At 38.5% G+C, this 142,143-nt stretch overlaps 3 protein-coding genes and 1 long non-coding RNA gene across 4 annotated transcripts in view; 3 read left to right on the top strand and 1 right to left on the bottom strand.

The window, feature by feature from the left end:
• The window catches only part of rab4b (RAB4B, member RAS oncogene family), a 17,170-nt gene extending 15,087 nt beyond the window's left edge, over positions 1–2,083 (top strand). Inside the window, exon 8 of the mRNA XM_059331650.1 lies at positions 1–2,083. This exon is cut by the window's left edge and continues 799 nt beyond it. The gene's annotated coding sequence lies outside the window, so the exon portion shown is untranslated.
• Positions 2,084–3,886: 1,803 nt separating this feature from the next.
• On the bottom strand, positions 3,887–13,489 carry ap2s1 (adaptor related protein complex 2 subunit sigma 1). Its single transcript, XM_059331859.1, has 5 exons — positions 13,329–13,489; positions 11,897–12,046; positions 10,554–10,667; positions 7,298–7,357; positions 3,887–5,466 (listed from the first exon to the last, which is right to left on the bottom strand). Exons 1-5 carry the CDS (start codon positions 13,329–13,331, stop codon positions 5,365–5,367), a joined length of 429 nt encoding a protein of 142 aa, XP_059187842.1. The 5' UTR covers positions 13,332–13,489; the 3' UTR covers positions 3,887–5,364.
• A 7,435-nt stretch (positions 13,490–20,924) lies between these two features.
• On the top strand, positions 20,925–125,172 carry arhgap35a (Rho GTPase activating protein 35a). Its single transcript, XM_059331704.1, has 7 exons — positions 20,925–21,559; positions 78,045–81,894; positions 91,330–91,471; positions 110,588–110,665; positions 114,291–114,422; positions 117,559–117,664; positions 121,007–125,172. The coding sequence occupies exons 2-7, from the start codon at positions 78,160–78,162 to the stop codon at positions 121,497–121,499; spliced, it is 4,686 nt and encodes a 1,561-aa protein (XP_059187687.1). The 5' UTR covers positions 20,925–21,559; positions 78,045–78,159; the 3' UTR covers positions 121,500–125,172.
• Positions 94,377–95,048, top strand: LOC131970333 (uncharacterized). Its single transcript, XR_009394176.1, has 3 exons — positions 94,377–94,431; positions 94,554–94,630; positions 94,840–95,048. It is a non-coding gene; the product is annotated as an uncharacterized LOC131970333 (long non-coding RNA).
• Positions 125,173–142,143: the final 16,971 nt, after the last annotated feature.

Genomic DNA, 142,143 nt, shown 5'->3' with positions numbered 1-142,143 from the left:
TTTGGTTTGCATTAAAATGCACTATTATGACATAGAGTATTGGCCTTAGTAATATACTTGATATTGTGGATCTACAGTATATTATTCCTCGTCACCGTACATGTAAACTGTCAAAGGCTATGGTCCAGTCAGGTATAAAGCACAAAAAAAAAGAGGTTTGATCTTTAATTTTACTCCAAAGTTCCCAAAGTGTATATTTTTGCAGCATTTAATTAAAGGGCCGTCCGCATCATGAATGATAACTATAGCTGTGTGAGCAGCCACACTGATGAATGTTGATTAAGCATTTATCTATAATTATTCTTAATGATAGAAATATGAATAACAGGAATAAGAAAACAGCTGTGGTGTCATGCATCTTTCAGAATAATGGATGTGAGAAGAGATAGATGCTCTTAATTTCAATATGTACACTTTATTACAGTTTGTTTTATATTATATAGAGTTTTGATTGGCTGTCAGTGTTTTTATTGTTCATTAAATTGCTCTGAAAGTGATTCCAATGATACCGTTCATCATGGACTTCGCCATCCACTTGAGTAAGAATCATTTTTAAATCAATATATTTATATTTCTTGTTATAGTTACCGTTTTTGGTGTGGACAGCCCTTTATCCCATGGTAAAGCCCCAGTGTCTCTGCTCCTATCCTATCCTAGTGTAAGGTTAAGAAAGGGTCAACATTTTTTTTTAAAACTAACAATGCCTTTGACTCCTCCTGCTTGGCTTTTTTTCTCCATTTTTTTTTTTTTTAAACCTCCCCTTTAATTCACGCTGCACATTCTGTGAAAGGGACGTCACAGGAAACCACAGTTGGTTTTGCTTCAGTGCCATGTTTGGGGAAACTTTCTTGCTGCCCACTCAGTTCCCTCATCGAGGTCTGACACTGATCCACTTGCAAGGTTGTAAGTGCGCCTTGATAAAAGTCAGAATGCTGTTTTTAACCTTCCAAGTCATTTTTTAAAATTCTCTTTGTCGAGCAAAGAAGCAAATCTTCTCCGCTACACAAAATGTCACCGAGTTTGCCAGATGTTTTTTCCTTAGGACAGACCCTGTGGTGCCCCAGAGACAAACAGGGAATTTCCACTCAAACATGGTTTCCTCTTTCCATGCAGCACTGACAACATGGTTTGTGGTGCTGCCCGAGGAGGACAAGGTTGAGAGTTAATACGTTAAAAACATCCCGCCCTGCTGTTGAGTCAAAGGCACTTCTTCTGTCTGAACCACTGAGAGCAGCTCACACTGACCCGAGCCAAGAGGAGATGAAAACAAACTGCCTGCAAAACTTATTTCTCATGTCTTCTCCTCAAGTGTTATATAAGCATATGTCCTCCCAGACAAACCATATGCGTTTAAACCTCAAGTGTGCCAGCACACTGAAGAGAAAAAGATGGCGAGCTGTGTAAACAGGAGAATGTATAGGATATCAAGAGACAGATGGTCAGAAAATATTTACTTTTTCCTGAAATATTGGCATTGTGTGATTTTGTCTCCTTCTGCAAGTGCACTTTTACTTTTGAATTTCCATGTTTTGTTCATATGCTGCAACTATAGAATTGTACATTTTATTTTACTTGAACCGTATACTGTAATAAAGATTTTAATTATAGATGTTATCATTTCTTACTACATAACAACTGAGGTTTTTAATTTGGCTTCCTTTGTTCTGTTCTCTGAGGTGTTAGTTAGTTTATTTCCAGCTGCTGACGTGAGAGGATGTTGACTTCCTGCAGCAACTCTAATCACGCTTCTTCACAAGTCGCCATTTAAAATCAGTTATCATTTAAGTGGTTGAATGCTGTTGAAGCATCAGTTGCAATCCTCTGCATTATTGTACAGTTGATTAATATAGCCATAGGATAAGCGTCAATTTCTCACTTCCTGGATTCTGGATTCAATCATGTGATGAAACGCAATCATACTCAGTTGTTGCTTAGTAATTAATGTTATATAATCATCCCAAAATACTACTGTACATCTCAAGTAACCTATGCTGTAAATAAGATTTGTCTATTGAGGGTGAGTGTTGCTCATTGATTGTAATGAATATGCAATTCCCAGTAAACTGCTTGTTTTTTCAGTTAATCTCTTTCACTTGTTTCCTGGATTTTAATGTTTGTGTCTCTTAGTGACTGTAGCTTCCTGTTAAAGTTTCAGTTTGCATCAGATCCTGAAAAATATGTACAGGTGCATCTAAAAAAATAAGAATATCATAGAAAAGTTTATTTATGTAAGTGATTCAATTCAAAAAGTGGAAATGACTCATTATATAGATCCATTACACACAGAAACATTTCATGTCTTATTTATTTAATTTCTTCTAATTATAATGATTATGGCTTTACATTTAATGAAGACCTAAAATTCAGTGTCTCAAAAAATGTTAATATTACAAATGACCAACTTTAAAAAGTATGTTTTTTTTTTAAATTGCTTTATTGCAGGTTATGAAATTACAAATATTAACAGCTTCATCACATATTCAATTCATCCTGCCACATTTATGCATTTTTTATAAGAGGCAATGCCAAAAGAATAAATAAATAAGATATTCATTTTTAATTGTTTGCTTATTCAATGAATTGTTTAATTGAGGAAAAGAAAGAGAAAGAAGAAAAAGTGTGTTTAATATGGAAATGTTGGCCTCTGAAAAAGATGTCTTCTATATCTATATGCACTCTATACTTGGTTGGGGCTATTTGACTTGAACTAGTGGAAATAGACTTTACCATCATATTCTAATTTACTGAGATGCTCCTGTAAATGATTTCTGAACTCTACTGTGAGCAATAACTTACTACACATCAGTTCTACATGCAGCTGACTTAACAGACCCTGAAATTTAACAATAGAGTCCATGTACGTGATTCATTTTCCTCATCTTTCATTCTTCACTCGACTCATTTCTTTGCGAGGCAGTCAGGATGAGGTTAGGATATCAAGAGGACTCATAAGATGAAGAGTAAATGCCCTCTCTGTCCAATCGTCTGGATTTATGTTGGCGGGTCGATGGAGTAACGGCTAGAGTGGTTTAATGTAGCTCAAGTGGATATATTGACTGATTTATTGATCCTAGATAGGCTGTCATGATGACCTCATAACCAAATTGCATCATTTACTGTGGAAGAGCAGATGTTTCACCACTAGATGGGGCTAAAATACTGGAAAGAAAGCTCTCCAGTTCCTGTATTTAAAGACTATTATTGCACATTCACAGGTCATCCATGAGCTTCAGTCAATACTTTTCTTTTAGTCTTGTTAGTAGTCTAGACAGAATTGTCCAAAAAGTGAAAGTGAGGAGCATTTATGGGTACAAGTCAAGAACCGGCCTACTTTACTTATTTCAAGAGTGCTGAATCCAAAAAAAATGGCTACCAAAAAACTCAAAATTTTGTTTGGGAACCATTATTTTTGGACTCAGCACCCTTGAAATATGTAAAGTAGGCCGGTTCCTGACTTGTACCCATAAATGCTCCTCACTTCTTATAGAAGGCCTTTTTAAAAAAAAATCCGTCTAGACTAAAGAGCTTAAACCAAGATGTTAAGTGAGGGTTTTTACCAGAATTTTTAGGATATTCACTACATATTATACAGGGTTAGTACAAAGTATTTAAGTTTTAAAAATAATTAGTTTTAACCAATGTTTTGAAGGTCAGGAATATGCTTGATTCTCAACTAAGTCTGGTGTTTTCAATTTCAAAATCCCTCAATAAACAATCAAAAAATGTTTTAATGTAGATATGATGATAAAGGCTGCGACAGACTGGAAATGTTTGGTTTAGCTACCTTGAAATTGCTTGAATTTTAGCCGTATGAATCCTGATCTAGTTCATAAATATCAAAATCCCCTTTTCATAGAAATGAATCATCAATTACAAGCAGAAACGGTTGATAATCATGAATCACTTCATCTGTTTATTTGTTTATTATTTACATATAATGGGACGTATTGATGTGGGTATTCAGAGACAGTAATACATACACACACACATCTTCCATCAACAAACTCACACAGGTGGACAAGAAGGGGAGCAGTACATATTTCACAATTGCCAATCATTTAAAAAAAAAAAAAAAAATACAAAAGTTCAACAACAGTAACATTTGAAACCACCTTTGTGACTGGATATGGACAGGTCATTTCCTAAACATTAAAGTCCAGCAATAGGGAAATTGTTAAAAGTGGATTTTTTTTGTTAAAGTTCATGAGGCTTGAAGGAGTAATTTAAAAGCCAATGTATTTATAATATGCCAGCCAAAGGAATTTATCGGTCTTACACAAGTAAATACTCCTCAGATCATATAGAGCAAGAAGCGCTCTTTCTGGAATGCATGTTCACAATATTCAACATACGCAAGATACACGGTATGTACACACCATACGAAGCAAACTTCACAGTACTGCTTTATGTAAAATATACTTTCTACGTCCAGGTCTTTATTCCGTCTGAGTGCGTTTGTGTTTAAGTGTTTTAAATGTGACCAACAAGCACCATTTAATGTAATGAGTTGCATCAGAACGTCTCGATGGTTTGAAATGAAAGCTATGCAGCCACCCGAGCTAACGCTACCTCCGCTGTTTATCTTCATCAGACATAAGGACGTCTGACACAGCGCAGGTCGCCATAACACGCCGTCGAAACGCCTCTCATACCAAGTACACTCCATTCAATTATCAACTTGCTGTGTTGGGTCAATTGCTCTAAAGGGCTTTCTAGTTGTGGTTAGCTTGTACTGTGATCCAGGTACAAAATGAGCAGATGGCGTAACAATGCCACATCACAGACAAGGTCTTCCTCTACATGGATTTATAGAAATGGCTGCAAGGCTCTTTATGCATGGTGCTTGTTAGTTACAGTAGTGCCATTAAATGAAAGTTGAGGTTAATAAAGGAGGAAGAGGAGGAGGAGGAGGAAGGGGGAAAAGAGCAGTGTCACTGGTGGATCCACTGCACAGACTAACTGGTTACTTCATGAAATAATTACTTTCTGCAGCCGCTCGCATTGAAAAAAAGTGGATAGAATATAAAGTTAGATTGTAACTTAGGTGCTATATGAAATGTTAACAAGATGAAATGTTAACATGTTGAAATGTATAGCCTTTTAATACTGGGAGACTTCATTGGGAGTACAACAAACACAGAATATTGTAACATATAGACTGCCGTGACAACACTTCCTTATTACACATCCATATGTAAACAATATTGCGTATTTCTATTTCTAAAAACAGCCCCCTCCTGAAGTTCTGTAAGGAGTGAAGTCTGCTCCGTAGAGGCAGGAAAATGTTTTCCAGAGTGACGGGGAACGGTACAGATACCAGGGCAGCAGATTAGTGGGCAGGTAGGAAGGATGGGGGTCGGGTTTCTACTCGAGCGACTGGAGCATGAGGAGCTGCTTGAGGACCTTCGTCTGACTGGTCTCCCTGATTTCTCCCGCCAGGAACATCTCGTCCACCACGGTGTACACCTTAAAGAGTGGAAGCAGGCAGAGCATTAGAGAGGGAACGTTTGTTGAGAGAAATCAGGTTAAAATGAAGCACAAACGTGACATTATCTTCTTCCCTACATCGGTTTTTGTTTCTTGGATAATTGTCCTTCTATAGGCTGACGAGTCATCATCTTAACATGAGGTCACCGTTACTCAGATCCACCTCCTGTCTCATCACAATGTAAAAATAACTGCTGGGTGACTCAATACAAAAGGTCAGTGTTTAGCCTGATTTACACCAGGCGTGCTGCGTAACGTCTCAGCAGCGTCCTAATTTATTATTATTACAATTATTATATATTTATATATTATATATCATATTATTTTATTTATTTTTATTTTATTTTATATTGTTACTATTTATTATTACATATTATATTATATATTATATACTGTACTATTATTACAATTATATACCGTCTAGTCACTATAGCATTGTTGCCATCATATCATCAGTATAATTATAAGTGTCCTTGTTCTATTTTAGTTTTTTTCTATTGTTGTTTTTATTTATGCTACCATAGTATTTTATTCTATTGTATTTTATTGTAATATATAATATAATCTGTCTGTCTGTCTGTCTGTCTAGCCGTGGATCAATCCCTAACACCAGACAGGAAATCCGACACAGAATCAATGTAATACACTTCCGCCCCCTTTCAAAATAAAACACAATACGCAGTTCATGCAGCCTAAAACTACTTCACATCAACATTATGTTATGACCGAGGGATCGATCAATCAATCAATCAATCAATCAAAGGGTCTCAGAGGATCGGCGACACAGACGACGAGAGACTGATTGTTGAAGTGGAACATCATACAATCATTTATGACATAACATATTGTTTTTATAAGGATAGATGGTCAGATCAACAGATTTTCCACGTCGGAGAAGCAAAGTAAGCTGTTTGTTGTTGTTGTTGTTTACTTTATATACGCAGTTTATCACGGGATCTTGCGGTTTCCTGTACGTTCAGGATTACATCGTGTTCTTGTTATCTCGCGTGTATACGGCTGGCTCGCTACGCTGCCATTATGCTCCCGTTACAGGCCTGGTGGGAATTGACGCCTGACGTCTTTATTTCCAGTATATGGATTATTTCATTCCTTTTCTGAATTAAATCAGATGTTATTGTGCCATAACCAACGACAGCATTCTTCAGAAAGGTAACAAATACAATGAAAACAAGGTATTATGTTTTAAAATGCGTCACTTGTTTGTAAGTAGACTTACTATACACTATATAACTGACTAAATTGAAAGCATTTCAATTACTTTAGTCAAAATCCAAGCACTTTTCAAACCCTGTACACATGAAAAGATTTGGGTTTCCTGGAAAACTGTCTTACACACCGTCAAGTCATCAGCCAACCATAATGTGGTCATCACTACTGAGCTGCAGCACTGTCATCAAAATGTAAATATAGCTGCTGGATGACTAAACACAAAGGTGAATTAACTTAAGATGTGATTGGATGAGTCAGTCTTTTCTCCGAATGGCTGAGTTTGTGGAATAGTTTTGACCTGTGAGCTGCAGCACATCAGTAGATAGAAGTCCCTAGAAGTCCAAGAAGTTCATTTCAGTGTAGCTGGTCCAACGTGGGAGGAGCTTGGTTAAAGTTAAGCTTGTAGGTGGATGTTGAAACACCTCAGGTAATTAGTAAGAACACACGCCGTGGTTGCGAGGGTGGTCAGAGGTGTTTGTTGCTTAGCAATTCCCTCGATTAAAAATAAACAGACTGACGCCAAAGAAATGGAATACCTGAGTAAATAAAGTGGAGAAACAGAACAAATACAGATCCTTACCTTGTAGAAATTGAACACAAGGTCCAATTCACACACGTTGTGGAAATACTCATTCAGCACCTAACAGGAAAAAGAGAGGAGAAAAAAATCAAACCTTTAATTTTATCGGTTTGCAGCAAGATGACCAAACAGTCTCCTGTGAGGAGAGGAAGATGTATGGTAATTCTGAGTCTTAATGTGATGCATTAGTGCAGAAATAAAGTGACGCTGGAGCAGCAGCAGAATCCACTTCACAGCCGATTTCCAATCCCACTATCTAACATATGCCAAATTAAAATTAATGTGCTCCTTGTCCCATCTTGTTTCCACAAGAGCTCATTTTTAAGCAGCGTTATCGTGTCGTTTGCACTGGCAGAACTACTGACCCCTTGTTAAAAATTTGCTAATGTAAATGTTGAAACGAGCACCGGAGCACCGTCCTGCTGTGACCTCCAGCTCAGGCCAGATTGGTTTATAATAACACTAACACGTTGATTAAAAAATACATTCTGCACTGTATTGATTTTAAATTGCTTATTTTTCCTTGAGCCATATAGATAGATAGATAGATATACTTTATTTATCCCAAGCTGGGAAATGACAGTGTAGCAGCAGCATTACACACATAGACAATGACAATGAAATAAAAAGAACAACCTAGGCATACTTCAAGCAATAAAATATAAAAATACAATGAAAATACAATAAAATATAAAGTGTCCAAAGAAGGAGTATGTATTAAGGAGTAGAATAGAATTCCAGTGCAGAATAAATATGAATATACAGTATAAAAATGTTGGTGCTATGAAACAAATAAGGTGCAATAAACAGTGTGCATATGCAACAATAGGCTTAGAAAGTGCAACTTAACACTGTGTTTTGCATTTCAGAATGCATTTGCATGATTCTATTAGAGTCAAACATTACATGAAATGACCTTCAGTCCCATTGGCTCTGGATACAATCTACTGTTTGTCTTAATCAAAAACAAACAGTAGATCTTACCACAAGTTAGCTATTTCAGTTGGTACTTATTTTATTTTATGAAACTGAATATTATTTAAAAAGTTAAAAGCTATTAAACAGCAATTAAGCACAAAAAAACACCAACACTGTTGGGCTCCCTAATGCCTTAACTTCATAACCAAGATTCATAATAAACATAGTTAGTTATGCTGATAAATTCACTGATTTAATACATAATAATCAACTGAGTAGGAGTTCAAATTATGCGTCAACCATATTTAAAAAAACAAAAAGCAACTGTCCCATATGGAGTGTTGGCATGAAGGTCTTTGACGGCAGCATAGTTTTGTCAAACTGTGCATTCAACTTCTGCTTAATAAAGAGGATTATTCAAAAATATATAGATTCTTAATTTCTGTAATTTTTCAGACATTTCTGTCTCTATGTAGCTTTCTGGGTGGTGTAAAAATGTTATGCAGCAAGAATAATAAAAATATTGCCAGACGTTCAGAGCGGTGGAGAAAACCTGTTGTGTTAGTAATGATTGTAAATATTGCTTTCTTTTATTGTTATTAGTTTTTCTTTTCTTTTAAAATGAATAATAGAATTATAATAATTTATTGTAAATATTGCTTTCCTTATCTTGTTATCTTTTTTTCTGATGCTTGCTTTGGCAATATATACATTGTTACGTCATGCCAATAAGGACAATTGAATTGAATTGAATTGAATAGTAAGTATGAACTTTCTATCTTGAATTTATGGTGCTTGAAAAACTCTGGGACAGACACAAATCCAGCATGATAATATCTCATCCTTCATTCTGAATACAGTGTACCAGGGTGGGAAGAAATGATATGCTGCAGTTACATGAAGGACAAATTATGACAGACGCAGTAATCGATACAGGGTGATGTTTCCGGCGTTTCAGGTCACGCTGCTATTGAAAGTAGCACTGCAAGTCTAATTTTTCATCAGAACCACTTTGTTGTAGCTCTTTTATTCGCTCCTAATAAAACTCTATTTAGAATCCTTTAATTAGGTTACTGCTTGAAGGAAACATTTAATCTATGAACTGAAGTAATTAGACAGTCAGACTTAAACATACTATGACTATTCTTTGTTTATTGCCAGATTATTTTACTATTTGTTTTACTATTTTTAAAATAGTAAAAACCAAAAACACCCAGATTTAATTATTGTTATATCTTCTGTCACGCAACACCTGAAACCGTTATTGCTCCATTAGCACATTATGGACCAATCTGAGCACTGACATGGTGCAACTGTGTATAGGAGTTTATACAGTTGCTGACATGAATATCATTAGGAGACTGCAAAGTTTTTTAACCCATTGAAGCTGGAAAGCGTTTACGTCGTTGTAGTATTTGTATAAGCTCTCAAATACTTTTTGAATTTCATTTCTATCTGCTACAGAGGCTGAAAAATCTATTATTTAGTAGAAGAGTTCACACTTTTTTTTCCAGAATTTTTCCAGAATTTCCAGAAAATTAGAGGCTTATTTTAAAATCACCCAGCGGTTTATCAGGCCTCAATGGGTTAACTGACCAAAATGCTTGAACATTGTAAAAATATTAACTCCCAAACCTGAAATGACTGCATCATCACCAAAGCTATTTCACTGTTTGTGTAATGACTGTGCAGTGACAGTTGCTATCAGACTCAGTTTGTAATTAGTGATCAATTTGTTATTTTATTGCTGAAGGCTTATTTCCAGCATCACGTGACCTAGCATTATCTAACGCTGGACAAAGTCAATAATGACACGCCCTGAACATTAAAATGTAGAAAGAATTTAATTCTGCGTTAACCCATTGAAGCCTGGAAAGCGGATACGTCGTTTTGTAGTATTTGTATAAGCTCTCAAATACCTTTTTGAATTTCATTTCTATCTGCTACAGAGGCTGAAAAATCTATTATTTAGTAGAAGAGTTGACACTTTTTTTCCCAGAATTTTTCCAGAATTTACAGAAAATTAGAGGCTTATTTTAAAATCGCCCGGCGATTTTTCAGGCCTCAATGGGTTAAACTGTGACTCATTTGTTGATAATCCATACTCTGTTGCAAAAAAACCTTTATGTGCTGCTTATCCCAGCGATTGTGATATTACATTGCACTAAATGTCTTCTGACTGCAGTCAGGTTTGATATTAAGGAGCTGCAAGAAAGCAGAGTGGAGGAATTTTGAAGGAAATCATTAACAGACATTCCTGAAAACAATCAGACCAGAGAAGTAAATCATCATAGTTCACTTACTGAGTCTATATATCATGTGTAGTGTGTGCCGTTACCTCTACAAAGTTATGGATTCCCTCGAGGTATGCCAAGTTGTTATCGGTCACGTCCACGCAAATACAGAAGTAGAGACCAGCATAACGCCTGTAAATGATCTTGAAGTTCCTGAACTGTGAGAAGAAGAAAGAAAAAGCCACTTAATAACTATGTTTCTCATGTTATGACAACAGCAGCTTTGCTTGCACTTAAGCTTACAAACTTTAAAAGGTAAAACACACAAGAGTACATTTCTAATAACTCTGGGACAAAATGCATGATAAAACAGATCAACAGATCAGGTTTCCACCAACTGGTTGTAAAGGTTCTTTTTTCTTTCTTAACCCATAAGAACCCAGACCCAGTTATCCTTAAAGGAAAATTATAGGGGATATACCACAGACCAAGTGGACCACATAGAACACATTTATGATGTTTAAAAAAAAAAATGCTACCCCTAAATGTCAAAGATGTGATGTGACATATAGCCTACGTTACATTGGGCGTTTATGGTATTTATGTTTCTGATATTTCTTATATTAAAATAAAAAACTAGACACATTTTCTGCTTACAGAAACACAAATTTGCCTTTTTTCTTTAGCATCTCCACAACCTATATCATAATTGTGACATTAATAGTGCTGTTTAACAACAAATTATTGTTCAGATTTGTTTTTAAGTAACAAAATAACATTTTTGTTTGCATCTCCATAACATATATCAAAATTGTGACTTTAATTTGTTCAGGAAATATGGTCAGAACAAGTTAAATGCAAAACAGGTCACCCTATTAATGGATTAGAATTGTTAAATGGTTTTTAACTTAGCCTTGTAACAAAAATAAGCTTTTTGAAATGAGCTACTTTTTCACTTTTCTGTTCCCAGTCACAGCCACATTTTGGAGAAGTCACTTCCTGTCACAGTCACATGACCACCTCACCAGGGTGTTGAGTATGTGTCTCTTAGGGATTTAATGAGTTAATGTGAAGCATAAAGCTGAATATGGGAGATTCTAGAAGATTTAACGTGTTTGTTACACCCGTGTCACCATAGGTTCTTATGGGTTAAATTGCTTAAGAAATTGTGAAACCTGACTTCTTCCTGATTTCTTGAAGTAGCTCGTGGAAAATGCTTATAACGTGGAACACACAAGACTCACCCAATTATTTTACTGTGAAGTAGCCACAACAGAGGTTTATAATGACAGCATGGTTTCAGTCATTACACTGTGGTTCTATATAGGACCACATAGGATTTAGTGGGAAAAAACGTTCTGGTTCACATGAACAAAATAACATGTTAGAGAACCACCCAGAAAAAAACTAAATACATGCATTTGTATGATGATGACTAATCCCATACCTCCACAAAGTTGGTGTGCTTGGCGTCCCTGACAGTGACCACAGCATGAACTTCCTCAATCAACTTCTGTTTCTCATCATCATCAAACTGCATGTACCATTTGGCCAGTCGTGTCTTTCCTGCTCGGTTCTGGATGAGTATGAAGCGGATCTATGTGACAAAATTTAAAAAAAAACAGATTACAACAGGAATAGTCTATAAAACACCTGGTATAGGTGTTTAAGAGATTTCAGACAGACAATGCACAGATCAGACACCACTACTTAATGCTGCTTTGTGGTTATTGGTGGTCAGTCTTTCACAAATTACCGTTAAAAGTTATACATATCGTGAACAGTTTTTGTTGACTCCTTCTTTCTATCTACTTAATCATGCTTCAGACAATTTCTCAGGCATGGACACCAAATCTCTGTTGATAAATCTTTTGGGTTTTTTTTATGTATGTGCTCTTCGTTTACCTGTCTCCTGTCGTCTTTTTATTTGCTAACTTATTTTATGTAAAAAATAGAAACATATAGCGCAACATTCTGTTAGTTTGGGGTGGGACTTATTTTGTTTTGTGCTTTGTTGTCTGAATTGTTTTTGTTTGTGCTTATAAAATTGAAAAAAAAAAAAAAATATATATATATGCATATACATATGCTATATAGATATATAGATAGATAGATTATTATTATTATTATTATTATTATTATTATTATTATAACAAATATCTTCCCATAATTTAGTTGAGAAAGGGCAAGACCAAAATAAATGAAAAACATCTTCAGGGTGTCTGGATATCTAGCAGTAAATTAAGTGTAACAGCTATATATATAGATGTATAGATCTAGATATATAGCTATATCTGAATATCTAGCAGCAAATTACTTGTAACAGGTATATATCTATATCTATATATTGATATAGATATATAGCTATATCTGGATATCTAGCAGTAAATGAACTGTAACAGCTATATATCTATATCTATATATATATTGATATAGATGTATAGCTATATCTGGATATCTAGCAGCAAATTACTTGTAACAGCTATATATCTATATATATATATATAGATATAGATGTATAGCTATGTCTGGATATCTAGCAGTAAATTAGCTGTAACAGCTTTAGATAATACTGGTAGCGTTAGCAGAAGCTAAACCACACCCATTTATTTTGACAAGATGATTGTGTAAGAGCTTAGATCCAGTCAAAATGATAATCAGGATATCTATGTGAGCTAATTACTGATCGATCGTTGTGATAAAACGTCGTGACTTCAGATTTGTAAGTTAGCTAGCTAACAAACTAGCTAGCTAGCTACCGTTTTCTACTGGCTGAATGAAGAGGTTATCCAGCTAACTCTCAAATGCTAACAAGCTAGCAGTAATGCGCTACTATAATGAGAAGAAAACACAATAATGTTCATCTGTGACATATTTACCATTTTCGTCTCCTAGATAAGGACCTAAAGCGGCTCCAGAGTAGCACGTTCCTGAATTATTATGCTGCGATTTTGCATAAATACATCAGTAATTTCTTCGACCGCTCGTCCGCTATCCTTCCCGGGCTAACAGGAAGTGCAAAACTACGCTAACTTGCGTTGCATTGTGGGGGATGTTGTTTTCATCGGCACATTGACAGGCAATGGAAGGTTATAAGGCACTACAAGAACCAGCGTCCCTCCATCTTTGGATCACATGAGAAGCTAAAGGGCCGTCGCTGATATTGTCTGGAGTAAAAAAAATATTAATATATATTATATATTATCATAAATAAATAAAATAAAATTAAATAAATAAATAAATAAATAAAAATAAAAATAAAAATAAAAATAAAAATATAAATAAATAAATAAATAAATAAATAAATAAATAAATAAATAAATAAATAAATAAAAATAAAAATAAAAATTGTCTGGAGTAAAATAAATGTTGAACACAGAATTTACCCATCTAAAGTTTTTTTTTTTTTTTTTTTTTTACAACGATTTAAGAAAGACAAGTAAGTAAGGACTTAAACTGCTCTTTCTGTGAAGGACACCCTGAAGATGTTTTTCATTTATTTTGGTCTTGCCCTTTCTCAACTAAATTATGGGAAGATATTTGTTATAATAATAATAATAATAATAATAATAATAATAATAATAATAATACATTTTATTTGTAAAGCACTTTTCATACAGAAATCTCAAAGCGCTACAGAAACGCTACAGCGCTACAGAAACCAGAAACAAACAAACAAAAAGACAAAGAGAAAACTCATTAAAATCAGCAGTAGATCAAAAATACTCAGGTAATAAAGTACATTATTAAGAGATTAAGGTGCAGAGACAATAATAAAAACATCTAGGGACAACCTTAAAAATGCCTCCCTGAACAAAAAAGTTTTAAGCCCTTTTTTAAAGGTGTCCACAGACTGTTACCTGATTTCTTTTTCGATTGAACCTCATTTGTCCCTGTGCTTTGAACATATACTGTTTGGTTTCACTGACTTAACTTTTGCAAAGAAAAACAATACTATATCATCAATCTCATGATACAGTTAGCCAAATGGCATATCCATAAATGTCGTTACGTTAATCAAAAACCTCTCTTTCTTGTCTTTGAAAATGAAACCAAACAATATATTCAGTCTGTTAAGAAATCTACCAACATGAAAGCTATAAAAACTTTGAATTTATGTACACTTTACAATGTTTTTGTATGAAAGCTTGCCTCTGTATTGTTGAAACCCCTGATGGTGTTTTGTTGGTGTATTGTCTTGTATTGCACCATGTTGTTTTAATAAAGTTTCAAAAATAAATGAATAAATGATTCTTGTTTCTAAATAATAACTTCAACAAACTATAATTATAAGTAAGGATGACAAGCATTAAAAACATTTGAATGCAACACTTATTATCAGTCAGTCAGACTTATCACACAAGTTTTAATAAAACTGAAGGTTTTATTTAAATTAGATATAATATACTACCAGATTGTTAAGCTTAAGTATCGATATTTTTTTGTATATGAAGGAAAAAAAGTATGTCATACCACAGTATTTGTATCATATCAAGTGTAAAATGTTTGCCATCTTTGTTTTTGAACTTTTGAAAAAAACACATTATTGTGTTTGAGTGGGTGGTGGATTAGTGTCTGTGGTCATCTGTGGTGACTCACCTTTCATCCACAATGCAGAATGAAACAGTTGCAATAGTGTTATATATATATACATACACTACTGGTCAAAAGTTTTAGAACACACCAACTTTTCCAGAATTTAATTGAAAATGATGCAGTTTATGTCTCAGTGTACTCTGAAATTAATGCACATTTGCAACATTTTAAATTCTCTATTGAGCATGATAGTGTTTTGAAATTTAAAAAAAAGATTCAAAATCACATTTTATGTTGGACTAAAGGACTAAAAACAGACACAAAATGACCAAAAAAAGACACAAAATGACAAAAAAAGACACCAAAAGACACAAAATGACTAAAAAAAGACACAAAATGACCAAAAAAAGACACAAAATGACTAAAAAAAGACACAAAATGACCAAAAAAAGACACAAAATGACTTTCCAAGACATGAAAAGAATTTAAAAAATGGACAAAATAGCCCAAGACTCCATAGAGTTAAGTTGTAAACCCACTTCTTGTTCCCTGAAAAAAGGCCTACTTGTATAATTCTGAAATGTACATTATATTTTACCTTTTTTTATTTACCTCTGGCAGTTCACCACTTACCTTTGTACCCTTTCAAGCTGTTCATTTGACTTGAACTGCTTGATTTTCAATAAAAAACTGGAAAAATTGGAGTGTTCTAAAACTTTTGACCGGTAGTGTATATATATATATATATATATATATATATATATATATATATATATATATATATATATATATTTCCACCCTCTTGAGGTTATATCATTTGTGGTTGTTTTCTGCAGAGTCAGGGCTCAAAGTTTGTTTACTGGCCTGGTTGGGCAGTCTTCCCCTGCACAACACGGCCCAGACAGCTTGGACAGGCCGCCTCGCTGCGTGTTCTGGGCGTTTAGGGAGTCAGAGGGGGGGATGGGGGGGGGGGGACTATGATTGTCAAGGATTGCACAACTGTGAGTGAAGGAATGTGCTTGCCCTTGGGACCCAGAAATATTTCAGCTGCAAATACAGAGAGAGGTTGATAGAGAAAACATCAAATTAAAGGGAAAACCAACCAGTGAGTAAATGATAAATGTGGAGTTTTTCCCTCTGTTTGCAGCTGTGTTTTGATTGTGGCGTGTGTGCAGAGTAATAAAAGCACAATAAATGTGGTGCTTTTTTATATGAGAATTAAAGAGCACAAATAGCATCACATGTCATAATTTTAATAGCTAAATGAGCAAAAGTTTTATGATAGGGTCCGACCCATGTGGAAAAAGCAGCGTTGGGAGAGAGGGATGTAAAACATAGGCAGATTAATCAACAGAAACTTTGACCCCTGCTAATCTTCCTCTGTGTGATTGGGGTCATGCAAATATTGCTGAGAACACAGTGACTAATATGATTGGAGAGAAGCTTGTGGACTTATTCAAACGGGGGGCAGTGCACCTTGAACCCTGCCTGACTGTGTATTTAATGGTGGGTCACATTTCAAGCTGTCAAAGCACACAGAGCACTTTATACATGATCATTTTACAACTCATGGAGGAATAATACAACTTCTAAGCTTACAAATGATTATTTCTTATGTTTTGGTTTTGCTATTTAACAGCCCAGGAGGCTGAATATTGTACCAGCTTTCACCTTGACATGATGTCTGTATTGTTTCCAGGGTGCAGTGTTTCAGTCTTAAATGTCATCTGAACTGTCCAATTCAATTTCAAGATCAATAAATTGAGTTTAACAGCCCTATGAAGCATTTGTTTTCATATCAGACTGAGTTCACATTGCATAGGAAGTTCAAGGAACAACTATAAGCAGTGGTGGGATGTAACTAAGTACATTTGCTCAAGTACTAATAATAATAATAATGCATTTTATTTATAGGCGCCTTTCAGGACTCTCAAGGTCACCTTACAATAAACAATTAAAAACAAAACAATAATAATAAAGACAACAATGACAGTAATAATAAACAATAAACAACACTGAAACAATACAGAGAAAAAGTACTGTACTTAAGTACAATTTTGAGGTACTTTTACTTTACTTGAGTATTTCCCTTCACATTTGTAACTTTATACTTCTACTTCACTACATTTTAAGGGCAAATATTGTACTTTTTACTCCACTACATTTAGCTGACAGCTTTAGTTACTTTTCAGGTTGAGATTTGACATAAAAAACATAATCAATGTAAAATGATTATGCATGTTCATAACTAAAACCACATAAAATTATATTAAATACATAAAATGAGTCCTACCTTGACAGCAGTAAAATGCTGCTTATTTAAATGCATTAATAATAATAATAATTTAATAATATATTTAGAATATATAAAACTATCTGAGTGGGTCCATTCTACATAACAACTACTTTTACTTTTGATACTTGAAGTACATTTTGATGCTGATACTTTTGTACTTTTACTTCAGTAAGTTTTGAATGAAGGACTTTTACTTGTAGTGGAGTCATTTCACAGTGTGGTATTAGTACTTTTACTTAAGTAAAGGATCTGAGTACTTCTTCCACCACTGACTATAAGGTAGAGAAGGATTCCCAAAAGGATGCAAAACACTGAACATCTGCTTGAGCTGTTGGTCCAGGCAGTATTTTACAACATTGCAGACATTTCTCCAATTATATGGAAGCAGTGGTGGTTCTACACAGGGGCCTCCAGGGGCCACTGCCCCTGTGAAGAAGCCCTTGGCCCCTGCTGTGGCCCCTGTGTCAAATTCATAATAAAATGATCAATTTATAATGATGAATGACAGAACAATTCTTACCTATTTTCTGTTCAAACAATATCTCATTGTACACAAAAGGAACCCAGAATGTGTACATTGTATAATAGTTTAATTGTGCAATAAAAGCTTGTTTATATATATATATATATATATATATATATATATATACTTTTTTTATTTTTTATTTTGAAAGTACAGTACAGTGAGAATGATCTATATATATATATATATATATATATATATATATATATATATATATATATATATATATATATATATATATATATATAGATCATTCTCACTGTACTGTACTTTCAAAATAAAAAAAGTAATGGCGCACAAAAATGAGAAATGTCATTGTTGCACAAAAATAGTTGTTATTGTTGGTAAGTCTCAATGTATTTGTATCTTCCAAATATACTTAAATTAGATTTTTAAATAAGCTAAAATAAAGGTTTTGAATGCTTAAATATCATCTTTGCCGTTTTTTAATGGGCCCCTCTGATTAAACACTGGCCCCCACAGTAGAACTGGTCTAGAACCGCCACTGTATGGAAGGAGTTGCTTTTTTTTCTGAGAAAAAACATCTTAAGACCTTCAATGTTTTTATTATGCCGTGGCTCAAGTCATCAAAGCACTGACAACTTCACTGCAAGTCTTTTACTGAGAGGACTCTGGCCCCAGCACTAGGACTAACCTAGGAGATGATGGATTTTCTCTGGAAAGGTATTAAATATTTTTCCTCTGTGCTGCTCCATACGGTATTAGGTAGGATTCCTCGGGTGAATGCTTTACAAATCTATTACTGGTTATGTAGCCACGGAACATTAAAATCTGTTAGAGGATGACAAATGTTTGAGTTTGTACAGGGAAACCGGGATCAGTTGTGAAAGGAAGTGATGTGTGAGACACAGGGCCAAGAGGGCAAATGGACCAAAATAAAGTCAATTAATTACAGTCATGATGACATGTTGTTTCTATGGCTCGGAAACTGTGTCGCAATAGAATGTACTAGAATGAAGAAAAATGCTTTGATCACATGAAATTTGAAACGGGGGGAACTATTCAGTTAATTTATTTGAAATGTGTATACCATGGGTCTCAAACTCGCGGCCCTCGTCGATATTTTGTGGCCCCCACCTTGATATGAAAGTTTAATGTGAGTTTTATATGAATGCCACTTTACTGTGTTGTGTGTGGAAGGTCCCTTTTATTACTTTTTTTTGGGTAATTTTGTCTTTTTTAATAATTGTGTTTCTTTTTTGGTAATTGTGTGTCTTTTTTAAATAATTTTGTGACTTTTTTTAGCAATTTTTTTTTTTTTGTCATTTTGTGTCTTTTTGGTCACTTTGTGTATTTTTTGGGTCATTTTGTGTATTTTTTTGGGTCATTTTGTGTATTTTTTTGGTCATTTTGTGTCTTTTTAACGTAATTTTTTAACGCAATGTAGTGTTTTTTCAGTCATTTTGTCTTTTTTTGTAATTTTGTGTCTTTTTTTGGTCATTTTGATACTGCCTCCAGCGGCCCCCAGGTAATTTGAGTTTGAGATCCCTGGTGTATACAATTGTTCATAGGCACAAAACAGAATCCTCAAACATTGTGTACTTATGTAATCATCAGTGGTGACAGAAGTTATACCTTTATTTAAAAATATAACAATACAAGTCAAAGATCATTAGCTCCATTTACTGAAGTAGAAATACATATGCATTTAGAGTAAATATCAAGAGTAAAAGTAACTAGTAACCTAAAGACTTAAAGACTGAGACGTGATCTATGCGAGATGGAAAATTTGTATTATATATGAATGGAAAATTAACCTAGCAGCTGGTTTCCCTCCCCTATCTTTACCTTTACCTCTTTTTGATGCTACAATAAGACAATTCATAAAGGAGAGTGAATGTGATGTAGATGTCAAAGCTGGCAACAATGCAATTTATGTAAAACATGACAAATTGATGTATGAAATGCGTTATATTGCATAAGTTTTCCATATGCGTTGAATGTATATGCTGATTAAAGTGACAAAAACAAAACAAAACAATGAACAAGAAGAAGACAATTTTTAAAAAAAAGTACATTTCCAATGAAGTCGAGTGAAAGCAGAAAGTAAAAGAAGAAGGAGAACCTTAAAAGGACAGTCCACCTCAAAATAAAAAATACATTTTTTTTATTTGACCTCTTTTGGTGTTGGACATATCTGAAGTAACCGGGTCATGGTTGTTGGAGAGAGACATTGGTGTTGGATTTTCCTTTTTCTGTTTTTGCTAAGTGGTATATATTTCCATTATATTCACTACAGCAGGTAAGAAGAAAAATATATAAGCCTATATTTTGGCTTTGGGGAAGAACTGTCCCTCTAAAATGTAGTTGTAGTGCAGTAGCCTGCTCACATTTGCGATCATTCTTAGAAAATGTTTTTTTGTCTATGAGTAGCCTATATTATGGTTTCCTCATTTATAGATAGATAGATAGATAGATAGATAGATAGATAGATAGATAGATAGATAGATAGATAGATAGATAGATATACTTTATTTATCCCAAGCTGGGAAATTACAGTGTAGCAGCAGCATTACACACAGAGACAATGACAACACAATTAAATAAAAAGAACAACCTAGGCATACTTCAAGCAATAAAATATAAAAATACAATAAAATACAATAAACTACAATAAAAATATGTAAAAATAAAGTGTCTAAAGAAGGAGTATGTATTAAGGAGTAGAATTCCAGTGCAGAATAAATATGAATATACAGTATAAAAATGTTGGTGCCTTCATTGCACAGTGTGCATTAAAAGAAAAAAAAAAAAAACCTACTCAATTAGTTTGTCCATTGATAATTATTTATTACATGTCTGTATGATTGAATCATAGTGTTGAATAAATGTTTACTTGAAACTACAAAAAAGTATCCAGACAGAAATGTTCTTTTGCATTTTCCGGCTTTTAGGATAATGTATAATGTATTTTTTTATTATGTTTATGACAGGTGATTTAAACATTAAAAAACATCTAATAGTCACGTTTAAATCTCTTCATAAACAGTGTGCGTGTGTGTTGTAATTGTGTCCATGAACCGCTGGGCGAGACTCTCTCTCTCTCTCTCTCTCTCTCTCTCTCTCTCTCTCTCTCTGTTCTGTGAATAGGAGGGGAGATGCTGGATTCGGGAGAAGGTCCGCCATTATTGGGAAGCTGAAAAAAAAATAGACTTATACACACCGTCACACATTTCGCCTGTAAGGGGCTTAACATTGGAAAGGAAAATACAAGAGGGTCGGACGAGCTGTTGTGCGCTAAAAAGCGACGCTTTGCTCAATGATGGCAGAGCTTGTGATCGCGTTTCATACGGACTCTTTATTTTTGACACAACAAAGGAAATAATAATTGGTCAAAACAACGTGGTGGTTGAACCAAGAAGGAAAAAACACACCGAAACAGCGCTTTTTACAACGCCTCCCCCTTTTCTCCTGGTTTCCAGCCTTGGAGAAAAGACTGGAGTTTGATTTTTTTTTCTTTTCCTGACGAGAATTTAGTTGTTTTTTTCCTCCTCTCCACAGACAGGGAGAGAGATATGCATCTCGTTTCTGAAAACTTCAGTCTGATGAAAACGAGCACTTAATGTGGGGAGCAATGGACAGATAGGGAGTTTATTGAAAAAAAAGCGGAAAATAATCGATGTGAGTGCTGGTAGGAAGTGTTTTTCTCTGTTTTTTAAAGTCTTTCACCGGCTGTGAGTCGCAGAGAGCGAAATAAAGGAGTGGACGAGAGCTGGAGAGGCAGGAATGCTATGGTATGTAGACTACACTCGATACTCTTCTTCTTTGCTTTAATATACATGTGAATGCACAATTTGAAACAGTGTTGAAAATATATTTTAAGGCGTTTTCCTCCCTACATTGCAGCTTGGGTTAATTTGAAGTGCTGCGAAAAACAAGAAACTGGGAGTCAACCCCAGTCCCCCTGAGGGCTGGTGTGATTTCAAGCCCTTAATAGTAATAATAATGATTATTCTAAAGACCATGCGTGGGTGTATAATACAAAAAAACCATGTTATATTAAATGTAGGTTACAGTTGCCCTGTGCATGTTTAAAAAGGAAGTTTACAAAGGAGAAAGGGGGTCATAAAAATGGTTCTTGTCCAAACATTAAAATGGTTTGGACAACAACACCTGGAATGCATTGGTCTTGTCAGGCCTGGAGAAACTCCCCTGTGTGTGTAGAATACAATGAGGAATAAGGACTTTCATTTGGAGAGGGGAAATAGGATGTTTGGGTTGGACTGTGCTGTCAAGCAACTGTTTGATGCTGCATGTTTTGTGTATTTATTAATGTTCTGATCATCCCCTGGGTTAAAAATGAACATTTCAGCTAATTTATAAATGTGCTTTTGTGAAGTTGTGAGGTAATGTAGCTGCCTGGGCTTTTATTTTGACATTTTATCAGCCACAAAGCATGGCCCTCAGCAGATTTAGGTCAGCTCTTAAATAGATATCAAATGTTTGTTATGAGGGATTATTTTTTCTCTTGTTAAATGTCCTACTAACTTTGCAAACATCAAAGCTGTATGTACAGGGCTTCCTGGTGACACAGTTAGATAATGTGTGTACGCCCTGCCGGGAGGTAACTCTGTTCACTTCCCTTTCACTGTACCTGTCACATAAATGACTCAAAGCCTCTCAGGCAACATATACAGTGTATGTGTCGCTTTTCTTCCACCAATTAAATATCTCAGATGTGGATATTTAACTTGACTGTCTGGATGCTGCATGTTCCAAGATAAGGTGCAGATAGGCAGATTAATGTGACCCTAATGATAACAATTAACACTACTATTAATCTGTTTTGTGCCACAGCTTTTTCACTGCCACTGCAAAGTGGTCATTGCAACACTAGCCACTCCCTTTTTGTCAGTCCTTCCACCGGACTTCAGTACTTTCATTTCAAAAGTGATCTTTCTACCTGCGTCTGGATTATTGATTTCAGCATCGACTGTGAAAGACTTCAGAGAGCCAGATAAGTGGGGGAATGTCCGTGTCGGTTTGTGATATGGCCTTAACGCAGAGAGGTGTGCACACAGCCAGCCAGGGCTGTGGCCTGTACTGCTGTGTCACTGCCAGATAGAGGGTTGTATTTTCAAAACAGGAACTTTGTCGTCTTAATAATGGATTTTTTGCATCCTTTCCAATTAAAATAAGTCTTCTCATAACCCAGCATTTGCTTTGACCGGCTGCTTTTTGATGAGTTTTTTCTCTCCCTTTGATCTTAATTAACCTTATTGGAGAGACCATGCTATGAAGGAAGTAAACACACACACTTTCCTTGGCAAGACAGTCTCTCTGCTCTCAGGTAAATGCATTAGCAGCTGTCAGCACTTCTGTTCTCTGCTTGATTGGGCCCTTTGCAGTGCAGTCACACCTCTCCAGGAAGCCTCTTCTTCCCCTAATAGCCGTGCCATTTGCCCAGGCAGCAGGGCCAGCTACCAGCATACCCGCTCACCCCTGCCTGCCTGCCTGCCTGCCTGCCTCCGGGCTGCAGATCGTGTCGTGAGTCCTTGGACTAGAACATGTTCCTGGGATTAGAGTAGAGCAGGCTTTGTTTGTCAGGATGTAGGCCAGAGATGCGGATACATCCTTTGATGAGCACACTGGTGGTGAGATTCTGTCCCATATTCCAGATAAACGCAGGGTTTGAAACAGCGGAGGGATATTTTCTCCTCATATCAAGTCTAATTTTGAACCTGGTCTCACAGAAATCCGTGGAATAGCCACAAAATCGCTCAAATTTCCGTGAAACTGACACGGATTTTGCTACAATGCAAGTTAAAGACATATATAGTGGCTATTCCATGGATATTTTTTCCTATTGGTTTGTTCCAAGTCACGTGACTTTCAAGGTTCCGGCGGTCAGAACAAAAAACATGGCGGACAGTTCTCTCATTTTTTGTGAAAAAATTAATATTTTGACTTTGTTTCTGCATAAAAATGGATTTTGATCACATTTCTAGCGAGAAATATGTTTTATTTTCTAAATATTCACTCAGTGAATGTACATAATCACTTTGTGGTGAAGATCTAACTTGCATTGTAGCGAAATCCGTGTCAGTTTCACGGAAATTTGAGCGATTCCGTGGCTATTCCACGGATTTCTGTGAGACCAGGTTGCTAATTTTGGCAGTCTTCACTCCACTTCTCAACACTGAACCAGCAATCAAACGAGAATCGGAAAGCACTTGAGCCCTTTTATAGTGTAAAACCCGTTCCAGATCAGTAAGCCCAGCTGTGAGTTATTTTGATAAGGAACAATGTGTTTCTGGTTTGTGATATCACTCGGTTTGTAAAACTTGACCCATACTCTATTAATTCCATGTCAAACCAGGCTTGTATTTCCACAAACCACCGTGCCTCTCAATGAAACGCCGGCCTCTCACTCGCTTGTTTGACGATTTCACAGCCAGCATACCTGTCAACGCAGGGCGACTCCATATGCCAAGGATGGGAAAATGTCCCTGCTCATCTGAAAATGTGCCACTCGCTAAATCTCTCCTCTCTTGTATTAAAAGGAGAGGTTTTTTTGCTTGTGAGTCAGTGTAAGCCTGTGTTTGATGGAGAAAGGAGCTAATTATAGCGGGCAGCTTTGGAGTTTGGTGGACCAGATTACAGTCACTCTCCTCTCAATGGCGGCCTTGTTCTAGTGGCCGATTATTAGGCAGAGAGAAGTGCATTCTGGGATGATTGTATCTGAATTTCCATTAGAAAGTGTGCCTGCCTCAGTTGAACTGAGGTTCCCTTCTCTCCCCACAGTTTCAGCTCCCATGCTCATTACAGATTTGCAGATGGGGACATTTTGATATAGAGGCCTCTGTAGTGTGCCCCTACTCTGTGTAAGAGCCACTCTAATGGCCGAATTATGTATGAGGGAGCTGACCCCAGATCAGCAATCGTGGTCCTGCCTAGTTTCTATTTGAGGGAACAAACTGATAAGGAAATATCACAAGTATTCTTATGCATAAGCTTTTTTATAACAAATGGTTCTCACAAGAAGTTTGAAAGTAATTTTTATTGAAATCAATCGGTAATAAAGATTGCATTTGCTCTCTATTCCAAGCCCACCTTATTATGGTATTGCTTTTCCAATACAAATGCATTATTAATGGATAATGCTAGTGGAAAGTAAGGGCTTTTGATATGATTAATGCTTCGAATGGAGGCTGTAGGGCTCTGTTGAGATAGTTTTAACTAGCCTAGCCATATTTCTTTCCAAAGGGTGGAAAAAAAAGACACAGTTTAGAAGCACGGTGACCATGGAGATGAAGGACCAGGATGTAAGCCACAGAGGAATGGTGACCTCTGGACGTGAGCAGCCCTGCTTTGCTATTCCAGATACAATTACACAACAGAGGGGCAAGGCTAATGGGCTATGGTAATTTGGAAGCAGTGTACAGAGGGAACATGAGGGGAGAAAGTAGGAACAGGGAGCGAGTGACACAACAAAGTAGGTAGTCAGTCGGTGGAGGAATAAAAACCAATGAGAGAGTAAAGTAAAAGGCGAGCTGCCAGTTTGTGCTTCAGGCTGTGTTCCTGGTATGTGCCCTTTCAGCTTTGTGCTCAGGGATCAACCAATCAATGACAGCCATAAGCAACCCTGCTGCTTGGCTATTGGCCACAGCTGAATTCCATGAGTCAGCGTGTCTGTAGATAAGATGTTATGATTGAGTCACTGCCAATGAAATGAGGCCACTGCCCAGGGTTCAATAGGTTGGACTTCTGCTGCTGTAATCACACACAAAAAGTTTGCACCACCGACAAAGAGTGCCAACACGGACTTCTCCAAGTTTTCTTTATTGTGCAGGGGACTAGGCTTGCCATGCATGAATACAATTCCATTTCATTATCATATTAAGGGCATAACAGCCTCTGATTGTTTTCAAGTGAGTCAGTGTTTACCCTGACTGTACTTTGGGTTTTTAAGGCTGTAGACACTGGGACCTGCGCGCCCTCAGGAACAAAGAGAGACGGCCCTGAAATCCACCTACACAAGTATTAAAGGATAACTATGAGCATGTTTGTAGTCTGTGGACACACACTCACACATTTCCCACACCAGCCCAACACTTAGTTTTCATTTTTGTCTTAACCTGTCGAGCTGACCTACCCTCATGTCACTCACAAGCCTCCAGGCTTCATTGCCTAAATTGGGCTGCAGTCAGGAGAAGTCCCTGTGTGTCATTGTTTGACTTTCTCCCTGGAGATTCTCCCTCGTGGCGCCCCTGGGTTTCCTGTAGGAAGTCCACCTACGAGGCCTGGTTGTGTGTTGTGTGGGGAGGATAGGATAGGAGGCGAGGAGGATAGGAGGCGAGGAGGGGTCAAAGGTGAGGGGAAGATTTAGGCTGCATCCACGCTAATACAGTTTCATTTTAAAACACACAAAACTATGTACATCCACATGAGCATTTTAGCACTGTATGAGTCATTTCTGAATCACATACACTGGGAGAAAATAGTAAATACTATGGAGGAAGAACAATGGTGAAAAAGAAGAAAATATATTTATTTGACATTATTACATAACATTATATTACATGTCATTTAGCTGACGATTTTGTCCTAAGCGACTTAATAAGACTATAAGTGCATTCAACCTGATGGTACCAGACTTAGACCACAGGAATCAAGTAAGTACATAACTTTTAAGAGCCAACTGTCATTGTTCAGGAGTGCTATATGTTAAAGAAGAGCATTTTTTATTTTATTTTATTTTTAATTTTTAAAATAAATTTATTAAATTAGGTGACCATGACTTAACCGAGGTATTATTGGAAGAGATAGATCTTCAGCCTGTGGCGGAAGATCTAAAATCTAAAAAAAGAGCTAAAATCTTGAAGCGTATCCGTGGTAACCATACAACCCTAATCCAAAAACTTGTTTGAACCCTGAATAAAACGGATCATTAGCTAATCCTTTTTGACATATATTCAATTGGGGACCATATAAAGACAATATATTTCATATTTTATATGTTCAGACTGATTTGTTTTCGTCAATATACACTGAAGTCTAAATTTGATGCTTTCTGCTTTTATTAACTTCTTTAGAATCAGGGTTGTGTAACGTGGCCAACCATCAGAAAACATTGACTGTGAGTCATTGCAAAGCCAATGCAGCCACATATTAGAACAACACCACAATCATTACCTGTTGATACAAGCAAGCCATGGCCATGGGAAATAGGTATCCACACAGGAAGAATGAAATGGTAGAAAGGTATATATATAGGCCTAGCTATAATTACTTGAGCTCTATAACTAATCAGATGCATTTCCGGGAATCGGAAACAAATCTGGAGTAGCAAAAGTTCTGCATGTTAAAACAAAAACACAGCTGTGTGGATGTAGCCTTGGAGAAGATAAATGAATGAATATAACGAGCTTGATGAGAATAAACCAGCCATTGCCTGTGATCACACTTACTGTTTGCACATGATAGTTTTCCATGTAAATACTCTCTTCAATTACTTTCTATTTTCAGAAAGTCAATATGTTGTGCCGTTCTGAATGATGGCAGGTGTTGCAGGTGGCACACCTTCTTCCGTTCGCTAGCTGCAGGAGTGCTAACGCTGTGTGTGTTCTCAAACAACTTGTTGGTTCAGTAGGAAGCTCTGCAGTGAAGCAATAATGTTGCTAAGCTCTCAATGCATGTCTGTCCTCTTCAGTGTGGAGAGAGGTGGAACATTTCTCTCTGATTGTGGAATATGTCAGTCAGACACCTTGTGCAGTAATTTTATTTACTGCTGGAGGTGGACATCTTTGGGTATCATCAGTCGGATTAATTTTATTCGGAAAAAAGGGATAAAAAGGCTTCTGTAACAGCAGCTTCAGTGAGTGCAGAGACTCTGAGGTTGGGCTGTTTATCTATAAGACTGGCTGCACATGTAAGCTGCTCCTGTCAGGTGTAATATTACAACTTGGGGAAGCAAAAGGTTTGTCTCTTCACCTCACCACAGCTCCTCTCCTCTAACTGGTGTGTAAACATTGTAATTGAAAGCAATAGGTTGTGTGACTTACTGCAGCAATTTGCTTTTTCCATTTCATTTTTACACATTAGCTATAATAAGATTAGTTGTCTTGTGAAAGATGGTGCAGGAATGTTTTCAGTGTTTGGCAGTTTACAAGCAGTTTGCAGAGGCAGGAAGTAAGTTATGGTGAATATAGTCCATGTACTGTAAGTCCTCACTGTCTCTTTGAGTTTGTTCCTTGTCAAAATATAACCACTTTAGATACGTGGATGTTAATGCTCATGGGTAATGCACAGTGACACTGCAGGGACATGATGTTTAGTCTGTGTGCCGTTCCACCATGTTGTCTGTTTATCCTGATGCCTCCTGCATGCTGCTTCTGCCCAAAGCGTCCTGACAACTTTATTGGAGGTGTGTTTGTACACCTGCAGCACACAGACGAGAAGAGAGGGGAGGAGATGGGAGGCGGAGAGGTGTTCTACTTCCAACGTATCCTAATTAAAGATGGCAGATTTAATCACAGACTGATAAGCATCAGAGGAGAAAAGAAAGGGACAGAAGTAGAGAGGAGAGGGAGGGGAAAAGGTGCGTTCAGAGGCCTTTGAAAGTCGACCCCAAAGTTTTTCTTACTTTGCTCAAACTTTGCCTAAAACCAACCTGGTCTCACAGAAATCCGTGAAATAGCCACGGATTTCGCTTAACTCAAAATCCGTGGAATAGCCACGGAATCGCTCAAATTTCCGTGAAACTGACACAGATTTCGCTACAATGCAAGTTAATGACAGTCATATCCCGTGGCTATTCCATTGATATTTTTTCCTATTGGTTTGTTCCAAGTCACGTGACTTTCAAGGTCCCGGCGGTCAGAACAAAAAACATGGCGGACAGTTCTCTCATTTTTTGTGAAAAATGTAATATTTTGACTTTGTTTCTGCATAAAAATGGATTTTGATCACATTTCTAGCGAGAAATATATGTTTTATTTTCTAAATATTCACTCAGTGAATGTACATAATCACTTTGTGGTGAAGATCTCGCCAGAAAAATATCATATATCAAACATATATCATATCCCGTGGCTATTCCAACATACAAAGTGATTATGTACATTCACTGAGTGAAGATTTAGAAAATAAAACATATATTTCTCGCTAGAAATGTGATCAAAATCCATTTTTATGCAGAAACTAAGTCAAAATATTGATTTTTCACTAAAAATGAGAGAACTGTCCGCCATGTTTTTTGTTCTGACCGCCGGGACCTTGAAAGTCACATGACTTGGAACAAACCAATAGCCACGGGATATGACTGTCATTAACTTGCATTGTAGCGAAATCCGTGTCAGTTTCACGGAAATTTGAGCGATTCCGTGGCTATTCCACGGATTTCTGTGAGACCATGTTGGTTCAGAGGCCTTTGAAAGTATCTCATTCGACCCCAAAGTTTTTCTTACTTTGCTCAAACTCCTCCTAAAGCTCTATCGATCGCTCTTGTTGCCCCTCTGCTGTTTTCTCTCTTTTCTGTTGTCTTTTTCATTTTCATTTCCTTTTCTGTTTAGCTCCGTTCCCATGGCTCCCTCAACTTTTTTTTTTTTTTGTCCTTGGAGCAAAGTGCAATGTTATTGTCAGCTGTGGTTAAGGACACAGGGAGGGCACCACCTTGTCACTAGATGTTTGTCTCAGATGCCACTTCAGGGTCTCTGGTCACACTGTGGAGGCCTCTGGCGTCTCCCCACTCAACATGTGCTGACACTGTCCCTCTCCTGCACATACAAGGACACACCAAACTCTTGTATTTTGACAAGGGACATTTTTTTAACAACGTTGTGATTAGGTATTCCTAACTTGGAGCTCGCCCCGGGCGATTTTAACATTTGCAATCATTACGCGGCTGTTATTGTTTAGTATTCATGGTTGATGCGAGCCAAATCTGAGAGTTTGAAAATTGGCATTACAAAGTGTTTTTCACTCACACAATATACACAGTGGTGGAAAGTAACTAAGTACATTTACTCAAGTACTGTACTTAAGTACAATTTTGAGGTACTTGTACTTTACTTGAGTGTTTCTATTTTCTGTAAATTTATACTTCTACTTCACTACATTTTGAGGCAAATATTGTACTTTTTACTCCACTACATTTAGCTGACAGCTTTAGTTACTTTTCAGGTCAAGATTCAACATAAAACATATGATCAATTTAAGGTGATTAGACTTTTTTTATTTTATCAAATCTTATAACAGTATATTAAGTACTTAAAAAGAGACAGAATTACCCAAAAAAGACACAGAATTACCAAAAAACATACAAAATTATTTAAAAAAGAGACAGAATTACCCAAAAAAGACACAAAATTATTTAAAAAAGACACAGAATTATTTAAAAAAAGACACAGAATTACCCAGAAAAGACACAGAATTACCAAAAAACATACAAAATTATTTTAAAAAAGAGACAGAATTACCCAAAAAAGACACAAAATTATTAAAAAAGACACAGAATTACCAAAAAAGACACAAAATTATAAAAAAAAGACACAAAATTACCAAAAAAGACAAATTATTATACTTCTACTTCACTACATTTTGAGGCAAATATTGTACTTTTTACTCCACTACATTTAGCTGACAGCTTTAGTTACTTTTCAGGTCGAGATTCAACATAAAACATATGATCAATTTAAGGTGATTAGACTTTTTTTATTTTATCAAATCTTATAACAGTATATTAAGTGCTTAAATGAGCCATATCTTTACAAAATTAAAACCCTGCTTACATAAAATCATCAATACAAATAATGTAATAAGATATTTAGAATATATAAAACAATCTGAGTGGGTCCATTCGGCATAACGAGTACTTTTACTTTTGATACTTTAAGTACATTTTGATGCTGATACTTGTACTTTTACTTCAGTAAGTTTTGAATGCAGGACATTTACTTGTAGTGGAGTAATTTCATAGTGTTGTATTAGTACTTTTACTTAAGTACGGGATCTGAATACTTCTTCCACCACTGGCTATAAGAGATTTCTAATAAGAACATTAATAAAAGCCTCATGAGTATCTTATAATTCTTCATAATAGCATAACAAACACCCATAACCCACCCATTATGTCTTTGCCATGCCTTTATTAATCTTTTGTTTGCTTATTGATATTAAAATATACTTTATTGCTCATCTATTATAAGTTAACTATGCACTTGTTAACAGTTAGCTATGCTTTTTGCAGCTAAAGGGATCTAAAGCGAGAACAATGCCTTATTACCGTATTTTCCGGACTATAAGTCGCAGTTTTTTTCATAGTTTGGCCGGGGGTGCGACTTATACTCTGGAGCGACTTATGTGTGAAATTATTAACACATTATTACCGGTATATCATTTCACATGTTATTTTCACACTAAACCGCAAGAGGGCGCTCTAGGCCGAGTATGAGGATGAGTCTGACGTAAGCGACGTAGAAGAAGAAGCGCCGCATCTTCTACCTCCGGAGTTAGCGGAGTTGTTTAAAAGTGACACCGAGGATGAAGATTTCATTAGATTTTAGTTATTTGGAGTGACACGGATGGTTTGGTAAACTTCTTAGCATGTTATTTACGCTATAGTTATCTGAATAACTCTTAATATGTTATGTTAACATACCAGGCACGTTCTCAGTTGTGTCATGTAACGTAAGCATACCGTACAATTATTCAGCCTGTTGTTGCCTCTATTCTATTTTTATTTTAAATTTCAAATAAATTTCCCCCAAAAATGCGACTTATACTCCAGTGCGACTTATATATGTTTTTTCCTTCTTTATTATGCATTTTATGGCTGGTGCGACTTATACTCCGGAGCGACTTATAGTCCGGAAAATACGGTACTTGTTAATTAATGGTTATTAGTGTTGTATTAGTACTTTTACTTAAGTACGGGATCTGAATACTTCCTCCACCACTGAATATACAATCCTCTACACACAAACAGGCACACACAATGTAACCGTAACAGTGTCTGACCCCAGCTCACCCTCATAACATACCTGTCAGAGCGGTTCTGGCCGTTAGGCAGCTGTGTGACAGTGGACATCATATCCTCTTTAAGGTGAGAAGATAAGGTGGCTGTTCACGGCCATTTGTTATCACAGGCAGCGAGCCCCCGACACCTCCACATCCCTTATCTGGCCCCGGCCCAGTTTCTGGCCCGAGCTGGAGCTGGTGCAGGCCCAAGGGCTGATGAGTAAGCACTGCTGGGCCCCGCGGAGGGCTCAGCCTGCCGCTATCGATCCCAGCGCCACCGCCTGTCATCCAGCCACCACTTAGCTAATGATGTCCATACTATTGTCTCACGGCTGGGAAAACGGCCATAAAACAGAAAAGATGGATTTAACCGATAGAGGAGGCACACCCAGAGCAGCCTGAGCCAAATGGTACGTCGTTTTGTAGTATTTGTATTTTTTTTCTACCTATTTTTGGTCTCTTGGCCAATGAAATGCATCAGAATACATGTGGGAGTTTGAAATCATCACCAAAAAAAGACAAAATGACCAAAAAGGACACAGCATTACCAAAAAACATACAAAATTATTTAAAAAAGAGACAGAATTACCCAAAAAGACACAAAATGATTAAAAAAGACACTGAATTATTTAAAAAAAGACACAGAATTACCAAAAAACATACAAAATTATTTAAAAAAGAGACAGAATTACCCCAAAAAGACACAAAATTATTAAAAAAGGCACCGAATTATTTAAAAAAAGACAGAATTACCAAAAACAGACACAGAATTACCAAAAAAAAGACACAAAATTATTAAAAAAGACACCGAATTATTTAAAAAAAGACAGAATTACCAAAAACAGACACAGAATTACCAAAAAAAGACACAAAATTATTAAAAAAGACACAAAATTATTTAAAAAAGACACAAAATTACCAAAAAAGAGACAGAATTACCCAAAAAAGACACAAAATTATTAAAAAAGACACAGAAAAGATGGATTTTACCAATAGAGACACACCCAGAGCAGCCTGAGCCACATGGTTCTGTGTTCTACTGTCTTAGGATGGAGGCTCTGTGGTTCTCCGTCTCTGCCCCCTCCTTCCTCTTTCTGTTGTTGGCTGTCTTCATTGTGGTGCCGCTTGGTCCATCTGCATGGAAGAATGACAGACCATGATTCCCGCCAGGCTGCCAGTCTCTGTGTTGGCCCGGTTTTGACCTTGTTACTCTGATTGTTGCTGTTGGGCAAACAGCACATTTGTCTATGTGCTAAATAAATAATCTTAGTGATGAATCACCTTGAATCTAGAGGCAATTAGAAAAAGCTGCTATGAATGCTATGAAGATATATATCCGGTGTGCCGTTTTAGAGCATTGTAAATAGATTTAGCTCTGAGCCGGGTTTTCATGGGGGTGACATGGGTCATTTCTCTTCTCAGTGCCATAATTTCCCAGGATGCAGTAGGGGCCCCAAGGTCCATAGCTCTTATGTCAGAGTTCATTTCCTGTTGCAGTGCTGCAGCAGCTCCTGAGGATCCACCATTTTGTAACATTCCCGATGAGGCCTGGAGAAATGTGTCTCATTTCATGACCCGTTACTCACAAGTGTGGCTTTTTATAACTTTAAAAACGGTATTTCATAGCTTCCAATTATTTTGTATCAGCTCAGCTTGGAAGAAAGATGCATGCAGATAATTTCTCAGTTAAAGGGTGGAAAGCTCATTATTTTGCAGTAACGTGACACTGAATAAACTGTCAGCCCAGCTGAGGTCACACTGTTCCTAATATAGTGGATTGTGTTGTATTGAAGCTACAAAACCAAGTCAGTTACATGTTTTAATATGAAGACAGTATGCTTATATGTCTCTTTCTAATGGTAAATGGATTGCACTTATATATTGATTTTTATCCAAAGCACTTTTACCCGTTCACACACACATTCATACTGGTGTTAGGGGCTACCAGGGGACACTGGTGCCACCTGCCACCATTGGGAATTCAGTATCTTGCCAAAGGATACTTTTTTTTTTTTAATACTTTATTGCAAGGCTTCTTACTTTCACAAACATAATCAGTCATTTCGTTTTCTTTACAATATTGTACCTTGCATTTTCCCCCCTTTTTTTTCAAGGTATATATTCACAAAGTAAATAACAAAACATAGGGTAAACAGACAAACATACACTACTGGTCAAAAGTTTTAGAACACACCAACTTTTCCAGAATTTAATTGAAAATTATGCAGTTTAATGTCTCAGTGTACTCTGAAATTAATGCACATTTGCAACATTTAAAATTCTTTATTGAGCATGATAGTGTTTTGAAAGTAAAAAAAAGATTCAAAATCACATTTTATGTTGGACTAAAGGACTAAAAAAAGACACTAAATGACCAAAGAAAGACACAAAATAACAAAAAAAGACACCAAAAGACACAAAATGACTTACAAAGACATGAAAAGAATTCAAAAATGGACAAAATAGCCCAAGACTCCATAGAGTTAAGTTGTTAACCCATTTCTTGTTCCCTGAAAAAGGCCTACTTGTATAATTCTGAAATGTACATTATTTTTCAGTTTTGGTTAAGCTTACCTTTTTTTATTTACCTCTGGCAGTTCACCACTTACCTTTGGACCCTTTCAAGCTGTTCATTTGACTTGAACTGCTTGAATTTCAATAAAAAAAATTGGGGTGTTCTAAAACTTTTGACCAGTAGTGTATATATTCACAAAGTAAATAACAAAACATAGGGTAAACAGACAAACATATATACAAGGCAAACTGGTATTCCCCAAATAAAATGAGGATCTCCAATGAATGAATCTGTGTGTGTGTGTGTGTATGTTAGTGTAAAAAAAAAAAAAAAATCTCATGCACACTTTCCATGAAAACTCCCTCCAATATTTTGATTGTGAGAGCCCAAGGTTACTTCAACATGTAGGCTGTCATGGTCAGGGATCGAACCACCAACCTTCCGATCAGCCAACTGAGCCACAGCCGGCCCTTTCTAACGTCTGATGTCCTAAGTTACAGAGATAAAAGTGAGGGAAACATGTGTGAAGAATGTAAACATTTCTAGGAGTTGTTTTTGGTTCTTGGGTTGTTGAGGGAGAGGACAGACTCAGCACACCACGGCTCGTATTAGTCACAGTCATCGGAGAGCAGAGAATGCAGACCTTTCTGCCCAATGAGGGAAAAGGTCGTTGGGAATGCAGTTTGTCAGGTCCGGACGAGCCGGGCCTGTTGGAGCTTAAATCCATGTGACTGCCAGAAAGAAAAGCACTTCACAGAGTTGAGCCTCAGCTGGACTAATATTTGGTGAAACATGAATATTGAATAATTGACAGAAATGTAAGCATTGTCATCTCTCTAGATCAGCGATTCTCAACCTTGGGGTCGGGACCCCAATTGGGGTCGCGAGATGATTTCTGGCGGTCGCCAAATCATTTTGGAAGTCAGCTCTGTCTCCACTGTGTTAAAGTGTTCATGTGTTTTAGTCTTTTTGGTCATTTAATGTCTTTTTTTGGTAATTTTGTGTCTTTTTGTGGTCATTTTGTGTCTTTTTTGGTAATTTTGTGTCTTTTTTTTGATAATTTTGTGGCTTTTTTTGGCCATTTTGTGTCTTTTTTGGTCATTTTGTGTCTTTTTTGATCATTTTGTGGTCAATTTGTGTCTTTTTTGGTGTTTTTGTTTCATTTTTGGTCAATTTGTGTCTTTTTTTGTCATTTTGTTTCCTTTTTGGTCAATTTGTGTCTTTTTGTGGTAATGCAATGCAACATGGGACTTTTCCAGAACTTTGAAATCATCACCAAAAAAAGACAAAATGACCAAAAAGGACACAGAATTACCAAAAAAAAAAGACAAAATGATTTAAAAAAAGAGACAGAATTACCCAAAAAAGACACAAAATTATTAAAAAGACACAAAATTATTTTAAAAAAGACACAGAATTACCAAAAAAAAGACACAGAATTATTTTAAAAAGACACAAAATTACCAAAAAAGACAAAATTACTAAAAGAAGCTTCAGGTTTTAAGGGGTTATTTTAAAATCACCCAGAGGTTTTACAAGCATTTTTTCCAGGCATTTTAGGCCTAAATGGGTTAAAAAGAAGAATCACAATAACACTTAATGGATTTATTGAAACAAAATTGGAACTTTAACAAAACTGTATGAATTTCCTTTTCAAACTTGAGTAAAAAAAACAAACATTAAAACATCCAGTACGCCATGTACTAGAGATTATTATTATTACCTCTCCTGAGGAGAGTATGTTTTTGGCTCAGTTTGTTTGTCAGCAGGACTTTGGAAAAACTACTGGCCTGATTTTCATTAAATTTGGCTGAAGGTTGTAGCATGGGCCAAGGAGGAACACATTACATTTTGGAGAGGATCCGAATCACGGAGCAGATAGAAAAATAATTTTTAACTTTTATTATATGTGACTTAAAGCCCTGAACAATAAAAAAACAACACATCTTCTTTGTAGCGTCCATGTTGCCTTGGTGGATGTCTGCACTCTCTGATTGACTTTCTCGTGATAATATTATAATATTAGTAAACTGGTATTGTATCAATCCCAACCAAGAGGGAAACAGTCCAAACAGTGTTTCCTCATGCTGTTTGCTGTGTTTTCAGTCATGCCGATCAAAGCACTTAATCACTAATGGCTCTCAATGACTTACGACATATTCCTTCTGCAGTGATTTTGGTAAAGGCAGAGTAAGCATTTCTTTTGTTCCCAGTTGTTGATCATATCTGGCCGACGAGAACAAATATCTTTGAACAATCAAGACAAACGTTAAACGAGCTCTGCAATCATGTTCCTGTGGTTGGAATTCTTCCTCGCCTTAGATCACGTGCGTCACAGATTATGCAATGTTGGGCTTCATTCCTGACATCAAATTGAAGATCCATTATGCAAAAGGGATTTATTAGAGAAAGGATGTGCTTTTATACCCGTAATGCTTGAATCCCCAGGCTGGATCGCTCCTCACTTACCATAGTGGAGGAGGATAAATTGAACAAAAAGAGTTTATCCAAAATGCCCATTTCGGAGTAGTGAACTCAAAGTAATGGCAATCCCCGCCTCCTCGCCTAGAGTCAAGCCGACAAATCTTAAGGCCAATCAGAGTTGTTATTATGTCTCAGCTCCCTCCTAGAGCACCAATATGAAGCTTTAAAACACAATCGAAATCTGTGATTAAAGTCGCTTGAGAAGAATGAGTTGTTTGAGTTGATAAGTGGAAATCCATTCGACTTCTCTAATGAAGTATTGTCTCACAGCTCTGAGGTAATGCTGCTCGGTCCTCCTCACCAGAAAGCGTGTGCAATGCAACAAATCATCTCCTTTACAGTCCTGATTTTAAACAAAGCGAGGCATGATTCTGGTCATGTCTGGAACATGTGAGTGGTGTTTTTCCGCTGTCGTCGTAAACTCGAAACATTCAGATTCACTGTGATAGCTGTAATTGGCAATTACCTCGCCTTTTATGAGTTTCCTGTCAAACTTGTGCCAGAAACGACACCAAAGCTATCATTATAGGGGATGTTTATGCTTCCATTATTTCTGCCACCTGCTGTGTATATTGTGCAACTATGTATGCGTGAGTCTGAGGGATGAAGAGTCAAGAAGAAGTGATTCACAATAGCAAGACTTCATTAAAGTGTGGTAGGAGGAGAGGAATTTAAAGTTTATCTGAGCCATCAGCTTAGGTGTTGTCATAAACATGTCAGATCATTTGACTCATGCTGGTTTGATTGCAGGGCGCTTCTTGTTTGTGTACTGGTTGTTAGAACAAGCCAAACAAGTGCCTGAGACTAGTTTAACCTGCCCTTGAACCACAACTCAAGGTATTACACACCAGCACGCTTACTGTCAGTCCTTAAGCCTTCTCTATTTCAACACTCTGATATGTTACAGAGACTCCCGCCCACAATATTTCAGTTTTTGCTTCACAACTATGTAAATATATCCTCTCCGTGTCCCTCGTCTCTCAGTGTTTGGCCATAGTGGATCAGATTCTAGGAAGTTGTGCAACTCTGAGGGTATTCACATGCGGCTTTCAGACCACAGAGCAAAGCTTACATCCTTGGCTTTTCCTCTCTTTCTCTCCCTCCTCCCTCCAGAGGTCATAGTTGACAGGAGACATGGGTGGGTTATGTCAGTCCTCTCCTTCGGGCCTCCGGGGATCCTCTGGGGATCCTCTGGGGCCTTGTGAGGTTGGGCAGCAGCTCCAAAGGGGGAAGAAGGGAAGCTGCAATGCCAGAGAGAGGGAAGGAACAGCTCGCTGTTGTTTGGCTTTGTTTGTTTTTTCACATGTTGGCGCTAAAAGAAGGAGACACAGGATGTGGATGGTTCTGGCTCTACCGCCAAGAGCTCAGTCATTTGTGCAGGAGTGTATCTGTACTGGAAACGTTGTGCTTTACATCAAGACCCATCAACATTAACCTTGAAGGTTTGGACAAATAAACTCAACTTCTCATGAAAGCCACGGGTATAAGCTCTCAAATACTTTTTGAATTTAATTTTTATCTGCCACAGAGGCTGAAAAATCTATTATTTAGTAGGTGTTGAATTTCCAGAAAAACTTCAGGTTTTAGGGGGTCATTTGAAAGTCGCCCATAGGTTTTCCAGGCATTTTTTTCCAGGCATTTTTTTCCAGGCACTTTTTTCCAGGCATTTTTTTCCAGGCGCTTTAGGCCTTAATGGGTTAACAGTATATTCCAAGTTTATTTATCAAGCCTATCATTAGAGCAGAAAGAAATTTGTACGATACTACTTTTGCCAACTTTGAACCATTCCAGAAACGAGTGCTCACCTGGGTTCGTCCAGTTTCTCATTATAACTTGTTTTTCCACCATTATACTGGATTGACTAAAGTCTGCGGGTCACTGAGAACATATAGCCTCAGGCAGAGCTCAAAAGCGGTCCGGGTAATGTTTTTTTATACGCTCATGAACCTTTAACCAGTAGTTCTGAATCATGGGACATTCCCAGCATCGACGGAGTTCAGAGCTACAAGCTACGCCACAATGTTGATGATCAGAATTTAAATTGTGATTCAGCTGTATTTTGTGTTTTTCTTCTGGAGAATTTCCTTGTTTTTGCTCCGGAGTTGTCAAGATAAGTTGAGATTTTTGCTTTCATGCTGTGGGAGTTTGCCAGGAAGGGGGTTGTTTTAGTGCACAGTGGGTCATTGACTTGTTCAGAGGGTCTATAATGTTCAACATCATGTGCGAAACGTGGTTGCGAGAGCTCTGTGAGCATGTTGGGCGGCGCTCCCGGGGCTCCCTGATGATGCACCATGGTAAACAGCTCCTACGGCGTGCACAGCTGGGGCAGACTTGACGGGCCTCTGCAGTGCATGTAGAGAGGGAGACGTAGTGAGGAGGCAGACTCAGAGACAAAGCAGGAGAGGAAGGGGAGAGGGACTGGACCGACACAACAGAGGAATGCTGCGAGGCCTTCAGGGCAGGATACAAACTGCAAAAAAGCACAAGCGAGTGCAGAGGAAACAAGAGCAGAAAACTGATTATAAATGACAAATCCCCAACCAAGCAGAGCTAGCTGCTGTATCCTGAGGGTGGGAAAATGCAACAGTAATAGCTCAGACTCCAATCTCCTGTATGTATTCTGTGCACGTGTGTGCGAGAACCTGGTCTCACAGGAATCCGTGAAATAGCCACGGATTTCGCTTACCTCAAAATCCGTGGAATAGCCACGGAATCGCTCAAATTTTCGTGAAACTGACACGGATTTCGCTACAATGCAAGTTAATGACAGTCATATCCCGTGGCTATTCCATGGATATTTGTTCCTATTGGTTTGTTCCAAGTCACGTGACTTTCAAGGTTCCCGGCGGTCAGAACAAAAAAACATGGCGGACAGTTCTCTCATTTTTTGTGAAAAAAACAATATTTTGACTTTGTTTCTGCATAAAAATGGATTTTGATCACATTTCTAGTGAGAAATGTATGTTTTATTTTCTAAATATTCACTCAGTGAATGTACATAATCACTTTGTGGTGAAGATCTCGCCAGAAAAATATGACTGTCATTAACTTGCATTGTAACGAAATCTGTGTCAGTTTCACGGAAATTTGAGCGATTCCGTGGCTATTCCACGGATTTTGAGTTAAGCGAAATCTGTGGCTATTTCACGGATTTCCAGAGAGCTTCAAGCCAGAGACTCCTTGTAAAGTAAGAACTTGCTACTTTGGGATTTGTCAGAAAAGACACAAAATTACCCAAAAAAAGAATCAAATTGACCACAAAATGTCACAAAATGACCAAAAAGAGACACAAAATGACCAAAAAATGCATTAAATTAAGCAAAAAAGGACTCAAATTGACCATGTTGGTGTGCGACTATGTTTGTGTATGTGGCCTCCCTAAATTCAACAGACAGACAGACAGACAGGGTATTTTCTCCCCTCCCCTCCCGTGTCCTCCCTTCATCCTCTGCCCTGTGCTCGCTGCCCGCTGCTGATTGGCTGGGGGGAAAGCGAGGGATGAGGTTTTGTCGTCTAATCTGCCAGCAGATCGCCACTGATGGGCCTCTGTAGAATGGCTTTAGTAAATTACTGTTCCAGGGAAGGGCAAATCCCTTCTATCAGATAGCAGCTCTCTCTTCATCTATCCCTCTTTTTTTCCAAGTCCCGCACTCTCTTTCTCTTCACTACATCAGTCAGGCTTTGACTTTATCTCTTCATCACTACCTTGCTCTCCTCTTCTCCTCTCTGTAGCTGGTGGCCTCCACTTCTCTATCTCTTTCTTTCCCTTTGTTCCCTCCATTCTCTCTTTTTTTTGTTATGTAAATACCTCATGTTGTGCCCCTATTTGTGCGTCTGCAGTAGACCTGATTTTCTCCACCCAGGGGCCCCGTCGCACCTGGAGTGAATGAGATGAGCTGGTGTCAGAAAGAGACGCTGTGTGGATTTCGCTCTAAGGCTACTCATACGACATCAGCACTTTGCAGGCTGTGTTTGTGTGTGTGTGAACAGTTTTAAACCCCTGGTGTGTTTGTGCATACTAACAAGATGGACCAGTTTTGAGGGCGGCCATCTTGCTTTTACCCAGTTTAAAAAAAACACACGAGAGATTAGGGGTGTGCCATATCGTATCGTTCACGATAATATCGGTATTTTTTTTTTATGGTTGATAAAATCATGATATTGGCAACATTCCTACTTCTTGATGTCGTGGCGTAAGGTTAATATAAGCTAACAATTAAAGTTGTTTTAATCACAAAAAGCTACTTACTCTCTGTCGCAAAACACATGCAGCTTTCAAAATAAGAGCACAGCGTGTTAACAGAATCCACCACAGAACTCACAAGAAGACTGTCAAAATAAGATGCCATAAATAAAACATGCAAGAACCTTTATTCTCCTTTACAAAATGTCATTAAAATATGCCCTTGAAACCCCTAAATAGTTCTTTTTATTATTTGCTCATACTCAAGAGTCAAGAGTAAATTTTTTTTTGTATTTGGCAGCTGTTGAGATTTGCACTTCACACTACATTTTAGATTTGTATTTATTTATACAGACTTAAAAAAAAATCATATTTTCTATATCTTTTTAAGTATTTCGTAATATCGTCAGGAATATCGTTATTGCAAAAATAGCCTGAAATATCGTGATATTCTTTTAGGGCCATATCGCCCACCCCTACGAGAGATAATACTGTACATCCTGCCTCGGTAGCTAGAAGATGGTGTTTGTGGATTAGAGGGTTGTTTGTATGTGGTTTTGTTTTTGCATACCTGTGTCACAAAAGGTTGAACTGAGGCAGGAACACAGCAGATTAGGGAGTGAGGAGGTGCCTGTAGATGCTGAAGAAAGGAGTAATGTGTTGACTGTAGCCAGTGACCTCCTGTGTTTTGCTCCAGCTCCTCCTCAGTCGCATAAAAACAAGTTTCACTGGGATGACATATGGCAGCCAGGCATGTCTGATGTCACACTATGCTGCTGCTGTCGCCGCGGCGATAATTAACAGGTGGTGTATAGGAAGAGGTGGAGAGGCCACACACACACTTTTCATCTAAAGTGTGTTTTATTCATAGACTGTATATAAATAATGGACGTAGTCACCGTGACGTCACCCGTTGGTTTGTGGCCCGTTGGAAGCCTCGAGTTCAGCGTTACACTTGTCGCCATCTTGCGTCGCCATCTTGTTTCCGATACGCGGAGCAGACTAATATCTGGACTGTGGAGGAGGAGAGGGATCTGATCACTGACTACAGCCTCTCTACACCTCAACCTGACTGAGAGAAGCTGCTGCTAATTCATGTTAGCATTAACTGGAGCATTAACTGGGATGTTAGTTTTGGCTAGCAAAAAAACAAAAACAAAATGTATCTTTCTGACCTCAGAAAACTGAGCAGCGACTCCTTGGAGTGTCTGTTAGTCCAACCAAACACTGAACAAGACATTTAATGAACAAAACGTTCAAATAAACTGTCATTAAGTGAAACTACAGTGAAAGGGTCAAAGTTATGAGACCAAATCGGTAAACGTCCTCTTTTCTGTCTATATAACGTTATATGTAACTTTATTGACACGTTGCCGTGGATACGCATTGCTCTGCTTCTCTTCTGGTGACGGCTCGCCTTGTCAGTGACCTGTCAATCAAAGGTAGCCCCGCCCCCAAATCATACGATTCTTTATCTTCTATTTTCTTCTAAATGGGGCCATTATTAGAACTATTGACATCAAATTGTCTTGAAGATGATTTTTTACTAGTGATTGAGACCATAGTGTTATTTTTGAGGTAATAAATCAAGTGAGAAGTTTTCAAATTTTGCACTGAAATGAATGGGCAGATTTGTTTTGCAGCCAAACTTAGCGCCCCCTGCTGGAATTTTCGGTAGATTGCAGGCTTAAGGCACTTCCTGGTTGGCCTCCATGCTCAGACACGGAGATTGCTGCCTGGTTTTGTTGCTGTGATGCTGTGATTAAGTGTCTCACCAAACAAGATCTGCAGTAACCAACCCAGCAGGAATAGCTGATTGGCAAAGGTTGTTGATGTGTTGTAACCGTCTTTATAATTAGCATGTTTACATGCACAGCAGCTCCTAGCTTTGACTCACACGCTGGTTTTGATCATGTTCTAGATAAGACAATGAGAACGAACATAAGAAGTCTTGTTTGGCATGTCCCTGTAGACGGATTATAACGCGATCCAGGTTTCTGATCTGTCTGACGTATGATTGATATTTCCAACATCCTTTTTTTTCCTTTATTGACTGAGCTACCTCAGAGTATTTTGGATGAACTCACTTTGATTTCTGGCTGTCTGGATACTGCTGGATACAATTTGCCTTTCATATATCAGATGTCTGGATTCATTTCAATGTGTAAATCATTATTATGCCTGCAGTTAACAACATTTTTCATCATCAGTTAATGTGCTGATTATTTTCTCAAGTAATCTGTTATAGTTTAGTCTAGAAAATGTCAATTTCAGATCACAATTTTCCAAAACCCAAGTTGACGCATATTTAAACTTGTTGTTTTATCCATCCAGTTGCACCAGAACCCAATGTATTCTTTTTATTATTATTAAAACAGAAATCACATTTGAGGAGCTGTAAATAGTGAACTTTTGGCATTGTTTCCTCCAAGTGTTATAGAACATTAGGGCTGAGCAATATGGCCAAAATGTGGATTTCTCTTAATTAAGATAATAGATTAATAAATCAATAGTCCATATGAAATAACAACATGGTAAAGTCTATTTTTCTATACTCGTTCATAGCAAAACAGCGCCTGTATGGTTAACCTTTTGTACAGAGATCCAAATTTAAAGTGTCATTCAGATGATACATTTTCAACATACAATATAGAAAACTATATATATGAAAACATTTATATCAACAATGTATTGTATATCATCAGCCCTAATTAATTGTTTGGTCTAGAAAATGACCAAAAATAGTTTAAAATTTTCTAAAATGCTAAGGATTCAAATTTGCATTTTCCAACCAACAGTCCAAAACCCAAATGTAATCATCTTATCCAAGCAAAAGCACACAGTTTGACCAATCAACTGTCTGAAGACTGAGATCAGTTGATTAACTGAGTCCAGTCTGGTGTGCTGCTGCTTGGTTGGAACGAAAACCTGCAGCCACACGGCCCTTTGTGGAATAGTTTGGACATGCCTGCTCTAAGACCTGATCATAACTGTAATGCTAGTGTGCATGTTAAGCCAGTCAGCATTGTGTGTGTAATATAGCTGCTCTTTGGCTAATTCAGCTGTTCAACTAATCACCTGTAGTTTTGAATTGTTTCCTGGACCACAGTGGAGCTGATGCTGCTGCTGCCTGCTTGGTTGGTGATGTATTGTTACTCTGTGTGATAATGAGCAGACCGAGGGGCCGAACTCTGGCTGGTTTACCAATACTGATTAGAATGACAGGAGCGCTGGTGTTTGGTGAGCCCCACCCTTCTTTATCGACTCTCTCCCCCTGCAGTCTGAGAGGAAGCATCTGCCTCCCCACTGCTCTCCACACATACTCTCCCTCTCTCTCTCTCTCTCTCTCCACAGCCCACACTGCTATCGCTGCGGCTGCTAGCTATCCAGCTCGCGCCGATGTCAGAGCCTCTAATCTCTCTAGCATAAAGGCCATGCAAAGGGAATTTATGTTAGCCTGCCACGGGAAGAAAAGGAGAAGCGGAGAATCGTTTGAGCAGGTTGACAGATAAGGCTCTTGTGCTTTCTGTGTGGTGCTTTTTAAGCCATGTTAAGCTGCTTAATTAGACATAATCTACAGACCCCAGACTGAGGCGGAACTAATGAAGTTAAAAGACTCAAATCCCATCCTACCATCACACTCTCCTCTACTCCACACCATCACTCGCGCCTCTCGGTCTCATCACTACGCTCTCCCCTCGGCTGCCGACTGTAGCATCACACGCTCTCTGCCTCCTTCCCATCCCACTCTTTCCTTTTAACACCGTTAATGTCTTGCATCACACCCAGACGCTCTGTCCTGCCTACGTTACAACCTTCAAACATGTAATGACAATTTTCTATATGATTGTTTCTGCAGAGCAGCGAAATGTTCCAGTACAATGAGGGAAAATGAAGCATGCTGAACCCTAGAAAATAGGCGTTATTATACATCAGACATCAGTATGAAGTGCATGAGTATAATTAACATTTGACAGAACACGTTGAACCCATAGTTTTCCTCTGACTGCCTGTAATCTTGATGGTAATGAGCATTTAGGGGCGTATTGTCTGAGCGGAGGAAAGCCTTCAGGAAATCATTAACTCAACTGAACTCATTGAGAAAGGTGAGATCTGTTTAAGGAATGAGTCAACATTTTTGGGAAAACTTGTTTGCTTGTATTCTTGCAAGAGTTAGAGGAGAAGATCAATACAGCTCTCTAGCCTGCCACTAGTTTACACATTATTAATATATCATTTGTTTCATCTATACAAAATTGTAAAAACAACTATTTGGGTTTTTACGGGGAGTTAAGACTCAGAACAACCCCCATAATGAGTATAGGAAGCCACTACTCTTGTCCAAAAAAAAAAAAATCCTGCACATAACCCACCATAAAACCACTACTTGCCACTTTCTGAATAGATATTGTTCTTCTTGTCTCAGGCTACATGCACACAAATATGTTTTTTGTTTAAAAATGGTGTTTTAAACCAAAAGTGATCTCCATCCTCCAAGCTTTTAACCACTGTTTCAGAAACAATCTTGACACTAACCTGATGCTCCAGATGGTTTGATACAAAGAACCATCTGAGAAGCAGTCATTGGAAACAGTTTGGAAAAGACCAGGCACTTTAAATAAAAAAAAAAAAAACTTGGCAGGTGATTGGATGAACCATCTGTCTGTCACTGTCACGCACGGCTTGTGATGAAGCCAGTCAGGAGGAGAGAAAAAGCCGTCAGTGTCGCTCTTTGCTCTTCTTTCAGTGAAGATAAAATGGGCATTTCAGATATAACTGATGCTATTGTAGCATCCACGCTAACCTCTTCTGGAGCAGCCATTGTTCAGCGGACTCTCTGTGTTGTGACACACAATTATTCCTGGCTACCTTAGGAGTCCGGGGACTTAAACTCTGATATTGTATCACAAAAAAAAAAAAAAATTCAGACAGCTTGCTTCATCCATGCTCATTGTTAGCTTGACAGAGAAGTAGAGATACAGTTCTGTGATAAAGTTCCACAAGGCACATAATACAAAAACAATATAATGAGGGCTCTCTGAGGTTAGGCACTAATGGCTGCTGTGATCAGAATTCAAAAGGTTGAAGCCAGACTGAGAACCTGGGGGAAGTGATGAGTGTTACAACCAGTAACTTGGCAGCGAGCTGTCTTTTTTGCACCATCTCTGCAGCAGTTCTGCTTCCACAGTCTTCCCTGCCCTTGTTCTTTAGCCTTCCCGCTTCCTCCTGCAGTAAAAAGAGGATATGTTTCTCATGTCAGTAACACACTCCTCTTCCCTATAATCTCACCATGGGGCAAATCTGTGCCCTGGCCATGCGTATGAATATTTTATTTTGTAGGTGGATGTGTGTTTCCAACTTTTTTGCCAGCTTACAATACACTTTGTTGGTACAGCAGAAGCTCTTGTTGCTGTGGCATGTTTACATATCTCCCCTATCTCTGCATCTTGCAGGACCGGCTTCTTTGTTGTTTTGTGAGTTTTCCCCGAAGCTGAACAGCCAGTTATTTTCTTCCGTGGAGGAGCAGGCTGGCACGCTAGCTTGTAAACGCTCAGCCCCCCTGTCCAGGAGGAGATTGCAGCTGACCATTGTTGGGTTTCATCATCGTCATGAATGCGCTGCCTCGCTGGGGATGGCCTGTCAGAGAATTTTCTTCACCCCATTATATTCCTGCCTCTCCCTCATGCTCTCCTTTAGCCCTCCTTCCCGCCTCATCTTTACCTGGAGTGGTTACGGCCCTTTGTACTGTCAAACTCATTCTCTTCAATGTGTCCACAAGGCGAAACGTAAACACAGACTGAACCTCTGGAGTCAGAATTACCTTAAGTGCTTATCAGCTGCAAACTAGGTAATATTTTCCTGTGCATATTTATTCTCCTCAGACTTCAAAAATGTCTACCTTTTCTGTCTCCCTGCAACATGGTCTCACAGAAATCCGTGAAATAGCCACGGATTTCGCTTAACTCAAAATCTGTGGAATAGCCACGGAATCGCTCAAATTTCCGGGAAACTGACACGGATTTCGCTACAATGCAAGTTAATGACAGTCATATCCCGTGGCTATTCCAACATACAAAGTGATTATGTACATTCACTGAGTGAATATTTAGAAAATAAAACATATATTTCTCGCTAGAAATGTGATCAAAATCCATTTTTATGCAGAAACTAAGTCAAAATATTGATTTTTTTCACTAAAAATGAGAGAACTGTCCGCCATGTTTTTTGTTCTGACCGCCGGGACCTTGAAAGTCACGTGACTTGGAACAAACCAATAGAAACAAATATCAATGGAATAGCCACGGGATATGACTGTCTTTAACTTGCATTGTAGCGAAATCCGTGTCAGTTTCACGGAAATTTGAGCGATTCCATTGCTATTCCACGGATTTTGAGTTAACCCATTGAGGCCTGAAAAACCGCTGGGCGATTTTAAAATAAGCCTCTAATTTTCTGGAAATTCTGGAAAAATTCTGGGAAAAAAAGTGTCAACTCTTCCTACTAAATAATAGATTTTTCAGCCTCTGTAGTAGATAGAAATGAAATTTAAAAAGCATTTGAGAGCTTATACAAATACTACAAAACGACGTATCCGCTTTCCAGGCTTCAATGGGTTAAGCCGAATCCGTGGCTATTTCACGGATTTCTATGAGACCAGGTTCCTCCCTGCTGCCTCTCCTCCTTAAGAACTTCTCCCCTCCAGTGTGGCCCGGTATCATGGTGGTGTTGAGTGGTTGTGAGGGCTGCTGCATTCTGGTCTTGCTTGATTAGCCAGTGTGTGATGCTGTGGGCAGCTTTGTTTTGTTGCTGAATGGGCTGTTCCACTGAGAGCTCAGGAGACGACGAGGAGCAGCGGAGGAAGGAGGAGGGGATGGAGAGAGGAGAAGGGTGGAGTGGAAAAAGGAAAAGCAAGGGAAAAAAGCTAAAAAGCTAAAGGGGAAGGATATAAAAGGAGAGGTGGGGAGTAGATAAATGAGACGGGAGAAAAGGCTGGAGCAGAGGGGGAAAGCAGAAATGAGGAGAGGCCGGTGGTGCAGAGGCAAAAAGAAATGACCTCTCCTCCTGTGGAGAGGGAAGATAACCGTGAGTGTTTAGAATTGCTGAGGTGGACAGAAGCCATATCTTCCACCAACACAGCACCTGCTAGTCCGCCTGCCCCCTCCCATTCATTGACCGACTTTCTATTGTGCCTATTTGTGTGCTTATGTGTGTCTTTCTGCCTGTGTGTGTGCATGCAAATTATTATGCATACAGTTAGTATACCATTTTTTGTTTCAGCCCACAAGATAGCAGCCTGAGATTTTGTGCTGGAAACATGTTAATACTCAGACACGACAAATCCCTGAATCCCTGCACTGCACCACCTTAATACATGCATGCATTAATAGCTTTTCTTGTAAAATATGGAAGGAGGTCTGTGCAGTACTTTCTCCCTGTCTGCACATGCATATCAGAATTGAAAACCAAATACAGCTTTTCTATGAACCTCAGGGAGCAGGAGAGCAGCTCTTCTAGAAGTCAGACTGTACTCTGGTACACTGCAGGTTCTGGTTGTGGGCGTGGTTGCTGAAGAAGCAGAAAAACAAACAATAGAGATTATGTAGGCTGAAAGGTTTGGGGAACTAGTAGTGATGTTTCTGACCTATATTGTGATTTAAAAAAAAAGTATTACTTCCTATAAATTGAATTTCTGGCCTGTATTTGTGTTCTACATAATGTTGGGCTGCACTGTAGCTGCTTTATCTGATGTTAGGTAATAGACAAGACAAGCTGCTCCACACCTTTGGATACTTTTTAAGGTGAATAGAAAAAAAAAGTTATTTTCCTAGAAAATGGCCAGATCCCGACAACTCCCCAGCTGTCCATTAATCAATTACACTCTGCAGCTAGCTAGCTACTTGCTCGCTACGAATCTAGCTTCTAAAAGACGTGCTACTCTGTTGTTGTTTTTTGTGAATGCCAAAAATTTCCTTAATTTTTTATGGTGTTCAACACAAAAATCTCTTGCCTCGCCAAAATTGTTCATTAAATATTGTTTTTTCGCCAACTTACACAATTAACAATATTTGGCTACGACTACAGCCGCTGACTGTTGTCTTTCAGTGTTTTACACCAGCAAAGTTTTTAGCCAAGCAGCCAAGTGTCTGAGCAAAACTTGGAGCAGTGGCTTGTCATTTCAATGAGAATAGCTGGTCCACCTTAAAGGTCAGTCCACCTTAAAGGTCAGTCCACTTTACGTGAGCCAGGCCGGTACTACTGTAAACAATTGTCTTGTAAATTAACAGTAAAATATTGGCAGCAGGGTTGCCAGTATTCTACTGTTAATTTTACAGTTCTTCTACTGTTATCTACTTTACAGTATGTTACTGTGATAAAACCACATACTGAATTACAGTAAAATCCTGCATTTCATTGATTTTTACAGTAGACTAAAACACAGTATAGTGCTGAAGCTAGTTGCAATAAAAATAATACATTTTTTGTAAATAGAGCATATTACTGTCTGAAAGCCAATTACTACCAATTAAGCGCTGTCTTCACAATAACCTCAGTAATTTTAATATACCATATACTGAATGAGTAAGTAAAATACAGCCATTACAAATGTGGACAAGAAGAGACTTAGAAAATACCATATGCCTGGTATATATATATATATATATATATATATATATATATATATAATGGGAAACGGCAAGCTACCTACAAATATTGCCCAGAATGCATTGTTTTCTACAGTATAATACCATTTTAATGGAAAACAGTATGTTACTGTCACAATTTGGCTGTTTTCTCACAGCAATCTGTTACAGTGTATTACTGGGTTAGCTGTGCTAAAATTGTCTCTATGTCTCTATCTTCATAGCTAATCTCCTTTTTCATTTAATCAGCGGGTGACAAGCCAGACACAGGAACTAAGCTTGGTCTTATAGGAGTTGTTGACAAATAGCATACACCTATTGCACTGCCATGTTCATATATGCAACAACGTTATCACACAGTCTCTCTCAACCGCTAACCTGCTAACGTAACTTGCACGTTTTCTTCTTATATAACACTTTTAAGTGCAAAAAACACATTTTAAAACAATTTAAAAATTTTAAAAATGCTACGCCCTGCAGTCATCTGAAGCCTGCAGACCTCCAGGCTTGTAATACTCTGGCAGAAAGCCTGTATGTGTCGTGATTGAATTAGCTGGGTTAAACTTTCACTTGCTTGTTAAGGCGCTGTTAATTATGTAAGATGTAATTAAAATTGCAGCTCTTGCTACATGAAACTTTTACTCCTAATTTGTGATTTCAATATAAAATCAATTAATCATTCACGCTGACTATATTGTCTCTATAGGCCCCCTGATGAAAGGTGACAGGGTTCAGGCCTTCTTCTCATATAGATTCTTATATCTACGAGCCCAGAATACTCTTCAGCAAAACACAAAACACAAAACCTCACCTGCTCTCCTCACCGAGCTCCTCCCATCCTCTGTCTGCTCCGTATTTACTCGGCTGTAGGCAGATGGAGGATGATGACAGAGAGAGAGCCCAGAAAATTTGGGTTATTTAGTTTTTTTTTTCATTTTAGTATGAAAAAGAATGATTTTTATGATGTCCAGGCTTTTCTTCCAGAGATGTTTTTGTATGAGAGAGAGTGTGTGTGTGTCATTCTGTATGCATGTGCCAGTGTGTGTGTTATGTTTTCTGGAAGCAGACTGTGTTGTAGATGGAATAAAGCCCACTGTGAGTGTTGACAGTATTGGCTTGTTAGCGCTGATGGGGTGGATGAATGCTGAGTACTGTGGGCTGGAATGGGAAGGCAGATCTGCTGTGTTTTCTTATACCGGATGTGCTCGAATTCTACAAATCTCTCTTGATAAATTCAAGGTTGTACACTAAAATGAAAATATGACAACAATAAGCCCTCTTGAGCTCCTTCTTTGCCATCTCGGAGCCTCACTTCCTCGTTCACTGCCATTCTCATTTCACTTTCTCCCGTTCCTTCTGTCCTATAGGTGATCCCTCTTTTCTGCCTCCTCTTATTTTTCCTCGTGTGCTTGCTTCCTTTATTGGTATCTCTATATGTTTCCACTCCTCCCTTTTAACAAATGGTCTGTTTAAAAGGCGATTGGAAGAACGCACACATGCACACATTCATTCACACACAAGCGAAGGGCTGAAATAAAGAAGCCCCTTATCTCTCCTACCAGAGACACTTCGTTCATGTGCTCGCATGCAGATGAATAATATATGTGGATACAAGCACGCACACACACACACACACACACACACACATTCTTGTACTTCTATCTTTGTGAGGACCCTCATTGGAACAGTGAATTCCCTAGCAAGGTTATAATAGTTTTGGATTTTTCATTAGTTTTAGTTTTAATTTTGTTGTGAATTTTTGTTTTCAAATTCAGTTAGTTTCAATGAGTTTTTAGAGTGAGTGTGCTGGTTTTAGTTTTTTTTTTTTTTTTTTTTTTGAAATGCTTTAGTTTAGTTTTTATTAGTTGTAGTTTTTTGTAATGGGGTATTTGTTGGGTGGGAGATTAAAAGAGCTCACAGTAAATTTTGTCTTTATTTCCTTTGTTGACAAAGAGGAAAACGAAGGACATTTTCACTATAATTTTAGTTAGTTTTGTAACCACACAATACAGTTTCAGTTAATTATCATTATCATGTAACCTTTAACCCTTAAAACAAAATCTGAAATCTCAAAAAAGCCTTTAAAGAAGTGAGGACCGGCCGAAATGTTCTCACTTTGCAAAAATGTCCTCACTCTGTTGGTTAAAAACATGTTCCGGTCCTCACTATGTAGGAAATATAAGAACACACACACACACACACACACACACACACACACACACACACACACACACACACACACAAACACAGTAAGCGATTGGTGGTGGTAGTGGCAGTGATGCTGACACGGGTTGTTGTATGCTGTGCTTTTTGCAACACAACTTGTGCACACTTGTGCGTGTGTGTGTGTGTGTGTGTGTGTGCTGACTGCTGTCACTGTGGAGGGATGTAGAGTCTCCAAGGGCATGCTGATGAATGGGAGTGTTGTCACCAGTCAGGTCCAGCTGCCTTTGTGCTGTCTTTATGCTGCATGTTCTCCTATTATACCACAAGAAGCGCTGCATGTGTGGTGTGTCTGAGCGTGGGCGGGTTTTCTGTTAATGTGGCTTGAATGAAACCATTTTTTTATGTTAGAGGGTGTGTGTGTGTGTATGTGTGTGTGTGAACAAGGTGTTAACACGGCGGAGTGATGTGCATAAAGTAATGTGTAGAGCTGCTCATCTTTGTCTGCAACATGCACCTGTGTGGACGTCACACCAGACACACTTCCCCTGCATCAGATTAAATTGCTTCATTTGCATGGATAATTATGTGAGTGTGTGTTTGTGTGTGTGTGTGTGTGTGTGTGTGTGTCTTTGGCTTGCAGCCGGTAAGAGAGAGAGTCTCCTGTGCCAGCATGTAGATATGTCAGCGTGTGAGCGGTGGGCTCGGAGAAAATGCTGTCAAAGCAGAAGCTGAATAATTTGCCTACAGACACATTCATGATACGGTGACGTGTGCGCATAAATTTGCCTTCCAGTAGACTTGGCTGTATGGTTTACAGATAGTGTGTAATATCAGAAAACCCATACTTGAGTGTGGAGGTCTTTTTTTTTCCTACTGCTCTGGATATTTGGTCCCACTGGGATTTCTCTTAGAAGACGAAGAGAGTATGCACACTTCACACAGCAGATTACACACTTTGTATGTGGAGAGTTGTAGAGACTTTATGCCTTCTTCCTCTGTGCTTTATGCAGGTGAATCCGGTTGTGATTTGTGTTCAGTAGGTGTGGAAGCAGGTAGTTCTTGGATGCATCAAATGAATGTGGAGCCCTGTGGAGGATTGTGGCTTTTTTTGACCAAACGGAGGTACTATTGATAACTCTTCAGTCCCAGCTAGGCAAGAATCCTTGGCTTTCTTTTTACTTTTTTACCCTTTTATTTGTCTTTTTTTTTTATCTCTAACTCTGTTTTGGATTGAGTTTTTTTTATTACTATTTTATTGTTTTACTGTTTTTATTTATACCTATTTGTGTATGATTTATTCTATTTTAATAACTGTACAGCACTTTGGTCAACTGAGCTTGTTTTTAAATGTGCTCTATAAATAAACTTTGACTTGACTTGACTCTAAGCATATACTGATGTGGATTTTACACATATTTACTCTAGCATTCTAGTCAGTATTATATATACTAATGGTGTTCCCTCAAAAAGAAGCTACAGGAATACTCTATAAAGGAAAGGCTATACAATACAAGTCCTTGATGCAATACAATGCAATACAATATTTAATTTGATACCTTTTTTTTTTCTACTACAACTGATATAATATATGAAAATGCCACCATTGCAGCATTTATTTTAACCAGATGCCACAGCTGTGTATAACCCTGATTCCAGAAAAGTTTGGACAATGTCTAAAACAGAAATATAGTTGATATTTGTTATTTCTTTGTGGAATGTAACTTTTGTTTTTGCGAATGTACTCTGAATTCTCAATCTGATGCGTTCCGGTTTAATTTACACTGTAAAAAAATACTATTTAATTTACGGAAAAATACCGGCAGCTCTGGTTGCCAGAACTTCACCGTAAAAATTGCAGTGAGTGGTTTTTCTATTCTAAATTTAAATGTAAATATCAGCAAAAACTGTAATTTAGACTGAATATTCCCGTTATTTTTAGGGTAATTGTGTCATTCATTCACACAGCATGGTATTTCTCCATACATTTTGCATGAAAATGTTATATTTTTACAGCAAAACTGCATGTTTCTTCCAGTTTATGACAGAAAAAAGTAAAAATTTTGTGCTAGTCTTTGATTTACGGTAATTAAAAGTGTCTAATTCGGTGATTTAGTTAATTTCCGCTCTATTTCTGATGTATTTGAGTTTTACTGTTATTTCTACAAACATTTTTTACAGTGTACCCAACTTTCTTTGGAATCAGGGTTGTAGTGTAATACACCATGCCACACAACAGACTTTATTTGAGCAAAAACAGTATAAAATAGTAATTTCTTCTCTCGATCTGAGTACAAAAAGGATAGACATCCTCCATGGCACCATCTTGGCTTATTATATGTTACCTCTGTCCCAGCGTTAAGGTCATGTGGTTGCATTTTGCATCAGAGGAAATAAACTGAGTTTATCTGTAACACCACAGACATCATTTTATATGGGAGCTTTCCCATATGTGGACAGCTTTAAAGGAAAGAGTGTCCTGGTAATGTGCTCTGGTTTCTGGGAGAGCCAATGAGAGTGTAGCATGACTGTGCATTAATGGTTGGGTTTATGGTCTGGGAGGCATCAGTCTGTCTGAGTGTCTACAGGCAATGCTGGGCATGTTTTCAATGATGCTGCGTCGAGTGATGGAGAGAGTTGTAGATTTATTCTCTTACAGAGTTTGCCAGCTGCAAAGCATGCACTTTGTGTCTTGCTGTGAATGAGATGTAAATGAGAACATTGGACCTTGGAAATGTTTGAGTTTTAGGAAACCAACAATGCAGAGAGAGCCTCCTAACTGTGGCTGTTAGGTACAAATCTTTCTGCTCTTTGGTCATATGGCACAATATAAATAAAAAGTCAGTGGTGCTGTAGCTTAGAGCAGTAGTTCTCAACCTTTTTGAGTCGCGACCCCTAATTTAACATGCATGTTGTCTGCGACCCACGCTCACTGAACAGAATCTCACACGCACAGTTCAGATCACCCAAAAAAAGAAACAAAATGACCAAAAAAGGAAACATAATGACGAAAAAGACACAAATTGACCACAAAATGGTCAAAAAAGCCACAAAATGACCAGAAAAGACACAAAATGACCAGAAAAGACACAAAATGACCAAAAAAGACACAAAATGACCCAAATAAGAAACAAAATGACCAAAAAGAAACAAAATGACTAAAAAAAAAGACACAAAATGACCAAAAAAAGGAAACAAAATGACCAAAAAAGACACAAATTGACCACAAAATTATCAAAAAAGACACAAAATGACCAAAAAAGACACAAATTGACCACACAATTATCAAAAAAGACACAAAATGACAAAAAAACAAACACAAAATGACAAAAAAAAAGACATTAAGTGACCAAAAAGACTAAAACACATTAACACATGAACACTTTAACACAGTGGAGACAGAGCTGACTTCCAAAATGATTTGGCGACCCCCAGAAATCATCTCGCGACCCCAATTGGGGTCTGGAACCCAAGGTTGAGAATAGCTGGCTTAGAGTGCAAAAAGTCTCTGGAATTAGGAAGTGTAATAATGTATTTTAAGGTACAGAATATCTTTTTTTACTACCTTTTTAACTTCGGTTGATGATATTCCAGCAAGAGAAAGAAGTCACACTAAACAAAGTAATTTAGCAACACAGGTGAGAATAATAAAAGGCTTTATGTTATTGTGGGACACACAGACAGACACTCTCACCTCCCGCTGCTTCTTCACTGATCTAAATGGGAATCTGACTGGAGGTAAACATGTCATTGTGTAAAGCAGTCCAGCAAACAGACAGGCTGACAGGCCAGTTAATGGGCAGATGAAGGGATAGAGTTTAATAGGCAGAGGAGAAGAATAGTAGATTTATTTAAACAGGGCAATATTTACCAGTCTGGACAATGTCAGATTATGTTTAAATTGGCCCCGCCGCTCCCCGCCATGTCATTTATCTTTAAATTCTTCTTATTTAATTCTGCTCATTCATTACCATATTCCCCTGATTGTGCCAAGAGTTTGATTTAGCTTCTATCATAGGTTGTTTCGACTGAGGCAAGAGCCTCACTTGAAAAAAACCTAAACATCAGAGTGGATTGTGGGCCGGCAGCCAGGAGCAGCCTGCTGCTGAAGGAATCTGAAGGTTATTGGATGCTAGCAGCTCACATGTACACTCAAAAAAAAAAAACTTGTTCCCAGAACGTTATAAAATTATGGAAATAATTTCCACCTAAATGCTTTAATTTCGCGAGAAACTATTTTGTTGAGTGAACAAAATGTAAATATGTTGGGTCAACATGATGCATTAATTACCAGCGGTCAGTCCAACTAGATAGGGTAATTGTATCATACTAACGTAATATTCTTGGGCCATTTAAACTTGTATGATATTATTAAGAGTTACTTAATTTAATGGGGTAGTTACAACTACTTTTTAGATTGGTCCAGTACATGAATTAATTGTGCTGAGCCAACAAAACAAAGTTAGGTTGAAGTGGTTTAAAGATTTTTATCATATGAAAATGAACATAATAGTAATTATTCAGAAAATAAGTCATTTTTAAACACAGAGTTTTATATTCAGCAATTTAAAGATAAATGTCAACCTGTATAACCCCAGCTGGTGTCAAGTTTAGAAAAGAAAAACACAAAGCAAATTGGGTTGTTTTAACATAAATTATTCTAATAAATTTAAAATTGTTGCATTTTATGCTTAAACTACATGTTTTAAGATTGTTCAACCACAAAACATAAATTTATATAGTAGAAGCTACATGTTAGACTAAGGATAAGATAACAGACACCCAGTTAGCTTTTTTTGAGTGTAGTTACATTGTTTTAAATCAATTTTATTTATACATTTAAAAGTTGGAGAAATGTTTGTTTGCCGAGCAGACTTCTCTAAATGAATCTTTTCTCTGTAATAAAGTTGTAAATCGCTGTAGTAGCAGCTTTCAGTGTGACTCAGCTTGCCACTTTCTCTTTCTTTCACTTCCAACGGCTTTCTAAAGCTTTCTCTTCCTCTCTCCCCTTTCTACTGCCATGGCAGCAAGTCTCCAGAGTGCAATAGGAACAAGGCTTTATCTGGCTTAATTCGTTTATTCCTTTCTTTCCGGCCTCCACCCCCCCTCCCAGTAGATTTTATCACGTTTGGTTGTTTGGTTGTGCCCCCCCTGCTATGTAGGTTGGCTTTATGAATGAGCCCACTCAAGGTCATTTGGTCACTGTGCCTGTCGAGGCTTTGCACACGCAGCTCACACATACTTCCTTTATCTCTTGATATTAAAAAAAAAAAAGAAACTTGTTGACTGGCTCACAACCCCCCACTCCTCTCTCTCTCTCTCTCTCTCTCTCTCTCTGCTCAAATCCCCATGGAGACAGGAAAGAAAGGAAAAGAAGCAAAGTGAGCTGGAGAGATTGTGAAAGAAAGAGGGAGATAAAGACAAAAGAGAGGGCCTTAGGTCCCCTGATGTGTGTTGAGTGGACGTGGGCTAAATAATCCCTCTTTACCTTCACACGACAATCACAGTAATGACCTTAGCCTCCTCATCAATAGACAGACTGGAGTCTTCAGGGGGACAGGTGAGACTGTGTGAGTGCCCCCCTCCTTTGTCTGAGATCAAGGATTAGAAAGGCTTAAAGATGGTACGCTGAGCTGGGTGTGTGTGCATTTGTGTCTGTGTGAGGTCGGCGTTATCAAAGATGACGTCAGCACTTCAAGAGGCTGGTGTTGCATTTAAAGACGCTCGGTTGCAGAGGCTGCTGTGCTGAGAACGAGAGGTTGCAGAGACAGAAAATGTCTTCTTTGGTTTAATTTCTGCAAGTCATGATGGTCTCATGAGGTCAACAAAGCTCTTAACCTACACTGCAAAAAAGGCAACTTGTATTTTTTGGTCTATAACAGTGATTTAAGTTGGTAAAACTTGGAAATATAAATTATTGACATTTAGGGCAATAATGTAAGTTAGCACAACAAAGGAAGCCAGTTGTCTGCTCAAAAACAAGTTTGTGAGTTGTTGTTACTTATATCTTTAAGTTGGGGTTCACAACAAGGGACAATAGTTCTGCTAACTCTTATTTCTTTGTTGTGAAATTCGGTCATTAGCGAAAGCTAGCGGCTAACTGATGCTAGCGGCTAACTGATGCTAGCGGCGCTGCTTGTTACAGCAACAAGAGTAGCCATTAGCGTATCAATGCTAACTCAAAATTGTGGCTACAACATTAGCTGACATTTCATAGCGGCGTTACAATCGTGCCAGAGAAATTCAGAGTTGAGCAAACTCAAAAACAAAACTTAAAATATTTAGTTTAATTGTCCAACTCAAAATTTTATCGAAGTTTGTTGCCTTGAAATTTTGAGTTCACCCAACTTTTCTTTTTTTGCAGTGTATAAGAACCCAGACCCAGTTGTACTTAAAGGAAATACTACCCTAAATGTCAAAGATCTGTCATGTGACATAAACATTACAATGGGTGTTTATGGTATTTATGTTTATAATATTTCTTATTTTAAAAAAACTAGACACATTTTCTGCTTACAGAGACACAAATTTGCCTTTTTCTTTTGCATCTCCACAACATTTATCAAAATTGTGACTTTAATTTGTTTAGGAAATATGGTCAGAACAAGTTAAATGTAATACAGGACACCCTATTAACAGAGTTGAATTGTTAAATGGGTTTAAACTTAGCCTAGTAACAAAAAGAAGTCACTTCTTGTCACAGTCACATGACCACCACACCAGGGTGTTGAGTATATATGTGTCTCTTAGGGATTTAATGAGTTAATGTGAAGCATAAAGCTGAATATGGGAGATTCTAGAAGATTTAACGTGTTTGTTACACAGGTGTCACCATAGGTTCTTATGGGTTAAACAGGGTTTTGTCCCTCTTTTTGTCAAACTGGCATCACTTTACTTTCAATTTACATTCTTACTACCTCTCTTGTCCTCTACTCTCTTCTGCATGTAAACAACCTGCAGTTCAGTCATGGGTTTTGCTAACTTTTGTCACGTGACTGCAGGCCTCAGCTGAGTCATTCATGGCTTCCCAGTTGCACTGAGGAGTGCAGAATTATTGTGCAAAAGTCTATTTTTGGGACCATTTTAAATGACGTGTTGAAAAAGAGTGTTTTTTATGAAATATCACCATTTTAGGTGTAGATTTGGCAAGGCAAGGTAAGTTTATTTGTAGATTTGTATTTGTGTATTTGCTTTACATACACATTAAAACAGCAAGACACAATTGAAAACAGTAAAAACAGTCAATTAAAACAGGGAAATAGAAATAAAAATACAAATAAGATAAAATAAGATACAGCAGGATAAGAAAAGAGATAAAATAATAAAAAGCACAAGTCAAACATTGTGTAGTTAAAAAGTAAGGGCAGTAGAGTAGAGCAGATAAGTGTTAAAGTTAAGATACGCTGCAGTAAACAATAGTGTTTTTAGTCCTGATTTGGCTATTTTTCCTGTTGCAAACATTCGTCCTACATGGTTCATTCAAGAACTGAAATGTGAAAATCCACCAATACTTTCAGTCCTTACAGTTTTTGGATATGATAAATGGTGTAATTTTGTCATTAAAAAAAAAGAGAAAGCATGCCTTTCAAATTGGGGTTCACTGTAAAAAATGTTTTGTTTAATTTATGGTAAAATACTGGCAGCTGTGGTTGCCAGAATTTCACCGTAAAAAAAAAAGTGAGTGGGTTTACTACTGTAAATTTAAATGTAAATACGATCAAAAACTTTAATTTAGACTGAATATTCCTGTCGTTTTTAGGGTAATTGTGTCCTTGTGACATCATGGTATGTCTCCAATAATTTTACATGAATTGTTTTATATTTTTACAGTAAAACTGTGTTTTCAAAAGTTTTGTACTATTCCTTGATTTACGGTAATTTAAATCGCTGTTACGGTGATATGCAATTTTTTATTTTACACCCTATTTCTCATGCAATTTGACAGTGTTTTACTGTAATTTCTACAAATATTTTTTACAGTGTTGTGTGAATCACAGGGTTATTTGTTTATATGCTGTCTAATGGTTCCAGAAAAAGTCATGTTAAGTTTGTTCCCTTTGATGTCATGCGATAACCCGAGGACATGAGGTAGTGAGGAGCAACAGAGCCAATAAGAGAAGAGAAGAGAAGAGATGGGCGGGGAGAAGAAGGGAATAGTGGAGAGGAGACTTGGCGTCATTGTTAAGTAGAGGAATTAATTTAATAGTGTGTTGGTGGGAGGGAGGGAGTGGGTTAACACTTGGATTCTGCCCAGAAGGGCTGCTTTAAAATCCAACCTGGTTCTTTTCCTGTTTCAGCAGAGAGAGTGGTCTAATTCTCACCCCTGCCTTTTCCTGAGACTTTTTTTTTCGTCCTCTGGGCCTGGAGAGAGAACAGAACAGAACAGGGCAGGCACGGCATAGAAACTAGTTCAAGAAGAAGAATAAATAATATAGTACATATGTAACTTTTAGAAACGAGGAGGAGGAGGAGGTCAACAGAGGTCAGGATCGATTATTTTTTCCCTATATGGCTGCGTCTGTGCTTGTGGTCTGCCATTATATTATCACATATTAACAATGGTACAGAACTGCAGAGTATAGCTCCAGACTTCTCTTCTTGTCTCGAACTTTTGTAGCTCCACAGCCTCTTAACACATTCAGACTTGTAGTCCAGAGAGGCTTCCAGCAGAAGGGACAGACTCGCTCTAACCCAAGAAATAACTTCCAACTTTAGGCTAAACATGAACGCATTACTGTTCATTTGTTTTTTTAGGCTTATGGGTGGTTGACGTGACGCTCAATTTTTGTGTTCCCAGTGACAAATATTACTAAAATTTGATAATATTTCATTAAAATTAATGTTTTAATATGCAGTTCATTCTTCTACATCTAATCCATCTGCAAACAATGAGTATCGTTCTTCAACTATGCAAATATTCTGTTTTGAACATGACATTTGTCCACCGGTGCAACTGTCCTAGGTAGCATTACTTATCTTAAAACAACTGTAATTTAATGAAAAATTAATCTAAATACATTAAAATACTTGAATGCATGTCATACGAGTGTTTACTTAATGAATCTAGAGGATATTTTTCTTTTTTTTATTGTATATTCATTTGTTTTTTTAGGCTTGTATAGAATTATAATGGCATGACTGTATTGCTCAGAACCATATATATATATATATATATATATATATATATATATATATATATATATATATTTTTTTTTTTTTTGATTGATTGTCTTTATTTCGAACATGCAGGCAATAAAAAAACACGTTTAAATATTAATAAATAAAAAACAAAACAAAAAAACAAAACAAAAAAATTGAAAAAAAAAAGGCACTTTCTGCAAGCTCGAAAGGGGGTAGGAAGAAGTAAAAAAACATATCTAGTCCTACCCCTTAACAGGTCAGTATATACATATATGAATAATCGATATAGTCACATACAAATATTATAAATAATTATATATATACATATACTATAAACAATTTATATTACATTGTGAATACCTATACATGTATATTGTAAATTACTATATATATATAAATATTATAAACATAAATACAATTACCATGTATATTACAAAATTACAGTCTACATATGTCCATGTTACAGAGGCTTTTCTAAATTTCTGTATTTTGTAAAGATGATGTCTTTATATTTGTTTTTAAACTGTCTTATGTTTTGCGGGAGGATCAATAACGCTCTTAATATCTGTGTCCTAATTATGTAGCTGGAGCCAAGGGGTGATTACTTCAAAAGTTCAAAAATATGCACACTGGCACCTCCGAAGTTACTAATTAACACATTATATCTTGTTTGTTGAATCTGTACACAAACAGAAATGTAAATGTTTGTTTCTGGAGTGAGCCAGGCCAGCCGCATCGTCTCTGCTTCCAGTTTGATATTAAAACTGATCTGGCTTATTGCTGCACAGAACTCTGAAAAACAGATATAACCTGATTTTCTTTGAACAGTACAAAAATGGCGTCATGTCCATAACAGTGGAAAAGGACGAGTTGTATCCTTAACATTGTTATCTTCTCTCAGTCCTCAGATGCCTTGTGGCCATATCACGTAACTGCATTAAAACATGTCATGATAACATCTGATTATCCATTAGTTATTAATGTTATGATACCAGAATTTCAATCTTCAATACAATACTAGTAAAAAAAACAATACTCTATACCTTTTTTTGATACCACAACATTAATTAAAACAAGTCCTAGGCACACAAATTAGGATTAAATTGTTTATTTTGCTTAATTAACAACCTAGTTAAAAATCTGATTGTAGATTTCTTCATTTTAATTTTAACACTTTGGTACTTTTGGTACTATTGAGTGGATATGTATCTTTTAAAAATTGTGGCTTTGAAAAAGTCCAAAAGTTTCCATACGTTGTGATAACGGCTGTGTTTGACTTGAGTTGAATATCAGTTGTCTTCTCACTTCTGTTTCCATAACACCACAAGTAAAAATATTATATCAGGGGTATTTGCAGTACTCCAGTTAACAGAGAATTACCATACAGTACAGGCCAAAACTTTGGACACACCTTCTCATTCAATGTTTTTCCTTTATTTTCATGACATTGTGATTCATCAAAACTATTAATGAACACATGTGGAATTATGTACTTAACAAAAAAGTGTGAAATAACTGAAAACATGTCTTATATTCTAATAAGCAAAGGGTGGCTACTTTGAGGAATCTAAAATACAAGACATGTTTTCAGTTATTTCACACTTTTTTTTGTTAAGTACATAATTCCACGTGTTCATTCATAGTTTTGATGAATTTACAATGTCAATAGTCATGAAAATAAAGAAAAACGCATTGAATGAGAAGGTGTGTCCAAACTTTTGGCCTGTACTGTATATGTAGGGGAACACAGCGAGACAGATATTAAATAAGCAGTTTTTTGGGTATTTCATGCACAAGGACACGGTTACAAAATGTCCTGCACCCTGCAAAGTGTTTATCTCTCTGTGGTGAGAGCTTGACTACCCTGCAAGGCTGCATTCCTCTGACTGTGATGCAGACGGGACCAACAGGGCAGCGGACACCACTAAGTGAGCCTCGGCAGGCAGAACTCGGCCTTGGGCCCTCGTAGTGCTGCTGCTGCTGCAGCTGCAGGCAGATCAGTGCAGAGCAGCAAAGTTTTGAGCTGTAATGGCGCTCCAGTGTCTGTCTGGAGACTGATTTAAAATGGATGACCAAGCACAACCTCTGTAACCTCTGGACGAGCTGCCCCAGAGCCTGTCAGCTTCCTCCACTCAGGCTGCAGAAGGAGCTCAGAGGTGACTCTCCCACATGTGTGCATACATGCACTGCTTAAAGAGTGTTAAAAGGTGACGTGTTTACATATGCATACTCAGATATAATAGAGCTCACAGCTACATCACAATGTGGGAGATACATTTAAGTCATCTCTTTTTGTTCCTCTGTGCACCTGAATCTGCTTCATTTCTTGCTACAGAAGAGACAAAGCAGAGGCTGTGTTTTAGTCACTAGTTAATAAAGCATGGCTATGGTTTATTTGTTTGGCTTTCTGTTGCCCTTGCATGAATTGCACTTTGGTGGAGCTCGCAGGAGGGCGGAAAGAGAGAGAGAGCGAATCTCTTGGAAAAAAATGAAAGCGGCATAGGAAGAAGGGGAAGGGAGGGGAGGGGAGGAACGTTAGGGGGGGAAAAAGCCTCTGCAGCCATCTGCCTTTGTGCCAACAGTTGGTTACTGTGGCAACCAGTAAAAAGTCATTATCTTTAATTTACACTGTGGCAGGTTCAGGTGTTTTCAATTGTATCATTAGCTTTTTTCTCTCTGCAGTGACTCACCCATCTTTGGCAGCGGTCCTCCACTTCATTCTAGGGCTCTTCATTCTCTTTTCCCCGTGTCATCGCTGCTTCTTTTAGTGTGCGGTGTAGCTTTCTTTTAGCTGCCTCAATGGCTGATTTAGGGTGTGTGTGTGTGTGTCTCTGTGTGTGTGTGTGTGTGTGTGTGGATCTGTGTGTGTGTGTGGATCTCAAGCCCTCGTCTCCGTCTGTAAGGTTATCCTGTTCTTTGGGCATTCAGCTTGATGCCACTGTGCTCTTAGATGGCAAGGAGTATTGATGGATGACACAATGACAGATGGAGCAAAAAGTGATGAGAGAACAATTTGAAAGAGGAAAATGACAAGAGCATAAAAATTGAATGGCAGCGGTGACAACTGTGGTGAAGGTGGAGGGCAAAGAGGTAGAGAAAGTGGTTGTCTGAGCTTCTTAACAGCGTTTATTTCTTTCATGTCGAGGCCTGTCGGGCGGCGGCAGCACCAAGTGCAGATGAGCGATCATAAAGTAGCCCTGTCTGTGTACCATTAGCCAACCGCAAGTGCTGAGCACTTACCAGAAGCTGCTTGTGCTAACCTCCTCCTCTCCTCCCCCAGACGCTAACTCTCTCTATCCCCTCGTCTTGCTGAAAACTCTTCGTGTCTCTTATAATATTTCTCAGTGCCTCATTTATGATTTCAGACACTCCCCTCCTCCTTGCAGTACTTTCACGTCCAACAAACTTTAGTTCTTCTCTGTGGCTCTTTTCATCTCCCTTTCTTTTGAGAGAAAAGTTCTTTTAAAAGGTTGCATTTACTGATGGAAAGTAATTTCTTTTTCTTTGCTCCTCTCGAAAAAAATCAAAAACACAATCTTGCTTACAATGTTGCAATACAAGCCTTTCAAAAACCATTTGTAGCTCTCAAATCCATTTTATCGTAACAAGCCGTCTCGCCGCCCTCGCCAGCTCGTTCGATCAGTTTGTGGGTACAAATGGTGCCCAATTCAATGAAAAAATAATTACACAAACAAAGCCAGTATTGGGATGTTCTGTTTACGACTATTGTTTGAATCTGGGTTGTGCCTTTATCTATCGAAGAGCCTGTCAAAAGCAGTTGGCATTGCAGTGTCCAGACGTACCTTTTATTACTGCTGGCTGCTTTATTAGCCTCCACAAGCCAGAGAAAGATTGAGGGGATTGACTGGAGATGTGAGTGGAAGTGGCACCTATTGACTAGTTTGTCTTCTTGTGCTTCTGGCAGGGTGCGTTGATGCTATAAGGATACTGTTCTCAGGCCAGCCCATTAGCACCCAGGCTCCTCATGAGAACATGACAAGAACAGACCGCATACGGCGTGGCGTTCACAGCCTCGCAGGGATGAACCGTAGCTGCTGGAATACCACGTTTTCACAGCCAGCACTGCTTCTGAGCTTATACTTTCCTTCACTGTAAAAAAAAAAAAAAATCTGTTTAATTCACGGTAAAATACCGGCAGCTTTGGTTGCCAGAACTTCACTGTAAAAAATACAGTGAGCGTATGTAAATGTAAATATCAGCAAAAACTGTAATTTATACTGAATAATCCCATTACTTTTAGGATAATTGTGTCATCATGGTATTTCTCCATTAACCCATTGAAGCCTGGAAAGCGGATACGTCGTTTTGTAGTATTTGTATAAGCTCTCAAATACTTTTTGAATTTCATTTCTATCTGCTACAGAGGCTGAAAAATCTATTATTTAGTAGAAGAGTTGACACTTCTGTTGAATTTCCAGAAAAACTTCAGGTTTTAGGGGCTTATTTTAAAATCGCCCAGAGGTTTTACAGGTATTTCAGGCCTCAATGGGTTAATTTTACATCAAAATTTTATATTTTTACACTAAACCTGTGTCTTTTCTACAGTTTATGGCAGTTGAATTTAAAGTTTTATGATATTCTTTGATTTACAGTAATTAAAAGTATTCACTACGGTGATGTACAATGTTTAATTTGACAACCTATTTATGATGCAATTTGACAGTGTTTTACTGTAATTTCTACAAAGGTTTTTTACAGTGTAGCATTCAGTAGAAATCCCCTCTTAGCCCATCCTTGTCCCTTCATTTTCAATTTAATTGGTCTCAAGCTGCAGCAGCGCCTAAACATTTCTCTTGGTGTAGAGGAGACGAAACCTGTTAGTTTATTTAAACTTTATTTAAGCACAGAGCAGGTGTTTCAGAAGGTGTGTGTGAGAAATGAGAATGTGTGGTATTGAAGTTGGAGCATATGGTGTAGGTGTTGGGTGTGGGTGTTTTTCTGTGTGTGATGACCATCTGTCACCTAGTAACAGTTTGGGTGATCTCTGGTAGATCTCCCTGTTGGGATCATAACACCTGATTATATACAAAGCCTGGGGGTTACAGGCCCAGATGGAAAGACTTAAGCAACAGTGTTGATTAGAAGGCAAGATATTATACTGCTTTACTTCCAAGTTATAAACATTTAAATGTAAGAAGTCTTGCTGAACCTTGTCTATTTACTGTAATGCATCTTTCAGCAGATGGTGTTTATTAATGACTCTCTAATTATCTAACAAGTTTTTTAAACCGCTCAAGAATTGAAACGCCACATCAAGACACCAAGACCTTGAGGAACATCGTAGAAAAAGCCGTGCTTCGATTTGATATCAAAAACTTTTGACCCTTTGGAGATTTCTGCAACATCTGCATTATTCAGCGAGAAACTGCTGAGAAACCCCCTGAATGTCACTATATGTAGAAAAGCCAAATATCCTCTGAATGCTCTACACTGTAAAACATTTTACTGTAAAATTACAGTAAATTACTGGCAGCAGTTTCGCCAGTAAGTTACTGTAAAATGTACAGTACATCTACTGTATTATAGAAATACAGGTCAGTTTACTGACAAACTGTCTTGTAACGAAGAAAAAAAATAGCATGACATTTAAATGTTTAACTCTAAATTATGTTACAACTAATCCATTTAAACTCTATATTAGGATTGCTGGGAAAAACAACACATTGTGATTATTTCAGCCCAGACTAAAAAGAAATAAAATAAAACTTGTCTTCTTTTTGAAAATAATGACTTTATTTTCCTGACATGCTCAGCTGAAAACAGTAAATTCCTGAAAAAATAGATATAATTTTGACCGTTGGAATGCCTGAGCAATCATGATAACTCCCACAATGCATTGTTTTCACAGCAATATACTGTTCAATCATAATACAGCAAGTTACTGTTAGAATTTGACTGTAAATTTACAGCAAAGTCTGTAAAACTTTGCTAAACTTTGCTAGTTTGTGGTTGTAAAGTTCCACGAGGCTGTTTTTATCCTAGAGGTCACAAAAGGTTGTTTCATACAACAAGGTCAAATTACACATTAATGCTAGTGCACTCATTGAATCCATAAGAGTCTCAGCTATCCATTGATACCCAATTCATGCAATTCCAATCACCTGTTAAGGGACCTAAGTATGCAGAAATATTCCAAGACACCATTTTTTTTAGAATAGGTGAAAATAACACATTTATACTGCATGCAAAATAAGGGTTTAATCATAATTTCATTTATTTTGGGGGTTTAGGAAATAAAAATGCCACACAGAGAAATGTCGTAGTTACTGGGATACCTCCACACCCTAATGAATGCAAATGAAATATTGTCATGTATATTTTGGCAAATGCTTTATGAAGTCAAATCCCAGCAGCAGCCATTTTGCATGAGCCATTCTCCCCTTTTGCATCCACTACCCGACTAAAGCAGGAAGCAGGGAGATGCAAAAGCTGCAGGTAAATGCAGCCCCACATGCTGCACGATGGAAACTCTCTGCCGTAGTAAGACACAACAATAAAGCCGTCTAGCTGCAATCAAGTAATTGTTGCAATCAAGACTTTGCAGTGAGTTTAGTCTGGCCATCTCAACCCTCGCAGCAGTAGATAAAGTGATAAAAATTAAACTCTGGTGGCAGCAGCATCGCTCCCGAGCGTGCACAGCTTTCCCGCCTCGGTCACCATCTGGAAAACACACCCAGCACATCTATTAGACACCCACTCTCGCAAGGGATGAGCGCTCTGCTGAAAATGGGTTAATAATGACAATTAAATTGAAGGTAATGCCTGCAGTGGATCTGTCGCTCACAAATCATAGTATTTTATGTTGATGGCTTTCTCTGCCTGCCAGTGGAATAGTGGATTCGAGTAAGTGCGAGTCACTGAGTCGAGTTATTGAAAATTTAAGAAAAGTGGAATCGTGTTTTATCAAGATATTCTCTTACTACATGAAGCCTTTCCTCCCAGAGGTCAGAGTGCAGATATCTACAGCGGTTAGACAGGAAATAAAGATGAGGAAGTTTCTGTTCAGCAACTTTTCAGCCGTATTATCCCTTCAGCAGTATGAGAGCACAACTTATTTTCTGGTTTACGGGCTCTTTTATAGAGGAAATCTATTATGCACAGTCTGATTTTATTTGTAAACACAGAGGATGTGCTGGAAGCAATTTTCAGTTTCCACTAATGCACCAAGACAGGAACACGTATATTAGACAAATGTAGATTTTTTTTTAATGTTTTGTTTGAAAAACTGGCTCATGTCTGAAAATATTCCTCAAATGATATCCAGAAGATGAAAGATGAAGGATGTCCCCAGTTCTGAAATGAGACAAACACACACACACACACACACACACACACACACACACCATCGCTGTCAAACCAATTACACTGGCAGTTAGAACTGGAGGCTCATTCAGGTGGAAGATTAGCAGCTGGGTTTGAAGACCCTCTGCCAAATCCCATTCCTCTGAGAAGGGAGCAAAAATACTGTCATATTTAACCACAAAACTGCTCTGTGTGCAAAGTATACAAGCACCCCCCGCTCCCGTTGACTGTATTGGACATATTTGCGTGCAGTCTATATCTGTCTGCGTTGTAGCTGTTTGTTTGCGCTGTTGCATCGAGTTTGGCTGCGAGGACGGGACAGCTGTATTGGATGTCTGAATGTGTGTATACAGTTGTGCTGATGCTGACAAGCCTTCTAGCGGGGCGAGCAGGGATCAGATGTATGCTAATATCGCCAGCAGACAGTCTGCTCATCTGACGAGCCGGGCCGCGAGGTTAGGTACCACTGCGAGGGGAAACTGAGCTGGAAGAGAGAGAGAAAGACACGCTAAGTCGGACGAAGACAGGAAATATAGGGAGAATTAGACAAGGGCCAGGGGGCACTGAGAGAAATGAGGAGTGAGGCAGTCCATGGCTGGCAGTGGGAATTAAGTGGGAGGGAGAGCAGAGGCCCACAGATGAGCTTTTGTGCCAAAGGAAAACACAGGCTGGTCTGTCTTTCTGGTCGTGCATGTAAAGCAACACTTGTTGTTGTTGTTGTTTATGTTGTGCAGCCTGTTGAACGGGGAATTTCTGGAGCAAATGTTTCCAAGTACCAAAGTGCACAACTATCAGTGTTTAGTCCCTCAAATCCCAGACGGCTTAGCTGCATTTTGCAGTCGCATATTATTTTCATTATCTGTTATTCTGTCTGTTATAAAATGGAAAAAGAAATATATAAAAAGAGTCCCAGAAAACCTAGAGGAAATCCATTTGGTTGACCTCCAAAAAGAAATATACAATTGAGAATTCAGGGCTGTCGCGATTGTTTTCTCATTAGGTTTGGTCTAGCAAATATCTAGAAAACGGTGAAAAATGTAGATCACAGTGTCTCAGTCCTCAAAATGTCTTATTTATTTTGTCTTATTTCACTTGGGCTTGTGTTTAGGACTGGCCTAAACACAAGCCCAAGTGCTTGTTTTGTCTGTCAAATAGAGATGTAACAATCAAAATGAGCTTTCAATTTCAATTATCAAAACCAAAAGCAAGATCGCGGCTTTGATCACATGGCCTAAGTGTTGTACGTTCCCAGAAAAAATCACAGTCATGCCAGGCTTGATACCATATCGCTTGTTTTTAAAGAAGATATGAAAAATCGAAGCATCTATTTGTAGAGTCATGACACTCCTGCTTTCCATCAGTCCAAAACACAAAGATATTACATTTACCGTAACATAAAACAGCAAAAGCAGCAAAGCAGACACACATTTTCTATTGGTCAACAGAACAATTAATCATTGAGAAACAGGTGATTATCTCAGGTGAACATGAGCAAATGATCATTTTGTTATAATACTTAGGGACTGAAATCTCACATGGGGGTCAGAGAAACTGGGTTGTGGCTGCAGAAACACTGTAACCTCTCACTTTCACTCGCTCGCTGTCAGTTTGGAGAGAAATGACCTTATCATTGCAGAAGGGAACCAAGCTGTGAGTACTTGTGTGGCTTCATGTGGTGCTAGTCCAAATTTCTATCTGTCATTGTCCATGTATCCAGCACATTATATTTAGCCGTGCTATCAGCGAGGCCTTCTGGCGCAGTTGAAGAGGTTAAACCGCAGTGACACAGTCCTTCTCTGCCCTTATACTCTCTCCTTCCACATCTAAATAGGCTGTCCAGTCTTTCAAGATCCTTTCTTTATCTGACTTAAACCTTGCTCTTTCCTCTGTCTCTGCTCCTTGAACTGTTCAGTTATACTCTTGAATTTCGGATCAGGCTGTGAATATGGTCTTCGCTGCCCTTTCTTCTCTTCTTATTCCCCACATCCTGCATTCTCAGTTGTTGACAGAGTGTTTGTTTACGGTCTTTGTCTCTCTTATCCTTTTTTTTCTGCTCTTATCCTGCATCCTTCCTCTCTCTGTCTCTCAGTCCACCTCTCTCTTCAGGGGGTCCTTCAGTAACTGGCCCTCTATCTCTGCAGTGCCAGGCCGAGGGAGGAAGTGGAAGTGAACTTATAGCTGAGAGCTACTGGCGGTTGCACTGGCACTTCAGAGTTACTAAAAACTATAATACACAGATAACCTCAACCATGACAGGCAGGTGTGGAATAAATAACATAAACCGAATGCAAAGATTGAGCAGTGTCAGCAGCCTGATGGAGCAGCCGCAGGGGGATTTGTCATCTACCACTTTTATATGCGGTTATATCACCGTGCCATCGGATCATGCTAATGCACAGACAGCAACACTTGTGATCCTGCAAATGGAAAGATGCAAATAGCTGGAGCTAATCCACCGTGTCCATAATCCCGGTCACAACTGACCAGCTCCCCTGGTGTCAGGGATCTGGATATGTGATGGCTGTTTGGGTGCTGCTGCATTAATATTTCTGTGTGTTTGTGTGCAGATATTCTGTATGATGCAACACAAACTGTTAAATTCATGTAATGCCTTCCCTTTTCGTGGTTGGTTGAGAAGTATTTTCTTCTTATAGGGATTATTAATTACTTTTAGATTTGTGGTTTGTTTGCAGGGTTCAACAATAACAATGTCGATTAACCAGGGCAGCTAAAATGCCACGTTGGGCTAGTAACTCTTACAAAACAATTAAAAATGTTCCTGACCAGATGAGGGAAGTAGCTAAGGTGTTTCTTCTCATCTCTGTGCAGTAACGTTCAGGCACTCTTGATAAAATGGTGGCTGGTAAAGACAAAGTTTATAAACTGAAGTCTGAAGTTAAACTGAAGTTTAAAAAACTTTTAAAAACCCACTTGTACAGACTGGCATTTGTGCATTGTGATTTCTAACGTTCTTACACATATTTTAATTTTGTATCCTATTATTTTTGCTTGTTCACTGTTTTTGATGAGCTGTTATTTTTGTTTGAACTGTTGTATTGCCTCCATGATAATGTACCTTGTAAAGCACCTTGTAACCCTGGTTTTGAAAGGTGCTATAGAAATATAGTAATAAATAAATAAAGTCCAAACAGCATTTATATTATCCTGGAAACAGGAGTTTAGTTGGATGGCTAAAATAAACTAAATAAAGATTAAACATGGCAACTAGCTTTAGTTTTTGCTGTTAGCTGACAACTGCTAACAAATGAAACCATTTGTATTGCAGCAAATAAAAAAAAATACAAGTACATCTCTGGCAAGCAGTGTCATAATTTCCGTTGAAACTGCTTGACAGAAAATCTGTTTGGGGCCACATGTGAAACACATACAGGAGGTGGAGGATATTTCCTGTTTGCTGAGGAATGGATAAACGTGCCGCAACTTCTGTAGATACCCTGAATGTAGGCAGTGGAGGCAGAGTTTTTCATATATTCATTCTGTGTGTGCATCACTGGTTATGCGCTATAAATTTGCATGACCTTTTTTTAGACTTGTTTCATCAGCATTTACGTCATATTTATCATTCTTGTTTTGTTCTGTACATTCAGCTGTGTGTTTCTACCACTATCAGTGTAAAGGCAGCCACAGCCCAGTCCCCGGCCCACGACCCTCGTTTTCTACTAATGGACAACAAGTCTCCAGGGAGGGGGAGGGAGAGTGTGGGATAGAGTGTTGGAGACGGGGAAGATTGAAAAAAATCTTGACAGATGGAGATGGGAAATCTATATGATGAGGATAATGTTTATGGGTGAGAGCATGAGAGAGATAATAAGGGAGAGGGGAGCGGAAGTATGACTGGTTGCAGACTTACATCATGCAGAAAACTAAAAAAAATAGGAGGGAAAACAAGTTTTGGACTGAAGCAAAGGCAGGGCCAGCTAGCCTGGTGTCTTCCAGAATAAAGGGGGGAGAGAGAGAGTTTTTCCCTGCTGCCTCTCTGTCATCATCATCACCACCATCACACTGCTTCATGACTATTTCATGACCTTTGTTTCCGTCAACTCCCAGCCTTCCTGAGTGTATAATACTGTACGACCAGAGGGCTTGCTGGGAAACCGATGCAAGCTTGCTTCCGCGTTTATCCTCATTTAGCAGTTTTCAGTATGAACTCTGCTGCATTTAGTAAGAAATATCTGATAGTTTCATCATTGTGTTTGGGAATAACTTAATCACTGGATATCTCTAAGCACCCCCATATGTATTAGATTTATGTCAGCCCCTTTTTTGTATTGAATTAGAAAAAATGAATCACTGCAATGTCCCACTTAAAAAGTTCCTTCACAACAAATTTTCTTGACTTTAGTTTTCCTCTTAGCCCGTTTGAGACCCGGCTAACATGCACGCTTATCTCTTTCAGTCCATGTATAACCCCATAAGGATATTTTGGTGTATCAAAACAGGCTGACTGACAATTACTCCCTGACTGGTTCTGTGCTCTGTAATGAAAGGAATGCAGCCACCCTGTGAAGGCTGCACGGTCTCTCCTCATGGGCAGTGAACACAGCCTCTTCCCCGCTGCCCTTTGCAGCACGTGTTATGATGAACTTCACGCCCTGCCACCCTAGCATTAGCTTCAGGCTGCACTCCACTACCCTACAGATGCATCCTATCTTCCTCTCCGCCGTCTCTCGTCCTCGAGACGGTCAGTGACCTAGAAAGGGCCGGTTCAGTTGAGGCGAGATTTGCCGTCTTATCTTTAAACCGATACATTGGTAAATGCTTGTTAGAGAAAGGAAGGAGGGAAATAAAGTAACAGGGAAGTGGAGATGTGGTGTTTGGGTACGTCCTGTTTGTCCTCATATAGGTCATTTGTGCTAATGCTGGTCTTTACCAAGGCCTCCATACTTATCTATATGTAACACCCTCTGTCAGCTCAGTAGGCAGATACTTTGAGCGTGTCACAACAATTCTGTCTGTGCACAAATGCATTGGACAGCAACCTTTGCAGTAGAAGAGCTCAGAAAACCTAGTTGAAATCCCTTTTGGTTGACCTCCAAAAAGAAATGTATACAATTGAGAATTGGAGCTGCAGCAATTATTTTCTCATTAGGTTTGGTGTAGAAAATATCTAGAAAATGGTGAAAAATGTGGATCCCAGTTTGTCAAAGTCCTCAAAATGTCGTAATTTTTTGGTCCTACACCTAAAGATATTCAGTTTAATATGATGAAATACAGGGAAGAGCTGAAAATGTTCGAATTTGAGAGCCTGAAAACTGCATTTTCTGCCATATTTGCATGAAAATGTGCTTCAATGATTGATCGATTATCAAAGTATTTGGCTCTGTTAGTCTACTTGTCAGTTCCTCATTTGGTAATGCTGTTTGTGATTAGTTAGGGGGAGAGTGATTGGACGGGTCAGACCCTGACCCTTAACTCATCCAGGCCTCACCACGCCCTGCCCCTCTTCCCTGAGGGGATTCCAATGTGCAGCTCACATGACCCAGGCCACTGACCTCTCCCCTCAGACCATTCTTCTCTATACCCCCATCCTCTCCATGTGCACTACACTGTAAAAAAAAACTGTTGTTTTTACGGTAAAAAACCGGCAGCTGTGGTTGCCAGAACTTTACCGTAATAAATACGGTAGAACTTTTTTTTAATATTACGCTAAAATGATATTAGCACTGTTGATTTCACATGTAAGATTGCCATTTTATTACATTTTTTTATGGTATAAATAAAAAAGTTTTTCCTTTTAAAAGAAACGCTGTTTTGCCATATAATTGACAAGAAAATACTTTATAAATGCTGCATAAATTAAAGATTTTACCATTCAATATTACAGTCTATTTCTGTTGGTGTTTAGTACATTTAACAGTTAGGAAAAGTATTTTTTACAAAAGATAAATGCAAAAATTACACCGATGACTTATAATATTATTATAAAAATACTGTTTTGGCTGATACATTTAAGGTGTTTCATTGTTACTGAAACTGAATTTATCATTTTACGGACTTTTACTGTCATGGTTTAGCAGTTTTTCACCGTAAAATCTACAGACATTTTTTAGAGTGTAGTTTCCAACCCTCTGTGTCCCTCCCCATCTCTAAGTGCCTTCCACCCCTTCCTGCATGGCTTCCACCTCCTCCTGCTCTCTCTCCCTTTCCTTTTCTGCCCACCCTCATGTTTCAGGGTCAGAGGCAGATGCAGTGCAGGCCCTAACCTATCTCTGCCTCGGCCCTGAGCAGCCCTGAGCAGCCCTAGGCCTCGAGACAGTGGTATGTGGCCGGACATGCGCACCAGACACAAGGCCTCGGGGTGAACTGGGAGACTGGCTGCCTGAGTGCTCTACAACTGGACTGCCGCACTAAGGCTAGTTTAGCTCAGGCAGCGGTGTCTTTATAGGTCTGCGGAAAGAGGAAATGTATTCCCTAAATGACTCGATCTATTGTGTATGAAATGCTGCACTTAGACTGCCAGTAGACAGGCAGTTAAAATGAGCTGAAATGTGCATTTGTAATGTCATATATATTCTATGTTTCTGTCAGTTTGGCTTCGGCACGGCAGTCACTCTGGTGAGACATTTTATTTTTTTTCCGTTATCCGCTGCTGCTGTGTTTTAAACCAGTGCACCCTCACATCACTTAAAATTGAATTCTGAGCTGTCTGTTTGTTCCTTGCACTGACATGTCACTCGGACACAGCAGGAAAAAAGGAAAAGAAAACTCCATTATTTTTCCTTTGTTTGCCGTTCCTTTTGTGGTTATTGCAAAAATGCACCAGCTCTTTGTCACACACACAGACTCACACACACCTAACCTGCACTCTGCTGCAGTGAGTATATTCGTTAAATGTTACAAAATGTGTATGAACTTGTAGATTGACACAGGCAGGCACACACATAGGAACATTCTTGGAAAAAAAACTAGGTGGGGTCAGTGAAGCAGATGTTAGCAGTGCATCTGTGAGTGTTGAGCCTGGCCAGCCTCCAGGTCCATAGGGACTTTAGGAGTGCTTGACTTTATTTAATCCAGACACTCTCACAACCGGTCACAAACATGACCTATTTCACACATGACACACTCATCACCAGGGTGTTAATACACAGGAGAAAAAAGTAGTCATAGTGTGTGTGTACATGCATGTGTGCACTTTTATGTGTAAGCTCATATAGGTCATTTGTGCTAATGCTGGTCTTTACCAAGGTCTCCATACTTATCTACATGTAACACCCTCTGTCAGCTCAGTAGGCAGATACTTTGAGCGTGTCACAACAATTCTGTCTGTGCACAAATGCATTGGACAGCAACCTTTGCAGTAGAAGAGCTCAGAAAACCTAGTTGAAATCCCTTTTGGTTGACCTCCAAAAAGAAATGTATACAATTGAGAATTAGAGCTGCAGCAATTATTTTCTCATTAGGTTTGGTGTAGAAAATATCTAGAAAATGGTGAAAAATTTGGATCCCAGTTTGTCAAAGTCCTCAAAATGTCGTAATTTGTTGGTCCTACACCTAAAGATATTCAGTTTAATATGATGAAATACAGGGAAGAGCTGAAAATTTTCATATTTGAGAGCCTGAAAACTGCATTTTCTGCCATATTTGCATGAAAACGTGCTTCAGTGATTGATCGTTTATCAAAGTATTTGGCTCTGTTAGTTTACTTGGCAATTCCTCAATTGGTTGGGCAGCTCTATTTACCTGTGAACAGTATTTAGCACAGGGGGGATCATGTAGATACAGTTTATAAAAAAGCCATGATTAACAGGCTAGATACATGTTCTGTTTAGCCAGTAGACCAGATCCAGGGGCAGCAGGTCATGTTTTTTTGTGGCTGAATGTAGATGAGGCTGCTTGCTCTGTAATGTGGACATGATAGGTCAGGACATGGGTGAACCTTTAACCTGCTGACTCCAGCTCTATAGGTACATACCTGCAGTTCTTCTCATCTAGTCAAGGCTGTATATATACTGGGTGTGCTCAGTGACCACAGGGGTGAAGAAATCATATGCTGGTGCACACATACAGACGAGAACATTCACACATGTATGCAGTAAATATGAAACACGTACACTTACAACACAGTCTGGAAAGAGGAGACTATAAATAAACCATAATTCCCAGGTTATATACCTATTCCAAATGTATCGACCAGCAAGTCTGGCTGAGTACAACACATGCCACACCTTATTAATACAGAGACTGCTTCTGTCTCTGCGTGCCTTGATCCATTTTTCATGCATGTTTCCTGCACAAATATCAAAACACAAGACATTCTTTTTGATATTGATTCCTTTTTCTGCTGGCACCTGGTTATATACCTGGTGCAGCACCAGGGGATTCTTGCCTCTGTAATGTTAATTCACAGCCTGATTGGAATTTTCTTCAGTAAAACTCGGAGTTTCAAGGTTTTTTCCATAACTGTCAGCTTTGAACTTCGATTAGTGGCACTCAGCTTTTCAAATACAGCTCAGAAATGTACAGTATATGCAGCAGTCGATACACTGAAGGTGTGAGGTTGCTTTTTATCTACAGTGTGTTCCACTGTAGTGAGTTTCTTACTCCTCCTACCGTTTCCTTTTCATTGTCTCCCCCTCTGGTGTAGCAGCGTTGGGCTTTGAAGTTCATCTTTGCGCAGCCACAGTTCTGTTGTCTGACAAACTCAATTCAGCAGCAATGAAGGCTTTGTCTGCTTCTGTGCTCTCTGTCAAAAGAACTATTCATGATTAATAGTGGTTTTAATGTCTGTTTTACTACATTAACGCCTCAGTTATGACATGGAGGGGGTGGTCTCGTACTGCAAGTCTGTGTGCTGGCTGTCTTGGAAGATTTCTGTTCTTCACAAATTGTGCTGTCAAAGAGGGCCATTCCGTAAAGAGCATCTCCCATCCCTCATCCTCTCTCTTGTTATTTATAGGTCGAATCTACCAATGGAATAAATGATGCTGAGATTGGCCAGTCAACTGAGCCTCTATGTATGTTTCTATGTGCTGTTTCTTGACAGCACAGCACCAATTTGTTGCATCTACTGTAGGTAAATATGTTGAGACATTAGGGTGATACATTAGCCAACTCTGCTCTGTTTGCAGAGTGCTGTATATTGAGAAACATAGGAAAACATGTTTTTGATGGAGACGAGTCAGCCAACAGGCAGAGCAGCCTTTTAAAATGCAGATGGCTTTCCCTAGTTGGCCAATTAGTAACTTTAGCTCTGGAACACTTATCTGCTTTCATCTTCCTGTGTGTGTCTTTCATTCGGGGTGCAGGGAGCTTAGTGTGTCTGTTTTCACAAGTGTGTGATGTTGCGATTGTGCAATGTGTTTGTGTGCACATTCATGTGTCTGTTTTTCCGTGTTGGTGAAAACATAACTTTATTCTACTGCTGCTGGCAGTGAGATGACCAACCGTACTGTTAGATGTTGGATAATAAGCCTAAACACATACCGAGCCTCGACGAACATGGTAGTGAAATGTAGAAGGCACCACTGTTAGCAGTTTGGTCCTGGCAGTATAGAAATTAAATGACTTAAATGGGGAAAAATTGCCTTTTACTAAGCTACAGCTGGGTTAAGTAATGTGCAGCATTCCAGCAGCTTTGCCACTGACCTCAATCTTTTCAGGAAACATTCAGTAGAGAAATAGGATCACAGATTAAACATTATTAACAGCACATAGGCACACAGTAGGAATTTAGATGAGAGACACAATAGCTCTCTAATAATAAATCCTGCCATTGGAATGTTTTTTTTCTGTATTTCTCAGATTAATTATATCTCCATTCTCTCTCTCTTTCTCTCTCTATCATGCAGGACCAAACCCCAGCCCAGTGAGCTTCTCTTGCATGGAAACCCTCCTTCCCTGGCAGCCTTTTCCTCTCCTTAGCGCTAGCGACCAGCATGGCAGGATGAGCCTCTGCCAGCGACGATGATGGCCAAAAAGCAAGATGTCCGGGCACCCACCTACAACCTGGTCGTGGTTGGGTTGTCCGGCACGGAGAAGGAGAAAGGCCAATGTGGTGTGGGCAAGTCTTGCCTTTGTAACCGCTTTGTCCGGCCAAGTGCAGATGACTTCCACCTAGACCACACCTCCGTTCTCAGCACCAGTGACTTTGGAGGCCGTGTTGTGAACAATGACCACTTCCTGTTCTGGGGAGAGGCTGGGCGGACGATGGAGGAAGGGCCTGAATGCCGTATGAATGTGGTGGAGCAGACGGAGTTCATTGATGATCAGACGTTCCAGCCACACCGAAGCACGGCGCTCCAGCCCTACATCAAGCGGGCAGCTTCCACCAAGCTGGCTTCGGCTGAGAAGCTGATGTACTTTTGCACGGATCAGCTGGGGCTGGAGCAGGACTTTGAGCAGAAACAGATGCCTGAAGGCAAACTTTTGGTGGACGGCTTCTTACTTTGTGTGGATGTTAGCAGGGGTATGAACCGCAGTTTTGAGGACCAGATGAAGTTTGTTACCAACCTGTACAACCAGCTAGCCAAAACGAAGAAACCTGTGGTACTGGTTCTCACCAAATGTGATGAAGGAGTTGAGCGCTATATTAAAGACTCGCACACCTTTGCCCTAGCCAAGAAGAACCTCCAGGTGGTAGAAACATCAGCGCGCTCTAATGTCAATGTTGACCTAGCCTTTCTTACACTGGTTCAGCTAATAGACAAGAGTAGGGGAAAGCCCAAAATCATCCCTTACTTTGAGGCACTGAAACAGCAGAGTCAACAGATTGCCTCAGCCAAAGACCGCTACGAGTGGCTGGTCAACCGAATTGTGAAGAACCACAATGAGACATGGCCTGCTGTCAGTCGCCGCATGCAGACTGCTCCTGAGTACAAGGACTATGTTTTCCTTGAGGGGACAGCTAAAGCGAAGAAGCTCTTCCAGCAGCATGTGCATAGACTTAAACAAGACCATATAGAGAAACGTAGGAAGGCCTATCTAAGTACTCTACCACAGGCCCTGTCCGTACTGTTACCAGAGTTGGATGAGATAGATCACCTGAGCTGGTCTGGAGTTCAGAAAGTCCTGGAGACAAAGAGAGATTTCTCCCAATGGTTCGTAGTACTAGATGACACCCCTTGGGAGACCACCCCACACATTGATAAGATGGAGGATGACCGAATCCCCCAGGACCTCCTGGAGACCCCCCCAGCTGAAACTATCTATGAGACTCACCTGGAGCAGCTAAGGAATGAGCGCAAACGGGCTGAGATGAGATGGGAGTTCAAGGAGAAGCTAAGTGTCTCTCCCTTCATCACACCAGGGAAACCCTGGGAGGAGGCCCGAAGCTTCATCATGAATGAAGACTTCTACCAGTGGCTGGATGAGGCTGAATATCTGGATATCTACAACAAACACCAGAAGGAAATCATTGACCGAGCCAAAGAGGACTTTCAGGAATTGCTTCTTGAATACTCTGAGCTCTTTTATGAGCTGGAAGTGGATGCAAAGCCAAGTAAAGAGAAAATGGGAGCCATTCAAGAGTTGTTGGGTGAAGAGCAAAGGTTTAAAGCCCTGCAGAAGCTGCAGGCAGAAAGGGATGCTCTAGTATTGAAACATATCCATTTTGTCTACCACCCCACCAAGGACACCTGCCCCAACAGCCCTCACTGTGTGGACAGTAAGATTGAGCAGATACTGGCCTCCAAATTCCCCACCCGCTACCCATCATCAGATAGTTCAAGACTGGATTTGGGGAGGGCTGAGCGGATAAATCTTGTCATCCTAGGGAAAGATGGGCTAGCCAGAGAGATGGCGAATGAGATAAGGGCCTTGTGCACCAGTGACGACCGGTACGTGTTAGATGGCAAGATGTATGAGTTAGCCCTTCGTCCCATAGAGGGCAACGTGCGTCTGCCAGTCAATTCATTCCACACGCCAACCTTTACACCTCATGGTTGCCTGTGTTTGTACAACTCAAAGGAATCCCTCTCTTATGTTGTCGAGAGTTTAGAGAAGCTTAGGGAGTCAACTATAAGCAGAAGGGAAAGGGAAAACAGCTTATCTCAACTCCCGCTGTCCCTCCTTCTGGTCACCAAGAGGGGGGTGGGGTCCATTGGGGATATTGGGGGGGAGACAGCTCAGACTCTTATCCAGCAAGGGCAGCAGGTGGCTGGAAAGCTGCAGTGTGCCTACCTAGACCCTGCCTCACCAGGCATGGGCTACGGTCGCAATGTCAATGAGAGGCAGATCAACCAGATGCTGAAGGGCCTCTTAGAATCACGGAGAAGTATAGGGAGCAGCTCCCCTCCCTTACCCCCTCCATCCTCTGCCTTCAGAGACTCTCAGTCCCAGCCAGTGCTCGAGGCAGACCTGAGGATAGTCATGTGCCTGATGTGTGGAGACACATATGACATAGACCAACTCCTTGCTCCCTTCCTGTTGCCCCAGCATTGTCGTCCTGCCGCCAGCCTCAGCAGTGGCACCTCCGTTTTGCTGGAACTGAGTATAGGAGGTCAAAGGCAGAATATCGAGCTGTCACTGCTCTCCTTTCATTCTTCATTCTCACTTCGCAAGACCAAGCTGGTCCACGGCTACATTGCAGTTTACTCTGCTCGCCGCAAGGCCTCTATGGAGACATTATGTGCTTTCCTGTGTGAGGTCCAAGACATCATCCCAGTCCAGTTGCTAGCAGTGGGGGAGAGCCAGATGGAGCTGTCAGACTCTGAGTCAGCTAAGGAGCAGGTCAGTCAGGGAGAGGAACTGGCCCATGAAATAGAGGCCAGGTTTAACACGGTAATATGTGGACATGGCGGGGTAGTAGGGGGACTTCATAAGATAGACCTTTTCCAATCCTTCCTCAAAGAGGCAGTAGAGAAGCGCACTATTGTCGAGGCAACACACATGTATGACAATGTGGCTGAGGCATGTACCAATGAGAGCATCAGCCCTCGCTGTGGCTCTCCTAGTCCAGTTAACATTCTTATGGACTCAGAGGACGATATTGACCCATCACCACCTTACCCTACACTGAGGGAGGATGGAAGTCTTGGTTCCCACCTCGGAAGCTTCAAGCTGCCGGATCTGGATTCAAGTGATACCTTCTCCGTCATTTCTGAGCTCAGCACGTTTGAGAGCAAGCTGAACAACAAGGTTCCACCACAAGTGAAGCCCAAGCCGGTCCGTAAGGTTAACCTCGGCCCCTACATGGACCAGCAGGGTGGCACCAACCGGCGCTCTCTGCCCCAAGCCGTCACCTGGGCTCCAGGTAGCGATGGTGGCTATGACCCCTCAGACTACGCAGAGCCCATGGATGCTGTGAGCAAACCACGACCCACAGAAGAGGAGAATATTTACTCTGTCCCTCATGACAGCACACAGGGCAAGATCATCACCATTCGCAACGCCAACAAAGGTCACTCCAACGGGAGTGCTGGGGGGAATGGGTCCGACAGCGAGGCTGATAGTAGCTCACTGGAGCGCAGGAGGAAGTTGTCCGCCATTGGGGTAAAGCCCAAGCTTTACAGAGACAGATCCAAGCGGCTTGGCAAGTTCAGCAGTTTTAGGACGAGCTTCTCTATAGGCAGTGATGACGAGATGGGGGGTCCACCCAAGGCCAGCCAGGACGACGTAGGAGCCCAGAAGGACAACTCCATCGAGGAGAGCGAGGACCCCAAAAGGAGAAATATTCTTAAGAGCCTACGCAGAAATACAAAGGTCAGTGTTTGTGAATCCATCTTTTTTTTTTTGTTTAATGAGTGATGCGAGTCTTAATTTTCTTACGTGACTGAAAAAGTGTTAAATCCTAAATAGAGAACATGTCATTTTAATTGATGTCCAAAAAATGATGCCCAAACACGGCAGTTAACAAGTTTTCTTCCAAAAATGTTGCACATTTATTCTTGAACACTGCAAGTAAATAACATTTCAAATATTGGGAGTTTTCTCAACAAATTATCTTAACTGAAAAGTATAATGCTCTTGTTAGTATTTTGGCAGGAAAAGTGTCAATTTCTGAAATAGGGAACATTTAATTTTTGAGCAAATCACTTGCCGTAAATTGTAACTCAGGCTGTTGTTCACATATACACTTTGTCTGCAGTATATATACAGTATATACACACGTTTTTGTTCATGGACAGTATTGACAAAATGTCCATAATCCTCAGTAGAATTAGTTGGCTGAGATTCAACACCTGTTTGCTGTGTTCATCACTAAAGTCGAGGAATAATTATGGGTTCAATATAATCTCTCTACTCTCTGCAGCTTAGTTCAGTGAAAACACGCCATACTGTAGGAGTCCCTCTGGAAGCATGTCTGCTATATTTTACCCTGGCCGCTCAGTGAGAGCTCTCTAAACAAGCCAGATAATCACAGGAAAAAGAGACACAACTGCAGTCAGTAAACTTCTATACCAGAAGGCAGAAACTCTTAATGAATAGGGACAGAACCACAGTATACACTGTGCTGTTTTATCTGTTTGTGCTCATGGGTATGTCAGCTCGGTCGCATCACGTTTCACATTATATAGGAGGTGGCATAATGATGTTTGACATTTATTTTAGCAAGATTTTGAAAGCATCCGTCTCACAATTCTGGCTGCGGCAGAACAGAAAACTCATATTATATCTCAGCAAATTAGCTGTAAACACCCCTGCTGTTTAGGAGACAACAGTGCTAACATGCAAAAAAAAAATGTGAGAATCTCAGCACAGGAGAATTTCACTTGATTATGATTTACCAAACCTGATTGTGCAGTCACCTTGCTAGTAGTACAACCACGCATTGTTTACAGCAGGGATTCCCAATGTGTGGTGCGTGCACCCCTGGGGGTGCGCAAGATGAAAAATGTAATGGCGGTCTGATAATTACACAATTAATTTTTTTTCCCCCCACACAATAAAGAAGTGTAAATAAACATTTCCTTTGTAAAATGTAAAATCAAAAACTGTAATTTTAATGAATAAATAAATGGAGGCTATTCAAAATGCACTTCATCTTAAAATGAAGCGTAGAAGAAGTTTTCTTCTTCCATTTTTCCAACCTGTGTTATTATGATGACGGGGTTGTGTATTTTTAGCTCCAAGCTCATTTAAACTTGCTGCAATTTTTGTTCAACGCGGCTCAAAATATTATAACATTTTCCCAACTTATGTGCTTTCTGCCTCTGATCCTGAGCCTGTCATTGTCCTCTTTGCTTTTTTTGCTTTTAAAAGTGGAAGCTTGCGCATAACTTTGTTGCATTATATTGAAACTGTGTTTCAGATTAATTCAAATGCGAGACCACATTGTTGTGATGGTGATTATTTAATAATATGTGTGTTCTGGTCATTTGAGCATGATTAAACATGCCGCCATTAATATGGCTATAAAAAAGCTTATTGCATTTTGATTTTTTTGAAGGTGTGGGGGATTGGGGGTGCGTCAACACGGTTGGGACATAAAAGGGGGTGCGTGGCTAAAAAAGTTTGGGAACTGCTGGTTTACAGCTTAGTTGCCAAAGGGTGCTATGCATTTTGCCATCAGTGATCTAGTGACTGACACCAGCGTCGTCTAGTTAAAACAGTGTTGTTCACTGTTGTGGTGCTGCAGTGAAGTCTGTGCCAAAGCTGGTCAGCTTGTTCCTAAGACTCCAAATACTTCCCTGTCAGCTTGGCTTTCTTTGCTTCCTTCCTTTCATTCTCTCATATTCACAGTGTTCTCTTCTTGCTGATTCATACTTTCTGCTTCTCACATTCCTGTCACTCTCTCTCTCTTCCCATCATGTTCTCCTCATATCTATCTACGCTCAGCCTCCGTCGACCCTTTCTCCTGTTTTTTTTCTGTGCTTGTCTGTCACACGTGTTGTGACGATAGTTTTGACCTTACTCTGTTAGGCTTATCAGCCCTGGTATGCTGTTCAGTCACACACACGGCGAGGTACGGGAGTGTCGGCTCAATAGGAGTTACAGCTACGTATGTTGTGCTTCTATGATAATTACCATGGGCTGTCAGGAGGGAGGAACAGGAGGGGGATGATTAATGTTTTCACACACTCAGCTGTGATGTCCAAGTAGCTGCGTGAAGGCTGTCTTCCCACATAGCTCCTAACTGCCTCAGCCACATCCTTTCCTTTAGGCATTAACTGACTTGGCACATAGTGTACTCAATGCCATTTTGTCCTTCTGATAAAAAGTGTGCAAGAATAGACTACCAATGACTTGGACAGCCCAGTTTGAGCCCCATGTTAGCACAACCTTAGACTTAGACTTAGACTTAGACTTAGACTTTCTTTATTGTCATTGCACAAAAAACACAACAGTGAATCTGGCAACGAAATATCGTTACTTGGCTTCCGCAGTACACATAACACAGAACTGGTGAGCAGAACCTGTTAATAAATACATACTGTGGACTGTCACAATAAATATATCTATATAAATATATATTTATACCTCCATTATACCTCCAGTAGCTCTGACTTTCACCCAACCCCGTGCTCTCACCCTGATCAATAAAGTATCACATGGCACATCATTAGCCTTGTTTCTAAACAAATCGGCAAGAAAATGGAAGCTGGCAGAATTTTGATCAGTGGCGTCATCATTATCATCTGATTTGTGCAGATCTGGACATGCACGTTACAGCTTAATTGTGGTTTGTAACAAAAGTGATCATGTTCCATCACCTGTTTTCTAAGCAGCTGGCTCAAAGATAAGACAGTTTTCAATCTGCTGCAGCCTGAAACCCCCTCAGGATAACTGGCTTAGTTATTAAGTTATTTGGTCATTTCAGGGAGGCGTGTTGGAGCAGTGGCTGGGCTGGTAGAGAACCAGCCAGTCCTGTTAGTGGCTCGTCAGGGCTAACAGATTTCCAGTTGCTTCTAGGGTGAAGGTTTTGGTTTATGCAGTGTAAACAGTTTCCTGGTCAGAGCCGTGGGGTGCTGTCTACCACTCTGAGTCATGACGGGTAGGAACAAATAATTGAAACTAGACTCTGAGCCGGTTTTAAAAAGCCCTCTACCTCGGGCAATGACCAACTGTGTCTCTGTCCCGCCCGCCCTCCCTCAGCGAGAGGCCGGAAACATTTCCTCTCTCTCTCTGTCTCTCTCTCTCTCTCTCTTGCAGTTTTTTTCAAACCTCTTCAGCCAGCAAGAGGAATGCTTCAAATTCCTCAGTCACCTAGTTCCAGTCTAGTGTCCTCACACAAGAAATAAAAGGGAGGGAAACAATCAAAGAAAAGGAGAAAAAACAACCACAGAAAGAAAATGAAATGGAGCCGGAGAGAAATAAGAGTTATGATAGAACTGGTATTGTTTTTTTGTATTGCTGGCTTTGTGTCTCAGCATCCTACAGCGTTGTGTGTATGTAAACGCTCACCATGGTGTCTGCATGTTATTATTAAGGATGTGTTTTGTTTGTCTTTTGTGGTAGAGATCTGTTTTGTCTTCTCAGCGCTGGCAACATATCCTGTCTCAGTCAGCAACTAAAAGGAGTGGCCAGAAGGCAAAACTGCAGGGGGAGAAGACAGTGAGAGAAAAAAGTGGGTGGAAGAGAAGAGGGAGGGTGTATAGAGACAGTCTGCTAAACTAAGATAGGGCACGGATATATAACACAGTCAGTGTGACAGGACACAAATAAATTATCAGCTGCTACTTGGAGCTAAAAAACCAAGCTGGCAGTAAGTTATGACATCACAGAGGCTGTTGTCTTATAACGTCACAGCTAAAACTACGAGCCTTCAATTCAATTATTTTCATTTCATTTTTTTCATTTTATTAATTCTTCTTTTCGAACCGAAAAAAATAAACCACATAAACTAAAACAGCATAGGCTAGATGCATATACATATTCATACACATATTCACATAGACACCATTAAACAGATGTTTAGTTTAGTTTATTATTAAGATCCCCATTAGCTGCAGCAAAGCCACAGCTATTCTTCCTGGGGTCCAACAGTATCAAATATACAGTTAAAAACACAAAACATAATAAAAATAAAAAATAAAACAAAACAAAAATTATTCACATATTAATCCATATTACACACATTTCTACATATATGTATACATCATTACAAAATCTACTAACACATAATACATATGTTGTATATACACCTTCGTTCTACAGCATATACAATATAATAACACATATCATATATCTATAGAAATATACTACATACATATAAATATATATATATATCTATATATATATATTTATATATATATATATATAATGTTTTCTTATTTTGATAAATACTGTTTTATTAATATTTTGAATTGCTTTATGTTAGTGGTGAGTTTGATATGTACATAAACATATAAACATTTACACACATACAGTATAAAAAGCCCTATACATATACATGCATCTGCCCCGTTTAAGTAATAAGATAGAAATAAGAACCAGTTAACTTAATATTCAATATGCATTTCCTAATATCATTTTGGTTCGAAAAAAAGGGAGTAGGCTGAAGTATAAAATACTTATCTAGGCCTCTCCCCTGATACTCAACACTTCAAAAATAAGAAATTATATCTCTATATATAGCCACCTAATGTCAAATAAATATGTATTATTATTATTATAATTATTTATTTACTTCTTTTCTTATTAGTCAACCATAGTATATCAAACAACTTAGATCTGAGAGTTTCTATTACTCCCGCAAAGAAAACAAACGAACAAAAAAACAACAACAAACAAATCAAAACACTGAAGGCAGTTACAAGAACGTCCTCATCCAGCTTGCGAGCTGTACTTTTTTAGCATCATCATCATTTTTCATAAGCATTTTTCATTTTTAACTTAACAATTGTTGTGCATGATTTCATTTCATCGCTGCAGTTATTCCATATTCTCACTCCTTTTCTTGTAATGCAGTGATACTTTGAATTGGTCCTTATCATGTGGGAGTTTTGTGCACGTGTGAATACACATTTCACATGTAATATGCACAGATGTTCAACTAATAGCCACAAGTACACTACTGGTCAAAAGTTTTAGAACACAGCAACTTTTCCAGAATTTAATTGAAAATTATGCAGTTTAATGTCTCAGTGTACTCTGAAATTAATGCACATTTGCAACATTTAAAATTCTTTATTGAGCATGATAGTGTTTTGAAAGTAAAAAAAAGATTCAAAATCACAAAAGACACAAAATGACTAAAAAAAGAAACAAAATGACCCAAAAAAGAAACAAAATGACCAAAAAAAGACACAAAATGACTTACAAAGACATGAAAAGAATTCAAAAATGGACAAAACAGCCCAAGACTCCATAGAGTTAAGTTGTTAACCCATTTCTTGTTCCCTGAAAAAGGCCTTCTTGTATAATTCTGAAATGTACATTATTTTTCAGTTTTGGTTAAGCTTACCTTTTTTTATTTACCTCTGGCAGTTCACCACTTACCTTTGTACCCTTTCAAGCTGTTCATTTGACTTGAACTGCTAGAATTTCAATAAAAAACTGGAAAAATTGGGGTGTTCTAAAACTTTTGACCGGTAGTGTACATCTGCACGGTGAGAGAGTCTGGGTGGGAGATCTGGCTGGTCAGCAAAGGGAGTTAGCTGGGACTAATAAGTGAAAGAGTTCCAGTTAGGAATTGGCTCATAATAGAAAGATAACTGGGCGACAGTTACTGGATTGCTGGGAAAGTCTGCAGTTATTTAACCTTAGATGTGTTTTAGCCCAGAGCCTTCATCAGCATCTCAGGGGCCTGGCAGGATGAAGTGCTGACTCTTCTAGTCAGTGTTATCAAGTTATCTTTGACATTTTGTTTTCCTGACACTTAAGCAGCCAGTTGACTGAGGAAATAGCGACAGTGCCCTTTCTCTTCTCTTTATCATATAAAAAGGCCCTCAATTGGAGATCCTGGAAGATAGTGGATCTTTGAAGCCAATACCCATATCAGTACTGGAGAACAACACAACCATTTATTGACCAATATTCTTTGTTTTGTCTGAGTTAAGATTGATATGACAGTAAAGAGTTAATTTGCAATACACATGACTTTAGAAAATGAATGTCTCTTGATGTTGATATCTTATTGAGACTACCAAACAGAGTCTCAGCAGATACACAAACTGATTGAGAGGGCTTGTTTTAGCACAAGTCTATTAGTATTTAGTAAGTGGATTATAAATTTAAACAAAACAGTGCAATATTAGTAAGCTTAAGTGGTGCTAGTATGTTTGGATTGAGTCAGGCTAGTTGTTCCCCCCGGTTTCCAGTATTTATGCTAAGCTAAGCTAAGCTAACCAGCTGTTGTAGCATCATTTTTAAAATAGAGAGTGGTATCAGTCTTCTCATCTAGCTTGCAGCAAAAAAAAGCAAATATGGACAATATTTACCTTTACCAAGGAGGTTTGTCAGCAGGGTTACGGAAAAAACTACAATCATGATTTTCTAAAACCTTGGTGCAGCAGTGTACATTGGACCAAAGAAGAACCTATTAAATTTTTGGGCAGATCCCATTTATTGCGGAGATACATGAATTGATGTTTGCTTCCGTTAATATTGCAAGATAGGGCATTTTTTTGCTGCATTAATGTGAAGTCGGAATAATCAGAAAAGTAATAAAAGTAAAAGTAAAAAGTAATTAATAGCTCAACTGATCCATTTCCTTTAAACTTCATTGTCACACAATTTTTTTTAAAACTGCTCTAATGTTTAAAGGCTCTGAGCAATAAAATACAACACATCTCCTTTTGTAGCGTTGTTTCCACATTAAAACTTAAAGCTACCACAAGCTAATCACTACCCTTAATGATACTGTAGCTTTTGTATAAGACCATAGATTCATTTTTAGGAAAATCTTGCATAGCATACTGTTTAGTATTCATAGTGACTGTATGTACTCGCTGAAAATGATCTGTAATATCCACATATTAGCCAACAATAAAGATGTTTCTTCAGGCTCTTTTAGGTAGAAGCCTAATGAAGCCAGCTGAAAAATAACGTAGATTAACAACAGAATAAAGCTCCTAAATGTTCAAACACTGCAGAGTGAGTCCAGGTGAGCCTGCACAGATCTGCTCAGTCTTAATTAGTGTTTCCCTGCTTGTTTCCTTGAGTACGGCTATTAGTGCATGTGTGTATATGTGCTATGGAGAATGCTTGGTGGAGTGCAGTGAGGCCAGTATCTGGAGCAGAGGGCACGCCGGGCTCCTTCTCTCTAATGAGCACTCCTCTGCTCCTTCCCTGTGTCTGTCTGTCAGGCCTGCACCTCCCACAGTCAGTGTGCCCAGCCAAGCATGCATCCCTGCCTCACCACCCAGCCTGCCAGGCCAGAGCCTCAGGGGGCTGACAGACTTACTAGAGATCCAGGCCTCAGGGGCCTTCAAAACATTCCCACTGAACACCATTAAAGCGCACTACAATTACTGCTGATTCCTCCGACATACGGGGGCAGGCGGAGGATGCTGCAGGAGTGCATTAGAGGTCTCCGCGCAGGAGAATAACAGGACTTAGAAAGTAATTAAACAATGAATACGAGAGTTTGATTATCCGAGAGCTGCAGTGCAGTAGAGAGAGAGAGAGAGAAAAATAGAAACACAGAATGCCAGAAAATAAAGGAGGGCATGGATGAAGAGAGTGGAGTGATGGAGGAAGTGATGTATATCTCATTTATGCAGAGAATAGGGTTCACGGTGGGATTTCTTATCAGTTTATGCTTTGGAGGAATGTGCAGTGTTCATATGTTTGTCTTCCATCTTTTAGTAACATAACAACACTGTCATTTTAAAATAAGGTCTTTTCCTACTAAATCGAGTCATTTCAAGAACAATGCCTCGAGGCTTCGAGCTATTTTGGAAACGTGTGTAAATATTTTAACTCTTTAATAGTGTTAAATATTTGACACCCTTGGTGTTGTTTAATGACACCACATAAATGCACTTTTAACTCCAAATTGTGGTATTCCTTTTCCCTTTGAGTGTTAATTTTTAGCATATATCGTGTTATTTTATGACTCAAAGTGTATTTTCAACACTAAAATCATGTTACTCCCTTTCACTGAGTGTTAATTTTTAACATACATTATGTTACTTTGACACATTAAAGTGTATTTTTAACCCTAAAATCATGTTGTTTCCTTTCACTAATTTGCTAATTAATATTCATTGTTTTGTTTTACGATACATTAAAAGTGCATTCTGTCTTTAGCCGAACATACAAGTCACAAAATCTGAAAATCAACTCCAACTGAAGTGAATCTAACTCAGGTGTTAACATGTAACAACGCTGGCAGAAGCTTTTTGATCACTACAATGTTAAAAGAACTCCAAAGTCAACACTCACCAACTCAAAATAATTAACACTGAATAAACAACACTACAGATTTTGCTGTGTAGGGTTCACGGTGTGATTTCTTATCAGTTTAAGCTTTGGAGGAATGTGCAGGGTGGGTGTGTGTTCATATGTTTGTCTTCATCTTTTAGTAACATAACAACAGTGGTGGGAGAAGTATTCAGATCTCTTACTTAAGTAAAAGTACTAATACCACACTGTGAAATGACTCCACTACAAGTAAAAGTCCTGCATTCAAAACTTACTGAAGTAAAAGTAAAAAATTATCAGCATCAAAATGTACTTAAAGTATCAAAAGTAAAAGTACACGTTATGCAGAATGGACACACTCAGATTATTTTATATATATCAAGTATATTATTGGATTAATATTATCATGTATTTATGTAAGCATCATGTAATTTGATCAAGTTAGGGATTGTTTTAAGTATTTAATATACTGTTACAAGGTTTAATTAAAAAACAACAAGTCAAATCACTTTAAATTGATTTTTTTATATTAAATCTCGAATTGTAAAGTAACTAAAGCTGTCAGCTAAATGTAGTGGAGTAAAAAGTACAATATTTGCCTCTAAAATGTAGTGGAGTAGAAGTATAAAGTTACATAAAATGGACATACTCAAGTAAAGTACAATACCTCAAAATTGTACTGAAGTAGAGTACTTGAGTAAATGTACTTTGTTACTTTCCACCACTGCATAACAACACCGTCATTTTAAAATAAGGTAATGGTCTTTTCCTACTAGATCGAGTCATTTCAAGAACAATGCCTCGAGGCTTCGAGCTATTTTGGAAACATGTGTCTGTGTCAGTCAGGCTCAAATAAAGTCTGTTCTTTACTCTCCATTTTTATTCCAGAAACCACGAGCCAAACCCAGGCACTCCATCTCCAAACCCATCGAGAGCAACTACTTCGGTATGCCACTGTCCACCGTGGTCAGTCTGGAGAGGCCCATCCCCGTCTTCATTGAGAAGTGCATCCGTTTCATTGAGACAACAGGTAAGAATCTGTTTGAATTTACATAATTGGAGAACAGGCTGGTTTTTTTAGTGTTTTGAAATGATTTCAAAGGATCCATTCTGCCTCTACGTATGCTATACCTGTCTCGTTTGAGCTCTTTTTTTTTTCTATTTCCTCATATTTTTTCCTTATCTTAATCCTCCTTCCTGGTGGGATTGTTACGTACTGTGGTCTTCGTCACTGTGAGGTTTCTGCAGTCCTTTCTTTAAATCACACACAGTCTTTGTGTCTATGTGCACGTGTCTCTTTTGTGTCTCTCTTACTCTTTGTTCAGGTTTGATAAATGGTTTTATATGTGGACACCTCTAGGGAAATGAACCAGGTTAGGGTCTTTTTCATACCTTAAATCAGCTGTTCTCAACCTTGGGGTTGGGACCCCAATTGGGGTCTCGAGATGATTTCTGGGGGTCACCAAATCATTTTGGAAGTCAGCTCTGTCTCCACTGTGTTAAAGTGTTCATGTGTTAATGTGTTTTAGTCTTTTTGGTCATTTAATGTCTTTTTTTGGTCATTTTGTGTGTTTTTTTGGTCATTTTGTGTCTTTTTTTGATCATTTTCTGGTCAATTTGTGTCTTTTTTGGTCATTTTGTTTCCTTCTTTTGGTCATTTTGTGTCTTTTTTGGTCATTTTGTTGCCTTTTTTTGGTCATTTTGTGTCTTTTTTGGTCATTTTGGGGTAATTTTGAGTCTTTTTTGGTCATTATGTTTCCTTTTTTTGGTCATTATGTTTCTTTTTTTGGGTGATCTGAACTGTGCGTGTGATATTGTGTTCAGTGAGCGGGGGTCACGGACAACATGCATATTAAATTGGGGGTCGCGACTCAAAAAGAGAAATACTGCCTTAAATAGTTGTCTCATAAAATGAAGCAAAATGTGGTTTGATTAAATCCACGGCTGAAGCAGGCGCTTGGTTTGTCTATGATGCATATTACATAAATATATTGTTTGTGTGGCAACTCCCAAATTGGTTTGAGTGAAAGCATCAAGCAGATCATGCTGTCTTCTGTTTCCACTGGTTACAGTCACAGAAGTTTGTGCTAACTTTAAAATGCGTCATCAAAGCCTAATTTAGATTTTTGAGGACGGAAAAAGCCAAAGGGGATTTTGAGCAACAAATAAGTTTATCATGGAGTGAAATGATAGAATGACTCTATGTATTTGAATATAAATACCCTCATCTGCTTAGATTAACCCATAAGAACCCATGGTGACACCCGTGTAACAAACATGTATAATCTTCTATTTTTTGTTCCGAGGTGAAGTTTAAACCCATTTAACAATTCTAATCCGTTAATAGTTGTGTCCTGTATTGCATTTAACTTGTTTTGACCATATTTCCTGAACAAATTAAAGTCACAATTTTGATAGGAAAGGCAAGGCAATGCAAGGCAAGTTTATTTGTATAGCACAATTCAACACAAGGTAAATCAAAGTGCTTTACATACACATTAAAAACAGCAAGACACAATTGAAAACAGTAAAAACAGTCAATTAAAACAGAGAAATAGAAATAAAAATATAAATAGGATAAAATAAGATACAGCAGGATAAAATAAAATAAAAAATAAAAATAAAAATTGATAAACAAAAAGACACATGGTTATTTGTATTTATTTATTATCGATTTATTATTATTATGCTACTTAAAAACAAATCTAAAAAATAATTTGTTGTTAAACAGAACTAATAATATCACAATTTTGATAGATGTTGTGGAGATGCAGAGAAAAAGGCAAATTTGTGTCTAGTTTTTTTAAAATTTGAAAATACGAAATATAATAAACATAAATATTATAAACATAAATACTATAAGCGCCCAATGTAATGTTTATGTCACATCACAGATCTTTGACATTCAGGGATAGTGTTTTTGAAAACACATCAGAAATGGTGGTATATCCCCCATAACTTTCCTTTAACCCATTGACGCCGGGAAAGCATTACCGCATTTCTACCATTAAAACAAAAAAAACATTGTGATGATGATATAAGAAATCATGACTGTTTATGTCTTATATTACTTTATGCGTCGTTGAGTACCCTGAAAAGTGCAATATATAAAATGTATTATTATTATTTATTATTATTATTATTATTATGATAAAAAAATTTCATTACAGTAGGCTAATGAGAACTAAGTCTTGTTCTTCCAGTTACCCAGGGGGCAAAGTAAAAAAACCGACACGGAATGTTGTAAAAGGTTTCACACCAGAAATGATATCTAGGACCTTCAAGGATCACAACCTGGGTGGACAACCCGGTCAACTAGCTACTGGAAAGCTACAGGGGGCCAAAATCCCCCTTTTGGGGACATTTTCCTGGCGAAATTTTGTAAATGCAAATATTTAGGTACTACAAAGGCATAAATAGTCCTACAACTTTAAAATTTGGCAGAGAGTATCCTGACACATAGGGGAAAGCAGGAAAAAAAGATGCTGGGGTTTACTGCAACTCTAGTTTAAGATATCACCCTCAACATGCCAAAAAAGACAAAAAAAAGTACTGTTCGCCTGACAAATGCTCATGAAAATTCATATTTTTCAACACTTTATGTTGAGTATCTATACCTAACATATATATAGAAAACTTCCCTAATTCATAAGCTTCCATTTGAGTCCAAGATGGCCTTTCTACTAGCTACTGGAAAGCCATAGGGTGGGTCCAAACAATGCAACCCCTATTGTGAATAAAGAGTCAATTATGCGGATCAGACTCCATTCTATTTCTGAGTGGTTATTTGGAGATAGATTTGGAGAGATCATTCTATAAAAAACTGAGCCAACCTATCGAAAGAGCACAAAATACACTTTCAGATGATGCCTTGGTTAAGCAGCTTGGTTCCCACTAAAGCTACATGAGGGAACTGTGCATTTTGTGGTCTCCCCAAAATGAAAAAGCAGTGCACTTGTGGTCTTCTGGATTGCTTGCTGTTCAAAATAGGTAAATATGCTTAAAAAATTATTTCTTTATAAAATACTGAAGGATTTAAATTAATATTATATACAGAAGGACAGTATGTATGTTTGCCACCTATGCTAATTTTAGATTTTTTGATGTTTCAGAAACTGAGAACTGTTTCAGCTTGCTAGCAAGCTATTAAGCTAGCAGCTAACATTCAGCTAACATTCTGAAAGAAACTGTAAGTCCCTTGTACTGTATTTTTCATTTTATCAATATATATTATATATATATATATATATATATATATATATATATATATATATATATATATATATATATATATATATATATATATATATATATATATATATATATATATATATATATATATATATGTTTATCACTGATTGAGAGTATTCCATGTGATGTACCAACCATTTGTTGCAGTGCTGTATGGGATTGATGCCACACCATGATGTACACGATGAAACATCTATACTGTATTTAGCACAAGTAAAGAATAGAGTGAGTATATTGAGACAGGCTGCACTACATATGCTTCAATATATTTTTATAGAACATTATATTCAGTGGTGGCTAGTGGTGAAATTGATTGGGTGGGTTAACAAATAAATTATAAAGTAAAAGTAACTCTCTCTCTCTCTCCCTCTCTCTCTCACACACACACACGCGCGCGCCGTGATCCACCTCATTCATGTTAGCGCCTGCCATTTTTCTTCTTCTTCTTCTTCTTTTTCTCTCCATTCTTGTCATTGGTCTGAAAACAGCAGTATTGGGCTAAATGAAATCAGCCCAAATGACAAGTAAATCACGGGGGAGTGAAACGACACCTGTCAATAAGTTACTGGCCACCAGCCTGCTTCTAATTGGTCAGAACCGATCGGCCTGTGGGCTGAATGAAAGTAGCCCAAATGGACAGCAAATGGAGAGGGCGGGACATGGACGGGCCTGTCAATCATTTACACCCGGAAAATAAATTAGAGCACCCATTTAGAGATATCCATGTTTTCCTTTTAACTATTTGGTGCTTTTGCCACTTTAGATTTGACTAAAACTACATTACATTACATTACATTACATGTCATTTAGCAGACGCTTTTGTCCAAAGCGACTTACAATAAGTGCATTCAACCTGATGGTACTAGACATAGACCACAGGAATCAAGTAAGTACATAACTTTAAGAGCTAACTGTCATTGCTACAGGATACCAAAGAGGTTGGCTCCTTTCCTCGCAGCCACTGCTTATTGCAAATTATACACCTCTTCTTGGATTTAAATTTTTCAGTGTTTCGCCTGGTGAACCTGACATCATGGTGTGAGGAGCTGAATCCTGGATCAGCTAAATCTGATGCTTGTGCACTCACATCAGCTGAACGTCTCTTCTCAGCGTATTGGTAGCTCCTCTCATTTATGTACCAATTCCGACATTTTGGGTGCCACTTTGGTGCACTGTCTTCCCACCATTTTTCTGACACAGAATCATGGTGCAGTCTTTGGAAGACTTCATCTTGACGCGCATTAATGGCTTTTTTAAACTTGGATTTCGTTATGGGAGTAATAAAGTGTAGGTATGTATCAGACTGTCCTTGACATATGATACACTTTGTGTAGTCAGTGCTTTTGTCTTCACAACCCTTGCCACCAGACCATGTTTCAGCCGCATGGCAATATCTCCCACGTTTCTTTGGCTGGCTTGTCATCTTGCTACAAGAAGGAACATACAAAGAAATTACTCAAATTATATAATTGTAAATTTAAAGTAGTGGATTAAATTGTGAAAAATTACAATATAATCAGTGATGGCTGGTATAAATGGGCTAGCAGGGCTAAGCCCTCCCTATATTATGCAATAAAGATGAGAAAGTTATAGTTGTCTAAATAACATACAAAAGATTGTTGTTTAAAGTTTAGTTTTAGTTTGTCTGAAACACAGGCAGCAGCACGTATCTCTGCATGTCTGGCCGACATCTCCCAGTGGATGTCCTCGCACCACCTCAAACTCAACCTGGGCAAGACTGAGCTACTCTACCTCCCAGGGAAGGGCTCTGACCTCTGACCTCCACATCACTGTCCAGAACACAGTGGTTGTCTCCACAGAAACCGCCAAAAACCTTGGCGTGACTCTTGACAACCAACTGTCCCTCTCCACAAACATCACCGCCACCACCAGATCTTGCAGATTCTTGCTGCATAACATCAGGAGAATCCGTCCGTTTCTCACTCAGAAGGCAGCTCAGGCCCTGGTCCAGGCACTGGTCATCTCACGCCTGGACTACTGCAACTCCCTCATGGCAGGTCTGCCTGCCAAAGCCATTCGACCTCTGCAACTCATCCAGAATGCAGCTGCTCGATTGGTCTTCAATCTTCCCAAATTTTCATACACAACACCCCTCCTCCGCTCCCTGCACTGGCTACCTGTGGCTGCTCGGATACGCTTCAAGACTCTAGCTCTGGCCTACTCTGCTGCTAACGGTTCAGGTCCTACTTACATCCAGGACCTTGTCAAACTCTACACCCCTGCCCGTCCTCTCCGCTCTGCATCAGCCAAACAGCTGGCGACTCCCACCCTCCGTGGGTCAACTCGCCTCAAAACCACTTCCAGACTTTTCTCTATCTTGGCTCCCAAATGGTGGAACGAGCTCCCCACCGACATCAGGACCTCAGACAGCCTGGACATCTTCCGCCGCAGGCTGAAGACCTATCTCTTCCAACAATACCTCGGTTAAGCCATGGTCACCTAACACATATATATATTTAAAAAAAAAAAAAAAAAAATTGCTCTTCTTCTTCTTCTTTTCTATTCTTTTCTTCTTTAACATATAGCACTCCTGTAGCAATGACACTTAGCTCTTAAAGTTATGTACTTACTTGATTCCTGTGGTCTATGTCTAGTACCATCAGGTTGAATGCACTTATTGTAAGTCGCTTTGGACAAAAGCGTCTGCTAAATGACATGTAATGTAATGTAATGTAATGTAATGTAGTTTTAGTCAAATCTAAAGTGGCAAAAGCACCAAATAGTTAAAAGGAAAACATGGATATCTCTAAATGGGTGCTCTAATTTATTTTCCGGGTGTAAATGATTGACAGGCCCGTCCATGTCCCGCCCTCTCCATTTGCTGTCCATTTGGGCTACTTTCATTCAGCCCACAGGCCGATCGGTTCTGACCAATTAGAAGCAGGCTGGTGGCCAGTAACTTATTGACAGGTGTCGTTTCACTCCCCCGTGATTTACTTGTCATTTGGGCTGATTTCATTTAGCCCAATACTGCTGTTTTCAGACCAATGACAAGAATGGAGAGAAAAAGAAGAAGAAGAAGAAGAAAAATGGCAGGCGCTAACATGAATGAGGTGGATCACGGCGCGCGCGTGTGTGTGTGTGTGTGAGAGAGAGAGGGAGAGAGAGAGAGAGTTACTTTTACTTTATAATTTATTTGTTAACCCACCCAATCAATTTCACCACTAGCCACCACTGAATATAATGTTCTATAAAAATATATTGAAGCATATGTAGTTCAGCCTGTCTCAATATACTCACTCTATTCTTTACTTGTGCTAAATATATATATATAATATATATATATATATATATTATATATATATATATATATATATATATAATATATATATATATATATATAATATATATATATATATATATATATATATATAATATATATATATATATATATATATATATATATATATATATATATATATATATATATAATATATATATATATATATATATTATATATATATATATATATATATATATATAATATATATTATATATATATATATTATATATATATATATATATATATATATATATATATATAATATATATTATATATATATATATTATATATATATATATATATATATATATATATAATATATATTGATAAAATGAAAAATACAGTACAAGGGACTTACAGTTTCTTTCAGAATGTTAGCTGAATGTTAGCTGCTAGCTTAATAGCTTGCTAGCAAGCTGAAACAGTTCTCAGTTTCTGAAACATCAAAAAATCTAAAATTAGCATAGGTGGCAAACATACATACTGTCCTTCTGTATATAATATTAATTTAAATCCTTCAGTATTTTATAAAGAAATAATTTTTTAAGCATATTTACCTATTTTGAACAGCAAGCAATCCAGAAGACCACAAGTGCACTGCTTTTTCATTTTGGGGAGACCACAAAATGCACAGTTCCCTCATGGAGCTTTAGTGGGAACCAAGCTGCTTAACCAAGGCATCATCTGAAAGTGTATTTTGTGCTCTTTCGATAGGTTGGCTCAGTTTTTTATAGAATGATCTCTCCAAATCTATCTCCAAATAACCACTCAGAAATAGAATGGAGTCTGATCCGCATAATTGACTCTTTATTCACAATAGGGGTTGCATTGTTTGGACCCACCCTATGGCTTTCCAGTAGCTAGTAGAAAGGCCATCTTGGACTCAAATGGAAGCTTATGAATTAGGGAAGTTTTCTATATATATGTTAGGTATAGATACTCAACATAAAGTGTTGAAAAATATGAATTTTCATGAGCATTTGTCAGGCGAACAGTACTTTTTTTTGTCTTTTTTGGCATGTTGAGGGTGATATCTCAAACTAGAGTTGCAGTAAACCCCAGCATCTTTTTTTCCTGCTTTCCCCTATGTGTCAGGATACTCTCTGCCAAATTTTAAAGTTGTAGGACTATTTATGCCTTTGTAGTACCTAAATATTTGCATTTACAAAATTTCGCCAGGAAAATGTCCCCAAAAGGGGGATTTTGGCCCCCTGTAGCTTTCCAGTAGCTAGTTGACCGGGTTGTCCACCCAGGTTGTGATCCTTGAAGGTCCTAGATATCATTTCTGGTGTGAAACCTTTTACAACATTCCGTGTCAGTTTTCCAAAAAATATGGGTTTTGCCCCCTGGGTAAGTGGTCATATCATGTTAGCATCTTGCTAATGGGCATGTATTAGTATTATGCATAGGATTTTTTATTCAGTCAAATGTAACATTTGCTGAGTTTGTTGATTTTTTAAAAAACTTTATTGAAGGTTTGGACAAATAAAATCAACTTCGTATGAAAGCCACGGGTATAAGCTCTCAAATACTTTTTGAATTTCATTTTTATCTGCTACAGAGGCTGAAAAATCTATTATTTAGTACCGGTAGGTGTTGAATTTCCAGAAAAACTTCAGGTTTTAGGGGGTCATTTGAAAATCGGCCATTGGTTTTCCAGGCATTTTTTTCCAGGCGCTTTAGGCCTTAATGGGTTAAGGATAACTGGATCTGGGTTCTTATGGGTTAACCTTGGTCTTGGTGCAGATTACTGATAGAATGACTCTATGTATTTGAATATAAATACCCTCATCTGCTTAGATTAACCCTGGTCTTGGTGCAGATTACTGATAGAATGCTCAATAGAGCTTCACAGGTTTCAGGCTGTTGCCACCAGACTGGGAGTACTGGGAGTACTGGGAGCACAGATGTGTCTGGATAGCCTCTCCTGACCTTGCTACCCTGTTGCCCAGATGCCGAGCCCCCTGCCAGGCTGCTCTGGTGCCCCCCTGCCCCAGGACCGCCAGCTTGCCTCTCAGTCTGCCACCAGCTGTTCCACTAAACCAGAGACGACTTAGTTCAGGGTCGATGAGGATCCGTAGATATTTGTACACATCTCTGTTCTTGGCTGGGCTGTAAACAGGATTTTAGATATTGAAGTCATGAGTCAGTCTCCCATCAGTTTACTGCCAAACATCTCAGCCTTCTTTTATTACTGCGTCAGGGGTTTGATTGTATTCTTGTTGTAAGATTTATTTAAATGGTGCATTTGCATATGAAATCTCTGTAATCCCCTTTTAGAAAATCAACACTAAAACTAAACTAACTACCTAAACTAAAACTTCTACCTAAAAGAAATGTCTCAGAAAATAGTGTCTTTTTTTTTTAACCTACAACCCAGATTGCAAAATATGATGGATGGATGTTTTCTAAAACATAAATAAATCATAATTTGTTTTTGTATTTCTTTTACCTTATGTTCAATTAAAAGCTGTAGAATATACAATATACATAATGTTTAAACTGATATACATTGAATTTGTTTATATTTATGTTATACACAGCGTCCCAAGTTTTTTGGAATCAGACTTGTAGTATCAGATTACATACTGTATTTGTTAACACAAAAGTTTTAAAAAGTGAAGTGGTGGAGTTATAATGAATTGTGCCCCTCTGATTAAACACTGGTTAAATCTGCTTGGCCCCTACGGGACACTGGTCTAGAACCGCCTCTGTCACTATGTTTTATAAAAATGTGCACATTTGTTGTCTTTTCATTACCTTCCGTGAAGTGAGTTGAATGTGAGTTTACCCAAACATTGCTGTCTCCTACTGATGCATTCCTCTGTAATCTGTGTCCTGATTAGAGACTCAGTGTTTGTGGATTACTGCGGCCTTACAAAACATGCAGCGCCTTCCTCTGTGCACCAGTATAGGGGCAAAGCTCCAGATAACAAGGCATCACGTTAGATCCCACCTCCCCCTGTTCAGGTGCTAACTGGAGCAGTCACAGCACTTAGTTCTGGATGACGGAGAAAAATGGGCTGAATATGCGTTCATATACATAGACACACCAGGATGTTTTCCACCTCTTACCCTCGCTCGCTCCTTTAGTATTTTGCTTAATCCTCTGTTTCCTCCTCTCCTCCTGTGCCCTTGTTTCACTCCCTCCTTCTCCACATCCACTCATCCTTCTCCCTCTGTCTCTGCGACTACCTTCACTTGTCAGATTTGATTTCTTTCATCTTCTTCCTAACCCATATTTCTATTTCTCCCCCTGTCTTATCGCCACCTCTCTCAATTCACTGCATTTTTTCTTCTCCTGCTATCCCCTCCATCTCTTCCTCCTCCCCCTCCTTCATTGCTTTCACTCCTTCCTCTTGTCTGCATGCTTTGTGTATATGTGTGTATATGTGTGTGTATTTGGGTGTGTTTTCGCCAGGTAATGTTCTGCCCCATAGCTCCCTCTGTCCGATCAATATCACAAGGTAGGAAATTGGAAGAATGTTTGGCCTCAGCTCTTTTCTGAGTGTGTTTAGCCTGCTCCGTGGTTATTTATGTGTGTGTGCATGTGTGAGAAGTGTTGCCTCACACACCTTACAGCCACAACCAATAAGAGTATGTACATACACATAAATGCTTTGTTTATATACTAACACATGCAGTACAGAGCGGCACACCCACATAGAGAATTACTGCAACTGCGAGGGGGAAATGACTTACAATGTGCTATTTAGCCTCGATTGTAGTTGCTGTAAGTTAGACTTTACTTATCCTGTATCTGCGTCTACAATCTGCGGATATAATGGCACTCAGGGGAAATTACCACACGGCTCTGACACTATGTTTGGCTCTCCGGTGCGAGCTGATAATGAGTGACGTTGTGAGGCTGACCCTGAACCTGCAGCTGACATGCATCCTTCCCCCCATTCTCAAACAAAAATACTCTCTTCTGCCTTTACTCCTATCTGTTTAAATGTCATTGATAATCCTCTTACAGTCCTGTGTTCATACTGAATGATGACCTTGGTCTATGCCAGTAGTTTAACCAAATTTAACATGCATTTTGTCCGCAACCCCAGCTCACTGAACAGAATCCCAGACTCACAGTTCTGATCACCCAAAAAAGAAACAAAATGACCATAAAAAGACACAAAATGACTAATAAAAGACACAAATGACCAAAAAAGACACAAAATGACCAAAAGAGACACAAAATGACCAGAAAAGACACAAAATGACCAAAAAACCCCCACAAAATAACCAAAAAAGACACAAAATGACCAAAAAAGACACAAAATGACTAAAAAAAAGACACAAAATGACCAGAAAAGACACAAAATGACCAAAAAAACCCACAAAATGATCGAAAAAAGACACAAAATGACCAAAAAAGACACAAAATGACCAGAAAAGACACAAAATTACCAAAAAACCCCACAAAATGACCAAAAAAGACACAAAATGACCAAAAAAGACACAAAATGACCAAAAAAGACACAAAATGACTAAAAAAAAGACACAAAATGACCAGAAAAGACACAAAATGACCAAAAAAACCCACAAAATGATCGAAAAAAGACACAAAATGACCAAAAAAAGACACAAAATGACCAGAAAAGACACAAAATGACTAAAATGAAAGACACAAAATGACTAAAAAAAGACACACATTGACCAAAAAAGACACAAAATGATTTAAAAAAAAAAAATTAATACATGAACACAAAATGACCTAAAAGACTAAAACACATTAACACATGCTGACTTCCAAAATGATTTGGCGACCCCCAAAAATCATCTCGCGACCCCAATTGGGGTCGGGACCCCAAGGTTGAGAATAGCTGGTCTATGCAATAAAACTGTTTTTTTTTTTACCCTGAAGCAAGCCCAAATGATAATTTAATAGTCTGAAAACTCTGAACAACCAAAATCTTGTTACTTTTAATAGATAGAGACGTACCAAATACTTCAAAGCTTTGAAGCTTCATTTATAACCTTGACATTTAAAATTTTGAATCAAAATCTTTTTTTTTTTTTTTTTTTTGTCTGTCTGTCTGTTTAATCCATTTAAACCTGGAATTGCTGCACTGACAAAAATAAGAAATTAAAATAAAATAAAAAGCCACAAAATATGTTCAGTATCAGTATATTGCTGACCATTTAAATAAAGAATAAATAAATACAAATTAAATAAATATCTCATAAAATGTCTAAATCAATGCCCAAGCATTGTTTTCTGCATTATATGTTCTGTAACAAAAATATTTAATATTGGTGCATATCAGACAACACGTAGATATTTTCTGTGACATCAGTCAAACTCTAATGTCAAAAAGTTAAACCTTAGTGGGAAAATGTAATCATTTCCAAAATTCACAACATGTCTTTTTTATCGGGCAAAATATTCTTCATTCATTCACATTTGTTGGCGTTTAGCTTTTAAAAAAACAACATTTTCTGGGTGGTCAATAAACTGTTTGTTCTCTGCACACAAAGGAAAGCAGGCTGCTGTATTAACAGACCAATCTAACAGCACCATAAATTGCATTTGTGTACCCACATAACAAAAATTCAACTTTGGCTCTAAAGCTATTATCGTAAATAACTTAAGCCCTTACAGAAACAAAAGATCATATTATAGGTGTCTGCATTCTCTCGACATTCAAATCTTCATTTAAAACATTTGAATGTAAAAACAAATGGACAAAGCCCTAATTTTTGAGGCATATTTCAGCATGAGTCACAGAAGAAAAACTTGTTTTCTGTTTTTATATTTCTATTCAAAAGTCTTATTTCTTTGTTGCTTCTCTTAATTGTGCTTCCTCGCTCACTCCCTTTGTCCCCGAGAAGAATAGAAGTAAATGTGGTATTTTGTGTTATTTTCATGCATTCTGGGCTCGTAGAAAAGCAGCTATATAAAATCAATCCATAGTGACTGCTGTTATCTCTCCTCAGCTCTGGCTTTCTCTCAGCGTGGTAGCTGCAGTGTGCTCTGCTCGCTGCTGCCGGGGTGATGAATGTGTGTTAGCGTGTGCGGGCATATCTGCCGGCCGTACGAGCCTCCATAGCGACGCAAAGGGCAGCACCCGGCCACGGTCGGTTTTCACGGTGGAATCGGCCGCTGGCGTCTGGGCTGATGTGGGATCAGCTGGAGTGTTGTCAGACAGGAACATGCTGCAGAAGCGCCGCCGCTAACTGCAGGAGCATTTATCGCTCTCTGAGTTTGTGTGATTGCAGTTTCACAGGTGTGTTTGTGCCCTCTTGGAAGCTGTAAAGTCACCAGATTGTTGTGTGTTTGGGTGATATAGTCTCAAGAAGAAAATCACACAGGTGCATCTCAATACTTTAGAATATCATGGAAAAGTCCATTTCCAGTATTTCAAGTGATATAGCCCCAACCAAGTACTGAGTGCATATAGATGGACATACTTTTCAGAGGCCAACATTTCAATTTTAACCCTTTATCAGGCAAAGAACTATATTTGGTAACTTCAGGTAATATTTAGAGGAAAAGGTTGCAAATTTACTAGATTAAAGTGGCAAATCTGCGCTTTTTTCTCCCAGATTCACCACTTTAACCCTTAATAGGGCACTCATTGAAAACAAACTTTGATAAAATTTTAAGTTGGACAATTAAACTAAATATTTTAAGTTTTGTTTTTGAGTTTGCTCAACTCTGAATTCAGACTTTTATCAACTCAACTGTAAGTTGTACTAACTTATAATTTTACATTGTAATAAATTTTAATCCTTACTTCTGCTAACTTCTGCAATGTGCTGAATTGGCATGATTGTAACGGCGCTATGAAATGTCAATTTTGAGTTAGCATTGATACGCTAATGGCTACTCATGTAGCTGTAACAAGCAGTGCCGCTAGCATCAGTTAGCCGCTAGCATCAGTTAGCCGCTAGCTTTCGCTAATGACCAAATTTCACAACAAAGAAATAAGAGTTATCAGAACTATTGTCCCTTGTTGTGAACCCCAACTTAAAGATATAAGTAACAACAACTCACCAACTTGTTTTTGAGCAGACAACTGGCTTCCTTTGTTGTGCTAACTTACATTATTGCCCTAAATGTCAAAAATGTATATTTCCAAGTTTTACCAAATTAAATCACTGTTTTAGGCCAAAAAATACAAGTTGGCTTTTTTGCAGTGTGTGTGTCTCTTTATACGCAGAAGTAATAGCTTCAGAGAAAATTATCAGTAAAAGCTGCATTTTCCAACAAAGCTAAAGAAGACATTGTTGTAAAAAAAAAAAAAAAGCAGGAAGTGCTCATATTTAGGTTGACCCCGGGAAGTGCGGGTGCTTTGTTTGACCCCAGAGGAAGAGGATGCTGTTGTCTGTTTTGGTGGAAAGCTCACCTTTTATCATTTCTATCACTGTAAAACTCTTGAATTCACCTCCTTTATCCTCTCGCTCCCCCCTCCCCCCTTGTCATCCTCTTGCAACCTCCATCTTTGATGTGTTTTGTTGTTTCAAACACATTTCCCATCCCTCTACATATCCCTCCTTATCTTAATCCCTTTATTTTTTTCTCATTCTCTCTTTCATCAGTCCGACCCTCACTCCTCCACCACCACTATCTTTCTCATTCTTGTCCTGTTTTGCCCCTATCTCTCTCCCTCTTTCTCCCCTCCTCCCCTGCTACACTATCTCTCCTCCCATCCCTGTTTTCCTAGTGTCTGGCTAGAAAAGCTTTTGTGGATAATTGATTGGTAGAAGGAGGAGATCGATGCCGTATGCCTTGACTGAGAGCTCTCCCATTTCCTCCCTGCTTCTCTCTATCTCGCCCTCTTTTTCTGCCACTCCCTATCTCCTTCGCTCCCTCCGGATCGCTCTTTGTCTCCCTGAATCTCCACCAAAGTGTGAACGAAGACAGAATTTCAAGGGTGCGATGTGGAACCTTATCTCATATATATTAGAACATTTTTTAATTAAATACCCCGGTGCCTTCAGCTGTCCTCTTTTGACTTGTGTGGTCAATATTTGGATGCATTGGAAAAAACAGACTAAAGGTTATATTTTTCTAAGCCTATGGCAAATTGCATCACCATTCAGAAAGACTAACATATGTTGTTCTTTTTTTTTTTTTTTCCAAATATTTTTATTGTCAATTTTCAGAGTGACAAATAACATACATACACAAATAATAAAGATAATAATAATAAAAGGCAAATAAATAAAAATTAGACACAAACTATGACATCAAAACAAAGTATACACAATATAATGTCAGAGTCGAATGTCAACTTAAGTGTATCAAATGTCACAATAGGTACATTTCAAGAACACACGATAATAATAATAATAATAACTAGAATACGTAAATTTCACCAGAGATTTATGTATATTCCAAAAATGGCGCGTTTTTGAATATGATAAAGCCCCCAAAAAGGCGATTTACTTTTGGGAATAATAATAATAATAATAAAAAACGGACCAATTTCAATAGGGTCCTCGCACTGTTAGTGCTCGGTCCCTAATAATAATAATAATAATAATAAATAAAATAGAAATATAGGTGAATAAATAAATGAGACAAAAAAATAAATAAAAAATAATTAAAAAACTTGACAAATACCATAACATACCAAAACAAATTACAAACAAAGAGGCACTTGAGTGAGTCAAATACGTCAGACTAGGTAGACTTAGGGGGGTTAACTATAGTTTCAAGTGCTCCAGGATCTCCATACACCATAGAATTTATGTAAGTTGCCAGATATCTCATATCTCAGTTTTTCAATGTGGAGGATTCCTACCAACTCCCTTAACCAGGCTTCGAATTTAGGTGGTGAGTCAAATTTCCACATTTTCAAAATGCATCTTTTCGCTATGACCATACCATAAGCCACCACTGTTGTAGCATTTCGACCTATGTTGTCCAAAGTGTTAGAAATGCCAAATAAAGTGGTTTCAGGATCATGGTCCAAGTTTACTTTAATGGGAATACAATCTAAAAATCGAACACCAGAAATGATGAATCTCAGGGAAACATATGTTGTTCTAAATAAGAACTGATGCTGAGCTTTTGTGCTTTTTCTGCTGCTGAACTTGAAATATTTTGAAAGGCGGATATTTTCCAAATGTTTTTTTCCCTGTAAAATGAAAATTATACAGCAAGTGAGGAAATATTAGCCGAGTGAGTCAGTGCTTGTCAGCTCTACAAAAGGATCAGTGATTGAATTAAAAAGGCCTCCCAGAGTTAAGAAAAACCAATACGGGGGATTTTTTTGTTAGTAGTTACAGTTTTGAAACTGTCAGCTGTATTAGATTATTAGATCATAACAGGATGTAATATTGCTGTAAACAGATAATAAATCCAACAGGCTTACTTAATAAGTATTTAATTAGCTGCTTCAATCATATCACACTCAACAGCACCTGCTGTGAGCCATTCAAAATCTGGGAAAATACATATTTGAGCAGGAGGTAAGAAAAACAGGAAGGTAAAATGCTGTGTTAGTATCAATTAGTGAGAAAAATGGCAGACTTTTGATTTATAGTTGTATGTCTTGTATTCTTAATCAAGCCCCGTGTTACCTTGAGTTCTTAAGGAAATGTTGTTTTTCTCGCATGTCAACCGGAGAATCGAAAAACATTGTAAATTCTTGATGAATGGAACAAAACAAACTCTCATACAACTGGTGCAGGAACTCATTTATCTAGTCTTTTGAAGTAAAGTACATCTTGCTATTTTTTTTTTACCCTATTCTCTGTGGATCCTGACCATTACTAGACTGATACAGATTTCTAGAGAGGGAAAAATCCACCAATTACAGATATAGTGAATTTTGGAGCTGCAATGAAAATAGACCTTTTCACCAACAGGACCGTGCTTAGTACCCAGAATGCTGCTTTCTTAACTAATATTTAATATTATTACACATTACACATACAATGTATTACATTGTCAAGCAATTCTAAAAACAATAAGTGAAACAAAGAGTAAACAGAAATAAAATAATGCCTAACAACATATCTAAATCACCCCAAAATGTTATGTAAAATGTTTTTGTATCCGTGCATATTGAACAACAAATCTGCTAATACCAATATGCCTTTCATAGGATAATATTGGCTAATAACATTTGTTGGGTTCTTGCACCGTGCAGGTATGCAAAGGAATATAAATTATGTTCAAGAATTGGTAACAAGTGATAAGTATTTGATATAAATATGGTCAAGTCAAAGTCAAGTCAAAGTTTATTTATTTATAGAGCACATTTAAAAAACAACCTCAGTTGACCAAAGTGCTGTACAGTTATTGAAATAGAATACATCATACACAAATAGGTATAAATAAAAACAATGAAAACAATAAAATACTAAAAACAGTAAAACAATAAAATAAAATAGAATACATTAGTAATAAAAGCTTAATCCAAAACAGAGTTAGAGATTAAAAAAAAAGACAAATAAAAGGGTAAAAAAGTAAAAAAGAAAGCCAAGGATTCTTGCCTAGCTGGGACTGAACGCCAAGGAGAATAAATAGGTTTTTTAATAATGTTTTTATTCTGATGCACCGTGTAGGTATGCAAAGGAGTATAAATTATGTTCAAGAATTGGTAACAAGTGATAAGTATTTGACATACATATGGTCATTATAACTGAGTTAATTATTCCTTTAATCCTCTTGTTTAGCAGAACAGTACCACAGATTTTCTGCCTGATTTTCTCAGATGTTAAATGCCAGACAGTCTCTTCTGCTGCATTGGTCATTGAGGATCCTTATAAGGTATCACAGGAGCTCAAATTGTAGCGTTACCACTTGCCTGGACCTTCAGCCACAAAACCACAGTGCGGCCCTTTTAGTAAATATGGACACAAGTTGACTGTTCAGTGTCTGAAGAAAGGCCACACATCCTGAGTAATTAGCCTCCGAAGAATGGTGTGAGAGGAGAAGCACATGGCGTCTGCAGTTTCTCAAGTCATTTTAAAGTGAGCTGCTTGTCACAGTGCACCAGTGGGCTCTTAGCAGGCCAGCAGGAGTGCTTTATGGCTTTAATAAATAGTGCTAATAGTGTGTTTAGATGGAAGGGGACATTGGGAGAGGCCATTAAAGCAGCCTGCGCTAGCTCCACAAAATGCATCTATATGCAGCAGAGTGATGTGTCAGAGTTCTTGGTGTTGATTGACAAGCTGCTAATAATACTTAATCGCTGCAAATTAAACATGAAAAGAAGTGAGCTTAGGGCTGGGCAATATGGCCCTAAAAGAATATCACGATATTTCAGGCTATTTTTGCGATGACGATATTAGGAAATACTTAAAAATATATAGAAAATATGTTTTTTTTTTGTCCGTATCAATAAATAAAAATCTAACATGTTTTTTGTTTGAAGTGCAAATCTCAACAGTTGCCAAATTAAAAAAAATTTACTCTTGACTCTTGAGTATCAGCAATAATAAAAATAACCATTTAGGGGTTTCGGGGGCATATTTTAATGAATTTTGTAAAGGAGAATAAAGGTTCTTGTATGTTTTATTTAAGGCATCTTATTTTGACAGTCTTCTTGTAAATTATGTGGTGGATTCTCTTAACACACTGCGCTCTTATTTTGAAAGCTGCATGTGTTTAGCGACAGGGAGTAAGTAGCTTTTTGTGAACGTTGCCAATATCATGATATGCATTTTTTTTAACCATAAAATTTTTTTACCGATATTATCGTGAACGATACGATATGGCACACCCCTAATCTATATGCAGCAGAGTGATGTGTCAGAGTTCTTGGTGTTGATTGACAAGCTGCTAATAATACTTAATCGCTGCAAATTAAACATGAAAAGAAGTGAGTTTAGGGCTGGGCAATATGGCCCTAAAAGAATATCACGATATTTCAGGCTATTTTTGCGATGACGATATTCTTGACGATATTAGGAAATACTTAAAAATATATAGAAAATATGATTTTTTTTTTAGTCCGTATCAATAAATAAAAATCGAACATGTAGTTTGAAGTGCAAATCTCAACAGTTGCCAAATAAATAAAAATGTACTCTTGACTCTTGAGTATGAGCAAATAATAAAAATAACCATTTAGGGGTTCCGGGGGCATATTTTAATGACATTTGTAAAGGAGAATAAAGGTTCTTGTATCTTTTATTTAAGGCATCTTATTTTGACAGTCTTCTTGTAAATTATGTGGTGGATTTTCTTAACACACTGCGCTCTTATTTTGAAAGCTGCATGTGTTAAGCGAGAGGGAGTAATAGTAGCTTTTGATGATTTACCCATTGAAGCCTGGAAAGCGTTTATGTCGTTTTGTACTATTTCTATAAGCTCTCAAATACTTTTAGAATTTCATTTCTATCTGCTACAGAGGCTGAAAAATCTATTATTTAGTAGACGTGTTGACACTTCTGTTGAATTTCCAGAAAAACTTCAGGTTTTAGGGGCTTATTTTAAAATCGCCCAGAGGTTTTACAGGAAGTTTTAGGCGTCTTTAACCACTACATCAAGAAGTAGGAACATTGGCAATATCATGATATGCATTTTTTTTAACCATAAAAAAAATATACCGATATTATCGTGAACGATACGATATGGCACACCCCTAAATGAGCTAATAGCATAACTTTCTCTCTCTCTCTCCTCACTAGGGTTGAACACAGAGGGCATCTACAGGGTCAGCGGGAACAAGGCCGAGATGGAGAGCATGCAGCGGCAATTTGACCAAGGTATGTTGCTTTCTGATTACAAAACCCTCATATACAAGTGTACATGTGCTCCGACTTGCTCCAGCCGTACACTTACATGCCGGGTGTGCAGAAAAGGCCAAAAGACGTGTGTCTGCTTCTATCTTTTACAAGCCTGGATCCCCTTAATTAACCAGGGAGCATTAATTCTACAGAGAGAATTGGCCTTTGCTTCCTTCTCGTCTGCAGAGCTGCCTCCTCAATCTTCTACCTGCTACCGCGTGCGTGTGCACACGAGTGCATGTGCACGTGCTCTCTCAATGTGTGTCTCCATGCGTGTGTCTATCTGCTGTGGGCAGTTAATTACCTCCAGATTGGTTTGGTTAATGAAGCATGTCGCTGCAGAGATAGATAGCAGAGCAAAGATGGCCTGTGTATGAGTGTGTGTGTGTGTACACGCCTGGTTGAGGTTAAATCCGACTCAGGTAATCAGAGTTGAAGGCCTGCGTTGAATCATTCGGAGCCGCCGGCCAATAGGACAAGACAATTACAGGTGAAACTACAGCGTAGGTGTCTCATAGCCATACTGAAGATGGCACTTCATCAGCCCCCTGAAGATCCAGCTAACTCATTACAGCAGAAAGCTGAATCAGAAGCAGAACACTTTGCAAACGCTCAAAATTTGAGCTCTCCTCAGACTGTTGGAGAACTCACTAAGCGTATCTGCATTACTTTTTTCTTCCCCTCTCTTCTTTCTACACATACTACCTTTGTGGAGTAAAAAAAAGTTATCAGAAAATGGCTTTTTTAATTAAGTCTCTAACTCAAGACCTGAGTCTGATCAGGTTATATTTTGAGAAAAAAGGTGCAAATTTACTAGATGTAAGTGGCAAATCTACAAGACAAAAAGTCTCAGATTTAAGAGATTTAAAGTGACAAATATGCGTGAAAAAAGTTGCAGATTTACGAGAAAAAAGCAACTTTTTTCTCCCAGATTCACCACTTTAAATCTCATAAATCTGCGCATTTTTTTCTCGTAGATTTGCCACTTTAATCTCTTACTTTTTTCTCAAAATATTATTTTTGGATGTTTTTTTTACACATTCTGGCAGTATGTAATATCCTCCATTATTCTCTAGGGTTGAAATTTGGAATTTGCAAGTATTTCAATAAGTGCCCTATCAAGGGTTAAATAAAAAGTGTAAAGCAGAGATAACTTTTCGTTAACCTTTATTTATATATATATATATATATATATGTACACTTCAGTTTTGATGACACTGTTTCAGACCACTACGCTAGTCCTAGATAGACCTGAAGTCTCTGATAGGTGATATAGTAAGTAAGTAAGTAAACTTTATTTATATAGCACCTTTCACAGACAGAAGTCACAAAGTGCTTCACATAAAAAATCATACACATAACATAAAAATTACAGGTGAAACTACAGCGTAGGTGTCTCATAGCCATACTGAAGATGGCACTTCATCAGCCCCCTGAAGATCCAGCTAACTCATTACAGCAGAAAGCTGAATCAGAAGCTTTCACACTTTGCAAACGCTCAAAATTTGAGCTCTCCTCAGACTGTTGGAGAACTCACTAAGCGTATCTGCATTACTTTTTTCTTCCCCTCTCTTCTTTCTACACATACTACCTTTGTGGAGTAAAAAAAAAGTTATCAGAAAATGGCTTTTTTAATTAAGTCTCTAACTCTGACACACACACACACACACCCTCTCGCTTTACTAGACTGGTGTTGCGGTCTCTCACTGCTTCAATCTACTTTATAAGTGTCTGCAGTTCATTCTTTCATCAAACAGAAGCATCATATGCAAAGATGCCATTTGTTATGTATTCATATTGATTAAATGATAAATTGAACAGACCTGTTTGTTCAGACTTGTTTACAACTTGTCCAACCACACACTGTGAATCGTAAGTGGGCGATATGGATAAAACCGCAAGTGTGATTTTACATTGTAATATCTTAATGTGATTTAGTACATTTTCTAGAAAATCGATAACCAGACAGCACTTTCAGTTTTTAATCCAGAAAATGTAATACCAGACTTTAATAACGGACTGAATCATGTTGAGGCAAAACTCAAATAAAAGTCTATTATTTCCATAAAACACCCCTGATCATTGATTTGTCAAGCCACCATGCTGTTTTGTTGGATATGTGCAGTTTTTGCTCAGTTATATGACAGAACAAATGATAATAATAATACTTCACAACACAAATAAGCAGCGATGGGACCAAGTCATAGTTTTGCAAGTCACAAGTAATTCTGCAGTCTCAGAAATCACAAGTCTCCAGTCCTAAACAAGTAATATTAAGCCCCTCACCAAATATAATGCCATTTTAACTGCAGAGGAATACTATATTACATTTATGAAAACGATTTATGCATTTTAAAATGTTAATTTCCTCTTTTTGGTTCTTTCCTGCAACTTGATTGGATGCTGTCAGATTGGTTTAAGTATAGACTAGCTGGGAATTAATAGTGTTAACGTTAGTTTATTCAGGAAATTAAATTATTTGTGGAACAATTTTTAAATAATATACTTTTTTAACTATGTGGTTGGAGGAAGGTATAGGTGTTGGAGGAAGTATGTTAAAGTCCAAGTGAAATCTCAAGTCACTGGAGTTAAAGTCAAAGTCGAGTTTAAGTCATTTCAGATTTTGAGTCTAAAGTTTTCAAAATTATGACTCCAAGTCGTGGAGTCACAAATTCCTTTTTTGGGTCCAAGTCACGTGACTCAAGTCCACAACTCTCCAAAAAACTACAGAAAACTATTAACCCTTTATCGGGCAAAGAACTATATTTGGCAACTTCAGGTTATATTTCGAGAAAAAAGTTGCAAATTTACTAGATGAAAGTGGTATATCTACAAGAAAAAAAGTCTGAGATTTAAGAGATTTAAAGTGGCAAATATGTGTGACAGAAGTTGCAGATTTACGAGAAAAAAGCAACTTTTTTCCCCCAGATTCACCACTTTAAATCTCATAAATCTGCACATTTTTTTTCTCGTAGATTTGCCACTTTAATCTCTTACTTTTTTCTCAAAATATTATTTTTGGATGTTTTTTTTACACATTCTGGCAGTATGTAATATCCTCCATTATTCTCTAGGGTTGAAATTTGGAATTTGCAAGTATTTCAATAAGTGCCCTATTAAGGGTTAAATAAAAAGTGTAAAGCAGAGATAACTTTTCGTTCACCTTTTAATATATATATATATATATATATATATGTATGTATGTATGTATGTATGTATGTATGTACACTTCAGTTTTGATGACACTGTTTCAGACCTGAAGTCTCTGATAGGTGATATAGTAAGTAAGTAAGAAAACTTTATTTATATAGCACCTTTCACAGACAGAAGTCACAAAGTGCTTCACATAAAAAATCATACACATAACATAAAAATGTACAATTTTTAAAAGACCAAAACAACAGCAATTTAAACAACCATAGCAATCCCAAAACAATTAATCAAAAGCCTGAACAAATTAAAATGTATGTGTATATTATTTATCATTTTACAGCCCAGTCTGTGGTTGAGTCGGTATTTCCTGCATGCATGTTAAATTGTGATGTATATATGTGTGTTTTTGTCCTTTTAAAGATCTTCTTTCCATTTCAATCACTTTTTGCAGACCACAACCTGGACCTGGTGGAGAAAGACTTCACCATGAACACCGTAGCTGGAGCCATGAAGGCCTTCTTCTCTGAGCTGCCTGACCCTCTGGTGCCCTACAGCATGCAGGGAGAGCTGGTGGAGGCCTTCAGTAAGTCCCGGGGATGTGGTATGAGGGGACATGGGGCACGGGGATGTGGTATGAGGGGACATGGGGCACGGGGATGTGGGGGAGTTCTGCACAAAGACCCGAGGTGTATTGGATTTAGCTGTAAATCCTTTTCCCTTCTTTGTAACTTTTCTTTAACCTAACAAGCAAAACTCTTGCAATCCAAATCCATCCATGGGGAGAATTGGATTTGCCACTCGGTGAGGAAATGGGGAACCGACGGAGGAAAAAAAGGGATGGAGGAGAGAATATTTAAGGCTTCGGGTAGGAGGATGTGGGGGTGATTGCAAATGATGGAGGGATGCAGGAGCACTATGGATAACGGGGTCTTGGATGAAGTCATGAGAAAACAGTCATATGTTAGATAAACGAGGGCGCTGCAGCCCTCTCTAGGCCTCTCTCTTTCTCTTTGTGTCCTGTAATCTGTCGGAATGGAGATTTAAGGCATAGCTTAGTCTTGCATCGCGCCAGAGAGATTTACCCCCGGGCCGCAAGGCTGCTGTCACTCACCATGCTCTCTGTGTGTGTGTGTTTTCCTTTTTTTTCCTTTTTTTATAACGGCCCCGGCGAGACTCTTCAGCCGTGACAGAGACCTGATAAAGCTCCTGCAGTCTGTGCCACAGTAGAGGAAAATAAGAGAGAGAGAAAACACAAGTTTAGAGACAAGAAAGCCTTCAATCGGCTGAAAATGGCAAATTGTGCTCGGCATAGTGAGAGTTTGAGATTTTTTTTTACGGTCAGGGAGGAAAAAGGGGTACAGAAAAAAGCAATCCCAAAACAATTAATCAAAAGCCTGAACAAATAAAAATGTATGTGTATATGTCTGGTGTTATTTATCATTTTACAGCCCAGTCTGTGGTTCAGTCCGTATTTCCGCTTTTATTTCCTGCATGCATGTTAAATTGCGATGTATACACTACTGGTCAAAAGTTTTAGAACACACCAACTTTTCCAGAATTTAATTGAAAATTATGCAGTTTAATGTCTGTTTACTCTGAAATGAATGCACATTTGCAACATTTACAATTCTTGATTGAGCATGATAGTGTTTTGAAATTAAAAAAATGGATTCAAAATCACATTTTATGTTGGACTAAAGCAGCCATTCTCAACCTTGGGGTCGGGACCCCAATTGGGGTCGCGAGATGATATCTGGGGGTCGCCAAATCATTTTGGAAGTCAGCTCTGTCTTCTTTGGTCATTTTGTGGGTTTTTTTTTGTCATTTTGTGTCTTTTTTTGATAATTTTGTGGTCAATTTGTGTCTTTTTTTTGACATTTTGTTTCCTTTTTTGGGCCTTTTTGTGTCTTTTTTTTGGTAATTTTGTGTCTTTTTTAAATAATTTTGTGTCTTTTTTAGTAATTTAGTGTCATTTTTTTGATAATTTTGTGTCTTTTTTTAATAATTTTGTGTTTTTTTTGGTCATTTTGTTTCTTTTTTAAGTATTTTAGTTTTCTTCTATCATTTTGTGTCTTTTTTGGTAATTCTGTTTATTTTTTTGGTTGATCGGGGGTCGTGGACAACATGCATGTTAAATTGGGGGTCGCGACTCAAAAAGGTTGAGAACTACTGGACTAAAGGACTAAAAAAAGACACAAAATGACCAAAAAAAGACACAAAATGACTTACAAAGACATGAAAAGCTCCTGCAGTCTGTGCCACAATAGAGGAAAATAAGAGAGAGAGAAAACACAAGTTTAGAGACAAGAAAGCCTTCAATCGGCTGAAAATGGCAAATTGTGCTCGGCATAGTGAGAGTTTGAGATTTTTTTTACGGTCAGGGAGGAAAAAGGGGTACAGAAAAAGCTGGGCGGGTTAGATTTTGGTGCATATCGTCATGGTGACGTTACTTTAAATAAGCTGTAAGGAAGTTGTGTTTTGATTAGCAGTGATGGATGTACAGCAGGAGGAACCGGAGCTGTGTTAAGTCATTACGCCTCAAATGTGTTTTTGATCCGAGCTGACCTCATTGTGGGAATACAAACTGAACTTCTCTGATTGTAAATCATGTTTGTGATGTGGACTCAAACATCTGCTGTTCTCACACACACACAAACACACACACACACACACACAGTCTTGTACTTCTATCTTTGTGAGGACCCTCATTGGAACAGTGAATTCCCTTGCAAGGTTATAATAGTTTTGGATTTTTCATTAGTTTTAGTTTTAATTTTGTTGTGAATTTTTGTTTCCAAATTCAGTAAGTTTTAATGAGTTTGCTAGCTTTAGTTTAGTTTTTATTAGTTGTAGTTTTTTGTAATGGGGTATTTGTTGGGTGGGAGATTAAAAGAGGTCACAGTAAATGTTGCCTTTATTTCCTTTGCCTCATTCATCTTCGTTATCTATGAAAAAAGTTGACAAAGACGAAAACGAAAAACATTTTCACTATAATTTTAGTTCGTTTTGTAACCACACAATACAGTTTCAGTTAATTATCATTATAATGTAACCTTTAACCCTTAAAACAAAGTCTGAAATCTCAAAAAAGCCTTTAAAGAAGTGAGGACCGGCCGAAATGTCCTCACTTTGCAAAAATGTCCTCACTCTGTTGGTTAAAAACGTGTTGTGGTCCTCACTATGTAGGAAATACAAGAACACACACACACACACACACACACACACACACACACACACACACACACACACACACAGGATGGACTGTGTTAGCTGGTGACGTCAGCTTTTCTGACTCACTCCTCGCTGCCATCAGACTAACACACCCAGTGTTTGTGTGTGTGTGTGTGTGTGTGTGTGTGTGTGTGTGTGTGTGTGTGTGTGTGTGTTTGTGCTGTAATCTGCAGGACATTGTGATGGGTGTATATTTCTCCTCTGGAATGTGTGTGGTCTTTGGTGATTTTTCTTTTTGTAGACCCTTTTTGTGTGTTTTCCTGACTGGGATGTGTGAAACTGGTCCTGTTGTAGGATGAAATCACTGTGGCCTGCACAGATTTTTTGAGAGCTGAATCCAATTGCTTTCACTCTGCTCCTCAGACTGTCCTCTCCTCCATTGTACTCCATTCCTCCTCATCTTAACTCTCACTCCCCTGACATCTTTTTCCACAGACTCCCTTAATCTTTTCTCCTCTAACCTCTCTCGTCTCTCTGCCACCATCCAGAGATCAACGATAGGGAGCAGCGCTTCCAGACGATGAAGGACATTCTGCGCCGCTTCCCCAAGGAGAATTACGAGGTCTTCAAATATGTCATCAGCCACTTGAACAAGTGAGTGAGTGACGGGGTCAGAGTCGGCTCTGACAGCCCTGCTGACTACACCGCCGGTCACCCAGTCAAGTGACCGAGCGGTGACATCACCGACACTCACACACTGACAGACTAGAGGCTGCAGGTTGAGTCATGATCTTTGTTAGTGCAGGGATCTTTATTTACATCTCTGTTTGTGTGTTGTTGACTACTGTGCTGCAGGAAAAGTCTGTGGAACTAAAGTATAGATTAGTGGTTCTCAACCTCTGGTTCAGGACCCCCCTCTGACATGTAATGTAATATATAATTATTAGATATATCCTATATTTGAACTCAATATTGACCAAAATAATGATTTTTGCCATCATCAAGCAGCCTCATAATTAGGCGACTTGACAAAGACCACTATGTTCTACTATGTTAACATAGGCAGTGACAGCCCAGTGTGAGGTGCATTGATCCTGTTAACCCTTTATCAGGCAAAGAACTATATTTGGTAACTTCAGGTAATATTTCGAGAAAAAAGTTGCAAATTTACTAGATTAAAGTGGCAAATCTACAAGAAAATAAGTCGCAGATTTAAGAGATTTAAAGTGGCAAATCTGTGCAAAAAAAGTGGGAAAAAAGCAACTTTTTTCTAGCAGATTCACGACTTTAACCCTCAATACGGCCCCCAAGAGGTCCACAAGAGAAATCGGTAACGCTTTATATTAAGGTCCTTGTAATAACATTAATTAACAAGAAATAAGGTCCTTACAAGATGCTTATTAACATTATTGTGTGTTTATAAGCTTATATAAGTGTTAATAATGGCATTATAATACAGCTAATAGCAGGCTATAAGAGATTTATAAGCACAGTTAAGAACAGTTTGCAAATGCTTAACATTAATAAAAGCCTCATGAGTATCTTATAAGTGTTAATAATGGCATTACAAACACCCATGACCCACCCATTATGTCTTTGCCATGCCTTTATTAATCTTATTTTGTTTGCTTATTGATATTAAAATATACTTTATTGCTCATCTATTATAAGTTAACTATAAGTTAACTATGCTTTTTGCAACTACCGGATCTCTGGCGAGAACAATGCCTTATTACTTGTTAATTAATGGTTATTAAGGACCTTATTATAAAGCGTTACCAAGAAATCTGAGGGTCACAAGATGATGAAATTAATAACAGAAAAAATGCATATTTCACACAAAATTCTGTTTATTTTTCTACAGTTTTTTCATTGTCAAATAGAGGATACTTCTTTAAAGGAAACAATCGAAGAAGAACAACTAATTATTTGATTGAATTGCTCACAGCTTGCATCATCTATGACCATGATGAGTAATGAGTTAATGATGAGTTTCTTTCTCTTAAAATTATTCAAAATTGCAAAGTTTTCAACGCTTTGGTGGTTTATGCCATTCCCATCAGCCTCAGCAGTACTTTGTGTTTAGTGCCAACTATCAAATGTTAGGATGCAAGACTCTAAACTAAGATGCATTAGAATAATCTGACAGACTCAGAAATTATTTTATAATGAAGTATATGATAGCTGTAATGACTGATTACCAATTAATTCTAGCTTTTAAGCAATAATGCTAAACATTTGATGGTGCCAGTTTCTCCAATTTGAGGATTATTTGCTCTTTGCTTTGTATCATCTTTGGGCTTCAGACTGTCAGCTGGACAAAACAATTTAACATTTGTTATCACTAGTGCAGTACCCGTTGGCAGGGCCAATGTGTTCTTGTATCAGAATAATTTAGAAAAAGGAAAGCGCGCACATTTGTTGGGACACATTAAGCGGAGATCTGGGGGTCATCCAGAAATGTGTTGAACACTTTCATGCATTCTGCTGAAATGTTATGCACCAATTTGTGTCGTTTATACATCAAATAATGATGGAAATGTCATGATACTTTCTGCTTTAATCATGCAGAGTAACATCTTCTTCTTCTTTTATGGTACATTGTATACATTTATTTAACCCTTTATCAGGCGAAGAACCGTATTTGGTAACTTTAGCGGATATCCAAATGAGGTCCCCATGTCTCTCTGTTTGGTCGTAGAACCACATGGATTTCTTCCAGATAATCAGCAAAGATCAGGCTACCAATCAATATGATAATAATATAATAATATTAAGTTTATTGACCTTGACCTCCAATGTAAAAATGAAAATTTTGAAAAAAAATCTGCAAGAAACAGTCGTACAAACAGAGTTATTCTTCAGTGACTTGTACCAGGAGAACTTGACTATGACGGCATACTAGCGCCAAGTATGAATAAAAATAAAAATACAAACCCGGGGGGGTTTACTAGATAAAAGTGGCAAATCTACAAGAAAATCAGTTGCAGATTTAAGAGATTTAAAGTGGCAAATCTGTGTGAAAAAAGTCACATATTTACGAGAAAAAAAGTGGGAAAGAAGCAACTTTCTTCTCCCAGATTCACCACTTTAAATCTCATAAATCTGTGCATTTTTTTCTCGTAGATTTGCCACTTTAATCTCGAAATATTTTTCTCAAAATATTATTTTCGTATGTTTTTTTTACACATTGTGGCAGTATGTAATATCCAATATTCTTTAGGGTTGAAATTTGGAATTTGCAAGTATTTCAATGAGTGTCCTAAGGGTTAAAGTGGTGAATCTGGGAGAAAAAAGTTGTTTTTTTCCCACTTTTTTCTCGTAAATCTGCGACTTTTTTCGCACAAATTTGCCACTTTAAATATCTTAAATCTGCAACTTTTTTTCTTGTAGATTTGCCACTTTAATCTAGTAAATTTGCAACTTTTTTCTCGAAATATTACCTGAAGTTAAATCCTCAATCAATATTCTCTAGGGTTGAAATTTGGAATTTGCAAGTATTTCAATGAGTGTCCTATTAAGGGTTAAATAAAAAGTGTAAAGCAGAGATAACTTTTCGTTAACCTTTATTTATATATATATATATATATATATATATATATATATATGTATATATATATATATATATATATATGTATATATATATATATATATATATGTATGTATGGACACTGTATGTATGGACACTTCAGTTTTGATGACACTGTTTCTCGCAGATTCACCACTTTAATCTCATAAACTTTTTTTCTCAAATTATTAACCCCCTCCCCGGGTCCGTATGTTGTTGTTTTTTTACACATTCTGGCAGTATGTAATATCCTCCAATATTCTCTAGGGTTGAAATTTGGAATTTGCAAGTATTTCAATGAGTGTCCTATTAAGGGATAAAGGATGCATACTACCAGCATCTACTTTACTGAAGCATCCTTTTTATGATAATTTCTGGTCATTTTTGGCAAATTATTGTAACCTTTTTGTTCTCTTCGTGTTGCACAGGGTGAGCCAGAACAACAAGCTGAACCTGATGACCAGTGAGAACCTGTCTATCTGTTTCTGGCCGACACTGATGAGACCAGACTTCACCACCATGGACGCCCTGACCGCCACCCGCACCTACCAGACAATCATCGAGAGCTTCATCCACCAGTGTGCATACTTCTTCTACAATCAGCAGCTGGCCGACGGCCTCCCCGGCTCCCCCACCTCCACGCTCTCCTCCGGGGGAACCTCCGCCTACTCCTGCATGGCGGGAGGCTACTCCTCCTCGCCGACTCCGTCCCCGACTCCCTACGTCCTCCCGGCCACGCCTCCCGTCATCCCCCACTACGGCCCTCCCATCCACCACCACCACCACCATCACCACCTCCACCACCATCAGCACCAGTCCCCACCCCACTCCCCACCTGCTACCCCCCAGTCCCCACTTCCAGCCCTGCTGCCACCCTCCCTGCACCCCCATCATCCCCCTACGGAACAACACACGCTGTGAACCAGGGATCAAGGGAAAGAGGGGAGGAAATTTAAAAAAAAAACAGACGAAGACGGATAACGAGATTCAGAGAGATTTAAGGGTTTAGAATAAGAGATTTTTTGAAGTTTTTGGGGGAGAAATTGAAGGAGATGAATTGAAACAAGAACAGGAGGTAGGAAGAGAAGTTGGGAGATTGAGTGAGATGCAGTATGTACAGGGAGAAACCTACATGTTTGGGAGAAGAAGGAGGCATTTAAAGCCTCTCTCGCTTTTAGAAAAATGGACACACACACAAGACAGAAAAGGGGGAAGAGCCTCTGAACTGGCAGTATGACCTTTCTCCCTCCTCGCCACTTTATCCCTTTTGTCTCTCAGTCTCACTTCCTGTAGACCCGCCCTCCTTGCCTTATAGAGAACCTACACACAAGCACACTGATGAGTGAGATGTTGCCAGTAACTTTTAAAGGGACTCAGGGAGGGACTCGGAAGTGAAGTGGAAAAGGGGAATGTGAACTCTGTGATGTTGAGACTGCTTCACCACACACACACACACACACAAACAGACACACACTTGACACAAACACCCAGTGGCCAGTGTGCCTCCAACAACCATCCTCCTCAATCCCTTAGCCTCTTAACTGTGCTGGGAATTTAAGCGGCAGGCACATGTTTTTCTGCATCCGACCCACCGACTGTACCTACCTTTGGAGGCTGTGTCTGGGACAAAGTTGAGTCCTGAACACGTTTGTTTATTTCGCCACTGTACAGAGGACTTAAGCCAGAAACACGTGTTACTACTCACCCGATAGGATGTTCTGTCCTCTGCAACACACACACACACACACACACATTCCTATCTATCAACCCCTCACACGGCCACACACACTGACACAATCAGTTTCAGTTGAGGCAGAATGCCAAACACAGAAAAAAAAATCTCAACCGACTGGATCTGCTAGGCAGCAAATTGGAGCAAAGGATTATGGGAACACCCTTTGCATTCTGGGAAGGCTCCTCCCAGTCTCCTGTTTGCTCTCTCTCTCCCTCGGTTTGAACTTCAACCTCATGTAAACCCGTGAAAACAGCCTGAAAAGTGGATATTTTTAATTGGTCGTGCTTCTAAATTCACACTGTCTCTGCAGATTTTTAATACTGTCTTGCAATTTGACAAAATCTTGGGAAACACAGAGAAACCCGGGCCTTGTGTATAAGTGTCTGTGTGGCTGTCCATCTGTCTGTGTGCGCATGTATCCATGCCTTTTTGTTGTACCTGAATTTCCCTGTATTAGCCAGATAGTGGGAATAATTCCAGTGTTGGACCTTCACCTGTCATGTTGCTTCTTTCACGCTGTGGTGGTTTTACGAGCGAGTCGGCGCCGCAGTTCCCACAGTAAGGACCTTGTTCAAAAAGCACTTTTCTGAGCACTTTGAAGGCACATTTTAAATTGGAGCTGCCATGACATGACAGCCACCGTTCACTTTATTGTCAGTCCAACCTTCTCTCTCTCTCTGGGAGCACACCACTGACATCTAGAGGAAGAAATGGGGATTGCAGCCATAACCTCACTTCCACTACTGCATGGGCGTAGCACCATTTTCCTACTGTGGTTTTTGTAGCGTCAGATTCTCTCATGGGTGCAATTGTTTAGGGTTTTTCATCACTGTATGTCCGCTAAAATTAGAGCTCATGAAGTGTATATAAAAAGAACAGCAGCAGTTTTAAATCTGGTACAAATCAATTGAGATAATATAGATTCAGGCTGTGTAGCCACGTGTGGTTGCATTGCAGTTGATTAGACATGCAGTGAATAAAATTGCCTCTCTGTCTTTTGTTGTTAGCATCCACTTCACCAAAGCACTCAGCCCTTTGTAAAGGAGTGCATACCACTTCCCAGATGCCATATTTGAGTGGATGGAAATGAAGAACGAGGAGATTGAGGCACAATGTAGCATTACGGGCCAGAAAGTAAGAGCTGGAAGCGAGGCTCGGGCTTTGACAGGTGGGAGGGGAGGATTTTTATTGCTGGGAATAATGGTAACCACTGCTCCAGACCTCAGCGTGCTGTCCTCTTAGGACACAGCGTTATGCTTTTGGAAAAGAGACTCATACCTGCTCTCTGTGGACTCGAAATACAATTTGCAAGTGTAACCACTACACCCGCTGTCACTGCTGCGCCACCACATCCCCTAGTCATTCCTAGTCCAAGAGAGACAGTTGGGTCTGGGAGAGACAGCAGACAGAACAGACAGTCCATTCATCCGTCTGCATGACTGGAACGGAGCATCACAGAATTCCTCGGCCCAGCCTGCTGTTACCGTAGAAACCAGCGAGATGGGGCTCTGATCGAAGCAGCTTTTGAAGTGTGTGTGTCCTTGTGTGTGTGTGTGTGTGTGTGCGCACATGTGTTCCTGTGAGCTGGCGAAAGTGTGTGCGCATGTGAACTTATGCGTGTTAATGTTAAGCAGATGCTCACCAAGGTCACTTATTCTGTTTGACACTGAATTGCATCTCTGCATGTCTCCCCAGACTGTCCTCTGCCCATAAGGAGAAAAAAAAACCTTTTAACCAATCACTGAACTCTTAAAGGAGCTTTTATACGTCTACACTACCTATTTACCTTGTGTGTGGGTGTATGTTTGTGTGTGTGTGTGTGTGATTAGAGGATAGGGGAATTAGGAGTGTGTGTGTGTGTGTGTGTTTGGGTGGGTGGGTTTGAGCTAACATGCTAGCAAGCTGTGCTTGGCAGACGGCCAGACACCAGCGTGATCCAAATAAACGTGAAGGAGAGGAATGCAGTTCTCCTTGCGGTCATTACCCCGCTGTGTAACCCTGTTAGCTCGTCCAGATTACACACACTGATCCTCAGAGAAAGTGTGAGAGAGATGGGGGAGAGGCTGGGGAGAGGGAGAGGGACAGCGGACGGGTGAATGGGATCATTATTTGGGAGATGGAGGGAGGAAGGAGGGATGACCACTGGTACTTGTGTGTGAACGCCGGCCAGTGGCGTTCCCTGTGTATATCAATGTGTTAATACTGAACTGACTGTGAGGCAGCCAAAGACTGTGGAAAAAAGGGTCGAGGGAGAGATGGGAAGCAAAGTGACAGTTTAGAAGAACAATTGAATTAAAAATGTGACTTTGGTTCAGCGATAATATGTGGCTGCATTGCTTTTCTTTTTCTTTTTTTCTTTTTGTTTTTGCAACAATGGTGACAGATGTCTGTTAAGTTAAAATGAGAAACAAGCAAAACTATATTCAAATGGTTGTTTATTGGTATGTTAGGGGGTCTAACACTTTGCCCTTTAGTCAGTGGTGATAGAAAAAAAAAAAGTTTCTTTTTATGTTTTATTTTAATAATTAAAAAATACAAAGCATTTTTTAAAACAATTTCTTTGTGAACGATTGAGAGACCAGCCCAGTATAGTGCATGATTTCTTCCCGACCGAGGAAGAGGGCTCCACCACTCTCACTATTTAAGAGATGATGATAATAAAAAAAATATTAAGAAATAATGAGGGGAAAAGAAAATAAAAATAAAAAAATAAATGAAGTACTGTAAAGTGAAAAGATAACATCAAACAAAAAAACTGTCATTATTTGCTGAGTATGGTAATTTGTCTCAATGGGAATGGTGTATACAGCAAGGCCTTATGTGATCTGTATCATAGTTAATAAATCAAATCTTGTAAAACTTCTGCTTCTTGTCTCTTTGTTACATGTGTGTGAGCAGTGATGCATGGATGCAACAGATGAGAATCCTAAGACAGTCTGCAGTTATTGTAATTAATTTTTAATTAACTTCTATTTAAATTACCTTAACTTTTTGGTAACACTTCACACATCAACACAACACATCATTTATAAATGGTAAACAGGTCAAGTTTAATCATCATTTATAAATCATATATAGGCCATTTAGAAAAAATAGTAAATAGAAAATGTATTAATGTTGAACTATAATTTATAAATGCCAAATATATGGTATATTAATGTAAGTTGTTACTTTACCATTAACAAACAATTACATTATAATTATTAGTTTATTAATAGTTTTGTACTCATAACATTTTTAACACCAATGTTAAGTTTGTAAATTATTTAAAAAAGGATTCATACACCTTTAAGAAATTGTTTGAAAACATTTAAATATTAAATATGTACAGCACTTTGTAAAAGGTTAGTAATTGGTTTATAAACCATCTATAAACATCACTTAGATGGTTATTGTAAAGTGTTACCAACTTTTTTTAAAGTTTTTTTTCTTGCATCATGAAAGAATGTATTAAATGCAATTTATCGACATCATATAATAGCTATTATAACTTTTAATGATAGGCTTACTTATTTATACTTATCCAATTTGCCAAAATATACTTGTGGCTCCCAACCTTTGGGCTTGGTGCATATGGTTGCATCTGTTTTCATGGTTTGACCAGAATGCAAGATTCTCATTTTTTAGAGGCTTGAACAGGTAAAACAATCTGTTAAATTCACAAAGTAAAGATGAGAGGAAATTCTGATCTTAAAAATTATGTAAATATGTAGCATAAGTATGTTTATTTTTTCTTGCAGCCCTTCAGATTTATCCCGAGAGCCCTTATGATTCAGAACAACTGCTCCAGTAGGAGTTTTGATGTTGAATATTGCTGAAAGGTAAACAAAACAATATAATCAGTACAGATGTTGTGATGAAAATACTAACTGGGTTGAATCAACCTAGAATCTTAAATGTTTTTTCATCATTTCATCACCTTAACTCCTCACTAAGTCACCGATTAAGATACATGATATATATAAGGTGATATATGAGGCTTTGGGTCTGAAGTGTCTTTTTCCAAGGACACATGGACAGGAGGAAACTGGGGTCCTTACAAAACTTGTGATTAATGGCCACTCTGCTCTATAACAGTGACACAGGTGCCCTAGATGCAGTTTTTGGGTGGTGGAGAAAAACACAAAAGCCCTGATCTATTTTTACAGAGACATGCTTTACTTGCGCACACTTTCTAATACATACAGTACAAGAAAAGTGTTATTGTTTTACTCAGTTTATGTAACAATGTTGCCAGCGAAGTATAATAAATAAAACATTGAAATTTACTGTCATAGATAGATAGATAGATTACTTTATTCATCCCCGAAGGGAAATTCGGTTGTCACAGCAGTCCGGTATTCAAGTATGATAAAATACAATAGAATAAAATACTGAGGTAGCATAAATAAAAACAACAATAGAAGAAAACTCAGAATAGAACAAGGACACTTAAGAAGTTAAAAAAAGAAGATCAGTTGGTAGGTTGGCAAGATAATGGTAATTATAATTATACTGATGATATCATGGCAACAATGCTGACTAGACTAGATAGTATATTATAATAATAGTACAGTATATAATATATATAATATAATATGTAATAATAAATGGTAAAAATATAAAATAAAAATAAATAAAATAATTATAAATAAAATATGATATATAATAAATAATAATAGTAATAGTAATTGTAATAATAATACGAATACAAAAACTTTATTATCCACTGAGTGGAAATTTCTCTTTGGTTTCACCATAGACATGTCTCAAAACAAACAGAATAAATAGTAAAACAATAAAGAAAAACATTTCAAGAACAGAAAAATATAAAATAGCCTACAGCAATAACTGTACTTCACACATCACCCATTTAAGTACAAAATTTCATAAAAGCACACCACAGTACAAATCAAGTTTACAAATGTAGGTCTAAGACCTATAATAATAATAATAATAAATAAGGCCGGTATAATAATAATAGTAGTATATTACAGTATATAGTAATAATAATAGTAATGTCCGCAACAGTATATATAATAATAATAATAATAATAATAATAATAATAATAATAATAACAGAGCAATGTGTTGTGTGTAGATTTAGTGTATTTCTGTAATGTTGCCTCTGGCAGAGGTAGATGAATTATAGACTCTTATTGCAGTAGGAAGGAACTACTTCCTGTCTGGTTCCTTGGAGCAGCAGGTTGAATGAGTCTGTTGCTGAAGCTTCTCTTTAGCTCGTTCACATGTGTGCAAATTAATTTCTAAATGTTCAAAAAAGTTTAGTTCTCACCGCCTGTGATCATTTTGGTACCACAGTAGTTTTCTCTGCACGCTGTCGAAGGGCCACTCGAGCCACCCGGGGACCAGACGAGGTCACGGCGGCCCTCGGGACCCTCCCTGTTTCTGTGAGCGGCCCGAGGAGGGTCCGCCTGTGCCAATTCCAGGGTGATGTAAGGACCCGGGTCCCTGTGAGGGCCATGTGAAGGCCTCACTGCCATTTCATGGTGCCCTCATCTGACCTTTTCATTGAGTCAAACCAAAGGAAATCCATGTCCATGACCTTTGTGGTGCATCTCTCCATTCTGGCGCAGGAAGAAAAAAAAAGGGAGAGCGGCTGATTGGGAATGAAAAGGGCAGGCTTGTGTGCACACAGGACATACGACCCTTGAACTCTAACCTTTAAGAAGTGTCATGAGGGAGAGAGTGTTGTGGGATTTGATTGGAAGTCAAATATGGGGATCGTCAACATTGCTTTACTGCCCAATGTGGCGATGAAACCCCTCTGGTAGTCAGGAATACCAGGATTTGTTTCTAATATGAGGAGAATTTAAGATAAAAAAGATTAACAAGAATATGTTCACTATTGATTGATCTGCGGATTATCTTCTTATTTAATTGATTAATTGTTTGGTCATATAAAATCTCAGAGAATAGTAAAAAAAAACTCAGTTTCTCAAAGTCCAAGGTGACACCTTTTAAAAATAATTCTTGAACAGAAAAAAGCAGGAAATCTATGTATTTCGGTGACCAAAAACAGCATCTTCTGCCATTTTTGCATGAAAAACTACTTTAATGATCAATTGATTATAAAGATATTTGCCAAATATATTTGCGTTGATCAACTAATTGACTAACCAACTAACTGTTGCAGTTGTAAAAAAAAAAAAAAAGATACTTTATTGTCATTGTATGTAAAAAAAAAAAAAAAAAAAATGGTTTGGAACCAATCCACTCGACTATGCATCATATATAAATAGATTTAAAGAGAAATACATACACTATAACATTAGAAACATTCTTAGTATTATAGTATTATATACTAAACATGACTTAAAAATCATAAAATGAAATACCAAACATGGATTTAACATGGACAGTTATTCCACTTATTGCATTAGCAGCAGAGTTTTGCAGCAGTGAGACAAGTTAATACAGCCATTAAAACTTCATTGTGCTCATAAGCCACTTAGCTAAATCGCAATTATCTAATATTCCTTTTTCCATTCAATAATAATAATGTCTTCACAGTCATTTCCACAGTTCCTCCTCCTTGTGCGTGCAGCTGCTCGCCACTAGGAGGCTGACTTGTCCCACACTACCCATCAGCCACCGCTCTGCTATGTCTGCTGTATCCGGGTAAAGGAGGCGCGCGAGGAGCACGCACCTAATTGATCGGGTCAAGGTTTGGGTGTCAACAGTGAGACGACGCTTTAATCCGCCGCTCACAGTGAGATGAACGTGTGAGACGAGCATCTGAAGACTTTTCTCATTGATGTCGAGCTCCACTTCCCCTCTCACAGTTTGAAGTTGGAGGAGGAAATAGGTTTGACTAAACTCCAGAGATTGTGTGAGGAGGAGGAGGAGGAGGAGGAGGAGGGAGGAAAAGGAGGGAGGAAAAGTAAGCCGCGGAATAAAGACAAAGAACTTAATTTGAAGTCATTGTTGCTCTGTATTAGAGGCGTGATGTGCTTCTTTAGTGCGAGGCATGACTTGGAAAAAAAAAAAAAAAAGTTGTGAGGTAGACAGAGGAGGAGGAGGAGGAGGAGGAGGAGGAAGGGGACATATATGGAGAAAAGGAGACTGGTCTTATGATGAGTCGAGGCACGTAGCTCCGCTCAACCGTGTCTTTCTGGGCTTCGAGCTCGCAGCTGCGGCGGCGGGTATTGAATTCAGATGCGGCCTGTCTCCCCGCTCCGGCCGCTACAGGTGGAAATGCTCTTATCAATACGGACTGTCCGAGCCTGACTGCGGGCCGATCCGTCTCATTGATGATTTTAGGTGCCCCTGCCCTCCCCTCTCCTCCCCGAGGAGCCCATTGATTAATGTCTGGGTCACAGTGGTATTTCCATATTGATGGCTCGATTGATGACGGCGCTCCAGGAACAAGCCGTATTGACCAGCTGGAAAGTGATACGTTTCAAAGTGTTTGGTGGATGTATTTATGCATAATGGACATAATGAGGGTTAGATACATGTGGCGGAGGCGCAGCAGATCTGGGTGAAATATGAAGTGCATGATGCACGAAATATATTCTACGTGTTAAACTCTGCAGTGCTCTGTATTCTGCTGAAAACACATCAATACTGCTACAATAACAACAACCTGTTATGTGCTCACAATCATCACTACTAATGTGTATATTATGAGCTTCTATTAATTAGATGGTGATGATATATATCAGGATACAGGGGTTGCACAACTCAATATATTATAAGCAAGGCGATATTTTAATTTAAATTTAAGGAAAACTGTAAAATAGACTGTACATAGTACAAAGAACACACCAAAATTATGCATAAATCTGAAAAAAGTTAACTTTTTTTCCCCCGAATCATAACAGTAGGATATCAAACACAACACAAAATGAATTACTGCCAAAAATCATTGTATTTAACTAATAATGTTTTTGAAAATCAAAGATAAAACATTAGAAAGGGATTCTCAATTGTTTCAAAACTTTCCCACACCCCTATTGTGCTTTGTAGCATTTCTACCAGTCCTTATTATAAGATAAGATCAAGTATGATAATTAATTATAACAGAGACCAAACAAGGAATGTACAAAAAACTCATAATAAAGCCAAGTTAGAAAGCTGTAGCCTGTAGGAAGTCTGTGCATGGATGTTATATACTCTATGTGCAATGTTTCTACTTCATTTAAATGTAAATTAATGTAAACTCCTTGTCGTTAAGGTCAAACCTGCAGACAGGACACCCTGATGTGTCGCAGGATCAATCGTGAGATGATCAACAAGGTAGGAAAAAAATAAACACAACACAAATTGATGCTTATTTTTTTTACAAACTTCTCCCAAACCTTTGCTTTTAAATTTTCTACAGAAGTTCAAACATTATTGAAGGGGTGCTGCTGAGGGGTTAAATATGCTTTAGGTTTCAGAAATAGCACAACAACTTTGGAATTCCCAAATGCAGTTGTTAAGAAACCTAAAATCTGGCAAAAATGCATGTGAAATAAAGGATTAAATCATTATTAAGAACTCCTCCTGGTCATGTTAGGTTGTATTTAATCAGCAGCTCTTGTCAGCTACACAAGACTGAACAACACAGACCTGCTAATCACTGCTTTGGTAAATTGATTTTTAAAGCAATGTGAGACATCTAACAGAGTTTAAAATAAGCCTAATCATCTTTGGTGCACTGTTAAAGAAAATGCAAAATGATTAACTATTATTAAAACTACTGAATACACCATACATTAATGTACAGGGGGCATGCAACCTAACGTGACCCTTGTTTTCACTCTTGTTTCACTCATCTTAAAGCTGTTTTGTGAGCTGATTAAATGGTTTTGTCAGCCCCTTTCCTGCTATGTGATCATATTGCTGTAATATTTTCCACGCTATCTTTCTAAAAGCGGCTAGTTTTTCCTCATCGGGTCAAGTGCACACACTGCATAATGCAGAACAACTCCGCAGAGAGCCCAGAGTTGTGAACCCAATTTTGCAGACACCCTAATTTAAGGACAGGGAGACAACAACATGATTCTGTGGGACTTGTTCTGCTTGTTGTGGAGATTACTTTGGAGGCAGAGGGCATTGTGTGGAGATGATAGTCAGTGAGGAAAAAAAATAAAGTGTGGAGCAGAGCTGATCCCACTTTACGCTTTTAGGGTCAGTGGTCGAAATGGATGCCCTGCCTCGAGGCCTCTGTGACATGGATCAGGGGCCCGACGTATATCTGCTGATTACATCTCCTGAAGTGGAAAAAATGCAAATAATAAATGTATGAGCAACGTGCTTGTTTTTTTGCTTGATTAATTATGCCGTTTAATTCCAGATCCACCACGCCGCTCCACCGTATAATTTCCCAGTGGTCTTGGCTGTTTCTTCTCTCACATGCGCTCTCTCCTTTTTTTTTTTTTCTTCTCCTCATTGCAAAATGAATCATGGATCCAACCGTCTGTACCCGGGGGAGAGCGGCGAGCTGGCGAACGGGCTGACCAATCATGAGCATCCGAGGCAGACACACAGACGGAGGGAGCCTTTTGTTGTGTGCTGCAACCATCAAGTTACAACACAACTACCGTTTTGGCCCCGAAGAAAATTAAAAGATGGGAGAGTAAGGAGGCAAAATAACCAACTTCATGTGTGTTTATCAGTCTGTTTTCTCTCCTCTTTGCTCAGCTTATCCAATCACACTGGCCACTGTGTGTCTATCTGAGTGGGTGGCAGCGTCTCAGCACCATTCATAATGTCAGCTGGGACCATGGCCGCTCCTCTATATTCCCAGCCTGGCCAACCCTCTCTCAGCCTTCTGACAGTTCCAGGTTAGCCTCTCTCTCCTCTCTCCCCTGGCCCTCCTCTTCTCTCTCCTCAAGCTTTCCTCTCTAGCTCTCCCAGGGGCCCCACTGAGAATACTGCTCAGATCCAGGCCTCTGAGCCCCAAAGCCGGCCCTAATCCTCCGCATCGATCGCCCTGAGAATTTCCTCCCCAGCACAGCAGGCCCCGCTCCCCGGCACTCACACTCCTCGACCCTGAACAGCCAGCACTTCTCACTTAGAGAGAGAGAGAGAGAGAGAGAGAGAGAGAGAGAGAGAGAGTAGGGTCAGCCACATTACCTGTGTCTTCTCTTCTTGGTGTGATGTGCTGGTTGCTTATGGCAGACTGGGCGTCGCTCCTGAGCATGCTGTTGTTGTTGTTGCTTCTCCAAATTCAATTAGACTTGGCTGTGATTTTCTCGATGAGCATCTCTCAGCGTTTCAAACTGATCCGTCTATACAGTCTGTCTCTAACACGAGCTGCAGTCCTGAAACTGGCCTTGATCTCTTTGCCATTGTACTACTCTACTACAGTGGTTTACAACCAGGGGTACTTGTACACTAACTTTATTTTTCAGTTGGCTAAAGCAGTAGTTCTCAACCTGCACAGCACAAGAATGCTCGTGCTGTGGGCGTAAATAGTGACTGGGTGATTATCTGGTTAATGGCATAGATATTCACACCTTCTTAGAAATATAATGTGACTGTGATTATAGCCTACTTTATTCATTTGTCTATAAAAGCATTTATTTTTTAGCACAGCCAATTGTCAGGTGTTATTAAGGCATTATAAAACTGCTTGCGTTATGAGGAGGGGAAGCAACACTATTATTAAATACTCACCAGCCGCTTTATCATCTATGGCAGTAGTTCTCAACCTTTTTGAGTCGCGACCCCCAATTTAACATGCATGTTGTCCGCGACCCCCGCTCACTGAACAGAATCTCACGCGCACAGTTCAGATCCTACAAACTCAGATGATACGACAAATTTTGGACAAATAATGAAGCAGACAACAACTAAAACGTCCCTCTGTCTGTGCATTTATATATTTTTTTATATTTTATTGTTACAGAAAAGACACCAAATGACCCAAAAAAGAGTCAAATTGACCACAAAATTACAAAAAGACACAAAACGGCCCAAAAAAGAAACAAAATGACCAAAAAAGACACAAAATAACCCCAAAAAGACACAAAATGACAAGCTCTTAAACCAAACTCTTATGAGCTATTTTTGTTGTTATCATTATATTTGTCCAAACAAATATATCTTTAGTCGTACCAGGCATTAAAATGAACAATAAAGTGACGAAAACAAGGATAGTCTAATATTTTTTTTTGCATGACTGTAAATAAACGCTTAAAATAGTTAGCAAAAAGTCACGGATAAACAGTTGAAATCTAGTCAAAGTAATGGGTCCATGGTTGAAAAGGCTAACGTAATGGATAGATCGACGGACAATCAAAATTACCAAAAAAAAGACACAAAATGACCAAAAACCCCACAAAAAGACACAAATTGAGAAAAAACAACACAAAATGACCAAAGAGACACAAAACGGCCCAAAAAAGAAACAAAATGACCAAAAAAAGACACAAAATAACCCCAAAAAGACTCAAAATGACCAAAAAAAAAGACACAAAATGACAAGCTCTTAAACTAAACTCTTATGAGCTATTTTTGTTAGGCTAACGTAATGAATAGATCGACGGACAATCAATAGTGTCCAATAACATCCACCTTAAAATCAGTTATGGCTGGCGGTGTCATGGTTGAGCTTGTCTGACAGGGCTCTGGTGTAACGGCTGACTAAAAGGTTGTGAACCACTGCTCTTCTGCACTGCAAAAAAAGAAAAGTTGGTTGAACTCAAAATTTCAAGGCAACAAATTTCGATAAAATTTTAAGTTGGACAATCAAACTAAATATTTTAAGTTTTGTTTTTGAGTTTGCTCAACTGTAAGTTGTACTAACTTATAATTTTACATTGTAATAACTTTTAATCCTTACTTCTGCTAACTTCTGCAATGTGCTGAATTGGCACGATTGTAACGCCGCTATGAAATGTCAGCTAATGTTGCGACCACAATTTTGAGTTAGTATTAATACGCTAATGGCTACTCTTGCAGCTGTAACAAGCAGTGCCGCTAGCATCAGTTAGCCGCTAGCAACAGTTAGCCGCTAGCATCAGTTAGCCGCTAGCGTCAGTTAGCCGCTAGCATCAGTTAGCCGCTAGCTTTTGCTAATGACCGAATTTCACAATAAGAGTTATCAGAACTATTGTCCCTTGTTGTGAACCCCAACTTAAAGATATAAGTAACAACAACTCACCAACTTGTTTTTGAGCAGACAACTGGCTTCCTTTGTTGTGCTAACTTACATTATTGCCCTAAATGTCAATAATTTATATTTCCAAGTTTTACCAACTTAAATCACTGTTTTAGGCCAAAAAATACAAGTTGTCTTTTTTTGCAGTGTGTGTTGAATGCTGGATTAGTCTGAAATATAGAGTTCATTGTTGAAAACTCTGAAAAATCTAGTGCGCAGATCTCCCGGCTTAAGGATAGGCTGTATTTCCATCCATCATGCTGATGAAGATGGAGTAATGTAACTTGGTGTGTGCTACACAACTCTGCTGGAAGATGAGAAAGCATCATTACTAGAGTCCTCCAGGGAGAGCTCCCAACCAACAGTCTATCCTGTGTAACATACTTGTTCATAATTTATTTACGCGGCAAGCTTCCCCTGGACTCCGCTGTGTGTGTTTTACTGCAAGTGTGGAGGTATTTCGAGAGGTATTTTCCTCTCCTTCTGTCTGCTTGTGCAAAAAGACCAACAGGGCTCTGTAACCAGTGAAATAGCGGATGATTAAACCTCATACTTTATCAACACATTTGCTGTGTGGTCAACCCAATCATGAACAAGAGGAGGGAAAATCTGGAACATTTGGCCCCGAGAAAATGCTGCTCTGTGGACCAGTTAGAGCATCTCTGTCAATACTGGCATTTAAGAGCCAGTACAGATGGTAATGTATCAATACTCTGTTTAAACAGGGCTCCGAGCCACATTTCTAAATCAGCCCCAGAGATGTGTTTGGCAAAATCTGTTTCCAGTCATTTTGGGATAAATTTACAAATTTGGTTGACTTGCGGTTTGGTGGGTTGTCACAATACACTACGGATTCGTCTTTCATCTGCATTTGGATTTTACTGCGAGGGATAAATTCAATACTTATGAACCTTTTACTCCCTCTGCCCATCTTCCTCAGCCCCTCTATACTTTTCATTTATTAGCTTTTTTTCTACCTGAGCTGACCGCACACCCTTAGCCTTCACACACACACAATTTTTGCAGCTTTTTCCCCTCCATCTCCTCACTCCCAGCCCTCTATACTTCAGTGCGTCGCTCTTTCCTCTCCACCTCTCCTTCCCTGCCCTTTCCTCACGCCTGCTTCCTTCCTTCCCTCCCTCTCTCCTCCCGTTCTACCCTTGCTCTCCTCTTGTCCACCTCCCTCCCTCCTTCCCCTCCTTCTCTCCTTCTCTCCCCTCTTTCTCTTTATTAATTTATTGGGTTGTTATTCTCCTTGCCTGGCTCTGCTAATGAAGGCAGGATGCAGATGAGGGCGAAGGTCGTCTCCGTAGCGATCGACCCCACCGCCCCGCAGTATGGCACTCTGACTGGCACAGGTCAGTGGCAGCTGTCAATCAAAACACACACAGACATGCACATTCACATGCACGTGCACACATGCACTCTCACACACACACACACCATCACTAAAATATATTCTCACACAAAGATATGAGCGGTTTCAATTAACAATTCATAATTAGTCATATAAATTCAGATGCTTTGCAGCGAAAAACTTTGGCAGTCTCTTATTGTGGTTTTGGTTTATGACCCCTTATAATTAAACAGGCAGTAACATGCGACCCCTCATCATAGTCGGTCCATGTCTGTGAGATTGTGAGTAGCTTAAGCAGAGATATTTCCCTCTCAGATTTCTGTATTTTTATCATTTTTAGGGGCCGGAGGATGTAAAGCGGTCCAGAATTTAACAAGAGAGAAGTGGAAAAAAAAGTCAGAAAAATGAACTGAATTTTGAGTAGTTTATTAGCTAAACCTAGCTAGCCTCTATGTAGCCTGCCCTCTTTGATATGGGTGGACAGAGACACAGTGTGCTATAAAGGAATATATACTCAAAATAACACCAGAAAACTCCCAAACAACACTTTTCTAAGACATCACAATCTTCATGAAAGAAGAATTTATTGCAGGGTTAGTTTAAAAGACCGCAGTAGTATTAACTAATACATTAGTGACTGAATTATGCAAAGTTCTGTCGGTCCACATTTTTGACCTCATTTACACCTGGCATCAAAATGCCTCTTGTATCAAGATTATATCTAGATATGATGTAACCTGATTGCACTTAAACCTGTACTTTCATGTGGTCAAGCACTATTCTAACGCAATCTGATCACCCAAGATGCATTTTAATTAGCTGTAAATGGTGCAAGATCCAAACTGATATCTCAAAAACTATTGAATGGATTGCTAAGACATTTTTTTCAGACAATCATGGTGCCCAGAGAAGGTTTTGAAGCCTTGAGTTTGGCATTCTGGCCAATGCCATCTTGGTTTTTTGGTGCTAGAAGTGACCATATTTAACTATACTATAACAATCTGACTTCTTTATTTTTGTGGCCAGTGAAGTCGGTTTCTGCTGGACACTGGAAATAATTCAAGTCAAAGGCACTTAAGCATTGGCTTCACTTTTCAGGACTCCGCTGGTTCAGACTTTCAGGATGATTTGTAATCACTTTTTATTATTAATCACCATCAGTAAGATGAGAAACCTGCCAAACATTGAAGCTGCTAAATCATTGTGATCATGTTACCGTGCTTATGTTAGCATGTAGCTCAAAGCCTCACTGTACCTACACTGCAAAAAAAGAAAAGTTGGGTGAATTCAAAATTTCAAGGCAACAAACTTTGATAAAATTTTAAGTTGGACAATTAAACTAAATATTTTAAGTTTTGTTTTTGAGTTTGCTCAACTCTGAATTTCTCTGGCATGATTGTAACGCCGCTATGAATGTCAGCTAATGTTGTGACCACAATTTTGAGTTAGCATTGATACGCTAATGGCTACTCTTGTAGCTGTAACAAGCAGCACCGCTAGCATCAGTTAGCCACTTGCATCAGTTAGCCGCTAGCTTTCGCTAATGACCGAATTTCACAACAAAGAAATAAGAGTTATCAGAACTATTGTCCCTTGTTTTGAACCCCAACTTAAAGATATAAGTAACAACAACTCACCAACTTGTTTTTGAGCAGACAACTGGCTTCCTTTGTTGTGCTAACTTACATTATTGCCCTAAATGTCAGTAATTTATATTTCCAAGTTTTACCAAATTAAATCACTGTTTTAGGCCAAAAAATACAAGTTAGCTTTTTTTGCAGTGTATAGCCCCCCAGAGCTACTAAGCATGTCTTCTTTTTTTAAATCTTGTTAATCATATTGCAAACCTTTAGGGGGCCCTGACCCCGAAGGTGGGAGACCACTGGCATATAGAATATCAAATGTTTCTAAAATGAAACCCCCCCAACACATACACACACAAATATACTCTCAGACTGTTTTATTTGCGTGTCCGCAGGTTGAAGAATTAGAGCAAAGTGTCTAACCCCTGTCCCGTCCTTTATTGGCCTCGACATCGTGAAGACCTCTAGATTGCTCCTCTCCAAGTCCTGTATCCCAGTACTAACAACCTCTGCTCTTCATCACAGCATGTCAGGGTCTGTGTGTGTGTGTGTGTGTGTGTGTGTGTGTGTGGATGCACTCTGCATCCAGACATCCTGTATGCATGTCGATTCTGTTCATGGTTATTGTTGTGGGTTTATTTGTGTGCTCGGCCATGTTCTTGAGTGTGTTCACCTGTATCTGGACGACTGTGAATGTGCATGAACACACACACACACACACACACACACACACACACACACACACACACACACACACACATCTCTATTAGCAGTATAGTAGTGTTAACAGTGTTATGCCATGCGTGAACCTCCCCACCTTTCCCTCATATCTATGCAAAGCTGGGGTCCTGTCAATCAGTCACCTTGGTGACATAGAGCCCCACCTCCCCAATTAGAGCTGACAGGGCAGGATTAGGAGGGGGGCGGGCCCCCGCCGACCTGCCTACGTGTCAATCACGCGCCGGGCATCCACACGCCTGTTTACTGTCAGATCCCATCTCCGTCTGTCAGACTGCACGGCAACCGTCGCCCAGGGAGGAGAAGAGGAGGGTGTGGGTAGGCGGAGAGGGGGGAGGAGGAGATCTGATCAGAATTAACTATGCTTCTCCCCACAGACCGGCCGTGCTTTTAATTCATGAAAGGGATGAGAGGAAAGTGGGAAGAGAGAGAGAGTGATAGAGGGAGGAGAGCATTTAAAACCCAGAGCAGGGCCTTCTTTAGAAGTTTTCAGAGTGATGTTTCTTCTCTCCCTGACAATCACTTTTCTTCTCTCGCTGACTCTCCCTCCTGTCTCTCTCTCTCACTTTAGACTTCTTTCGAAGGTGTGATTCATGCCGCCTTAAAGCTGCTACGATTTATCAACAGCCTTCCCCTCTCTCTCTCTCTCTGAAGTTGTTATTTGACCCTGGTTTTTTAAAGTCGCACAAATATGTATTAGTGTTTTTTTGAGTTAGAGAGTTAAGGTCAATTTATTTAGTTCTGCACATGCTCATGCAAATTTGTGTCTCTGTTCCGGTTCGTGTCTGGGGATGAGGGTCCTGCCTACTCACCTACAGTATGTGAATACATAATGCTGTTAGGCTCCTCAGACTGTGTGCTTTAAAGCAGTGTCATGTGTGCCGAGTGTACACAATGCTAATGTGTGTGAGAGTGTGTGTTCTTGGCTCTGTAGTCCCTGGTGTGTGTGCATTTCTTCTGTTTTAGGGTCTCTGGTGGTGGCCTCACTTTGACCTTGGTGCCCTCACTCTAATCCTTTAGCAAATGAGGGCTGCATGGGGCTGCAGGGGGTGTTTGGGGTCCTGCGCTGAGCCCGATTTTTAGTATTAGAGGAGCAGAGTGAAGGTCGTGGGCTTGTGAGGGATGAAGAGGAGGGATTCAATAGGTTGCACTGGAAGAAAAGGGAAGGTTATTATCAGCATTGTTTGGGCCACCGGTGACCATATGGGATCTGTCGTTACCTCCAGAGGTTATGTTTTATTTGTCCCAGAATGTTTGTTTGTTTTTATGCCTCTGCAACATCGAGTCACTATGTTTTCTGATCGTCCGTCCTACGTATGAAAGTCTGTCCCAACCAAGGTTATTATAGTTAACGAAAACTAACGAAATAACGAAAACTAGAATTGAAAAAAGATTTTCGTTAACTGAAATAAAAATAAAAACTAGAGTTTTTAAAAAAACCATAACTAACTGAAACTGTATTGCGTGGTTACAAAACTAACTAAAACTAACTAAAATTATAGTGAAAATGTCCTTAGTTTTCGTTTTTTCATTCATAATTCAGTGTTTCTATTTGAACATGCAACACATGGTAAATGTGTTTACTGAGACTGGGATGTCTACACTCGAAACAAAATTCAAAACACCCAGAACTGTAAGAGTTAATAACCTTATTGGGGCTGAGATGGATAAACCAAAGGAAATAAAGGCAAAATTTATTATGACCTCTTTGAATCTGGCACCCAACATATAGCCCATTACAAAAAAAAACTAAAACTAACACTAAAACTAATAAAAACTAAACTAAAACTAAGCATTTTAAAAAAATAAAAGCTAAACTAAAACTAGAAAACTCACTCTAAAAACTAACTAAAACTAACTGAATTTGAAAACAAAAATTCACAACGAAATTAAAACTAAAACTAATGAAAAATCCAAAACTATTATAACATTGGTCCCAACTTGTGAATGTGAAAAAAACGAAAATCTTGATGGAATTTCTTCAAATTTAGCACAAACCTCCACTGGACTTTAGGGTGAACGGATTCGATTTCATTAGTTAAATTCCAAGGTCACTGTCACCTCACAAAACATGTTTTTGGCCATAACTTAATAACACATATGCCTATTATGACAAAATATCCCAGAAATGGGATAAAAGGATGAAGGAAAGACATTTTATATAGAAAAAGGTCAAAGGTCAACTAACCTATGACATTATAATGTTGCGCAAATCAGTTGAGATCTTCTGTGCAGCGTGGTTGAAGATGTGTGTGAAGCATCCACATTTTACAATTTGTAGCTTCTTTTTAGGATCATCTATAATGTACAGCTGCATCTCAATACATTAGAATATGATGGAAAAGTCCATTTCCACTAGTTCAAGTCAAATAGCCCCAACCAAGTATAGAGTGCATATAGATGGACTTACTTTTCAGAGGCCAACATTTCCATATTAAACATACTTTTTAAAATTGGTCTTTTGTAATATTAAAATATTTTGAGACACTGAATTTAAGGGCTTCATTAAGTGTAAGCCATAATCATTATAATTAGAGGAAATTAAATTAATGAAGACTTGAAATGTTTTTTTTCTGTGTGTAATGGACCTATATAATGTGTTATCTCCACTTTTTGAATTGAATTACTGACATAAATACACTTTTCTATTATATTAGAATTTATTGAGATGCACCTGTATATATAGCATCCGTCTGTATAGACATGCATGCAAACTGCATGTCTGGTTGACGGAGGCATGTGACCCTGAGGTGGATATTCTAGTCTTCGTGAGCAGAATTAAAATCTACCTTATATATTTCAGTGACAGTGGTAGAATGTTAGACTGTAATCCAAAAAGGTTTTATTGTTTTGGTTTTGTAGATAGCTCCACTATGTGGCCACCTTTAACTTCTCTTTCATTCCTCGTTTCAAGACAAATGTTGAACCCACCAAACCCACTTTGGCTTGAACAGAACGCTTTACATTAACTTGGCATAATTAATTGTTTAACATTCTCGTTCAGAATTGAGGGACAGCAGAAACAAGCTGTACACACAATACTGACATGTTGTCACTTGAGCTGAAATGATGAATTTCTTAGAAAACAGATAAGAGGAGTTATATATTATTTACACATCCAGCAGTTACAGAGCAACGTTATCATTCATTTCACCTCTTTCAAACGTTTTAACAATCTTATTTGATACATTATGATCAAAATATTCTACATTACCGCTTTAAAGAAAAGACATATATCAGAATGACTAATTGAGTTCAGATCTGCACATTCAAATAATTTTCTGTTATTAAAATAAAATATTTAGAGCATTTTTGTGCAGCCTTGGCAGAGGTATGAGCTCCCTGCGTTTCTGTATTTCTTCCTTCAGCATTCTCTCTTGAATTTATCTTTTTGCATTTTTTCCTACATGATTGTCAAGGTGAATTAATCAATGTCAGTTTATTTTGAATCAACAGTTTGTCAGCCAGCATGCAACATGCAGCTGACAGGTATACATGTACCATGTCATTTCTGCTGATAGCTGTATGTTCCCAGTATTTGTTGGTACCAGGCAAATGTGGGTTGAACATGTGAGTGTGTGTGTGTGTGTGTGTGTGTGTGTGTGTGTGTTTGCATTAGAGATGCGTTGCAGGGATGTGTCTGAGACACAGCTCAGGTGTCTGTTGGTGTCTGTTGAACGACCTCGCTGCAGGGAACAGGCTATCAGGCTTAGAGGGAGGCTATCATGTTAATTACTTTACACACACCCCGCCAGCCAAGCGTAAAACACAACTGCTGAGCTCACACATACACACACACACACTCACACACACACTCACGCAGGCACCTTGGCACAAACACTGTTAAACTCACGCACATACACACACGATCAGCCGTCTTTCTTTCATTTTGTCGTTTTTCTGTCTTCCCACTCTTGCTGTTTGAAGGCCTTGGACATCAATTCCCTTTTGCTTTCAAGAAAGATTGTTTTATATTCTAATCAATTCAAGTCCGTCCTGTGAAATTAATTGACATTCATTCAATGATTTTAAATTCCTCCGAGACCGTTCTTTTGTTT

This window comes from Centropristis striata, chromosome 4 (genome assembly GCF_030273125.1).
Source record: "Centropristis striata isolate RG_2023a ecotype Rhode Island chromosome 4, C.striata_1.0, whole genome shotgun sequence".
Lineage (NCBI taxonomy): Eukaryota > Metazoa > Chordata > Actinopteri > Perciformes > Serranidae > Centropristis > Centropristis striata.
The sequence above is the reverse complement of the archived record's forward strand: the minus strand, read 5'-3'. Positions and strand labels throughout refer to the sequence as shown.

Coding starts and splice junctions, on each gene's coding strand:
- ap2s1 (XM_059331859.1), bottom strand. Junction 10,668..11,896: donor AGCACACCAACTTTGTGGAG/GTATGGGATTAG, acceptor TTCTTCTCACAG/TTCAGGAACTTCAAGATCAT. Junction 5,467..7,297: donor TTGTGTTCAATTTCTACAAG/GTAAGGATCTGT, acceptor CCACTCTTTAAG/GTGTACACCGTGGTGGACGA.
- arhgap35a (XM_059331704.1), top strand. CDS start 78,160: ATGATGGCCAAAAAGCAAGATGTCCGGGCACCCACCTACAACCTGGTC. Junction 110,666..114,290: donor GCAGCGGCAATTTGACCAAG/GTATGTTGCTTT, acceptor CACTTTTTGCAG/ACCACAACCTGGACCTGGTG. Junction 114,423..117,558: donor AGAGCTGGTGGAGGCCTTCA/GTAAGTCCCGGG, acceptor GCCACCATCCAG/AGATCAACGATAGGGAGCAG.